General features: G+C 31.7%; 4 protein-coding genes and 1 long non-coding RNA gene across 8 annotated transcripts; 4 read left to right on the top strand and 1 right to left on the bottom strand.

Moving 5' to 3' along the window:
• Positions 1 to 63,494: 63,494 nt before the first annotated feature.
• On the top strand, positions 63,495 to 76,584 carry LOC121119221 (ribosomal protein S6 kinase alpha-3). 4 transcript variants are annotated; one of them, XR_005864711.2, is made up of 3 exons: positions 63,495 to 65,794; positions 75,224 to 75,543; positions 75,669 to 76,584. XR_005864711.2 is itself a non-coding variant. In XM_040713841.2 (2 exons), the coding sequence occupies exons 1-2, from the start codon at positions 63,649 to 63,651 to the stop codon at positions 73,559 to 73,561; spliced, it is 2,169 nt and encodes a 722-aa protein (XP_040569775.1). In that variant the 5' UTR covers positions 63,495 to 63,648; the 3' UTR covers positions 73,562 to 73,718. The 4 variants fall into 4 exon arrangements, 2 of the variants coding, with proteins under 2 accessions (XP_040569775.1, XP_040569774.1); XR_005864710.2 differs by having other exon boundaries at positions 75,224 to 75,590; XM_040713841.2 differs by lacking the exons at positions 75,224 to 75,543; positions 75,669 to 76,584 and adding an exon at positions 73,539 to 73,718.
• Positions 76,585 to 80,622: 4,038 nt separating this feature from the next.
• On the top strand, positions 80,623 to 82,294 carry LOC139905782 (uncharacterized). The gene is made up of 2 exons (XR_011780831.1): positions 80,623 to 81,061; positions 81,164 to 82,294. It is a non-coding gene; the product is annotated as an uncharacterized lncRNA (long non-coding RNA).
• Positions 82,295 to 98,142: 15,848 nt separating this feature from the next.
• Positions 98,143 to 99,195, bottom strand: LOC121119229 (trypsin-1). Its single transcript, XM_040713850.2, has 3 exons — positions 98,693 to 99,195; positions 98,493 to 98,635; positions 98,143 to 98,429 (listed from the first exon to the last, which is right to left on the bottom strand). Exons 1-3 carry the CDS (start codon positions 99,124 to 99,126, stop codon positions 98,212 to 98,214), a joined length of 795 nt encoding a protein of 264 aa, XP_040569784.1. The 5' UTR covers positions 99,127 to 99,195; the 3' UTR covers positions 98,143 to 98,211.
• A 3,399-nt stretch (positions 99,196 to 102,594) lies between these two features.
• Positions 102,595 to 103,646, top strand: LOC121119230 (trypsin-1). The gene is made up of 3 exons (XM_040713851.2): positions 102,595 to 103,096; positions 103,154 to 103,296; positions 103,360 to 103,646. Exons 1-3 carry the CDS (start codon positions 102,663 to 102,665, stop codon positions 103,575 to 103,577), a joined length of 795 nt encoding a protein of 264 aa, XP_040569785.1. The 5' UTR covers positions 102,595 to 102,662; the 3' UTR covers positions 103,578 to 103,646.
• Positions 103,647 to 114,714: 11,068 nt separating this feature from the next.
• Positions 114,715 to 115,760, top strand: LOC121119231 (trypsin-1). Its single transcript, XM_040713852.1, has 3 exons — positions 114,715 to 115,213; positions 115,271 to 115,413; positions 115,475 to 115,760. Exons 1-3 carry the CDS (start codon positions 114,780 to 114,782, stop codon positions 115,690 to 115,692), a joined length of 795 nt encoding a protein of 264 aa, XP_040569786.1. The 5' UTR covers positions 114,715 to 114,779; the 3' UTR covers positions 115,693 to 115,760.
• The last annotated feature ends 28,419 nt before the right edge of the window (positions 115,761 to 144,179 follow it).

The raw sequence follows: 144,179 nt of genomic DNA, 5'->3' as shown, positions 1-144,179 counted from the left end.
TAATAAAGTTGTTTGTATTAATTAATCATACTCTTTTGGTAAATTAGTATCGTTATAGTTGTCAAAAAAAAAGAGCGTCGTTGTTATGTAAGAAATAACCCATCAATTTGAAGAATGTATCGAATGACCAAAGCTTTGTAATCATGACGTTGTATTTCATCAGCTACAACCAGCTATCAGAAGAAGGAAATAAACACCAATCCAACTCCAAAAACTAACAAGGAAAGGCAAGAATTACGTAAATGTTGATTCTCAAAACTAGGACTTAAACATTTCGATCAAAACTCCATTAATAGCCATAAAGGATTCTAAGTTCATTTGATAACTCATCATTCATTATTATTAAATGAAGATGCAAAAATTGCTGAAACCCCTTTGAGAGTATCTATTTTAAAATGTGGAAATGATCACTAGGAAAATGATCTTATTTGTGAAAATTCTAAATGAAATCTTCAGGTAAGAAACATTTTAGATATATTTACCTGTCAGCAGATATATTATATATGTCCTCTGTCAAAATTATCATAATTTTCTTTTACCGAGCTGTTCTAATTATTATTTAATTCCTGAGTAGTGAGTTTACTTGCTTCTACATTAAGATATACATATATTTAATCTCTGATTTAACATTCGGGTGTACTCAGAAAAGAAGGGGAGTAACCATTAGGATTTGTTGTGAAGTTGTAAGTCCTTGTTAGACTCAGAGTAGAAATGAGGATCGACGTCGGAATTATTTTTGTCCATGTCCTTCTCCCCCTCCTTAATCGTGGCAGCAGATTGCATCTGATCTTACGAGTACATCTGGACAGTTAACTCCTCACCTCCTAAATATTCTTCAAATTATCAGAGTTACTATGTTGATTTTCAGTTACTTTTTCTTAGCATAGCCAGAATACACACGACTTTCATCAGTATATCCTATTAGACTATAGCTGTAGTAGCGGAGGAGGGAGTGGTTTCATTCTAGGAGTGAGAAGTTTTTTTTGGAAATAAAGTCAGTCGCTATCATGCGTTGGAGTAGTGAGGACCGTGCATTGACTGTCGAATATAAATATTGCCAAAAAATTGAAAATAAGTTTCCTAGTTTTATTGGTGCAATTAATGAAAATCAGTTTAATTGCTTCATTTTCTTTTATACCAAAAAAATATTTCTTAAAACTAATTTTTATAATTTGAAATTTGCAAAATTCTTTCAACGCAAACAACTCAAAAGGTAATATTGTTAGAGAAGTTAAAATGGGCGTTATCATATTTAGTGTTAAGCAAAGATACAAAGTTGCAGCAACTTTATTATGGAAAAACAACATTTTTAAGACATTTACGAAATTACTAATTAGTTCACCAATTAAACATCCACACAATATCACAATTGTAATTTTGCATCTTTTTATATTCAATAATTATGAAGCAATACCACTTAGATAAGTTTTATGAGTTATGTACTTCTTAAAAGGAGTATGGTACGAAAGTATGCCTTGCTTGTTATTACTTCAGGTAAAAAATCCATGATAAGATTGTGATGTTAATCTTCCGTAAAAATACTTCTCTTGCATATTTTACTCAAATAGGTTTTTTTCCAATAAATGCTTTCAAACAGGGCTGCAGAGTCAGAAATGGCGCCTCTTTTGGCGAAGTCAGAGCCAAAAGTCGAAAAGTTTATACTGACTCGGATTTCGGCTACAAAAATTATTATAATTTATATAAATAAAACTAATTTATAATCAAATGCTTACATTGAGTGTTCGTAAAGTTTTTTTTTCTAAATGGTTATAAATCACAGGTATCTAGTGCTATTAATTTAAGAAAATTGAAGGTTACTCATTTTTAAGTTTACTTCACAAATTTTTAACGTGCTCTTTAGCTATACAATCACAATTCCCAAACATCTCAAAGTCTAAACTATCTGGTTGGGTAAACATAGCCAATAGCCATGCTTAGTCATTACTAAGTCTTGCGAATAGTCAGTGTTATCAAAGTAACGATTTCTATTGCAGTGACATGCTGTGTGTATTGTTGTTTCTCGGTTATCTATATTTATAGTCTCTACACTCAAATAACGCAATATAGGCTATAAAATATATTATTAAAAAACTGATTGTTGGAGTCGGAGTTGGTGACATTCAAATTACTGGAGTAGGAGTCGGGCATTTTATGTACCAACTCCGCAGCCCTGCTTTCCAAATCAACGTAGTAAGTCCGACAATTTGAAGTATGTTTTGGAAGCGAGTACCTTAGCTGTCATGACGGTTCATTAAATCATTTACTATCTGCTCTGACCAAGTAGGAGATAGGGAAGGAAATACACTAGAATATTGGAGAGAATTACTCTGAGGTTGGTCAACTCGAAATATAAGGATTTCAAATTATAACTCTTCAACAAACCCCCCAAGTTACTCAGACGAATGCTCAATCAGGTTTTGAATATAATTGAATTTAGAAGAAAAGGAAGTTTACTACACAGGAGTTAAATAATAACGACAACAGCTGAGGAAGAGAAAATTCCCTTATATTTCAAAATTTCCTGCATTTTTTTAAAGCAGCCCAGTTCTTCTTTAAATATTTTGTAAACAGGAAGCCCCAAAAATGTGCCCTAGTCATGTTTAGCAAAATGGAAAATAACATAACAAATAACTCGGTATTCTTAGGATTGTCTCACTCAACACTCGTGGAGGAAGATACATTAAAATTAGACTCGCTGTCATGAAGAAGGTACTTTCCCTTAATCCAGAAATAATATAGCTGCAGGACATTTAGTCTTCCGTGTCATCTTCTTGAAAAGACAAATTCCGCCGGCAGGTATGCTAATTAACAGCATATAGTCATGATGGATTTAATCGGAAACCAAACTGGTTGGGCCCAGCTAGCAGTGTTGAGTATCGGTCTGGAAATCTTAAACTGGTCTAAATGTGTTATGATTTTTGTTGGATCGGACTAATTCGGTCTAGACTGATCTCATATAAAAATTCAGTCTATATCAATCCAAAGGTAAAATTTTTGTTAAGAAAGGTCCAAAATAACAAACCGGTCTAACAGAAAAAATCGGTCATATATAATATTTTATTGGCGAAGCCAAGTATAAGGCATTGTTGGGTTTCGGTCTAGAAATTGTAGACTGGTCTAAGACTGTTATGATTTTTGACAAACAGGACTAATTCTGTTATTTAAAAAGTTCCCTTTAGAACGGTCATTAAAAAAATTCGATATAGATTGGTCCAAAGGAAAAAAAATGGATTTTATTAAATTGGTGAAACCAAATATAAGACTACTGTCTTCAGGTTCTTACTGGTAGAAACTGGCTAGTAACAGTGAAAAAAAAATAAAATGAAATAAATAATAATAAAAAAGGAATAGTCAATTAGTTCTAATACTATAATACTATCCGGAGGAGTACAAGCTCCAATCAAGCAACTTGTTGTGGTGATAAACATCACTTTTTGATTATAAATTTCTGTGGGTCAACTCATATGAACTTTGTTCAAACATGAAGTTAAAATATTGGTCGTAGTTGTAATTTTACATATAAATGACGTGGTATTCTAAGCAATCCTTTCATTTTGGTATAATATTTGAAAGCGAAAAAATGATGCATCGACCTTTTTTATTTGGTATAAACCAGTATTAGGACTGGTCCTATCAATCCTTGGGACTAGTCCTTTGAACTGTCATTACTGGAACTGTTTAAATGATGAAGAAATTAAGTGGAGTGACGTTATCAACTACACAACATTATTAGTTTTCAGGACTGAACTAGACAGGGTTAAGATTGAACTGTACAGACATTGTGACTTCATTCCAAATTTAGGACTGATACAACATTATTTACATGTGTATGAAAAACATTTATTTCATACCGAACCTTCATAAGACGTATAAAAAGTTCATTCAAACTCATTAAATATTCATTTTTTGATTACAAATCTTCTGTTTTGTATTTTTTTTTCTTCTTTTTGTAGTGAATTAAATTCATTCATACAATTTAAAATGTCTCCTTTTGTGAACTTTATGTTCATATGTACAAATGAAACGAAATCGCTAAGGGATATAAATAAAATTTCATTGAATCTAACAGATTTACATATTATATCGACATTTCATTTCATATAAGTATGTATACATTACTCAAAAAAGGAATTTACGTCAAACACAAAATGTATATCTCTGTACTTTATTTTTTTTTAATGGTAGGTAATATCCAACCATAAGAAATGTCTATCTATGTAAGTGGAAACTATATTATATATTATATCTACTTTATCTTAGATGAATATGGTGGTCCAGAGTTAGAGTTCTGTTAACCTTAATGTCATTAGATTAAGGTAATGTCCACAGAGAAACATTTACTGATCAAAAGACAAAATACATATTTATCCGTTTTGGGATTACATCCACAGGATAACAGTACTCCGTTTCACAGGTCTATTTGTTTAATAAAGGCATCAGTACCGTAATCAAAGTTTTGTTATTTGGGGGAAGGGGGCTGGTCCGAATAACTTTGGATAACTCACCATTTATAGACTCATAATTACTAGTACCGAAAAATTATTGGGTTGGACCAGGCTCCCATGGACCACTGATGATTACGACCCTTGGTATATATTTGGCTGTTTAAATCTAATAAATGCTTTGTTTTTCTATAAGATATTTAACATTGTTGACAAATGACCTTCTAAACTGAAGTTATGTCATTGTTTGAGTTGACATTTTTGTTAGAGAAAAAAAGGAGAGGAGAAGATTTGGGGTAACAACGGTAGAACTAAATTAAGACTTTTGTTAATATCAGCTGCCTGTTATATAGTTTTAGAGGAGAAAATGAAATACTGCTATAAAGAAGAGAACCTTCCACATTTAAAATAGCATAACTGTAGGGAAAATACTGTAATTACTTTTAATTGCAAAAATATTTATTTTCTTATGGATTTTTAAAACAATTGACACCATAGATAAGCGAGAATGCTCACTTCAGAGGGATAAACTAACACCACGACAACCCATTCAATAATGAAAACAAAATAATAAAGAGGCAACCCACATTCTTTTTTCCTTTTTCTAATTTTTAAAGGTAGTTTTCCAATACCAACTTCTCAACTCTAGTCATTGTAGTTATTTATCAGTTTTTATACTCCTTTTGTAGCGAGCACGCTAGAAGCTTTACATACGGGTATTTTTGTGTCAGGTCTTATTTATTCAGTCTATTCCAGTCTTAATACGGGTCTTATCAGTCTATGGGACCGACTTTTCAAACTTTCTGTACTAGAACTGATAAAACATAAATAAGAAAGTTAAGAGACGTCATAAAGGACACAGCTTTATTAGTTTTATATATATAGGACTAAACTGGACTGGGACGAGACTTCAGTCTTCAGTCCTAAATAAAGAGTAATACAACACTTTCATTATTAAAGGTTTCTATAACTATTATATGGCCTTATCTATCTGTTACTACAAAAAAAAAATATATATATATAAATATTAAGTTTGCTTAACCCTTACAAAACCAGTTAAATTACTAAATATTTAATACTTTCTTGGTCTATTAAATACATATTTACTCTTACCAGACCTTTTAATGCCTTCATTACAAGATATACATTGTATGACAATATGTTTTCCATGTCAAAGTATAATCCATAGTAAAGCCGATTACATATACCCCAGACATCATATTTAAGTTTACACTTAAAGAAGTTGTTACAGCACGACCTTGGATTGGAATTTTACAAAAGTGAGGATGCATTATATTCTAATAATAATTTCCAATTGTTTTTATGTATAAGTATTGGTTTTTATTCATAGACGACAAGATAGTTATTGTACTATAAACGCTAGTACACCAGCCCCAACCGAGTTTGCCAATGTCATCAAGAGCATGCTGATCACCGTGTATGGTACGTATAAGTGATTTCAAAAATAAGGAACATCCGCTAAAAGGTCGGGGGCAAAGTTCAAAACGCACATAAAGAACCAAGTCCATGATTAAGTGTGTCGAAAACAACATAGCTGGAAATCAAGTGTGGACGGTTTGCTTTATGGCCAAGAAGATGAATATGAGCGAGGTTGCACTCCGAAGGATAATTGAATATGACTTGGGTGAAAAATCAAAAGCAACGAGGGAGAAACATTTCATTACGACAGCCAGAAAGGAGAAAAGGTTGTCATGAACCAAGCTTCTTTTGAATATGTCCAAGAACATGTGGCCTCCCAGCTCCCCTGATCTAAATCCTTTGGATTATTACATCTAGGCAAAAGTCGGCAAGCTGATTTCAATATGCCTCAAGGGTTTGTCATATGTTTGGAGTCTGTCACCAAGGTTGTATGGGCTGACTTTTCAGAGGGCTTTTTGTAGCCTGTAAAAAGAGGGTGGAGGTATTCATTGTAGCTGAAGGAAACTGTTTTTAATAAAAAGTGTCAATTTCAGTGATAATTCATTGAAAATAAACGTAGTTTTGTTTTCATTGTCTTCACAAGGTAGTTTTTAATGAAGTTTGTAAAACAATCTTCAGTGTATAACACATTGTGCTTATGGATTCACGAATTCATATCTAAAGGAACAAATAAATTGCGTAGTAATAGATTATTTTTCCTCTTAGTAGCGCCTTACTTTATCTATTGAAGAAGAAACATTGACATTAGCTTTAGTAGCTTATTTGAATAAAAGTTTGAATTAGTTAACATCAATTACTCAATCTATTCTAAAGTATTGCAAATAAGTGTATTAACTTTTAAAAGCATTATTGGTATTATATACTAATATTAACTGTTATTATATTAGACTGAAAAAATTTAAAAAAAACTATAGTTTTATTTCATATTTAGAAGTATAAACAAAGTGATAAAATTAGATTGGCTGGGGCCAGCAACTGAACTAGGGAAAAAAATCAAATTTAAAAAATGGATTAAATTTAAGCTCAAAAAAACTTTGTTAAATTTTTTACCGAGTTTTTACATTTTTTTAGCAATTTTGGATTTGACTTCCTATTCGACAACCGGTAATCTATTTTCTGACTATCAATAATTAATCAATAGTGCATTAATACAAATAAAAAAAATATATAGTAAAGGTACTTCATCTTAAAGACTTATTTCTGGTACTTTTTTGGGAACCCGGTAGAAACAAGTATTTGAACTTCAGATTAGGGAAAAACCAGGTATGTACCTGGGTATTTTAATACCTACGAGTCATTGTTTCCTATATATATTTATAAACTTCACTACAAAAAACCTTTTAGAATTACAGAATATATTATACACGCATGCAACCAAGTAATGCATCAAAGCTAATGAGGAGAGATAAGACCTCAAAACCGTGGGGCCAGCCCTCTTTTTGAAAAAACAATAACAATGGAAAGTTGCATAATAATATACAATTCATACATTAAATCATTTTAGTTCACCTACCTACAGGTTGGTTGATTATAAACTTACGACGTTTCTATTGATAGCCAATTCTATTGATACTAATACAAATATATTCTATACAAAGATACATTATAATATTATATCGATATAAGTTTAATCTTTCTCTGTGATGACCTCACATCTCCCCCCAAGACAACAAATACCATAATATATTAACATTACTCACAAATATTATTAATACACTTCACAAAAAAATTGATATACAACACTGACGAATAATTATGCAATACTAATATTACGTAAGTCATTCTAAGGATATTCTGGTTGATACGTTTTAAGGAAGCATCTACTACGTATAATTTTCTTTCCTTCTACATCAACTCAGTAGGATGTTCCATCTTCCCGGGTATTTGTAATTACTCCACGTGTGTCCTATATCTTTGTCTTTGTATTTTGGATCATAAAGTGATCGCCAGGAATCAAAGTGTTTCGATTTGTATAGGTGAGATCGTAGTATTTTCTTGGATGAGAGGTTTTATTCTCTTTTCTTCTCCTCCACCCTCTGAAAGTCAGAAGGAGATATCTGAGTGTAGAAAATGGGCAATGCTGGAACCCGAGTTCTTTTTAAGTTGCCAAGTATCCATTGGGCTGGACTGAGTCTTTCAGATCTGTGGGTATTTGTCCATTCCAGGAGTGATGAACGCAATGAAGCCCAGTCATTAGATTTTTTAAAGATCATCTTCATGGATTTGACGACAGCCTCTGTGTGCCCATTGGATTAGGGTGGGAGGGGATGTGAGCTCATATATAATGCCCAAATGTTTGCACAAATCCCCAAATTCCGTCTGGAGTTGTGTTTTAACGACCGTTTGAATATGCATTGGTACCCCCAAACTTTAAACCACGTCAACATAACATCAGTGACTGACTTAGTTGAAGTCTTTCGTAACTGACTTATGAGGGGCCACCATGAATAGCGGTCTACGACGACGAAATATGTTTTCCTGTTGACCTCCATTAGGTCTGAAGACACGGATTACGAGAGCCTTAACGCTGAAAATTGTTGCAGTGATTCTAGAGGTAATGAAGAGCCTAGCTCTCCGCATGAATTACAGCTTGATATCAACTGTTTAATTTCATTTGACATTCCAGGTACTTCTGCTTATTGTCCCTCTAGTCTAAGATGTCAACGTCTACCGTTTTGTTAGGGGGGGGGGAATTTCCTGAATAATTTTTTGTATATTTCATCTAAAGATCCTCCGATTCCCATTATTGGAGTGTCTGGAGTTGTTGTGAATGATCATATATTTTGTAATTTTAAATTTAGACAACTTTTTAAATATCCCTGTTGCTCCGCTTTGCTCATTTTTCCCATCTTATTTGCGGAATAGTAGAAATAGTAACTTGTTCGGCATGATCTGAATTCCGGTAGTGTCAAGTCTATCGTGAGTCTCTTTGGCTTCAAATCGTTATTTATTTTTATAGTTTAGACTTCTTGGACGGAAGGGGGTTACTTTCTTTTGGTTTTATGGAATTTTGGAGAGTTTTAGGGTCGATAGCCTTAATTTATCCACTGTTTCAGTGATCTCTTCAAGAATAATCTCCTCAGTCTTGGCGTTCTCTTCTTCCATTCCAACTCAGAGTTGAATCTCGTCTCCATTTCTTGTAAGGCATCCTCGACTTTGTACATGATGAATTGACCTTCACTCATCAAATCCTTGGTTATTTCCTCCAATGTCAAGGACTCCACTGTTCCCATAAATTTCTTAAGTGCTGTAATTGTACGAGTTACATTCTCATTAGTTCGTGGATAAGGCACTTCAATTTTTTATTGATAGACGATTCTTTAGATACTAATACAAATATATTCTATACAGAGGTACATTCTAATATATATATAAAGGCTTAACGGCAATATATATCCAAACACCAATCGACAGGTACCAATTTGAGCGGAATCCTGGAAGAAAAAAGTTAAATTAAAGGATCCCAGGAAATGTCAGAATCTTGTTAGTATATAATCAATATTGTAAATTTTAGATATTTACTTTTTTAATTTAGATAAAATATTGAATTGTAATCTAGTCCCAATATATTCATATATCATCAATTAATGTTCGTCCTTTTATCATTTTCACTGATAGTGCGCAGTTTTTTTATGCACGCAAAATAAATTTATTTTAATTTCTACCCGCTACAAAAGTAATTAAATAGTAATTGATGAACAAGCTAATTTTGGGAGAATTACAGAGTTAGAACCCATAAACTTGTAATGTTATAAGAAACATGTGGAAAACTTTGAAAAGAATTACAAAGTTCTTTATATGTATATACCAAAGCCACCCAAAAGAAAAAGCGGTTAAAATTATACATGCCACTCACGAATTAAACTTCACAAATATGATCTCCGTGATTATTATTAAAAATTATGGGGATAACAAATCAAACCTAAATTTCAATGAAATTGTTCAAATTAGAAAATTTAAACTGACAGTTGCAAACCAGTAAAAACTGTGGCAAAAATAATAAATCACTAGGTATTTCAGAAATAGGCTTTGAAATTTATCAAATGTTTGTGGTCGAGTTATCATTGATTTAAAAAAATATCTTTGAACTTTAACAAAGATTATTTCCTTCTTCTGTGGTTGACGTTCTGCTCATAACTATCCAAATAAAAGAATAAATACGTATTTCAAAAACTTGAGACCAATAACCCTACAGTGCACAATTTATGAAATATATCACACATGCTCCGCAAAATTCTGAAATCAAACCTTCTTGTCATTACGAGGGAGTTTCGGAGATGTATGATGAAAAACGTAAACAATAATTTGCGAAAAGCGTTCGTAGCTCAATGATGGGGAAATCAAAAACTTAATATGGTATGGAGGAAAATTTAAGAATCTTGCTCGACTTTTCTTCATTAAATAGTAGGCTTCATTTTATGCTAAAGGATGATAAAAACTATATAGAGCTCAATGAGTGACGTTATTGTTAGCGTCGTGTACCTATTGATTGTAACATATTTATCCTCAGTGTAGTCATAAACGCTGAAAATAACGTTACTCCTTCAGCTCTATTTAGTTTTTATCATCCTTAAAAAAAAAAAATCTGCATCTACTCCATGAAGGCTACTCCAACTTCAGCTTGACGGGTACATAGTAAATATTTAAAAAAAAAAAATTATATTGGCACTTTTAATACAATTAAGCTTAGTCTTGAATATTGTATAATTATTTGTGTGTGTTTATTTTTATTATCGTATTATAACATAATGTAATTTGTTTACAGTATTTGAAAATGTTTGAAATAAACTCTGGTAATGAATATATATATATAGGTATATATTTTGCAAAAATGTGTTTGTAATAACGTCATCAAATTTTTGAGTTAACAACTTCGCACCACCCGAATAAAAACTTGTGCAATGTTCTGAAAGTGTCTGTAAATACCCGTAACAATAAGTGTATTTCACATTTTAAGTAAACAAAATATCAAAATACCGATGCTAAATTGTGTATCAGAACTGATACAACAGTATTTGTATTCTGAAACACAAAATAAAGTAGGAACACCAAATCTTGAAAATACCCAATGCATTTTTTTATTATATTGAAATTCTACCTAAAAAGTTTCAAATTCTCCTGTAAGTGTGGCCACATAAGTGCTTCACTGTATTAACTAGGGGTTCGCTTTCAAGATCCACTTTTCCTAGGGTCTGTAGGAGTTTGACTCATACAGAAATTCCCAGGATGTAATTATTTCATTATTTAAGTTTCATTGAATTATAAATCACCGATGAAGACTCGACTATTTATTAATTTTTTTGCAGGTCGAATTGCTTTATGTTACGTAGTTCATCCAGGTTTTTAGAATTTCTTAAGAAATTTACTGATTTCAGGTGGTTTTTTTACGCACAAGCTACATAAAAAAATGAGCCTGTCAGCTCTTAAAAACAACCTGCACAAAATAAGTAATAATGATAAAATCAGGTGGAACGAGGTAGCTTAATGAACAACGAGTTCGAGAGAAGTTATTCTCAATGTGTAGATATTTGCACCCGTGTCGTTCCTAGTGTAGGAAATATACATTATGCATATATCCTCTATAGAAGATTCCTAGGTCAGATAGAGTAAATATATATAATGTTATCATGCTTAAATATACTTAATCAGATCAACTCTATCTGCCCAATTGAAGGAACATGTAAAAATAATGAGTAACGTAAGAGTTGAGGTAAAGAAGTACTTTCAGGAATTTTATACAAAAACAATTTCCCGGGAAATGAAATAATCTAGTACCTACAAATTTGCATACTATGTATAAAAAATTAATATTTGATATACTCAATTATAACTTTTTTACATTTTTTCGTTCATTATGACGAAGATTAAAAAACTAAAATAATGAAAGAAATTAATTATAACATAAATTATAGAATAATTAGTTTTGAACTTAAAAATAATATTAAATTGAGAATATTTATTTATAAGTATAATTAATCATACAAACAAAGTATTTGAAATAATTTGATGAAATTTAAAATATTAGTAACAATAATTGTTGAAATACATAAATTATTCCGTATAAGATTATATGTATACCTTTATAATTGAAAAGTTTATAGCTGAGGTTATGTGTAACTGGCGTCTTTGACTCCTTTTTATACGTAAACATCAGACATGTGAAAATCATTGAAATATTCGTAAGTATAGTAACTGCAAGAATTTTATTATTTTTTTGGGAGAAGAACAGCTTAGCTGTCATTATGTTATAATATAGGATTAGCTTCAAGCAGCTATGACAGGTAGGAAAAAAAAAACCCCACTCCATATCAAGTAAGAACATAGACAAAACCATTTTATTTGTCGATTCTCAATTCTATTTCGAGTCTAACAAGGATCTACACGTGTAGAGCTTCCAAAAAAATCCTCAATACAAATCTCCGTTGTTCACGAGCACAGACACTAGTGATTACTTTATACTTAAATTTTCCCGCGTCAAAACTCAAGAATAATAATAACAGCTTTGAAAAGTAAAAAAAAATCTGTTTGGATTGCCTGCTAGGAAAAATCTTTCGTGCGTTTCATATCAAATATTTACAAATCTAATTATTCTCCCATATTTTGAAAATTCCAACATATTAGCTAAGATGTAGCTAAGATGAAGAATGAAGGAGTAGACCTCTCCAGGTAACCAGGAAGTGGAGGATCAATTTAATATGAAAATATATCCGGATTTCCTATCCAGCTTGAAGAAGAAGATCAACGAGAACCCACCAAATATATTAATCACCTCGCCAACGACTTCTATGTGGCGGCTAGGGCCATCAGAAGGGCCAAGTAAAGCAACTTTGGATTGCCCTTATACACGAGGACCCTACACTAACTTGTTACAGAGTGACTGAAGTCCAATAGGCTTGAGCGGTAAAGAGGCAAAGAGATTTGCCCCCTCCTAGCCAGATTTGAACCCACTGGACTTTTCTGTGTGGAGCACTTATAAAAAGAAAAACAACCAAACTCCACACTCAAATTTGGACTCACTGAAGGCCGTCATATTGGTTGAGTAGAAAAAATTGTCTGAGGAGTTTGTCAACAACTCATGCATGGCCTTCCAGCAACCTGTAAAGGCTGTAACTGATTCTGGAGGTGGCCATTTGAATGACCAAATGTGCAAAAGACTTATTAACAAGCTTTGTATTTTGTATTCTTTTGTTATTTTCGTAAATTTAAAATTATTGAAGTATTTTTGAAGCAACTTCTCGAGTCTTTGTTTTGCTGCCCAGCCCTGCATATAGTTGTAAAAACACTAAACAAAAATACTAACACATAGTCAACATTACTTTATGCTCTACTCTAATATGCCAATAAAATATTTGCTGGATAGATAAATGATGGTACTTTTTATGTGGAAGGGATAAAAAATTCCCTTATTTTTATCAAGGTTTATCTTCAAATCCCCTCAGTCAATATAATTTGTATTCAATGAATAAACAAAATTTATCCAACATAATACCTACTTTAGTTTTATAACCATTAAATATATTGTACTGTTCATAAGCAAAAGCAAATTAACAGCTGCAAAAAGAAAGTTGAGTTCGTCTTTAATTTTATTGCTTTAGGCAACATTTCATACTAAAAGAAACAGGGGAAAAAAAGTGTCACAGCTCAAAAAGAGCTGATTCTAACTCGACACATAAACGTTCAGAACAGTGATTAGGAAAAATGAAGCATAAACATCATTAATTGACAACAAACAGATTGTATATTTTTGTGTTAGTGAGGTAACGTGGTGTGAGAGAATGAAGGCAAAAGGAAAAAAGCTAGAACGGTAGTTGAATACTAAGTGAGGTCATTGGAGCTCAATTTTATGGGGTCTTTAAAAAACTCTTCAAGAGTAGAGTCCTTAGTGAGACATCATTTTTCTTATCATTGTTGAGGGAATTTGAAATCTCGTAAATCGTGGCTCCATTAACATTCTAAACTCAAAGAGCAGTATGTAATATGTATTTAGATGGTGCTTTAATGTCAAGAGCTTTTTGGAAATTTAATTAATATTGATAAAAGCGGCTGAAACTTTTTCCAATGAAAACTCTTAAGAGGCTTATATATCTAAATATACATATACGAGAATAACAGAGGGGGTCTATTATATTATATTATTCAATGATGTTCCATGTCACTTGTCTAGCTCAAGGGCTGACAGAATAGCAACGCCCTGTCCTGATTATTTCTCAAAATACAAACACTCACATCTCTTAAGTGAAGAAAATATATTTTAATTCAGGTGATAAAAAACGTAAATTTACTACTTTATGCCATGTTCCCATCCCACCAGCACATACTGTTCCACGGTGTGTTGCAAGTATATATCCCTGGTTTATATTGGACTTTATTTTTAGACCTCATGCTAGCACTACTCTTATTTTTATATGTCTACAGAGGTATTATGTACAAATTGTATATCCCTGGTGGCTATGATTGATATTTGTTCAGTGGATACTTTAAAGGTTCCCGTTTCATATTTTGGAATGCCAACAGCGACTGGAGAGTGGACATGCAACGTGTTGGAATCGAGCTAATAAGATTACAAATAGCAGTCCTTAATTTTTAACTGCATATACAATTATAATTGTATAGATAATATTATTTGACTCCATCAATAATTGCTACTCAATAACTAATAAGTAACAAATTAATGTGCCATTTTTAGTTTATATCTCTAGGCAAAGAGTGGACACTCAAGACAAGGAAGATAGGGTTTAGTAGTTCTCAATTCTGATTATTTTAAAATTAGAAGCTGCTACATGTTCCTCCAGCTAGGAACGCAGCCAGTGTGTGTATCGGGGGGGAGTTAAAGAGAGAAAAGAAAAGAATAAGGGAACCTACGTTAGGAACATAATCTTCCTATGTTTAAGATTGAATTGTTTATTTTTCCTTTGACTGCTCTTTCCCTAGAGTTCCTTTAGTAGATACCTACCTAGCTACAAGTTATTATTAAGAATTATGTATGTGCTGTCACGCGAATCCTCATCAGCTAACCACAGCGCAACTTAATATTTTTTTTTTTTTTTTGAGTTATCGAAAATGTGGGGAAAAGCACAAGATTTTCTTTAGATGTTAGGAATTATCTCTCTAGTGAACTTTAGAATTTTGTCCATTGTTTCTCCTGGTCAACGGCATAGGATGAGTACTGAGTAGTTCTTACTTCTACTCTGTGTTTGTTATTTTGAGTATCATATTTTTAGCTTCGTAGAGCTTGACAACCGGAGTAATCCTTGTGGTAGAGCAATGACAATTAACTCCGTGCTGAAATGATTACAGTGAGGCTCTGAAAGGACTATTCTCTGTACAGCCGTAATATTTCATGCTTGATCTATCTTTCTAATCTCTATCTTTTTATTATAATTTCATCAGTTCCTAGACGAAGTATTGCAGCCTTGACAGTTCTTCTCGGATCTTCTCCTGCCAAAGGTAAATTGTTAAAGTCAATTTTGTTAATTCCCTCCCCTGTTTCCTTAAAGGATGATATTTTTGGCCCCGTACTGCTTGACACTCTGAAGAAATCCTTTTAAAGATCAAAAGAGACAACTCGAAAGTGAAATGATAATATTGAGGTTCTTAATGAAATCTCAAACATGAAGCATGTCTCCTTATAGTTCTGTGATGATAATCCTTCTGTTGTTATTTTTTTAGAATATATTGGAATGTACATCAACAAAAAGGAAAATAAAGAATGGAGCCTCCTGGCTTAATCTCGAGTTCCATTTATATTTATCTCTTAGGATTATAATACCTTTTTTTTTATCTTATAGGTAGTTCATTGAACTGCAGAGAAAGGGATACGAAAAATAGAATCGTCGAGTTCTTTAAAAGTTCTTTTCTATCTAGCAAAATTAATCATTAAGTCATTTTATTTTAGAATGATGAATCCTATGTCGTACAGCTTGTCATGATAACTTCGTGATCTTAACAAACTCTCAGTGTAGCTTTGAGCCACTATCTCTTACTATTTTATTCTATAAGTAAGGCATGAAACCTCATTTCTAATATAATCTCTTTCTTTTCATATTAGGTCTGTCAAAAATACAATTTTAATGGACTTTATTTGAGCTAGTACAAAGTGTCATTCAACATAATATGTATATAAGATGTAAAAATTGTTAAAAGCTAATAAATATTAATATTTGAGTCTATTATTTTAGCCTTTATTAAAAATAATAGTTTGACATGAACTTTCTCTAGTACTCCTTGGTTAGATATAGCGGTGGTCATACTGTTTGTTTATTTAGTCGCGTAAGAGGATAATTTTAATGGAATGCTTAAGTTTACTTTGCATATATAAGTATGATTTTTAAGGGTCACTGTCTGCTGATACAAAAATATCTCAATTTTTCATAAAACTAAGATCAGACAAAAAGTCACAGGAATCAAGATTTTCGAATATATATTTGTTTGTTTTTTTCCACAAGATTAGCATTATAATTATTTTATGGTCAAACTATGTTCACGTTGATGAACATATTAGTTCTTTGAATGAATTTTGGATATAACTTCTAATAATGAACACTCTTGTGAGGTGTACATTTATTTTATTCCTGTTTCAAATATTCATTGGCCTTTGAAACTCATTGTCTACCTATATCATTTTTTTTTATTCAAGAATATCTTGAGTTCTTCATTACACGTTCAGTATTATATTTAAGAGCTAAAGAGCAGTTGGCAAGGTTGAATATGGAACGGTTTTGCCTATTTTTTATAGCCTCTTGTTACTAATTCGTTTTATCGATGTCGAATATGTTGACGTTTCCTCCATCATAATATAAAAGAAAAATATAATTTGAGAGAATAGTATCACTGTATGATATAAGTTATAAAAAATATTTAGATTTGCAGACTAAAATCTCCAATAGGAATTCGATTACAACAGTTAGTTGATTTTTTCAAAATGGGTTTTTATTTTTTTAGCAAGATTTACTTGTTTAACCGCTCTACAGTTGACTTGCTAATATTTGATGGTGCTATGAATATCCTTTCGTGCTGTGCATTGTTGTTTGTGAACGATTCTTTCTTTCGAAATGACTCTTTTTAGTAAATGTACTGAACTGACTCTGTTGCGTGAGTAGTAGTATTGGATTAGTCTAAAAAGATTGCAGTCCGGTCCTAATAAAATGTGTCAGTCCTAGGACAGGTCTTTTATAGAAACTACAATAGCTGAAACTACGTAGTTACTACTACGTACGTCGTTTGAGTAGCTGACGTTTCATCAAATTCATAACCACTTTCAAGTAGACAAGATATGTACCTGAGAGCGTATCGTCCAAACCGAAAATTGAATAGCAAAGGCTCAACCCTCTCAGATATTATTTTTTGACAATATAAATGAACGTAGATAAATAGATTTGCGGGGTGCAACCAGATCCCTCAACCCCCATTTGTGTTGAAATGTTTCCGTGTTAATTTAATCTTTTTTTTTTTTTGCTTATGAGTCATTTAAAAAATATATATTCTATTAAAAAGTTATAAACATATATGTTTTTTTAAATACTTTATCAATTAAGAGAAGTTACATAAGAAATATATACACATTAATAAACATTCTGGTTTAAAATTAATTCCCTAAAACAAAGTCAAACATGTTGAAAAATTGTTATAAATGACTTTAATAATCATTATATTTTCAACAAAACGTTCCTTTTATAATAGATAATAAAAAAAAACAAAGCCACCAAATAGCTAAAATGTCATTAAAAAAATGAGCAGTAGTCACATAATATTTAAATAAAAGGATAAAATAATAGTTATTTTGAAGATCTGGAATATCTCTTAAATTTCTTACAATTGTGCATAAAACGGTGCAAGAATTTTAGGTTTTTATCTGAACAATGAGTGTTAGTTGTGATTACGTCCACAGTCTAGTTCCATGAAGACTGATACGCCCTTGGAATCCTAACAGAGAAGGCTGAATATTGGCTGCGGCTGCCATCAGAATAGCTTCGATTTCTTTGACTCTGAATCGCTCCACTACTCCCAACTTCTCTGCAAATCATACATTTACAGCTTGATAATGCAAACTCAATAGCTTTTTGTAGGAGCACTTTGGATTTTTAAAGAGAGGCCAAAAATAATTAAAGGGGTTATAAACTTTTTTGTAATTCCAGCTATGTTTAGTGTTATAAAATCTCTAAAAATTTGGAGTGCCGGGCAACCCGCAAATGCATGTACCAACATTTTTCTGCAGTCCTTACAGGAAATATTAAAAAATAAACAACCCGAGGATATTTGAAATTAAGCAAAAAATCGCTTTCCATCCCTGATTTTAGATATGGAGCTCTTGATCCTCTTCTTCCACGTTGTAGGTAGATTTATGTATTTAATTTTAATATCTATTGCAGATTTTATTTGCCTATTCTTCAGAGTTGGAGGGAAAATTCATTCATAAGAGTGAGATGGATGATTGCAGCTCTTTTCAGTAGGAAGAAAAACTTTCCACTCTAGAAGAAGGACTATCTTCCAGATCATGAACTGTGATTACATTCTTGGATAATGCTAACAATTCCAACTTTTTTTGGGTCTACGAGGTTTTGAAAGAAAATTTTCTTATTACTATTCTGACGCACAATGTCAATAGTAGAAGAGGATAAAGAGACTGGTGCCCCTTTCCAAATGATCATCTAAACAGATTCCCAAGAATGAGTAAATTCATCAATTTTTTCATTAATAAAATCAGTTCCATGCATTAACGAATTATAGGCAGGATGGGAGGAAATAGATGCATGCCACTCAGACTCCGAGTTTCTTGAAAGGTCAATTAGAATCTTTCAATAAATTTTCTTCATAATTTTAGTGAGCAAAGACAACTTTATTTTTTGGGTATTTTTAAAGAATCTAAGTAGCTTCTTCGTCAATAAACTTATCGCCTAACCATGGAATAGACGTTACCTTATAAAGAGTAGCAGGAAATATTTGGTAGTTAAAGACGTCAATCATTTTTTGGAGATTAAATTTTCCATTTGTGAATCGAAGAATTAATAAAAAAGTTTATATCAGTCTAGCTTGTATACGAGGCACCTTTACTTTCCCGCTTAATTCCAAATATATCAACACCCTTTTTGATAGAGCAATCAGTCCTAAGTCCTTCAAAGGGATTCCATTTACCTAGAGGGAGAATAACCGTCTTTTTCTTGGTTTCATTAAAACTTCAATCCTCTTTGTTGATTAGATTTCTGACTTTACCTCCAATATCAAAGTGATCGCCTTCATACATACCAAAAATATGTTTTGACGTTCCAAAATCGAGTGTTTGCCTAATTTTGGCAAAGGAAAATTAACTCTCTCACCACCAACAGTCTTTTGGAAGCGCAACTGAAAAAGATTCAATATCTCCTGAGAGTCTGCAATAATATTGCCTTTATTGATAACTTCAATCATGATAGATGTAGAAAAACGTTTTTTAAGAAGATGGTTTTTTAATCTTTTACAAGGAAAATTTTCAGTTTGGATTTTTTCTTTAAATTCCAATTCAGCAATTTCCGAGAATTGAAATAAGTTTATGATATCGGAAGTAGTAGTACGTACAAATAAGGAACCTTTTTCTTGCATTTCCTCAATATCCTTTTGAAACAACATTGCTCTGAAGATAAGATTGATGATGAGGAAAGTGCCAGATCGATTCGGGAATTCCTCTGGCCAGTTCTCTAGGACACAATGATCATAATCATTGATTCTATCTTTAAAAAATATTCAACCGTGATGATAACAAAAATTTATTATTATAGACATATTACTTTATTTTATTTAAAAAATTATCAAGAGATTTTCCAAGGGTGAAAATAGTAATAAAGGCTTGTGTACACACCGTCTGATTAAGAAAATTGAAATTCTATCATTTGATAGTAAAAAGTAAGAGAGGAATTTGCTGGATAAGGTATTTTGGTTGGTCCAAGAGTAGATATTAAAAGTGTTAAACTAATAAATCAAAGAGATCACACTAATAAATATTTTTAAAATATGACGCATTAAGATGGTGTCTATTTTTCATGTGAAACAATGAGAACAAAGTTTAATCACTATATGTACTAGAAGATATAACAGAACAATGAGAAAAAGTTATATTGGTAAAAAATTATATGGGTGGGGAAATATTAATTTTTGTCGGCAAAAAGGGCGAAATTATTTTTTTTTCTTTCTTTTTACGATCAAATTATAGTAGTCCTACTTTCATTATCAGACAGTACACGCTATAGTTTAAGATAACACATATTGAATATATATTACATAATAATGAATTATTAAATAACAAATGAATATAAGATGATACCGGAGTATTTACTCCTTAGTGTGTGAACGTTCCATGCATTCTGAGTGCAAAGGAACTTTGCACTTTTTACATATATGAGGTGTGCGGGGTATTTGAAGCTACACTTACAACTTTGTTATCTTTCCATTTCACTAATGACACACAACCTGTATATGCCTCTTCCATTGATCCACGAGTATTTTTTGTTCATATGTTACCCTGACAAGATTGGAGCTCAACCCAACTAATCTTCACAAAGAGTTGTAGTGCAAGCAATTTTCATCCGTATGAGTTCTTTCAGCATAAAAACAATTCCAAAATAATTGTCACAGATAACATACTGTCTCCCCTTAGTTCAGGCTTATTTACCATATCTAATTCAACATTTGGACTGTGGCCAAATCCATGATAAGATATGTTTATACATGATCCATAATAAGGCGCAACATGCAGTAAAGTGCCGTCAGAAGCACATGCATCCAAAAGTTTGAAGTCAAATTTGACAAGTTTCCCTCGAATGCATCCCATGCCTTCTACAATATTGCGGCATTATTTTATCTACGGTCATAAATTTTCCTTGAAATTTACTATTCTTCTTGACCTGATTCATGTGTGTGAGTATTTGTTTAATTTGCGAAATATATCATTATGCATTTGCATGTTATTAGAAAAATGAAGACAGCGTATTATTTTATCAAACGTGTCTCCTCTAATTGTTCACCAGAGGTCTCAGAACATCTTAGGCTGAAAAGTAAAATGATGGATTTGGTAATTTATTGTAACTTGAGGGAAATAGTATCGCAAAAAATACTCATAGATTATCCTTTGTCGTATCATCAGATGCTAATGACTTCTGATAGCATAAATCTTACTTTTATCACAAATAAATTGAATCCAATTCATTCTAAATCACATTCAGATAAAATTATATCCTCACCACTTTCTTCTGTAAGATCACATTCAATATTTTTTTTTTTTTTTTTGTAATTTTTATGCCAAATAATTTTATCATTGCGAGGTGTCTTCGTGGCTGGAGTTTCAGGTGGCCCTGATTCAATTTCATTTGGTACACCTTTAGAAAGCAAAATTCTTCTGGGTGATTACATGTAACTGATTTTCAGATAAATCAGAGTTGCACTCGGTGTCTGGTGCTGCATTAACCAATGGGTGGTTTAATGGTTAAAACTTGAGAGAGCTCAGTTTCACTCTCAAATTCTTCTTAAAGCAAAGATTGTATTTCTTCCAAATCCAATCTAAATTTTAAAAAAAGAAACAAAAGGCACTAACAACTATTGACAACTATTATTTCTCATATATATTGCTCAAAACAAATAAATTTGTACAACATCTATAATGAGTTCACAAGAATATAAACTATGATGTAAAACTAAACACATCTTTTAGCTATATCAACGCGGAGTGGGCACATTTGTTCCCACTTTTAATATTTATGCTTATAAATAATAAAATGTATGTCAAATATGAAATAAAATTGCCCAAAAATATGGAACAGTTCTTCATGCACTAAATTATACTCAAAATTATACATATTTTACTCTTTTTTTGGGAAAAACAAACCATTGAGTTCAATAGGATTGTCCCATATTTCTCCACACCTCACATTACCTATTTTATTTGGCTACTAATTATAAGCTAAATAACTACATATGTTTGTACTTTGTATCAACATTTACAAAACTTATATGGATGTTTCTAATCAGTTATAACAGTTGTGTAGTAAAAATAGCTTTTCTGTAGTGGGCACATATGTTTCAAGTCAGAATAAATGGGTTAACATATTTTATTTACAATTGTGAATGAAGTTCTGAATAGCCTTCAAACTTGAACTCGATTAAATTATCGTATTGTTATATTCGCATACGTATAATAAAACCTAGAATTAACTTATAAAAAAACAAATTTACTCTTCCTTAAATTGTTTTTAACGCCTGAACAAGAAAATATAAACGCAGTCTTACTAAATGTATGCAAGAAAGACAAAAACATAAATAAACAATATTGATATTCAGGGCTTTGGCTGGGTTTTTTTTCCTGTTAAATGAAGCACTGTGCGTATAATGGGCTTTATGGGCCTTAATGTTTGGATGACAGACACTGCAGTCCTTCCCCTCGACATGCATGCAATAGGTGTTGTCAAGGAGGTTGGCATCAGGATCTGTAGGGGGGGGCAAAGAGTTTTGCAACGCCAAAAACGGGTTTATGAGTCTAGTCTGAAACTCCGAGATGTTTTGCATGGACCTTCATGGACTTGAGGGGTTGATTAACTGTATATATTTGGAGTTTATATTAAAACATTAAACAATCACATTATGTATCGCTAGCTATTGCTATAAGAACCCATTTTAGGTAAATTTTTCCTTGAAAAATTATTTATATGTAGCCTATAAGGGAAACTTCATGCACACTACGAATCAAACTCCACAGGAAAAATCGTTACCGAAAACGCAGATCCATAAAATACAATTTTGAGTGAGGGATCACTTCAAGGAAATACAGAGATTAATATTCACTTATCTAAGGAGACGCGAAGGAACTAGGGCATTAATAATATAATTGATGTTCTGAATTAAAATTAAAATACTCGTCCCGCAATAGCAATCCTGAAGTGGTGCCTTCAGCCCCCCTGATTCCATCTCTGTACGTATATGATTGTATTCTACATAACGGTTTAGGTATATTTGCAAGTCAATTGACCATTACATTTTTGTGCATGAATTAGGTACCTATCCTAGGTTAGATTAGAGTTTAATTTTTTACATTCCCATTCATTTCTTATTTTTATTGATAAGTACTTTAATAAAGTTTGGATTTTATTTTAGACACCATGGTCATTGAAGTTTAAATTCAAACACACTCATTGGGGTGATTGAAAATATGTAACCTAGCAATTTTTGGTGACCTAAAATGAGTGGTCTCAGATAATGTGTGCATTAATCTTATTTTTAATGCGTAGCAATTAGTTTTAGTAAGCAATGTAATTTTTAGCGATTGTGCGGTTTTAATATTAAGAATTTTCGAGACCATGACGTAAACCTTTTTATTTCTTAAATTAGTAGAGATATTTGAAAATATATTTATATACAATCGTAGGGACCCTCCTTTGAACCTATTCATTTAATCTAACCACCCTCAGCCTCAACCACAACCTCCAACCTAGTTGTATGCCTTCATCAATTGAGCTTTATTCATATTGTTCACAGCCTTAATAATAGAAGCTCTCAGAGAAACCAAACTGTTGAGAGCACGCTGGTTGGACTCCCTCTTTAAGACACCACACATGAAATAGTCCAAAGGATTGCAGTCCGGGGAGCTAGGGGCCACATTGTCTTATACCAGAACACCTCCAAATTGTCCAATCTATCTGCTGTCTTCCTTGCTGGTGTTCCCATCCCTCGCGACTCCTTCAACTCCTTTCAACTTTGTACACGGTGGCCGAAGATAACTTGACAAAGTCGATAATTTCTTTGGGCGCAGGGGCTGCCCGGAGGATGACAATGATCACTGCTCGACAGTCGTACACGGAGGACATTTTCAACGCTTTGTAAACAGAACTTATACAAAATTGTCTGCTAAATTTGGTTAATTGGTTTTAATGCTGTACGAATAAGAGTTCTTAAGAAACACCGGTTTAAAAAAATTCTTAATTGTAAAACTGCACCCCGTATATATATTGTATTATGTACATCTTTTATTTGTTAATCCCTGCCAAAGAAATGATTCAGTACATGATTGTACACCCATTGTTGTACTTTCATTTTCGTAATTAAGTAATCTTTCTTGCATTACTACTTTATGTATCACTATGGGTATGATGTTAGGATCAAGTAGAGCGGAATAACTGGGGTCTTAAAATGTTTCAATATTGTCATGGATTATTTTTTTATTCCTTTACTACCAATCTTATTGAACTAGCTGTTTTTTTTTCAAACAAGAGTGCCCGAATCTATTAAAAAGTAGAAGTGTGAGCAAAGTGTCCTCTTTAATAATTATAGTCATTAGTATTTACAGAAGTGACATATTATCAGGGGAGAAATACCATTTCAGCAAGCATATCATATAACTTGAAACTTTCAAGTCTTATCCATTATGAACAGGACCATCTCCTTCAGAGACCCCCAAACGCAAATATATATATTATTAGAGAAAACCTATAACAAGCATTTAATTTTAATACTATCGTTATTAAAATGAAGTTCAGTGCCTCCTCATATTAAAAAAAAAAAAAGTAAATATTTGATTCATCAACATAAAATAATATTCAACAAAAATCATGAAAATGAAGAAAAGTGTATTATTTTTACATGATATACACACAACCCAATATTTCATAGACATAACTATATGAGTCAATTATAGACACGATAATTGAAGTCCTAGATATGACTAATTTTGAATTGCCTAAACAAAGTTTTGAATCTAAAATAACAATAACAACTTGTATTTTGTACATACCAAATGTAACATTAATTTAGTAACCTAATATATTATGGAATCCATAAAAATATTATTATTTTAACAATTTATAGTTCTTTTGGAAAATGCTGGCCTAAAGCCAAAACCTATCTATCAAATAATGTAACTCCTGGTTCATACTTGAAATAAACAAATAAATACTTACACTTGTGCAGGGGGGCTCAACACTCTAAATTTATTATTTTCTGTTTACGTTAGTATATAAATACAATATTTACCTTTATTATGTTAAAAAGATAATTAATAAAAAGAACTGAAGTACTGCACTGAAGTTTAATAATCTCTATATTATTTAATAAACAGTCTAGGTGTGATCAGTTATTGCCCTCTACAATACAGGAAATTAGACTCACAAATAAATTTTAAACATGGGTTTTCTTTTTTATTCAAAAAATATTTTATTGAAAAATATATTTTTAAAATAACGCAGAATCAAAAAGTTTTGCCTTAACGTGTTTAGAAATCACAATTGTTCAAGAGGTAAACATGAACCAAATTTGCTAAATTTAACTTAACTTGTTGTAGTACCAAAGTTAGGGTCCCCTAATTATGAAAAGTAATGATGGGAAGATTAAAAAAAGCCGAGGCAATACCAGTAAAAATTTCTGATGCCGATTCTTTAATATTTCAAGTAATAGTTAGTAATACAAAATTGTTGAGGTGGGTCGACCTGATTATTGTATTTGTTTTTTTTTTTTTTTGAAAAAAAATCAAATATATAGTTTGATAATTAATTTTTTTTACTAAAATCATCAATTATTCACAAAATGTTCTAAAATACCATATGTATTATCAAAAAATTTGAATATCCACAGCCAAAATTAAATTATTCGGTAAAAATTTTGAAGAACCCCAAGTTGTACACAAAATATCAATTTTTTAGAATTTTTCGAAAAAAAATCTCCAGGTATTAAAGAAATTAAATTTCTAATATAAAACTTTTTTGAAAACAAAATTCATATATTAAGTCTTTTGAGGAGATTTTATTATAGTTTTTGTATTTACAAAAAAAAAAATTAATTTAATGAAGAAAAAAATTGATACATTTATCAGCCATTTTCACTTAGCCATATTTGTACCATTTTTATGGAAAACTTTGGAAGCAAAAGTTAGTAATTCAACCATTTTCTTCACTTTTTATACAATATATCTCCCTCCATTCTGAATTATGCCTTCAATATGCAGACAAACAGAGGCACAGCTGGCCTAAAGAAACTCTGAGAACAACATGTTTCACGTATCTGTGATCACGACTTTCAGGGTATCTTCATTCAGGTGATAAGTCTTGTTCATCCTGTCCTCCAAGATGCTCCAAACACCGAAGTCCAGAGGGTTCATGTCGGATGAGAACAAAGGCCAGAAGTCCACCTGGCAGGAGGCACCCATGTTCTCCTTGCAGAAATATTGTACCTTCTTGGACGTGTTTTTGCTTGGTCACGTCTTGGTTAAATACATAGTTGTCCTTGATGAACGTGCTCTTCCACCATAGTTAATCATTGTACCTGAGTACCTTGTAGTAGATACCTGTGTTGACTTTCTCAATTCCCTCCTTGACCATAGCCACGAAATGGGCAATCCTCTTCCTGTTATTGTCTTCGCTAGAATGCTTCCTGGAGACCATATCAGAGTTGTTTATTGCCTTTCTAATTTTTTTTGAGAGTGGCCAAGGATCGTTGACAATGACCAAGATGTCCTTGGGATGGACTTGTGAGCAGAAGAGATCGCACAACATCTGTTGTTTTGCTTGTTGGTCGGACATTTTTTATCGCACAAAAACAAAGCTAACATTAAATTGTAGCTTTTTGTCAGCTCTTTCTAATGGCGTCAAGTACAAAATAGTCATATTGGAGAACTTAAGCTAGACGGCCTCGAAGAGGATTCTCATTTTTGCTACATCTAGAGTCTTTAGGAATACGTTTAAACTACATGAAAGCTTGATGATTCCTCCTTCAATCTCTTTTACGAATTTGAAATTGTGGAACCTTTGAGAAAGTTAGTGGTTAAAAAGATAAAAGATGAATAAGGGGTGGAACTTTATAAAGAAGACTTGCCTTGTTCATATGTCTAACAAGACTCAATCCCATTTAAACAGAGACTCCATCTCTAAGAGTTCGTTTTAAATTCCCTCCTTCTTTAGGGTGTATTCTTTTTATGAGTGTGTAGGTATGTTCCATAAGAGGGAGTGCTCTAATTTTTTTTCTCCCCCACGTACTAAGATGCTTGAACAGCTGGTCGATAAGAAATTTTGTAATGCGTAAAATGCCATAATAATATACATCTTTTAAATCATAAATTTGCTGATTTTTTCTAAAAGACATTACAAAATAATCCCTAATTATGTTTTAGAGAGTTTTAACTATATTGGCATTAAAAAAATTTGCAATATACAGCTTCATTTAATAACTTAAAAATACCTCCAAATTGGATTACAATGTTTTGGGCCAAAAATGACCCATCTAATTAATAAAGGTTTTTTAACCTAAAAAAGCTTGAACACTTGTATAATAATTACTGAAAAATTTATAAAAATTGATAGACAGAATCAGTTTTTATGAGATTAAGAAGTTTGTAGTCGTTAATAAATATAGGATGTATTGAACTGCAGATTTTTTTGCCAGTTTTGTGCAAATTTTCAAATTCATATTTTGACTTTTCTTCAGAATTTTTAACATACCTACAGGGTGATATATATATTAAGTCGTTGTAGTTATACTTGATATTACATTGTATTTTCGTGTTTTTTTAATTTTTTAGTAATTTCCCTCAAATTGGGAATGCAGAAATATTAAATTGTGTTTATAACATAATTTTATGACTGTTGTGTGTGTATTTTTATATCAGTTTGACACTGTTATAATTAAATAAATGAAGGAAGAAAAAAAGAAGTAGTATTTTTTTCATTCTTAAAGCCACTAAATGAAGTTTCATCAAGATTTATTGGAATTTTCATGTTGTAAAAATATCAACTTCAGCACCACAAATGGCGTCTTTTTCAATTATATCCAATTTATGACGTTATTTGAAATTGAGTTTCTTATATCAAACGAATATTGAGGCGTATTTTATGTGGAGTGAAGAAATTGAAATAAAATTAATTTTTTTTTTGTAAATAAATTATCTCAAGTCCTTTAAGGTGTAGAACATTACCTTTCATACCCAAACAAGGTATAGAGTCTTTGATTTTGAGCAATTGCCGCTATCTTGTACTTTTCAGTTGGGACCAAATTAGATAATGACATGGTAATAACAATAAAATTTCACAAACATGGGAAGGAAATAAACCCTATGGTCCAAGGTTCACTTCTTTGATCTCAAAGTAAATCTCAATCCTTGAAAATACTGAGGCTAGTCAAAATAGGGTCTCATGTCTCAAGCTCCTATCACTAATTTACAAGAAATAATTTGAATTCAACCAATAAACGCTCAAAGCAACAATAAGAGGCAAGAATAGAAAAATTGACAGCTGTCATAGTAATATATAGTGTAGCAGAAATGTTGAGAATGAGTTGAGTTTAAGAAAAAAAATTAAAGGAACAGTTGGTACTTGAACTTTGATCAGTTCAACCAATGCTGTTTATTATTTGTTGCCAATAATAAGTAGTTCAAAGAATGACACAAAAGAAACAAAAGTAATTGCTGGGATGCTCACAAATCTCAAGAAAAGTGTCAGTCTTATACATAATAACACATGGGCTGAAATGTCCAAGGCTTGACAAAGAAAATACGTATTTGTTTCGTTCAAAATCGGAATTTAATTTTTTTTTTATTCACTTTAAGGGACGGAGTACCCATCACACTTTTCAATCCACTGATTAGCTTGAACAGTATTTTTTCACAGAAAGAATTAGTGTAAAATTAAAACATAATTTTTTTTTCTATCAATTGTTTTGGAATTGACAAGAATTGTGTCACGCTTAGGACAATAACTCGTAAGCTAAAAAACTGATTGTCATGAAATTTTTTACATCTAACTTTTGAAAATTATAACTAACTGAAAATAAGGTAAATCAAAATATAGCGCCATCTATGTGTGAAACTCGTTAATTCTCAAACCATGTATTACATTTTCATACTAGAGTCATATTTTCTTAGTTCAAGTCGAATCTCAATTTCAAAGTCAAAATTATTTTCTACTACGTGTGAAGTAATTAACTAAAGATATTAAAAGTTCCTATTTTTATAATTATATTAAACATTAATTAATTGTTTTATGCTCGAACCATAGAAGGTTCTAAAGAAAAATACAAAGAATTCAAAAGCAAGTTTTTGACGTTCTATGTCAACTTCAGACATAAGGATTGAGCATATATTAAAAAACTTAATAGAAAGCTTTACACTCTATGAAAGGTTGATTTGGTTTATCTACTTATGTACATACAATTCAAGTTTAAGTTAATAAGAGAAAACTATCAAAAGGGAAAGTTTTTATAACAAAATGACATTTTTTTGTAGAAAGGATGGTCTAATTATATTACATTATTTATTTGGATATGTAAATCTCCTCATATATTTTTATAGCGTTTTAACAACCTGTTTTTAATTTTTTTTTAAATGTGTACCCCACCCCCTCCATTATTCTCATTCTCCAACAGTAATTTTCCATAATATTATTTTAAAATAAATATTGTTCGTTCTTTTAAACCAATAGTTATGCCTGGATGTTGTGTTATTATAATAACAATATTTACTACCAGTTCCTTCACCAAAAAAATTATCGATACTTTTTTTAACTAGGAAGATAACACAAAAATTATCTTCTGTGGAAAAAAAAACCATTATTTTTTCAAAAGATTGCTTTAATAATGTGTATCTAAAGTGGTATAATTTGAAGATGAAGATGGACACCAGTAAAGAGAAAATACGGCATATCTTAGGTATTTTCTTCAATGAAAGCGATAACACAAGTGAAGGGGCTAAAAACGTGAGTAGTTTTTATGGTCTTGATACTGTACCAACCAATCATGCAGTTTTGCCGATTCTTTTCCAATAATTTTGATTTGAAAAATGCACTAAGATTTCAAAGGCCAATAGCCGAAAATGTGGATAAAATAATAGAAATTGTCGAGCTCGAACGTCATAAGCACGGTCTTGATTGCCAATGCAATAAATATAATTGTATAAATATTAATAAATTTTCCATTAAAAATATTAAATTTTATTTACTACATTTTCAATAGTTTATATAAAGGAACACCCTTTTCCAATCAGCATAATTTTAAGGAATCACTGCATATTAAGAAAAGTTGGTCTTGGTTAAAAGAAATTGGAAACATTGTTTTTTCAGTTATGATATAGGTTTGCCTCTTCTAACCCTGTCAGGCTGTTTTGTAGAATATATTTTCAGTGCTATATTCCTCTTGTGATCATCATCTAAAACATTGCTGAATAAAGCAAACGGAACCACCTCCTTTGTCAAATAGCACATGTGATTATGAAGCTTCTTCATGACACCCTTTGCCCTTCAGGCATAATCTTTTCATAGTGAGGCTTTTTTAATGTTCTTTTTTCAAGTCACCCAATTTGTCCTTGTAGTGTTTAAACTAAGGATTTTCTAGAGACTGAACTTTCTTAAACAACTTTTCCTTGACTGACCCTATCTTCAATATATGTTTTCTACATGCTAGTTAAAATAACTTGATGTCTAATGGTTTTTATATAAGCTTAGTAGCTCATTTGTGAATTCTTCCACTATTCCTAGAGGTATTGTCAAAAACCAGAGCAGTAATCCTATCCGTGAATTTGTGTGTATCTATTAACTCTATAAATAATAAATATATAATAATAATATAATAAATATAAAACACATCTAAGCATTTTCTTGTTGAGCTGCAAATCACTAATAGCCCCAAAAGTTTTCCTTCAGGATATCCGAGTTGGATCCATGAAAATCTCTCAACATTTTGATATCCTTGTGTAGTGTAGAATATGAAGAAGGATCTTCAATAAATAATGACATGTATATTTAATTAATTTTATGTCTTGAGATCATACTGTTTCGTTGATGTGGATCAAATAAAAATGTCTAGGTCAAACCTGCTGGATTTTGCACGTGGCAAAAACAACGACGGTTAATGTGTTTTCAGATAGTCCTAAATGATCAGCAGTATTGCATATTATTTCACATTTAATAAATTTTTGGGTGTAAGTCAATCGCAGTGTAAATAACTTTTGCCAAGTCATTTCTTTAATAAAAACAAACAAGTTGCTAATAGTAGCTAATTAATAAATTAATTCCATAGCTTCTTATTGTAATTTTACGTTTTCAGTAATAGAAATGTAAAAAAGCATGTAAATTAATATAAAATGTTTATCATTCTGATTTTCAAATTGGAATTTTAATTTAATTAAAATTAAAAATTGAGGTACTTCTATAATCTTTGGAAAATATTCATATATTTCTCCTACAAAATAACATTAATAGATAGGAGTATACACTATGTCCAAAAATTGATGGTGTTTTTAAAAAAAAATAATCATGAAATAACATGAACAATTGATTTTTTTTGGCGAAGAACTTTACTTACTTCCCAATATGACGATCTTTAAGGTGAAAATAATTTTTTATGCGTGTTGGCATCCCTTCATACAGATTATTCAAAGTATCTGGAGAAATTTTTTCCCAAGCTTTTGTCAGTTTTTTTTAAATTCATCCTCTGAAGTTGCTGGCGCATTTTCATTCCCTCTAGACCAAAGCTCACAAATTTTCAATGGGAGACAAATCAAGACTGTTGGTGGGAACCCAATTCTTGTCTTTCTTCGTTGCAATCCACACAGAGCGCCCGAGCGTCATTAAAATGTCTCTGAGTAAATATGACTCCCATAGATATCCGATGTTTCAACTACATTTCTTTTGGATTTAGGACTGGATCCCAAATTGTCTTGAGATATTGATCTATCTTCAATGTTACCCTAGTAAACTTATCTCTGAAATCGTCCTTCGCCAAGTTGATACTCATCTTTCTATTGGGGATGTTATATGAACTCCCTTGTCTCGTAATTTGTTTGAGTGTGAATTCTCCAATTTGATTTCTCAGGGTGAGTATTTAATTTATTTTTCCCTCATATGTATTAATATTTGCCACCAAAATATAAGCGAGGTACCCCAATAATGTGTCTAAATATCCATCATACCAAGGCTAGCTAGACACTTTGGAGTGAATAGTCTTCTCGATCCAACCGTTTTAGGTAAACGAATAAGTTCCCTCACTTTCTGCCTCCATATTTGACTATCGTTATAGGCTGTACATCTCAGAATATGGTTCACTCTTAGAATGGCTATCATGTTCCAACATTTAATTCGCTCTAAAATGGTGAGTCTATGTTTTCTTATTTCTTGAATTGATTTATCTATATTTTGATTGACTCCTTCTATATTTTCAGAACTTGCTTCTCTAAATGAGACTAGATTTCGCAACACGATGGCTGTCTCTATCCTTTTAAACGATTTTAGGGTATGAAGTATCGTGGACATATTTGTAACTAATTGTGAAAAAATATATTTATTTTCAGGCTTGATCTCTTTTGAAAGTTGTCCAGGAAAATGTGAAGCTTTGAAGCATTTTCAGTTGTTGTTTTACAATCATTTGCAAAGAATAAATCTTTACTCCGATTTCCATCCCTTCAAGACACGTAACCATTGTATTCTGGAACAGTGCAACCGAAGTAAGAAACAAGAGAGGACTTAAAGGATCTTCTTATCTCTACTCCACCTTATATCTTTAGTTTTGGTATGTTTTCGATATCACTAATTGAATCAGCATATTTTAATAGGTTTTTTATAGCGGAGCAGAACAGAGCAGAAAAGTTCCTCAAGGCAAGTTCTTCAATGATAAAGTTGTGCTCAATCGAATCAAAAGCATTCTCAAAATCAAAACATGTCAGTTTCCTTATTTATCTTTCCCTGACGAACTATAGATTGTAAGGACATGGTCGCATTCTCCATTTGACGTCCGGACCGGAAACCAAACTGAGTCTCAGGGATAATTTTTTCTAAAGTTGGTCTTATTCTTTCTGTCAAGTAACCGGAATAAATTTTATATTCAATTTCTAGCAACGTTATTGGCCTCCAGTTTTTTATTTTTGTCTTATCCTTTCCACTTGTAGGTCATAATATTATGAGTACACGTTTTTCCTTTTTTGTAAGATTTGCCCCAAAAAATACCCCCAAAAAAGTAGAGCTAGATATTTAACTAGTTCAGGAAATTGTTTATAAAATTCGGTAGCAAATCCAGAAATACCTTGTGACTTGTCATATTTTAGTTTTATGGCAATGTTGTACCTTTATAAAATTTACGAATAGATTCCGTTCTCTAACTTGTTATTGCACTATCTATATTTTCAATCTATATCTCATTTGTAATATCATTAACATTCATTTTATGCATATGCCTCAGGAGATATAGATTTTTTGAGTTAATAATTAGATTCAAATTTCGTGCTCTTATTCTGGATCCCTGATTCAATTAGGCTAGTTCGTCGCTTAATAAACAGTCCTCTTTTTTTTATAAATTTTCTTAGCTCTTTCTCTCTGTGCCTTATCCTTGCGGCTTCTATTCTCCCTGCATTAATTAATATATTTTTTAGCCGAGCTAAATAAACAATTCATTGCCTCTTCTGTTGTCCAACCTATGTCGATATCTTCCTGAACCTCATCTATACTGTATTGTATTTTAAAGTAGTACTATATCCTCAACTTGAAGAAGTTTGGCATTTATCTTCCAACGAGTAGGTCTCCTATTGGTTCAAGCCCTACTATTACAGCTTCTAGGAAGAAGTGATCTAAGAGTCCATTTGAAGTTATACTATTAAGGTGAAAATTATTGATGACATACTTCATTGATATGAAGTATGTCATCAATTCTACTCCTTAATTTTCTGTTTGCATTTTGTTTGATAAACTTGGGCTTGTAGTTTCCATCTATATCTGCCAAGTCATATTTGAATTAGGGAACCCAAAGGGGGTGTGAAGTCTCTCACTGGTTTTTCAGCAGTATTTAAATCTCTGACTATGATTACTTTTTCACTCATGGGGTCACATCCAAATTGTGTTTCTTTAGCTTTGAAGAAAAGTTTATCTCTAAAAGGTATATATACACTAAATGTTTTATAATGGGATTTCTGAAACCATACTTCAGTTGAGTTGAGATACAGTTCCCATTTTCATCCAAGATCACTGACTTTGATGGCACATCTTTTTGACAAGCATTGTAACTCCCCTTGCAGGTTAGTTGAATCCAGTTAATATGGTATTCAACCACACATTTATGACTCGTATTCTTGTGTCATTTAAACATGTCCCTACCTCTGGTAGGTTGATGGTATTGAATTATTTAAATAGTGTTATTTTCTTTTTATTTGACCAAATTCCGTACTATGTTTGCCCTTAGTATTCTCAGGTTGCTAGGGTTTTTGTTTAACTCCATATTGATATCATATTTTTAGGTAGAGCTATTAGAGCTATTTTTTTCTTTGTGAAGATGTATAATTTTTATTCATTTGAATTTTTTCAATTATTTAGTTGATGTTCATGTTGAAAAGAGGCCTTACATTTATTAAACTGAATGTGGAAACCAGGGAAAATTCTTGTTTTTCTTGGACACTGGTGGGAGTTTCATAATTTGTTCAGGGGAGATTCTTTAGTTAACTTTCAACTAGAATGTTCGTTGAGTATGAAGCTGTTATATTATTGGCTTTGCAACCACATCTTTCATTCTTCTATATAGAACATAAAACACATATAAGGATCCTCTACAACTTTTAATGCATATATTTATGTAACATAAACACATATTTATTGTACTACTCAGTATTCATTTGTTTGTTTAAACTTTTATTCTTTAATCTACTAAGCCCATCAATTTTTTATGTTCAGTTTCTACATATATGAGTAAAAAAAAGGTTTTTTTTTATGTTTGCATTCATTAAATGGTAATAAAAGTTGAAAAAATAACATAATTACAAAATGGCATTGTTATACGAATAAGGCCTTTCAAACGAGTGGTAGTGATGTGGCGCGCGATAAACATTTCAATTATGACTCCAGTTTCATGAATTAATCAATAAATTATCTCAGAACTCGGCTAGTAGGCATTAGAGCTAAGTATTTTATTTAAGTTGTCCTTTACCTGGTAGGATGAATAGTATAACAATTATTCCATCTGACCTAGAAATGGTTAGAGACACACATTATAAAACATTATCCCAGGGGGTGTAAGATAAGAATGCAAATGTCAGTTGGCATTCTGCATGCATTACTTCCTCACTCAAAAGTTTTAAATCATTAGTATTGGTGGTTGATAAAAAAAATGAAGCTAAAAAACAATTATGTCTCATTAAATTGATATTTATGGCATCATTTTGCTCCCTTTTTTTTTTGTTTTACTTACCGGCCGCCCATATTTTTACTACTCTCAAGAACAAGAGAGAGTGCATTGGAGAGCTTTCTTCTTTCTCTATAAGTATATTTTCGTTTTCTTATTAATTCTAACTTCTAAGTTGTGTATACAGCGAAACATATAAAGGAACAAAGAGTACTATAATTTTTATAGTGAACTCTTTCAGCAGATATGTTGTTTATCAAAGTTATCCACCTATATTTCTGTTTTTAATTTATACTCAGGATGACTTAGACAGTTTTGACATATATGTATAGTTATGACGTTTTATTAGATTAACTGCTATGTGAGGAAATGCATAAATACAAATCCCACTGGGTTGATAGAAAACAAGATATTTATTTTAACAAGAATTACTCCGATGACGATCCTTAATTCTAATCTGAGTCTAACAAGGGTTTATACTTAGAACTTCCCAAAAATCACAACTATTACTTTTGAGCACACGTAGCTACTTAAAAAAAGAAGTAATCTCTTCAAGAATGAAATACTAATGAAAACAGCCTTGGAAAATAAAATTAAAAAACAATTGCCAACTAGAACAAACCTGCACGTGTTAAGGCCTATTGGTCATATAATCTACAATTCTACTTATCTATTTAAAAGTAAATCCACCAATTCAAAATATTACATTCGTAAATCAGTCAAAAAATGAGTGGATGTTCAAGGGAAAATAATTTAATGAATGAATAAATGGAAGTTTTACTAAGGAACTAAGGAAATGTCAAGATATTTGATATTCATTTCTTCTGATTCTTCCTGCCTTTTACATATATAAGATTTCTAATCATCTAGATAAATGTAAACTTAAAATGACTTTAACGTCAATAAAAAAGTTTTATAATGATGATAAGGGCCATGTGAGCAAAATTTTTAATATTTGAAATCGTTAAAAATTGTAAAAATCAAGCCCCCCCCCGTCCTTCTCTCCTCCCTCACAAAAGAAAAATATAAGTACTACGAAAACTGCCCCGGGGAAAATTTGCAAGAAAAGATTGCCCTGGAGAAAATTGCAATGAAGGAAAATTGTCAGTTGGGAAAATTCCCCGGGAGGAAATTCCCTGTATTTCGTTCAAATTTATACTAATCTGAGGGTATTCAACCATATTTTAAGAGGCCCTCAGCTATTTATTCCCCTCCCCCTCCTATATTGCAATAATATTACTCACGCTTGAAGGTACTCCCTCAGATATGTTGATATGTGTCATCAATAATATTAAGTGAAATTATAATACATTATTATTCATCAAGAAGTTTGAACAAAATATGGTGAGTTTTCTCAAGGGCAATTTCTTGAGGACAATCTTTTACTGGAAATGTTCTCCAAGGCAGTTTTCCGCCCCCGATATAACATAATCTTTTGGACGCCCCTCCACACTTACACGTAATTACGCAATACTAATATAAATTCATGGGTGTTCTGTCCTCAAGAATTAAAGAATAACAATAAGAGTTTGAGAAAAACAAATTAATATGTTGGGATGACTGATGAGTACTTTAGTCTTTAAAGTGCTCCCTAATAAAAAGAAACAAAAATCATTTTATCATACTATCGTTTATGTTTCATTCAAATTATCATTTACTGTAATTGCACATGAATTATGATATACATAAGAGACAAATAACAAGCAGAAATATTGATCTCTTTAGACATGCACACGTCTTCAATATTTCATTTATATGACAACTACATTATACTTATTATTTACACAAAAAAAAAAAAATTATATTCTTTTTTTTAGGTTATACTTGCGTTAGTGGTACACAAAAAGGAATGGAGTCAACGGGGTGCAAACAATTTTTTCTTTCACCCTGTATGACCCAATGTTCCCAATTTGGAAAATTACTTAATAGTCAAATTCCAGAGGATGCAACTGTTAAAAACTTATCATAGCGGTTAAATACACGTTTACAACAACACGTATACTACGTATTGCGCAAGAACACGCATGGTATTGCTACAACTAAAAATTAATATGTGTGCATGTATTTTGATTGTTTCTCATCCGCTCTAACAATTTTGTCCTACGAATCCCATGAGCTATGTGATCATGGGATCATTATTGTAAGTATTATCCACTAATAAATACATATTATGAGATTTTGCATTTGTATGCCCAATGTTACATATTTGACCATATCACTCACTATACATGTACATGTGCCTGATGTACCAAATTTGGAACACATCAATTAAATACAGGTTTATTTTAAAATATTTCATTTTTTATGCTAAATATGTGTTACGTTATATAGAATATACTTCATATACACGAGAAAAATTTAAAAATCTAAATCAAACATAATTTGGGTCATAAAGGGTTACTAGAAATGTTCCTTAATTTATTTAATTCCTAATTAATGGTCTCTATATCGAATTGATAGCTAAGACCAATTATCCTAATCAATCAACGTCGAAGATTTGAAAAGTTTGCCAGTTTCTCAGGAAAAGCCTCCAAACGCAAAATTATACCGACTTGAACCCACAGTAAAGCTTTGAAACAAAGTGACGCAACGTGGCTGTTAGATTGAATGGATTCCTAGTCTCATAAATAAATTTTTTGACAAGCAAGATCTCACTTTTAAGGATATCACAGATGATTTCACTTTATCATTTTTTGTCATTCTTTCTTTTATTGTTGACAAATTTAGCTCATCTTTATAGAATTCACCTTGGTAATTCAGTTAAAAGGATACATTAATGTAGGATCGGCAGTCAGATATAGATAGAGATGGGATTTTTGTAAGAGAACGACGAGAAGGCGGGATCGAGTTATATGGTTTTACTAGTTAAGACCCTTGCTAATATCAGCCGCCTTTTTTATGATTTTGGAGGGTAAAAAAGATAAATTTCTACATTTAAAACAGCGGTAGTCCAAGAAAAATATTACAATTCAATTGAAATTAATTAATATTTATTTTATTATGCATTTTTAAATCAGCTTACATCAAAGATATGCAATCATGTATATATCAGAGAGAGAAGTGAACACCACGACGACATATTAAATAATGAACAAAAAAGAAGAAAGAGCACACGCGACAATAGTTTTTCTCTTTCTAATTTTTAATATTCCGATCCACCATGTAGGCCTTGTCACCCTTAAAAATAATAATATGTGGGTTCAAGCAAGATTCCTCATGGGGCACAACGTTACTGTCCTGGGTTTTTATTCCCCTCTGGCTCAGGGAGCTCATAATCATTATTTGAATAACATTGTGCCTTTCTGTCCGTGCATTTTGTAATTTTGGACATATTTGCAAGATATAAGCCAGGTGTTTTACTTTTTTGGCATAAACTACATTTATTGTACCCTTCTAGTATCCTGAATCTGGACTGCTTTACTTTAGTACTGAGAGACCCAGATATTATTTGCACAAGAGGGTCAAATTCTTTATCTGAAACATTGTTATGTAGTGTCAGCAAGAAAAAAAAGTTTTTATGTCCTTGCTTACTTGACTCTAGCTCTTTCAGCTCAACTCTCCATCAGCCATCCGAGCATAGAGAAGAGATTTTTGTAAGAGTGTAAGGTGAAGGCAGGATCTATATATATATATGGTTTTACTAAATTAAGATCCTTGTCAATATCAGCTCCTTGTTAAATGATTTTGGGGTGAAAAACTGAATTACAGCTATAAAGAGAGGATCCTTCAATATTTAAAATAGTATTAGTGTTGGAAAAATATGATATAAACATATATAGCGATAAACAAAAATGCTTACTTCAGGGGGAGAAGTTAAGACTACGACGATCTATTCAATAATGAACAAAAATAACAAAGAACAGACACATAAGACGTTTTTTCTTTTAACCAATTGCTTAATTTAGTTTTTTTCTTTACACATATCCTTTCTTGAGTTATAGAGCAACATTCAAGTATTCACACAGCCCCTAATAAATGGGGAAAAAAATATCGCTACCGGCCATTACTTTGTACAAATATTGAACATGGGATCTTTTTCCCGCACTTTGTGAATAGTACTAGCCTTTGTTCTAAATATCATGATAGTTTTCTTAAGTAGAATTCACTAAAGGAAATCATACATAGGTGTTGCCCACGATACTATCATCTTAACATTTATGCGTTCGTATACTTATAGATATATATGAATATTTACATACCATGACTTTATTGTTATTGCTTCTTCAAGGGCGTATTACAAAGATACTGGGTACATTACAAATCCCTTCCCAATCTATAAATTAAAAGATATATCTCTTTATTTTATTTCTATATTAGTACGGAACATTGACTATAAAAATCCCATGAATTGGAATTTGATTAAATATGTTTCATTCGTATATGTACGAGTATTTATATTTTAATCATTATTACTCATGTATAGATATGAAGCACGAATCAGAAAAAGAAAGATTTAAAGATGTATCCCCATAATATAATTGATATAAATGAGTTAAAAACAGGTACATATCAGGATTTTTAAATACTATATAACTAATATATATAACGGTTGGGAGCAAATGAATTTTGACTCTTTATATTACTACATTCAACAAAATCCATTTCATTAAAATAAGTGAAATGTGATTAAAATTTTGATTTATGATTCGAATATAATTGAATTACTCCATGTAACCACCATTAGCATTGATGATGGCCTCCTGGCCCTTACAAAAGTCGACACACACCTCCTTGACATAATCATTACCCATTGAATTTCACTCCTCATTGACTCCTGCTATTGGACCTCAATGTTCGGGTACCTAACCCAGCATGCATTGACCACTGTGTTGGCATCAGGGGAGTATGGTGGACACTTTACTTTTCCCAGTAGGAGTTATTTTCTCGTAGATATTCCTGGATCCTTTTGGCTGTGTGATCAGGTCACCATCTTGTTGGAGAACATACTTTTCATCGGGGAAAGTCTATTATTGCCCATGAAAGAAATTTAGATGTTAATATATCAATGTAGTTGGCCACGGTCAATCTTTAAACTGTTAGGAACCAGGTTAGTGAGCAACCTCTGCAGATGAAGCCACAAAATCAAGTAGTATAATTAAATGTTGTCTAATGCATAAGAGAGTGGCGCTCAAAATTCTTGGGCATGGGCGGGAGAGCGTTTTAAATAACGAGACAAAGTGATAGCGCACTCATCATTTTAGAAGAACGATAAAATCAATCGAATTGCCACTCATTTGTCTAAGTTTGTATTACTTTTTCTACCACTTATCGGATAACCTTGGGAGATAAATAATAATTTTAAAGGTTGCAAGAGTAGACGCTTGAAGTTATGTCTCAAGACAAGCCAGAATCGGTTTTCTTCCATGCTGTATCTATGACTCTGTTGTTTTCAGTTGACAAGATTGCCTTGCATGTTGCTGGCCCAGTTAAGAAAACTCAGATATCGGTTCCCTCAGAGACGCCACCAGCTCCTTCATGTGTGGAGATAACGTTGGAACATAAATCTTTATCTTTTGTAAATGAATTTTCCCAACTGAAGTACGATTTTTTTTGTAGTAACTAGACATAAGATCTCAATACTGCACGCATGCATAAGTTCAAAAACTTGAGGAACCATTGTTGAAGGTAAAACTTATTATCAGGCCTAGCCGGATGATAGTACACGGAACCTGGTAAGTACATTTCCCCTAAGTCAGTGGTTCCCAAAAATTTTGTGCCAAGGCCCGAAAGACAAACAAAAATTTATTGATAGACAAATTTAAAATAAACTAATCGTTTCGATTATTATAAGCTATTGCAAATAATGTATAGTTGTCACAAATCGTTCGGCACACTTGAACATTCAATATATTGAATCTAAAGTAAACCATAAAGAGTTGTCAAATTCAAATACGAGCGAAAAAATGAACCAGAGCAGGCTTATTGCTTTAAAAATCTACCATGAAGTTGTGTTATATTAGCGTCGAGTAGCTATGAGATGAGGGAAATAAACAGAAATCCCACTCCGGATCTAGTAATGATATTTGCAGGAATTACAATAATGTCGTTCCTTAATTCTATCCGAGTGTACCAAAGGATTTACACTTATAACTTGGCAATAAATCCTCAGAGTTACTCTTTGACCTTCAAGCACTTGTAACTATTTTAAACTTATTGTTCTCTCTTCAAGAATTAAACAGTAATGATGACAGCCTTGGAAAATAAAAAAAAACATATTCATAAATCACGATCTTCCATTTAATTTTTTCAAACCACGTAACAACACAATTTGTTAATACCAATGTATCATTTTTGGATATAGATTTTTACAATGGAATATTTTTCTTATCAAATTTGTAATAACAGATAGCAGGGGAGACTGGGATTGTTGTAATAGGCCATTTTCTAGGATATTAAAATGTCACACAATTTATATCACTGTTGTATTATAGAATACATATTGTATTGGCAAAAAATAAAAATTGTTCGTCCACTTTTCTTTTACATATTAGATCAAAACTGATTTTGCAGGATAAGTGTAATTTTTGAGGAAGAGCACTATTTGTGTAATATTAAAGAGGGTGAGGACAAGTAGCTGGTGCACCGCAGACGCACAATATTAAAAGTCCAGCCAAGGCTGCAAATGAATTCGTACAACAAAAATATTTTTGGTGGTTATTACTGCGACTTTAAGGATGTTTTATTTCTCAAAAACTGAGCCTTTAGCAGCAATGCAAATGTAAATTCTTGTTTTGAAAGCAGCAAAGGCCTTATTGACAAAGCTGGTAGACATATTGTCCCAGGTTGCATTAACTGCGGCCTGTAGAGACTCTATATTTGGATTAGATTTAGAACCGGCAAGCTTCTCAATTTCGCCCCAAATGCTGAAATCAAGAGGGCTCAGGTTTGGCGAAGACGGAGGCCAAACCTTTTTCAATCAAAACCCCTCTGAGCATAGATATTTAGAAAGATACTGCTGAACAGCTACCATATGAAGCCCCTCAAGACCATAGGTTGCATCAAGACGTGGAATAACTTGACTCTGAAGTACTGAGTTGTAGCTCTTCTGTTTAACCTTATGGGAGAAAAAGCTTTCCCAGGATGCTTTAATTTGCTCACAAATCTATCATAAGGATTGGCGGAGCTAACTGAAGATGCTATGATACTGTCATTCCTTCGATTATGGTATTTGTCAACCAAAAACGTTTTTCGTCTAAAAAAACAAAACCACAGCTTTCAAATTTCTTTTTGAATTTTTTATGCATCTTCAAAGTACGTTCTAGCCTCTTTTTGTGCTGTTATGAGGTTAACAATTGAACTCTAGTCTTTGTTCCTCATTGTCTTAGGTGTCCTCCTATGGTCTCGACCAAGCTTGCATGCACTTGTAGAAGTATTGGCTTTAATTGAGGCTTTCACTACAGCAATTTTCGAAGTTGTTCTAACTGTGCAAGACTGTGCAGGTTGTGGGAGATCATTAAAATTAGGCCCCTTTCGTCCAATCTCTTCTTGATCCTCCAATCAGTGTTTCTGTGGACTCCAAATGTCCTTGAGATGCTCTTGTTTTCCTCCAGCCAAGATCCGATCTGCGATTTTAGTCAACTACTCCATGTTCAAGTATCTCAATAAGGAGGCGGAATTAAAACAAAATTATTTTCTACGCAATATTTTCATTTTCATGCAACTTCTCATAAAATTTTATCTTTCTGCAACAATTAATAAAAAGTTATAGCGGATCAAAGTTGTGCACCAACTACACGTCCCTACCCAGTACATATTTCGGTTTTTTTTCTTCTCGTAACTTCATATAATCTCATTTAAAATTCTAGGCTATATGGTTAAGAAGAAATTTGAGATATTATAACTCTATGTACAAATGGATCAGTTATAATAAATGTTGTAATTTTCTTCTATAGTATTATATATATTTACACTTTACAGCAAGCTTGATTATTATTAAAAGGTACTGTTGTGTCAGTTCTTATTTATTTGGTCCAGTCCAGTCTTAGAACTGTTCCTATCAGTTTTTTGGACCGATCGTTTGCACCGTAAGAACTAGAACTGATTAAAACAAGAAGAAATAAAGTTGAGGGACGTCAACAAGGAGCGAGCTTTATAAGTTTTACAAATGATATGCAGAACCGGACTGAACTGAACCAAGACTGAACTGGAGGTGACTAACACAAAACTTATAATAGGACATGAGCAAGCTAAAAAAAAATATATTATCGGCAAAGTGGTGTGACTTTCTGTAGCCTGGGCGAATATAAGTATAGATTGCTTGAAGGAGCTGGTGTCTCCTCTATGTGATATTGATAATTATCATTTAGGGAGTTGCATTATTTTGTCGTAATATGGCGCCACTCTCTGTCGTCTTCTTTACAAACTAATATAAGTAAACTGATGATTAATTTTGGAGTAAGACAACCGGCAATTTTCTTAGTTGGAATAAAACATCATTTTTTCACTATGCAAAAAATATATTTCACTCCTTCTTGGGAGCCTTTTCAAATTGTTACTGATTATAATAATTATCAATAGTTTAACAATAAGTAAACAACGATCATGCCCTATTGAGCTGTGAAGAAGTTTTTGAGAATTAATTATTTAATCTATGATATATATCTTATAATATATTTATCTGCTACAATCTATTGAAAGTTAATATTACAATATTTTAGAACTGTCTAGTTATTTATTCCTCAAAAAATATTCTTTAATCTACTTTCTATAATTTGTAATGCAAACTATAATTTCTGTAACTGTAGACACCAAGATAAGTAAAAGGGGATAGTTATATTTGTCAATCGCACTTCAATTCGAGAGGACATAAGAAATCCGATATGAAAGTACAGGTGCTATAACAAGTCTGGACTCTAAAATCCGATGCTTATATGATAAAGTTGTTTTTCGTTCGAGAAAAATGGTGGATCAATCCATTTCAGTCCAAAACACCCACAGGAATAAATGGACATTGAATTGGATGTTCGTTAAATTTAGAATAAAAACAGTTTTATTTTTAAAAAAAATAAGTTTTTCGGAATATAATTTCGAATTTATGTGAGGTTACAATCCGGACAATATTTCAATATTTTTTAATTATTAATATACTAATGTACTCGTAAATATTATCAATATATTATTTTAAATATTCCTAGTTTTAAGTTTTAATGTTTTTATTTTTGGTGTAAGCTTAGGAATTTAAGAATTTTGTAATATCATTATTTCTGAAGAGGTCTCCAATGGAGACGAAATCGATAAAATGTTACTACTCCTCTAAACATCCTTGTTTTATTGTGTTGGTTTAGTCAAGTCCGTCTTCTTCAAAATTAGAAAACATATTATATTGGTGTGCATGAGTGGACTATTAGACGAAAATATTCTTGTCGAACGGGCATTTTGCCGAAAGACACTTTAAGGACATCTGACACGTCGTAATCTTTATTATATCACGCAATCTTTCCTCCAAAAATTAATATAAAAAGAGGCCCAAAATCAGTTAGACAAATAAATTAATCATACCAACCGCTATATATATCTTATATAGTCGCAGACTATTCCTCTCATATTATTTCTTCACCATGTAAAAAAGCATTACGTATTATTAAAATCTGCATAATATTTTATTCCATACTGTATTATAATATTGCTTAGTAATATTTGATTAAAAGAGTAGTTATGATTAGTTATTAAATTATTTCCATGAAGAAATAGCCAAAATTTCTTCATAGAAATAATAAAATGGCCAATATATATAAACGACGAGGGATCAACAAGAAATTGTATTCCTGTTCTTTTGGAAACGGAGCAAAAGTATAGTATAAACTATACCTGCATGAATTTTGAAAAAGAATAACCTTTGAAATAGCCATGATGTATCAAGGAAGAAGAGGGAATCGACAGCATAGGGTATTTTTGTATGAGCGAAGTAAGATCGTGCAGACCAGAAAATGTTATTTAATATATTGATATATGGGATTGCATATTTTAATTCAATTTAAAACTGAATTGTACATATAAATAGATATTGTTCATATGCTATATATATTTGTCATATAATTAAATGAGTGTTCATGTGGGTGAAAAAGAAAGTTATGCGCCATTATAATATATGAATATAAATGTATAGCTGTACTTTTAATAAAAATATTACTAAACAATGTTATAAAATAATACAGTATCGAATCAAATATTTTGTAGGATTTTAATAATATGAAATATACCTCATGGGTCATATTTAAGTTTACACTGAAGATAGTTTTTCCAAGTTGATTAAAAACTAGTTCATGAAGACAGTGACAACAAAATTAAGTTTATTTCCAGTGAATTATGACTGAAATTGATATTTCTTATTTAATATGCATTCCTTGATCCTCAACGATAGACTCCACCTTCTTCTTGAAGTATGTAAAAACCTTAGAGAATTAGTCTTCTGAGAGTTCAGTGCATGTGGCCTTGATGGCGGACTCCAAAGATCTCACAGACACGTGAGGCTTGTAGCAGGCAGCTCTTTCGACCTTTTACTGGACGAAATAATCCAAAGGATTAAGATCAGGGTAACTGGGAGGCCACATGTTCATTGAAACATTCAAAAGATGCTTGAATCTATAAATCTTTTCTCCCTTGTCACCATCTTAATGGAATGTTTCTTCAAAAAGTTTTGCTAAAATTCCTGGTCTTCTTTACAATGTAACTAGTATACCTTTGTTCAACTATTACTTATGTAATATGGCAATATGTAGATATACTTCTAATTAAATTTGGAAAACTTTTACATAATTTGGAGGAAAACATTTCGTCATTCGGCAGTGTATATTAATGTTAATATATATGTATACAACAGATGTTAAAAAATGCCTATTGTACTTTTTGCATCAGAAATAATCGCATTTACTTATTCAAAAAGTAATAAAGAATATTCACAGTGATGGAACCACCAAATTTTTTATAAAACATTCCTTTATTACTTAAAAGGCTCAATCCTTAAAAATCATATTTTTATGTGTGTATCACAGCAACACACATAATAATGCCTTCAATACACATCATTACTACTTTCCAGTAGGGGAGACTGAGGACAGTTGTAATCATAGAGAATATAGGAACTTGTTTGCAGATGCACGGCAAATGTATCGTGGCAAAACTCAATAGGGCATTAAACAATATCTAAGACTGAAAACATTATCAAATGGGAAAATTCCTAGTTTTATGTAAAGTTTAATTAATAAGAAAATGATGCACTGAATAATTAAATTTTTTCGATAGAATTTCGATTTCCATTTACTGTTTGAAATTTGAGATCTTGTCAGATTTTGACTCAATAGAGGGCACCCTAGTGGTTATTCTTATACCGAGTGGTCCATTAAAATCTGAATTCTTTGAATTTTAAATTTCAACAAGATATATAAACAACAAAAAATTAATACTATAAATGTGTGTCTGAGGTCTTTTAATCATTAATGTAGCCGCCCTTAGTGGTAATGTTGGATTTTAGGATGGCTGTGGAAGGCCTGGCACCCCCTGCAGATGTAGTCCTGTATCATGGCGTTCCAGTATTGGCCGACAGTTGCTTTGAGGGCCTCAGTGTTTTGATGACGGACACTGCAGGCTTTCCCCTCGAAAAGTAACCAAAAGCTGTTGTCGCACGGGTTGACATCCGGATTGTAGACGGTTCAAAAATTCCAAAAAAGAGTTCAAAATAACTCAAAAAACTCATTCAAAAGAGTCTTGCAACGGAGGAGATGGGTTTCTTTCATTGGTAGATTAAAAGGTGGCCTATCCACCCCACAAAGCTATTTCCACCCATTTTTAAAAGCTCTCTGGACAGCCCTTCATCCTCTCCAACGTTTCGGACTTTTTGGTGGCGTAGACGGTGGTCTTAAAGACGCCCAACTACCTGAAAATTCGTCAATCTCGTTGAAATGTAAGTTTCTCGACCTGTACGTAAGCTAGAGCTCAGGTTTGTTTTGTTTCGTAACTAATTGCTTATGCTTTAATATATCGAAATATGAATTAATTTCAATACGCAACCTTCATTAATTATTAAATTAGTAAGTGTTCAGATTTCAATGGACCATCCGAATCATCAAACAGTTCCTATATCTATAGAGTATAAAAGTTTTTCTTGGAGAGGCTATTATTTGATGACAGCTGTTGCTTGAATAATATATGATACATATATCTTTTTTCCTCACTGTAATACTGTTCGATTTCTAAGGTTATGTTATACATATACTAAATTTTATCTTGCAACAATAGAGATGAAATCATACAAAAACAATCTTAACTTATCTATAATTACAACATGCCTTTTTTCTCGATTATCAAAAAGCTAAAGTAACAAAATTTACATTACAAAATTGTATTATATAATGCAAAATATTGTATAGAAAGAAATAGTCCCTTGGATCAACCTTTCTTTGAGATAATGTATAAAAACTGAATATATTAGTTTTTATAAATATTTTTTGGTGTATAATCTAATCAGTTTATCACAGTTTCTGCTTTAATTTACAACATTTGAATGATTGATTATTTTGGCTATCTGTTGGATAAAATGGACTTTCACAAATTTTCTTAATTTGTAAAACAAGTTTTATTAATTTTAACTATTGCAGCCTTTTCTAACGGCTGTAGTAGTTGTTGTTTTCTACGGGGCAGTTGCAACATTTTACAGAAATTAAGTATCTAAATTTAGAATAGCCGTAGTCTTCTGCACAAAATATTACAAGTTTTCCAACGACTAATATGTTATTTTTCCTGAATGGTATATCCATGACAGGATATTCTCACACCTCCCTGGTTTTATATAACTTGGAATAACCGTAAAAAGATCAAAAACGCTGTTTTGACTCAAAATACTGGATATATTAAAAAAATGTAAGAGTGGTTTTTTAACTATCTTGAGTCAGTCAGAAGTTTCTTTTGTGATTCTTGAGTCATAAAAGCCAATTTACTGATCCAGTCCATTTGAAAAGCGAACCTGTTAATAATAATACAAATATTATTTTTTTCGGTTCAAGCAAACAAGAACCAAAAATATATACAAATTATCCGAATATATTTAAAAAAAGAGCTGAAACTACTTGGATCTAAAACTCGAACCTGAAATCCATTATTATCACAAAATGAAACTTCAAGTCTAGTCAATTTTTAAATTATCAAATGTAGCACGCGAAATAAAAAATCTAAAAAAATTAGTTTGTGATACCGAGAACCAAAAAATATACAAAATTCAGTTACAACATCGAGATCCTAAAAATTATGGATATTACCGCAATAATGAACTGAAGGAACAAAAACTACCCGGATCTAAAATGAAGACCCGTATTCCATCATTAGCATGTAGGTATTTTCTGAGTACCTAAGTCAAACTAACTCTGAGGAATTGATCTAAAAGTATTGCAACCAGGGGAGTCTGTAAGATTATATTTCTAGATAAGTTTTTTTTATTTTTTATGGGCTTTATTTCACAAAAATATTTATCAAACATACATAACATAATGTAAAATTAAATTAAGAGGGAATTCGAAAATAAGCACTATAAATAAATATTTTAGTTTAAAATTATCCCCTTCAATTATAGCCCACCATCCCATTTGTATGCTTTGAAATATACAACACCAAAAAAACAATTTTCATGAAAAAAAATGCAAACATTGAGAAAGCTAAAAAAAACACGTAATTGTTAGAATCACTTTCTAAAATAAAAAATACACATACAACCGAGTAACATAAATAACTCAGCCACAACTAAAACAAACAAGATTTAAAGAAAGTTTATAAAAATGATCATAAATGTGGTTATTTTTTTCTTTAAATCGAAGTTAAAATTCATCCTCAGACCGGAGTTTGATTAAATGATTTTTTTTTAGAAAAGAATTCCTACAAGAAAATTGTTTTCCTCCAGTCTCCCCTATCTTTGACGATTAATAATGAATATGCTCATTCCTGGCTATAATATGTAAAATACATAGCAACCACACTTCTTTCAAAATAACTTAGTAAACAAATAGTAATTGCATTATAAAAATATGAGGAAAACTTAATTATTTAGGTTCTATGTAAAAAAAACAGGAGCTGTATGGTATTATGTAGACTTGAAAGTTTAATATATTGGCACTGTAGATATTTCTACCCTTGCTTTAAAACTTTATGAAAAAGAGATTACTTCTCTTTTATTTAACAAATGAAATAACTTAAAATATTTTCTTTGAGATATATGAATTCGCTACAAGTTTTATTTTCTCAAACGAATCTAATCATTTAATATGTATATATATTAAGGTGTGCCATAAAATTAATTTTTCAAAAATAAATACCCTCCATTTTTTTTTATATTTGATCTCAACTACTCAATTATTTAAAAAAAATATTCTCTAAAACAACGATAATAACAGTGCTGACAAGAGTATAAAGTCATTTCGATGACTTGATTATAGGGTGGACTCTTTGTTCTTGATGTGGTGTAGTTAATCCATAGAAGTATTTTGAAAACTTTTGAAGTATATCTCAGCTGTATCATTAACTGTTCTAAGCATTGATAATTTTTTGGGCTTCAATCTACGCAGAATTACTATCCAAAAAAGATGAAGCTTCAATAAGAAAATAATTTTCAATTTTGAAACGGCAAAACTGCGTCATTCTTTTGACCGATATGAAATAACATATTTTTTTATCTGAAATCAAATTGGATATAATTATAGACGAATTGTTAATGAAACAATAAATAAAGTTATCATTAGATTTAAAAACATTCACGCACCAAACCAAAAACAATTACATGCTCCATTCGATGCAACATATCTTTCGCCATGCCCCGAGATATTTTCATTATTCCAATTTTCGATCATTTTTTCTTTAGCTTCTTGATCGACATCATCATTGAAGAATGAAAGGGGAGCAGTATCATCAGTCAAATACCAGAAATGGCAACTAAGTTTCTTGCAGGCAGCTTTTGATATTGTTTCGTCTATTTATTCGTAAGCTTTCAATGATTTTAACAAGCATAAATAATTACATGGTGCTTTTACTGCTAAAATAAATTCAAGGCAAGGCTTACCATATATTGTTACAATAAATAAATATTTATAATGGGGATATTTTATCGTCTTTATTAAGTATCTTAAGGTGGTAACTTAATAAGGATATTTACAGAGAGTATAATTGCTTTGGTATCCAAAGGGGCTTGGTATACTCACGAGGAGGACTATTTTTGTTTTTTAATCATTTTCTCCACCGAAAGATATAGTACGTAGTTTTATGAGCTCCATGTAATCATCTCCCAATATTTCTTTTGATAGTTTACCGCGATAATATACTAATAAATATTCAATTTCCGAAACTGAAAGGTTACTTTGTACTAATGATTGTAAGGAGTCTATTTTGAAAGAATCTATATTTTTCCAATAATCCTTTAATTTTTGAAAGAAAGGAATATTTGGACTTGTTACATTTTTTATTTTCACTTCGAAAACAATTTTTAAAATCAGTCCATGAAGATGATGACGACAAGTAAATAAAAACATTTCTCTTTCAAATTTTTGCTCCAGTATTATAACGGTACCATTAAACCTGTACCAGTCTTTGAGTTCCCTCCCTAGGATTGTATTCCATATGTAAAGACAATCGGCAAACTTTCTTCATTTATCTTCCAGTTATTCAAAGCAGGCAGTAATTTTCCATCCCAGAGTAAAGCTGCAACATCTGCTACTTTGTCTTTAAAATAAATTTTTATAGTGTTCACCTTGTATCCTTAGGATAGAAGACTTACTAATAGGAAATTAATGAATATTCAACCCCAATGAATCTCAAGTTGCTTCCAGAATAAAGACTATATCTCTCATACTTTATTGACCCCTATCTAATGCAGCTATTAAGTTTGGAGTAATAAAATCTTTCCTAATTTGTTATTTCATGTGAAATTATTTTGATCTCCTTTCGATATAAATTTGAAAAAAATCAAATAGATTTTATATTATCTTGGAGCTCCTATTCTGTAATTACCTTTGAAGTTAAAATAAAACAAGGTCACACCATTTCTCTAATTTGAATATTAAAATGTAATATGTAAAAACTCATTGTCTTCAAAATATAAGAAGACTTAATCGCATACAATTATGATTAATAAAAAAGGCCTTATTAATCAATTCTGAAGGATAGACTTAACACGATTGTAGAGTGGACCGGAGAAAGTTGAAACATGTTTTACTGAATTACTTGGATACTTCAAATTAGACAAAGATACAACTATATACTAATAGTCAAACGAGTTAAACTACATTTATGATAAGTACTTCAGGTGTAATCTTGTATGTAAATTTCTCATTCCACCCTACAATCAAGTCATTGAATTGACTTTAAGCTCTCGTTGGCACCTGTTATTGTTATCTTAGAGATTTTTTTTTTTCATATTTGAGTAGCTGAGATCAAATCGAAAAAAAAAATGGCGGGGTATACATTTCAAATTTTGAGAAAAAAAAATTATGTTATATCTCTTGGGACACCCTAGTGTACATATCGTTGTAGTTGTGTGCATAAGTATATTTCTATGTGAGATATACTGCATTAGTTATTAGTGTAGGAAAAATATGATAAATATATTTTTCATTATTTATTTTTAAAACAATAAGACACGAGCAAACTCAAAAAATATACATTATCCTCCAGGGCTGTGACTCACTGTCGCTTGGGCTAATATAAGGCTGTATTGCTAAATGCCCCTAGTATTTTTTTAGATTATGTCAACTGTTGTCTGACGCCATTTTATTTTTTAGGTATTTTAATAATATTTCATCTTTAGAAATTGTAATATTGCGATTTTTGTAAGTTGTAAGATAGTTATTAATTATTATAATTTATACCAATGAATTCTTTGATAAGGAAGGGAAGACTCTTGCAACCATTTAGAACAAGTCTACCAAGTAGGACTCATTTTCACGGAGGAAATTTGACTACACTGTTTAAGTATAAGTTCATCCGAGTAATGGGAAAACTTTGTGTCACGCCTGGATGCCTTAGTGGCTACAGGCTAACTAAGCCTGAGAAGAAGGAACCTCCTGCCGCCAAAAGACGTTTCCATATTCCAAAGGATAAGGGACGATCGCTGCACTTAGACATTATGGAGAAAGAAATGGTAAAAAAAATTGGGTTGTCACGGCGGACTTATTGGAAGTATTTTTGGACTTGGTGGATCATTGTAAATATATGATCCCAAAGAATTGGAAAATTGAAGAAACCAATTTCCATGGACTGCTCTCAACTTCACTTTTTAAATATTTTCATGTTGGCCTGATGAATGGGAGAGACTCATAGACAAAGCTCTCACCAATGATACGCTTTTAGCAGCTACACAAACATCAACTGGACTATATATGATGTCTCAAGAATTACTGGATGAGGTCGATATCAACCATTTTTCATGGACTTACCCTTACTAAGTTGCTTTTATGTTTTTCAAACTTTGTCAAATTTAAAAATAGCTGTGCAATATTTAATCAAATTAAGTATTTTTTAACATGATTCTTATGCTTCAGGCATTGCCGAAGTAGAATGTGAGAAGAATCATACTTTCAACCAATATTTTCTAATTATAGCATGTAAAATTTTCAACTGTATGGCAAAAAAAAACTTCTCTGTGGTAAATTATAAAATTTATGGGAACAAGACAAGAATTGGATATCAATAATTATATATTTAATAAATCAAAAGAGTTAAAAAACTTAAGAGCGAGTAAGCAGGAAGCCTTACTATCAGAATATCTTCAATGCTTCAAAAAAAATTTATTGTTTGCTAATGTTTAAACCCAATGCAAATGATTTTTTCTAATAAAAAATGTATTTCGAATCTGAAGCAAAAAGTTTATTTATTTATCTGAGTAAGTAAATATAATCTACAGCAATGGTAGGCAACTTTTCATCGACTAGGGCGAATAATTATGTCGCTGAGTATAGGGTGAGTTATAATAAAATCAAGTACAAGGGGAGTCCTCATGGTACTAAGTCAAAGATAAGTTCTCGTAGCACATAATTTAGGGAGAGTTATCGTAGTATAGAGTCCAGGATATGTTATAACCTCAAGTCCAAGAACAATCCACATAGTGCACGGATAATGAGTTCTCGTAGCACACAATTGAGGAAGAGTTATCTTAGTATCGAAATTCCCAAATACGAGAATGATCTTGGATCTTATCAATTTCTAATCAAATATTTAAAAGAACTGTTGTAATCCTCATCATCAATTTCTTGATGCCCTTCATCTTCCTAAATTATGAAATTGTATGCGTAGTATGGAAGTAACTTTTTTTTACAAATTTTCAATCATATTATTATATTCAAAGAAGGGATGAAATAAACTTAAATCGAATAATTTGCTATTAGCCACAACCAATGGATTCCAAAATAAATTATTGTAGTTAAACTCCTAACTTAATAAAAAAAATTATAAGGTAAATACTACATAAATGAATTGAAATGTATTTCAGACTACAAAAATATATTTAAAAGGACCATATGTATATCATCATGCATGTATTAAATATTACCATAAAAAAGAAAGGTCGAAGTGACAAGTATCAGTCCTGAGTATATAATTCAAAAATGCTAGAAGAAATGTTGGTCCCTTTCCTCAACTTCATGAGAATGAGTAATTTATGAATGGACTATATCCATATTATCTTGAATGATCCTGATTTTAAAGGATGATAGCTCTTCGGTATCTTGGGGAGTCAGTCCTTGCTCACTAAAGAAACAGATTCCGAGGATTAAACACATTTGATATTAGTCCCAAAATGAGGAGAGGCAATCTATACACATCTAGAAACTCTTACCGAAAGGGGGGGCATTTTCTTGTTGTCTAACCTTGTAATAGTAACAATAGGTGACTGAAATTCGTCTGAAGTCTTTCTCTAGCTAGTACCCAGTATTCTTTGACTAGATAATAATTATTATTATACAAGGATAAAGTGCATAATCGACAATAGCTTTGGATCAAACTGAGATACAAAACTCAATTTGATTTTAAGTGGAGGTTTTGCACTCTATTGAGTGCCCATTCTAGTTCAATATAGTGTTATACATTATACATTTTTTTTTGGTTTTGTCTTGGCTTTTTTTTGTATAATTTACAAATACATTAAAACACAATTATTTAAAAAAAGATATAAGTAGACAGGCAAAAGAACAAAAGCTCCAAAGTTAGGGCTATAAAAAAATTTAAATGATGTTTTGTAATGGATCCTATTCCATTTACGTCAATTTTTACTGGCATTCTGATATTATATGATACATACTTAGTATTTGCTAAAAATAGCATTGATCTTCACATAGCCTATGCCATTAAAAGTTATTCTTATCGAGTTTATATTCGAACCTATTCTCTAGCAAAAATTTTAATATAATATATATAGGTATATCATTTAAAATCAAACATTCCCAGAAAAAAATAGTCTCGGGTTTCTTATACTCCACATAAAAGGCACACCCCTCTCTTGTTTCTATAAAATTTGGCTCCCACTTCAAGAGTTTCAGTAAGTTTTTTTATAGATAAACCATTTCTCTGCAGACTTTAACAACAAATTCCTTGGAATATCTATACATTATTATCCTTTTGATTCTCCGCCGCTTTAAATATTCTTTAAAATGATCCAAAATATGAGTTTGGAAGTACTTTCTATGTAAGGGCACCGACATCATTGAAATCCTTATCCTGAAGGGAACAATGGGGAAGGTTACACTTATTCCCCACGGAAGATGGAACTTAGGGCAATTTGAGTAGAAAGAGTCAGGGACATCTGCAGCAATTTCCAAACGTTTAGTTTTCACATACAGTGGATAAATACATTCCATTGCTGACATCTCCAACTCCAAATATTTTTCAAAGTTTTTGATGACTTCTTTCGAGCCTTCAAAAAATAAATTTATTCTTGATGAATACATATAAGTTTCTTCAAAAATTTTGCCAGTCAAGGATCTGTAAAGATATCAGTACCTAGCGCCATTAGACATTTTCTGAGATGATAACTCCGTAACCAACCTCTGGACCAAAGTTGCCCCATCCAATAAAGATTAAGGGGCCTCCAAACACACTAGATATTGATGACTAAAAGTCAACCATATTTACTGGAATTATGTAGTCCTTCTAGGGATAAGTTTTTTTTCTTTTTAAGTTCCAAAAATGAGCTCTCAACTTCCAAAATATAGCCCAAAGTATCTGATAGATAAGGGGTCTCACATAATAGATGGATTACCTTCAGAACTATATAACTATTCCAAGCTATTATTTTATACCACATATTTAAAGCACACAATTTTGAAAAAGTTTGTGACTTTCATTATTTTAGATAAAATTTATGCTTGATTAACTTTATTTTGGATGTTGTCTTAAAAGTAGACCTTTTTTTCTTCAAATGGCAGTAGTATGAACTTAAAACTTCTGCTTTATTTATTTCAAAAATTTAATTAAAATAAGTTTTTGTATTGTTCCGAGCAGAAAATGTGCTTCTGCAGGGTAAGAAGTATTCACCAGAAAACAGAAAAGTCTGACATGTGCAGCTATATGGATTAAATTTCTTATCGAAAATATGTAAATTATATATAATCTTAGGAGAAAAAGAAAAGTACAATATATGTATACGTGTATTTAGTCCTAGAGCATAAGCAAAATTGATCGATTCATCAATTTTATCCATCAACATATAATGCACATTCATACAATAATAATTTATATACATGAGTTATACCTGCATAAACATTTTTTTTTTTTTTTTTTTTTTTAAACTATGCCATTTTAAGAATGGGTTACTATCTATCCTCGTTAAACTAATTAATAGTAGTGGATGGTTTTAAGATTATTACATAATAATTATTAAATTGTGTATTTATTATGTTTGGTTATACAGGGCGCAGCAGCATAACTTCCTTTTTGATAATGCGTTGCAATCAGTCAGTAAAAAAAGTAGTAGTGTGGTCGTTTCTAGAAGCGAAATTCTAAAAGTTTCTTGGAAATACAGTCAGTTTTTCTATCATGCGTTGGAGTAGTGAGTTCGTGCATTCTCCATCGAAAACTAATATTTACCAAAATAATTTGACATAAATTATATAAATTTAAATTAAATACGATTTAGCTTCTGAGTTTTTATTGTTGAGACTGATAAAAATCCATTGAATTGCTTCAATTTCTAAAAGAAAAAGATATTTTTCCATTTCTAAAAGAAAAAAGATATTTTTCAATTTCATTTTTATAATTTAAAATTAGCAAAATTATTTGAACGCAAATGACTCCAGATAATTATGTTAGAGAGTTATAGTTGACCCCATTAGAATTTGGTGTTATGCATGGAAATTGATGTAATTTTTTCAAATCGGTTATTTGTAACTGGATTTATTCTGGGAAAACCAACATTACTAAAACCTTTGCAGAATAAAAAAATAAAAATGTTTATCCTGTATTTCTAATCATATAATATAGAATATCCTCTGTACAGCAAGATACTTCCCCAAGGCCAATTAATATTCCACTATCTCAAGAGGAAAGCTGCGTTTTTATCTTCATCTTAGGAAACCAATTAGTTAGTTGTATGTCCTGAAATTGTGCAAAATGTCAATCATGTCAAGTGTAGGGGAAGGATGTTTATATTCACTTTAAAGATGTGAAAGTAAAACAAAAAACTCACTCTCCCTGGCTCGTTAGAAGCCATTTTTCTAACAAATAGTATACAAGCAAATTCCCGTTCGGTTGTACTCTACAAATTTATTAGGTTTAAAAATTTAAAAAGTTGTATGATATACAGGGTGTACCCGTGTTAGGGTAATTGCAAATATATTTTTCTCTAGCTTGTTGAGGTTTCTTGATATCCGGTTCATAATTTGACTTTTTAAGTCATGAAAACATTATTTCACCAACATTACTCTGATGAAAACTATCCGAAAGAGATCTTTCAGTTAATTCAAGACGGAAATGACCTCAAACATCCATTTAATCTATCCCATTTCTCCAACCATAAAATATATTTTATGGTTAAAATACTTCAGTTTTTTAGAAAAGATGAAATTACCCTAGTTTTTAAAAGATTTTTGCAAAATGTACACTTTTCTTCTCGGTTATTATATGAATAAACAAATTTTTGGACAGCCATCCCATTTTTTTCTGATTTAAATAACCCATGGAGCCCCCAATGGAGCAATGTCCCTTGAACGAAGAAAATGTCACATGAGTCCAAATATTCTAATGTTTTTTTTAAGCTCAGAGGCATAGCTACCTTACCACTTTTCATCGAACTCCCAAAATGTCGAGTTCCGGGGATCTTAAATACAATATTTCTCGTTTGCTATGTCTGGAATTTCTCGTTGGTATAAAATCTCGGGGAAATAAAATCCTGAGATTCTGGGAAAGAAACCCTGATATGTATCTTTTGACTAGCATAGCTACACAACTTATGTCAATAACATTTCAATCTCATTTCTTTATGTTGTTGGAAATAAACACATGAGTTTGGGTTTGTAACGATCATGTCACAACAAACGATATTGATTAATAATTAAAATGAAATATTATTGGGCATGACAAGTACACATTTCGTTGATGTACGGAAGAGAAAGAAAAGCATTAAGAAGCCATGATCATCATAGATCTTCTATAAAATCCAACAGTTCTAAATAATTTCCTCGATGAATGCAGTATTTTTTTTAAATGAGAGAATTAGATATTTATTTGATTTTTTTTATTTTATTACTTTTTTATATGTTATTTTTGTATTAAGATAGTCAACAGATTTATCTAGTGCGCAAAGTTTCAATTATTTTTGCCCTTGGATGAAAATGATGTTTCCCTTATGGCTTTTACTTTCAAAATCTGGAAATGACCTTTATCATACGAAATTTTCGTTTTCGTGGCATACAAAATGTGTTTTGGATAAATTTTTTTACCACATCCACATAACTTATTGCTATTTTTCGCCTTGAAAGATATAAATTAAAGAGAAAAAACATGAAAATTGTATTTTGACACATGCTTCCAGATACAAATAATATTTTAATTATTTCAAAAACTTTTTTTAAAAAGAAAAAAATGCCTTGTGATTACACAAAATGACAAACAATGTGTCCTTTTATTAAAAGTCTAATACATTTTATATTTTTGGTTTAATGATGAAAATCATAGATTCTCGTATAGTAAAATACTTTATTATATCTCTTATGAGATCAAGGTTTGTTGATAATAATAGAAGTGCTGCTTTTTTTAGGCCTCAAAAGCGGATTTTTGGGCTATTAAGGTTTATTTTAATATTTATATTAGTAAAATCATTTAGAAGGACACTATATCAATGCATAGACAAAAACTTTTTGAGTACACAAGTCGCCATAAATACTTACATTAGTTCTGTTTTACCTGTAATTTTTTTACTTTTTTGAACTGACTGCTGTGTTTTGTAAATAACATTAATTATATAAGTTTTGGTCTCAGTTTTCCAAATGTTCCCCAGGAGCAAGGACACAAAGTGATCCACGATTTGTAATCGGTCGGAGACGCTGCGAGAGATATCATCTGTTTCACAAAATAAAATAGAAAAACTGTGTACAACAGAGTGAACGACTGCAGGGTGGCAAGAGCATCAAGTGCACCCCTGTGGTCCCTGTAAGACTGAAAGATTCATCAACCTTCTTTCACGGTCATAAAAAGGTCCACCATGACGAACCCAGCATTCTACTTTGCAGTGCTTGCCAGCAGGAGGGTTATGAACAGGAGGACGTTGGGCCAGCCTGGGTTTTTGTCAACTGGGATGTATTTAATCAATTTGTAAGTCATTGTGTCTCTTTCGTATAACAAATTATAGAAATTAGCATTTATATAAAAGGATGCTTATAGACTAAAATCTTACTTCACTATCAAAATCTATTAGTTTAAAATTAAAAAAAACAACCAAATTTGATGTTATCAAAATATTTAATATATGGTTATATACATATATATGCGTACCAAACAGAACCAGTGTGTAACCTCGTCCTGTAACAACCGTAACATAAAATTTATAATATTTTCTAATTTATTCGTTCTTTTTTTACCTACTTACATCTTTGCTTTCTAATTTTACTCAAACAATAAAAAATAACCATGAAAGGTAATGCATAATCCCATTGTGTTTCAATGCATTTTACCTACTGCATAAAAACGATGTATATTCAAAACATTTTTGAAGGAGCATATCAGGAAATGGAATATTACTTATAGGTAGTGTTGATTCAGTACTTATAACTATTATGGTCCAGTTCAGTCTTACAACATGTACTGTCAGTCCTTGGGATCGGTCCTTAAGACTACCACCCCTTCAGACTGTCAGTACTAGAACTTATTTAAAAAGATGTTGAGTGACGTCATCAAAAACCAAACTTTATAAGTTTTAGGACTGAACTGGGCTGTACAGAGACTGAAATGGACGGGACTACAGTCTTCAGACCTAAATAAGAACCAATACAACACTTCCGCCAGGCGTAGAACTGTGATTCCTAACCGAGCTTCTGTAGGAGTAAATGAGACCTTACATCCTTGTTGAAAACATTCCACGCTTCTATTTTTTTTAAAGTACTTGTACCATTTGTTTGTACATTCATCAATGCCAAACTTAACAAAAGCTTCTTCTATAGCTTTAAATGGAAGATTATCAAAAGCTCCTTTTATGTCAAAAAACACTATTATGGCATGTTTTTTGATGAAGTACCGCGGTTTCACCCTTATCTACCACTTTTCCTATTGCGGAATCTGTGGACTTTCCTTTTCGAAATCCCAATTGATTTATCATAGAAACCTTCAACTTCAGGGACTCAGTATGCCAATAAATTACTCTCTCAATTCCTTTTAATATAGTATTAGTTAGTGTGATTGGTCTATAGGCTTTTGAAACACTGTAGTCAATTTTGTCAGGCATTGGTAGACAAACTACTCGAGCATTACTGTTTCTTCGGCATCAATGTTATTGTCATCATATATCCAATACAATAATCAACTAAGGTAACTAGTTGCCTTTAAACATTTCAAAACCATAACACCCGCCCTTACGCTCGATCTTGTGGAATATTGAAGTAAAAAATTGTCATAACAGGGATGCCTAATCACCAAACGGCAATTTTTGTTGTGTTGCTTCGTAAGAAGTGCCATTGTTATTCTATTTTCATCTATCATTTTACACAGTTCGTAACATGCCAGGGATCTTTTACCGATATTTATCTGTACACAATTAGATCCGAAGCCAGTCTGTTTTTCCATATTATTCGCGTTTTTAATTCGATTCTTCTCTCCTCCAATCGTGAATTATTGTTTAAGTGAACTACCCATATTTATCTCAAAATCATCTAAATATAATCTGCAGGAATAATAAAAAAGGAGGTCGTCTCAACCTTTTTCTCTTTAGTTTCATTCATGACGATGTTGATTTCTGTTATTTCATTTTGAAACTCATCGAATGAGTCGTGACAATCCTCTAGACAGCTTTTTTCTTCTCGATTTTTATCTTTTTGCAACTCTAGACCTAAAAAATCATCAACCTGATTAGGAAGATTTCTGGATCCTTCTTCCCTGTAGGGGTATCCATCCTCTTTTATATGTATTTAGCCAAAGCAACGAAAATTGTACAAAAGATAAATAAATATAAAATAAAATAAAAACGGGAGCGAACTTGGTTCCCTTTTACACTTTATGTCAAATAGAACCAATACGCAACGTTTTCACATATTATTTTGTCGTAACAGTAAAAATATTAATACAAAAAACCGGAAAGAATAAAAACGAAGAAGAAAACCCTTCCCGAATTTCTGATGTGTTACTTATAATTAAGAGTGCGATGAGCGAAGAGAAATGAAGAGTAGTTGCATAAAAAGATGGCGACTATTTTTACTAGAAAGTATGTCAAAAAGGATTCCCGATATCAGAAAACCTATAAGAGGAATACAAACCTAGTTTAAAGGGCCTCAAATAACACTATACAATACTTGTGAGAATTATTGAATCGGTTATAACTTCAGGACTCCAAATATTCATTTTTCAATTATAAAAACAACTATAACTTCACTTTTGAGATTTAATTAAGCACCATAAAAGACTGGCACTTCTTCACTCCACAAAAAATATATATATAATTGAAACTAAAGTATAACCAAGCTGAGTAGTTTTTCTCCATAAAAACAAATGAAGTAAATAATTTCAAAATAAAATACTGTCTAATTTTAGGCTAATTTAACGATAAATATTGTTTTTTTTTAAAATAACATTACGTAATAAAAATTGTATAAAAATGAAGAATAGTCCGGCGAAAAATTAAGCCAAATTTGTTAGATAAATTGCACTTCTTCCTTCTTACTAGACTCAAAGAATTTAGTAAAAATAGAGTAGTAGTGAGTCGAAGACTGTTATATGCTGTACATTTTTGTGTATTACATGTACATGTACATTATGGTGTATTTTTTCGTCATTCCGGCAAATTATGCAGCAGAGTACAAAATTTAATATTGGATTTTTTTTTCCAAAAAAAATATTTTTTTGAATAGCTACAGTAATAATTTGGAATTTTTTTCATATATAAAATTAATATTTGTAATTCCATTTATATAATTTTTTCACAAAAAGTTTAATATTTTCTTATGTTCCTTTAATTTGTCCGATGGAGTTGCACTGATAAAGTATAAGTAAATATTTACTCCATCTTACCTAGGAATCTTGGGTGAAATCCTTATAAATAAAGTATATTTATTTTTCAAGCAATGACTGTGGTGGAAACCTACGCACATTGAGTTCATGAGAATAATTTAACAAGGGCATTGTCCATTGAGCCATGATACGTCGGTTCCATTTTGAAATTTTAGAATTTTTTTTTTTTTGGAGGAGAGCAGGTTAGCTGTCACAACTTTTAATTAGATCAGCTACAGTAAGCTGTGACATGGGAGGAGGGGGAGAAGGAAATAAATATGCACATTTGATAGAAATACGCTGATGTCGATCCTCAATTCTACTCCGAGTTCAACAAAAACTTACGATTATAACTATACAACAAAATTTCAAGTTTATTCTCCGTCTATATGATCAGACATTAATGCTCAATCAGCTTTGAATATAAATCTATGTATTAGAAAAGGAAGTTCTCTACTCAGGAGTTATATCACAATGACAACAGCTAAGAGAGAAACATCATTATTAATGTTATTAATTTTAAAAGAACGGGTTTGCTAAAAAATACAGATGATTTACATCACTATAGATAGATGTGGGAAGCCTTTTTCTTTTTTAAGTTAAAAATAAATGATTTTTTTAAAGAAAATACTTAGGAATTGCGTTTATTTAAAAGAAAATAATATGTTCCACCATTAATTTTTTTCTTTCAAATGTAGGGTGTCGGGCCTAAATCAAGTGCTTCTGCCAGTTGGATAGCCTTTATTTTAGTTTATATAAGCATACCTATTAAGAAATAATGTGCGGGTAACATACAAATAGGCAAGTAACTAACTTGTTTTTTATTATTATACCCAATGTATTTATAGAATGTTTTGTATGCTATAGGAAAATACATAATATACAATATTGGCATGAACAACTTATGTTGACATCTTCTTTTTATTTTTCAGCTCTTCCGTTTTTTTGGAGTTGGCAAACTGAAGGGAAAATTTTTTCTTCCTAAGCTGTTGCCATTATTATCGGAAAATCCAAGAATGCACTTCTTTATCTAATACATACAATATATAATTGATATATACGAAACCGGATTCATCCTTTGTGTGTGCTCATAAAAGATGGAGAGTAACTCAGAGGATTTGTTGTGCAGTTCTAATTGTAACTCCTTGTTGGACTCAGAGAAGAATTAGGATTGAAATCGGAGTAATTATTGCCTATATCCTTCATTATTTCCTATTACCCCTCTATTTGAAGCTGACTGTAGCTGATTTTCTCTAAAACATTCTTCAAATTATTCTACGTGCATTCAATGCTCTCAATTAACATCACTGGTATTTGATTGAAAATGAACCAAATTATTTATCAAAAAGGTATTTCACTATTTTGGGGGAAAATGGAAAAAAAGTCCATTCATATTAGATATGGAAAAAGGGAAAAATAAATCCCCTCCCCCCCAAGAAGAATCATATCCAATGTTTCTAATGGAGTTAATACATAACGTTCCTTTTGAGGAGTTATCATGAACTTTCGTTTTAGTTAGTTGTTTAAATCATGAGGAACTTAATTAAGAAACAAACGAAAGAAATAGCTGATTTCAGGGGAAATCCTTTTAATTTTCTTATACTTGGTATTAAATCAGATGAAAGAAGAGAAAAATAGGTACACAAGAAGAAGGAAAATATCAAATATACTTTTTCTTCCTCTTTTTTTCACTTCTCTCCATCTCCCCCCCTCCCTTCTCGTACGTATATCAGATTATGGCGTGAGAGTTCAAGTAAGATGAAGCTTGCCTAGCTAGGAGTGCCTTTAAAGGCCCATGCGTGCGAGTAAAATGTCCCAATCCAGGAATGAAAAACAACAAAAAATAATATTTAAAAAAAAAAGGAGGGAATTGTTAGTGCCAAAAGAGCAAAGGGAGGTGCAAGGGATGTGTATCTCAGCGTTATGGAAATATTTTTATCAGTACACCTTTGTATAATATTAATATTTAGGTGATTGAAATATGAGGAGTCTGTGAAATAAGCGTGTGTTGTTGTGATTTATATTAAAGACTATGACCATGATGATTCCCGTTGAGGGAACAGAAGGTGCTGACGATCCACCCATGTGCGTATCGGATTACCATAGACAATATCGAGTACTAAGACAAATAGCGAATGGAGCCTTTGGAAGTGTCCACTGTGTTCAACGAAGAGACACAAAAGTAATTCATGCTGCTAAATATGTGAAATGCTGTCACTCTGATGTTGAAAGAGAGGTCCATGCCCTTCGATCTTTGAGTAAATCCCGTCTCATTCTTCAATTTGTTGGTTTTTATACTCAGGAAAAAAATGGAATTCAATCTGTACTCGTGACTGAGTTTCTTGCAGGCGGGGACTTGTTTGAAAGGACTTCTGCCTCCGACTATGTTCTTACTGAGTACAAATGTCGAACAATTGTTCGGCAAATCCTCAGAGGAGTCCAATTCATGCACTCAAAAAACTTTATTCATTTAGACCTAAAACCCTTCAACGTTGTCTTTTCTAAGAAAAAAGATGACTTTGATCTAAGAATAATTGACTTTGGATTGGCAAAAGATCTAGGGGATCACTCGAAAATAAAAATTGGAATGTGCGGCACAATTGAGTACATGTCTCCTGAAGTCATGAACTGTTCATACGCTTCTCCTCAATCGGATATGTGGGGAGTAGGTGTGATTGCTTACATGCTTGTTTCTGGAGGTCTTTCCCCTTTCTTTGCTATAAATCGGTTCCGTACAATGGCACGAGTTATAGACTGTGATTATTCTCTGGATGTCCCTGAGCTGAATAAAGTTTCAGATGAGGCCAAATCCTTTATTTCGGGCCTTTTAGTGAAAAATCCCTCAAATAGACTTAATGGTGATCAAGCATTGAGTCATATTTGGCTCCGGGATGATAATCTATACTTAGGAATCATTGAGACTCTGGAGACAACTTGGATGCGTCGTTGTCTAGCTCGCCGCCGATGGTATAGACTTATGAATGCAGTGAGGGTCATGAGATCTATTAAGTCCCTTAAGTCGTCCTCTTCGAATTGTCTGCCTTCTACACCAACCCGATTGTTAAGTACACCAAAGTCAAGGAGAAGAAATGGAAGTAGTAATAAGTCCAGTGTAGATTCTAGCATTGACGATGATGATGAACTAGATGAAGACGAAGAGGAAGCGAAATCCTATCATTTTGCCAAAAGTTTAATGCCCAAAGGTCTTCCAATGCATCGTATTTCTAATTACAGACAAACTTTTCTCAAACTACATTTAATAGTTAACAATGGATCCTTTGGAACTATTTTCTGTGTTCAACATTCAATTCGTTCAAATGAAATCTACGCTTCAAAGGAAGTTCGACACTCTCTTGAATCCGTACGTAGAGAAGCCAATATACTCCATCAGCTTCGAAATTGTAATAAAATTCTAACTTTATATGGTTTATATGAAAAAATAAGTCGGAATTTATCTGTTCTTGTCACTGATTATTTAACTGGAGGCGATCTTGTGGAACGAACATCCGAGTCAGACTTTGTTTTAAATGAATCAAAATGCAAGACTATAGTGAAACAAATTTGTGTTGGCCTTGAATTTGTACATTTTAGTCGAATTCTTCATATGGATTTAAAGCCTTTTAGTGTTTTCTTCGTATCCAAAGAGAATAATGTTGAGGTCAAAATCGCGGATTTTTGTTTAGCTAAAAAGATATCTAGCACAGATGGTCGTATTAAAATAGATTCACTATGCGGCTCCCTGGAATTTATTTCTCCAGAAGTCCTTGAGTGTTCCTATGCTAGTTACGCAACGGATATGTGGGGAGTTGGGATTATTGCTTATATGTTGTTAACGGGAGGAAAGTCCCCCTTCTGGGGGGGAAATCGCTTTCGCACAATGGCTAAAATCCTAGCTGGACAATTTGATGATGTCTCATTAAAGTCATCGAAATTCATATCACAAAATGCCAAAGATTTTATCTATGACTTACTTTTAATCGATCCCTACGAAAGGATATCAGCAGCTGCATGTCTCGAGCATCCCTGGCTTAATTCGGATTCAGACTGTGTGGATACTTTACAAACACTCGAAACCATTTGGATGAAGCAAATATTAGCGAGAAGAAGATGGCAGAGATGGTTCAATGCCGTAAGGGCCACAACACGGATTCGGAAGTTCAGTTCTACCCTTGGAAATGGTAAATCGATCATCTCAAAGTAGCCCCATGATAATTATTTTGGTTCCCCTTATTTTTATTCATTATTTCGCCTAGATATTATACATTCAAATAAGCCTTTTCTCGTTTGTCCTCCCATCGGTGTACACCTTTCAAAAAAGGAAACAGTTATTAAATCATTATAGAAGCATTTTTGATGGTCACATTCCCATGCCCAACATATTTTATACCTATCTTATACAATATTTACCTCCTGACTTACTTTACTCAATACTTTATTTACTAAAGCACTTTTATGACTTCATTTTAATTAGAATTGAATTATTCTGCATATTATGCCTACAGATACATTCCGGAGTTTTTTGGTTGAATATTTTTATAAATTGAGTTTAGTATGAGTCGAATGTATTTATTCCTCTTTTCAACACTCATTAAATTAATCATTCCATAGGATTACTATAAGCAATGATACCCCAACTTGGGCTCAAGAAAATTAAGTTTTGCATAGATATATAGCATACTAGCAAACATTTCATTGGTATATAATGAGTTATATGCAAATAGAGAGCAGTGTAACGTCGACTATGAGTAGATGTGTTAAAATTGTCGAAATCCTCATAATTGTGATTTATAAGAAAATATGTAGATGTTGATAACTTTGAGATATCTAATGATGATAGAGATAACTATTGTTCTCCTTGGTCACTAATACGTTTAAATTTTCAAAATAGGGAGGAATTATTAATAAGAACACTAATATTTTAGAAGTTATCGTTTTTACTTTAAAAAGAGTATTATTATGAGAATTTTGATAGCTTTTTGCACTGTGTTTTTGCATATATATGACAGTTTTATTTAGCCATGGGTTGATTTTATTTGCAATAATCTTTTTTTACATATTTGGCATTCAATTTTTAGCATATAGTTAGTAGTTTCTTGCTCAGGATTCAAATGCGTAGCAAGTATCAATCAACTTGCTTTCAAATATATTCAAAGCATTTGATAGGTAGGTAAGTGCTAATGATTATGATTCATGAATTAATTCATATCTCAAAAAAAAATATTATCAATATACAAGTTTTCAGTTACATATTTATATATATATCGTGCGATATGAAGTTTAATGAATATTTTATTTTAAAAGGTATGAAACGCAACGATCATATAACATTGATAAGACACGCAACCTTGATCATATTTCTTTTCTCTCCCCCCTCAACTTGTTATGTAGGGGAGACCTAGGAAAGTTGCAACATGTCCATTAACGTAACATTACAATTGTTGAATGTTATGTTGATTATTTTTGAAATTTTTCTACAAAATTTACTATTTGATTTTTTTTTCGAAAAATTTTATTTTTGAAATTTAATGTGGATTTTGAACTTTTTTTATAAAAATTTAATGTTTTAAAAGTAACAATGGATTTATGAATTTATTTTCCAATAAATTTAATATCCAATATTTAATTTTTGAAATTTTCTTCCAAAAAATTATATTTTGAAATTTTTTTCAATAAAGTTAAATTTTGTGTGAAGGGCTATGGATTTTTGAAATTTTTCTCCAACAAATTCACTTTTTGATTTTTTTTTCAAAAAATTTCATATATCAAATTTTTCTCCAAAAATTTAATATTTGATTTTTTCTTTTATAAATTTTTATATTTGGGATGTAATTTTTGAATTTTTTTGAAAAAAATTAAATTTTCGTAAAGAGCTATTGATTTTTGAATTTTTTTTTGATTTTTCAAACTTAATTATGGAATTTTTAAAAAAAAATCTAATTTTTCAATTTTTTTCCAAAAAATTTTATTTTTTAAATATGATTTTCGAAATTTTTTTCTAAAAATTTAATTTAGTCAATTTTTTTTCCAAAAAAATCTATTTTTTCAAATTTTACCACATCAGACATTTTTATCCTGAAGCAGCTATATGTAGTCATAAAATGGTCAATTTAGACGTGTCTGAACATTTCAAATCAACTACGAGTAATTGAGTCACAAGTAAAAAGTTCCTAACTTTCCCCTGTCTCCCCTACTTATAATTATTTTAGACTTTTCATTAGATGTATCATACACGTATGAATTATTTGTAACATGTATTACTATTTCAACGATTCACGGCGAGAGCTGTTTCTAATACCTTGTTACGTGTCAACATTGCTCGGATTAGTTTTTTTATGAACATCCCAGCGTTATAATGTTGTTAAAGATGAAACCAACTCATATTGAAACAAACAAATGTGAACGAGAACAAGTTTTTTAGGCGGTTCATTTTTTGTTTATTTGTCATATTTTTACTTTTTTTTTCTTAATTCAAGTCTTTGAAACTAATTTGAAGGCTTTAATATATCATTCATCTTCCGATGATAAATATTGAATTGAGTCATTTATAGGCAGTTATTATTAATGGAAGATATTGGGGGAAAAATTACAAATATTATTTTCTTCATTATTCTTGTTTTTCTTTTAAAATTGAAGAGTCATTTTTTTTAAATGATGATCTAGTAGAAGTGTTGAAACTTGCTTTCAATTTATTTAATTTTTTTATTGAGGCTAATTTTACTGTTTCAACGTTCAACGTGTGCCAACTGACTTGAAATAATATAATGTCTATCTACTATAAACCTTCATACAAACATAATTTGTTTTGATTTAAAAAAAAAACAGCCATTACGAATTAACGCTTACTACGATACCAAAGCTCAAATTAAAAATATATTGTAATATATTTATATCTATTATCCTTTTTAGTGTATATATATTTCAATATGTATAACAACAATTATATAATATATGAACTCCTTCTGTTTTAGTATTGCCCATTATATTTGATCGACTTTTTTAAAATTATTCAAATTTTATAGAAAAGGTCATTTGGATCAATTAACTTTTGATCCAGTACCCCCTATGGCCCCTTTAGTATCACCTATGTAAACAGTCAGAGGAATCCGGTCATTTATGTATATATATATATATAAAGGCAATTAGTTTTGTATCTAATAATTAATACTGGGAAGATTGCCTGGCAATTATTAACAAATTGAAAAGTATACTCCTTCACTTATATTAAAAAATAAACACTACAAGTTTAGAATATATAAATGCATGAATAATTGTAATATGCAGTACAAAGAGAAGCTTTCACCGTGATATTGTTTCTTTATTCGTACTTTTCTAGTTACTTATGAGTGTTTTATAATTTGAAGACAAATCAGTAACTTTTATAATTAGGCCCTTGAAAACTACCCTAAGAAAAATTTAGCTGTTATATTTATAATATTTTTTTAGAAAAGTCATGAGGTGTTGTCGTCAAGCAGTGTAATAAATTCGTCAAAAACTAAATAAGTTATGTTTCAAAATGTGTAATTTTCAACAACAGATCCCAATTTTTTTTTGTCCCCCAAAATTCAAAATAGAAAAATAAAATATTAAATGTTGTCAATGTTTTCATGAAAAAAGAAAAATAGTATTTATGAAAACACGAATCATCAAAAAAATTCACATTTTTAATTGAAATACATAAGTCATTTCAAGTTTTTGTTTTAAAAAAAATGTTATTTCTATAAAAAACAAATTCTGAGCTAGTCAAGATCTAACACGCCCCCCTTCCCAAAAATAAATGACCTGTTTATAATAGTCCATCACATAAAATAAAAATGTATTTAGACATCTAGTCCGCCATTTACAGAAGTGTTGTCAAGAATCTTGGGGTTAAATCGATAAAAGCCAATATATGGGTCATACAATATACACAATATATCATAAAAATCTAAGTCATCCATCAATCCAATTATACTTTCTAATTTAGCTTTTCAGTTGAATAATTTTATATTATTGTTTTATAATTAAAATACTCTCTATGAATAAAAGCACATATATAGTTAATCACTTTTCTGGAAAATATATATTTTACTATAGGACAACAATTTAAACATGCATTGAGATTCTAAGGTTTTATTTTTGATTGCGGGAGTAAACTTGTTTAAATTATAAATGTAATATATATCTAGACAAGTTTCCTATTAATCTTATTACTACATCATTTTTCATTATTGATTAATTGTAACTAGAAAAAATTACCTTATTCTTGCACAAAAGGATAATTTACAGTTATGTTTATTCCATACAATGATTCTTAAGAATATAATAAATATACTCAATCTGTGTTCGTTTAAAATAGGGATTTCCAACCTTTTAATAATGCAGATTATTTTATAATTGCGTTGTGATTACTCGATTTATATGATGATTTAATTTTTAAATTACAAAATCCCGATTCGACTTCATAAATTATTGAGTTAGTTTGATTTTCAAAACAAACCTACTTTGAGTTTTACGTCAATATCTTTAAAGGATTTCCCAATCAATCAGGATTTCTAATGAGGTTTTTCTAACTTCTGAGTAGACAGGCCATGTAATACTAGAAGGCTCATGTCCGCCCGCTACAAATGGGGTAGAAGAACTGATAAATTATAGAAATGACAAACATAAGGTATTTATCATATTTTTATGAAAAAACACACATTAGTTAGATTCAAATAGTGTAAGGTATACATATACCTCAAAAAGAGGCCCGTGGTTGGCTTGATATTGGAATTAAACAGTTTCATAAAAACTGTTATTTATTAATGTCACAGGGTAGATTTTTTTATGTAAGTATATGTTTGTCTATTTAAATTTAAAAAGTATTTTTTTTTCCTATAAAATGTGGATTATAAATGGTAGACAAATGGCTGTATGAACTTATGATATGTCATTGTAGTCCTCTACCCTATTTGTAGCGGCCGCGCTTGAGCCTTCGCTTACATGTTTCTAGTATTATATGGACAAACTCAGGGGTGTCTGCAAGGGTAGGGTGAAGGGTATAAACCTCCCTCCCAATCAAGGGATTTTTGTTGTTCCCTGCAGAAAAATTATTGTGTTGCAGCAAAAATTTAAATGGAATAACAGGTCAATAAATTTTATTTACAAAGTCATTTGTTAAAATTAAGGATCAAAGCGAAAAATTTAAATATAAATTTATCTAAAAAGTTAATTATCTCTTCTAAAAAAAATTAAGACCCCCGCCAAAATAAAATCCTGTGGATTCCCCCTGAGAATAACGTAACATGGTTTTGTAACGAATTGTACGATCTCACAGTCACTCAAATATATTACCTCATTAGTGCACAGAAAGCAGAAACTGCATTTGTTCTCTTTCTTGTTTAACCAAAAAACTATTTTTTAATCTTTTGTCCCATATAATATATCCTCTACCAAATGTTTTATTTCTCATTTATGTAATCTCTTATGTGACCTGGTTGGGAACCACTGTCTTATTAGCAATTGTTGGCCATTATCCCTTCTTTTCAATACTTAAACCCCCTTATACTATAAAATCCATTATTATCTTATATAATGCATATTCTATTTCATCAAAATTAGCTTTTACTATTGTTTGTTTATACCCATATTTTTTCCCAGTGTGTTAATAAAAATGGAAGATATACATTATTCATATATGTTTCTTATCTATTTCTCTTTAACTTAAATATAATAACAATTGACTGTATATCAACATCGAGCAACCAATGAGTAGGGCATTTGTTAGCTTTAATTTTGTGCCAGCTAAATATTTTATCTTTTTTGGCAAATTAAACGGAATTGTGATGGAAATTAATGGTTCATTTTCAAGATCAAATGATTATAATAGTACAAATATATTTACTCCTATTTTTAATTGATTCTTATAAGACTATTACTTTACTCCTTCGATTGAACTGGTGTATTTTTATTACTTTTACCTCTTTAAACATGAAAATAAATTTCATTATTGTCATCAAAAATGAAGAAATGACTTTTATAACCCGAAATATCTGTTTTTGTGTCCAACAAAGAACAAAATTTCAAATATTATTTATAAACATTGGTAGTTTAAATAAATATACAATAATATTTTTTCTACCAACGAATCTTCAATAACTTTTAAAATATTTATTTTAGAGTGTTAATTTTTTTTATAAATTATATAGCTGTAGCCTGTATGTCTTCACTTTACGACAAAATATGACTTTCATTATTGTGATCAAAAAAGAAGAATTTATTTGAATTGAAAAAAAAAAGTTAATTTTTCATCATTTTTTTTTTTTTTTTTAAGTACTTATGTCGTTCCTTATTTAGGACTGAAGACTGGGGTCCCCTCCAGTTCAGTTTCGGTCCAGTCCAGTTCTGTCCTGCATATGAGTCCTAAAAATAATTAAGTTTAGTCCTTGAAGACGTCACTCAACTTTATTTATTCTTTTTGAATAAGTTCTAGTACTGACAGTCCGAAGGATTGATAGCATCGTTCCTAAGACTAAACTGGACCAAATAAATAATGACTGACATAACACTACTTAAAGACATTTTCTTCGATTTGGCAAACTATTTTTTATGCGTTTGTCTTTTAATTAGATGTTGAAAGGCAAAACTTACATTAAATCATGTAGATGTATTCAAAAATATTTTTCAAATATACACCCTGTACAAGTTCAGTTTTAGAATGAGAGTGGCTTGGGGCAAAGATAAGTGTCCTTTCATTTTTTCAATTTGAAATTCTATTGTAAAAATTATTTTCGGTGTATATAATTAAAATTCTACATGGTGTGGGTCCCCAATAAAGAGTGCTCCCTGGAGAACTTGCCCTTAAGCTCTTTTCTAAAACCGTCCCCAACTCTTTATATCACAAAAGCAGAAATTTCGAGTTATAAAGGTGTACGTATATTTTGATTTTCGATGAAAATACAATTACGAACCCATCATTTCAATCCAAGGCCAAAGAAAATTGAATCTAGTTGACGAGTGCAGGAAATATTCTATATATAGAATATGCACTCTTTTCTTTAATTTTCTTTTTCGCCCATAGTTGGTCAAATTGAGGGTGTTTTCTTTTAAAATAGAATAGGATATGAAATGAAAGTGGAAATTGAAACAAAGCAATTGTGTCTTAAGGCATTATAATATTTGTTTTGGCTGATCTATTTAATTTCTATTATCAGAATCATTTTTAATTAATGTAGTTAATTTAATTCCTTAATATGTTCATTAAACTATTATTTCCATTCAATTCTCTCTTTCATTTTATAACTATTCCACTAATAAAGAGATTAAAAAAATTGCCCTTATTGGTCCATGTAACATAGATAGTATTCCCTGACTAATGTTACTATCTAAATTACAGAATAATTAATATAATAGTCCGAAAAAAAAACTTACTTTGTTTCTTAATTATTTTTGTATTTATAAAGGTTAATAGAAATACAAGGTTATGCCATCATGTAATCGGGCTGCTAGAATTTTAAATTTGACGTACCTTACCGATCCTCTGGATCAACAAACTGCTGTTTATCTATCGGATACAGATATAATGTCATAGAGTACACCAGCAGTACTCAAACAGTAACAGTCAAGAAAGGCGATATATAGCGTCTCTTGGTAACAGTTATACTCTTTGAGGTCACTATTAAAAAGCGTGGTGGAAGTCAAACTTTAGTAGGAAAAGCGTTATGTAAAACCTTGTATTTCTATTAACCTTGGTATTTAAGAAATAATACTAATTACTTTGTAACTCGCCCCTACATAATTTGTTTTTTAATTGTGTTACCCCTGTCATTAAATTATGTTTCTAATAATTATAGTCATCCTTTAATTGCATTTATTTCCTCAACAAAAAAATCTATTTTTATTTGAATAAAACATGAACAAAAGTCTATTCTTAACAGATTAATTACAGTCTACTTTATTTTCCAGACGACGATGACTTTGTCTTTTGATTGAGCAAGGAATGATTAATTAGCCTCCTCTTCATCAAGGAAGTATCTCCTTTCATAAGATTAGTACGTTGAGAGTTGTTGCATGGAAAACGTCATTCATTGAATTTTTTTTTCTTGTAAATTATGAACTCAATAAATAGTTGATTACTGTACCTCATTAAGGTCAATGATAATTTTCATACTAATTTTCTATTGTATATAGTCTTAGGGTTTGGTTTGGAAATACTAGACATGTCTGAAGTCTTTATAAGTTTAACTAATTGGATCCAACGGTTATATTGTATAAGTTTGCCTGCACGTCACGTGTTATCTTTCTGTTTAAAAATTGAAGACTGCGACAGTAGATAGTTGAAATTCAACTATAACTAATAAGAAATACTACTTCACAAAGCGAAGAATATATATTATTGGAGTAGGAGGTGAGAGATCTCGACTCAATCAATCATAAGTCCTCGGATAAGTTTCCATTTAGGATTAAACAATCATTGGAATTGGTACCGTTTACTCCTATTTAAGCATGTTTATATTAATTTCCTGTTTTAGGAGTTAATGAATTAGATGATAGAATATATTCTCTGTGATAACCTATTACTTTTATCCTGTAATTGTATTATAATAATTCATCGTAGATACAAGAGAAAGTCGAAATGCTTTTCTTAATTAGATATAATCTTCTCCGGGTTCGATCCACGAATCGACTCTGAGTCCCTTCTCGGAATACTTTATAAGAGAAAAACTCACAACCTCCTCAGGGCGTCCGCATGCTCCAAATGAAAGATTTTTTGTTTTTGTACAGGAATTTTTTTGTCTGGAGAATATGTGTCATTCCACAAAACTACGCAGGGTAAAAGATCCCAAAAACCAAGCTCTTAATAAATAAATACATATATATATATATAAGGACGCCATGTGGACGCCCTGCTCCTCCACATAATGATACCTTACACTTACTCTCCAGAATTGATTATATTTATTAAATAAGATGGATAAATTTCTAAGAAATCTTTATTTTTATCAATGGGTTTAAAAAAAGGACTTCACAGCTTTATCGAATACTTCTTGATCTCAATGAAAATCCGTTATAAGAAATTTTTTAGGCATTAAAAAGCCCTATCAAATGGCTAAAGATTTATACGATGAATTTTGTTTTAAATCAGTTCATGAAGGAAAAAAGTAGGATAATTTGATAAAATTATATCATCCTTGTAAATGTAACAACATAATTCTAATATACATTAGGCCTTAGGTTATATATGTACAATAAAGCTAGGCGTAAAAAGACATATTTTCTTAGACAGTACTGATATTTGTCACTCCCGCTTTGCCATCCAAATACACTGCAATAGTTCACCAATTTCTTTATTCTTAATGAAAAAGGATGTCTTATAACCGTACTCACGGTTATGTTACATATGCTATTTGGTTATCACAGGACAACTTTTCCCCACCTGATTGTGTAGGTACCAAGATGGCCAGGCTCAACAATGTTGACTTCACATAAAAATGCTTTGTTGAAAATACTTAAACAATGAGGTTATAGCGTTACTTCTCTAAGACAAAATACCTTATATATAGGGTTTTCCAGTAAGAGGTGTTATTTTGAAGAGCCAGCTATTTCTGTAGACGTAACTTTTGAAGCTCTAATTTGTTTACATTTGACAGGTTCAAACTACGCCATTAATAAAAATGGAACGATACACGCTTCAACAACTCATTGAAATTATAAAAATCCTCTCTAAAAATGGGAAAACCTGGCAGAGACTGTTAGTAAAACTAATTTTTTTTTGGGTGGTCGTGAAGCACCTTGTCGGACCGTAATACAGAAGTTGGTTAAAAAAATTGGAGCTGTTTGGGCAGGTCATTGAAGTGAAGAATAAAACCCGTGCCAGTAGCTCAAGAACAAATGAGACTATTGCTGCTGTTGCACAAAGTGTTGAAGAAAATCCAGTTTTGTCCTTTCATCGTCGTTCTTTGCTTACCACGTATGTAGCCGGCCGATCATCGACAACGTCGTCTCTTTGCTGATTGGGTAATTGAAATGTGTAATGTATTTCATATTTCCTTTCATGTTCTTATCTTCTTGTATTTTCTTCTATGTATTAATAAGAAGACAGATGTTCTTGTTAAAGTGTTTTACTCCTCCACGCATTTCATCATCTCATCTCTCCCGGTCATCCTGGATTTATTGGTTTAAAGAATTGGAACCTCCTTACCTTCGTCAAGACGCAACATTGACGACGAGGATGGGATCAGGATCATTTGACCTACCTGCTGTGGGATCGTCGGCGAAGCTAGCCCTGTTGGAGTTGGGTAGTCCTTTTTCGTCGATAGGGAGAACGCTTGTTCGTCTGCGGAAGGCAGAGCAATATGGACTGTGCCTCAGTTTGGGCCTCGTGGAGGAAGGAAGAGAACCTTGGTCACTTACAAGAAGTGAAGTGTGTGTCCGGGTCAGGGACCACATAATTAAAAGTGTATTTAGTCCTACGCAATTTTGGTTCTCTACTGTTCCTACTCTCCCGTTCACATCATTGGTTAATGGATGTGCAACGGTCTCTCCTATGGATCATCCAGAGTTGGATGAGGGTACATCGAGCAAGATGTCTCCCAGGGACGAGCAGGGTGCTCGTGTCTCTAAAACTTCGGTAAGGGTGAAGGTTATTTCTCCCAGGGACGAGCAGGGTGCTCGGGTCCTTAAAACCTTCATGAGGAGTATTTTCCTCCTTTCTCCGGACGTCTATGGAAATAATTTTTTTTTGTGCAAGAACAAACGGTTTGTCTGCGCCTGGACATGGATGGAGCGGATCTATAAGCTGCTGTTCATGGAGCGGAACCTGTGTAAGTACCGTCATGGATTTGGTGCTTGGGGGGTGATGTAATGTATTTCATATTTCCTTTCCCCTTGTTCTTATCTTCTTGTTTATGCATTATAAGTACTGTATTTTACGTAGTATAAATAGTCATGTATTTTGTAAATAAATTAGAGTATGGTTTTGTATTATAAAGAATATATATGATCTTATAAATAAGTGTTATATTATTCCTCCACGTGATTTCTTCTCCTCATGTCTCTCGGTCATCCTGGATCTCTCCATCTTATAAATAAGTTTGTGTCTCTCCCTCGTCAAGACACAACAAAATGCATGAAAATGATCCAGAATTTCATGACTGATAAGGCTCAATTCCACTTCGATGGCAATGTCAACAAGCAAAACTGTTGAATCTGGGGCTCAGAAAACTTAAGATTTATTGTTGAAAAGCCTTTCCATCCTCAACGTGTAACTTTTAGTGCTGTTTATGGTCCAGTGGGGTCATTGGACATTACTTTTTCGAAAATGAATAGTTACAGTGAAACCATTGTTCTTTCACGGGAACAGTATCCTGACAATGTTATCTCTCAAAGAGTATTAACGAAACCTATGTGTAACCAGGTACACGTCATTTCTTACATCTGTGATATTAAATATAGGTCAAGAGGACAGAAGTGCGTTTCTACTTATTCATTCGATTAAATAGTCATATAAGAGCCTCTTAACTCTTTTGAAGACTTTGGAGGACATTAGACTGTCTGGATATCTCCTTTTCTTCGTTGGAAAGTTATCAAGGGATTTAAGAATTAGGATATTTTTAGCTGTTCCCTCGTCTTCCACTAATTGCTATAAAATATATATATATTCAACGTAACTTTTCGAATTTCAATACCGCTCAACCTCACTCTTATAAATATAATATATAATTAATTACATTCACTATTTTATGTCTAAAATATGCAAGATGATAACTTCGACCCAATGAGTATAAAATGGGAAACAGTCACCTACAGCAAGTGGGGTAAGAGGGTTAGATCCCAAAACAATGTCCTGAAGTAGGAACTAAAAAGGGACTCGAAAGAGGACAAAAACAAGAAAAACCCTGATATAAATAAGAAGGATTCAAAGCAAGCCCATAGCGTTATGAAAAGATGAGAGAGGGCTCAACTAATGAAACCCCTCCTTCAAAGAGGACTCATTTTCCTCAAGTGACTGCTGAGAACAACAAAGAATATAAAAAAGAAACCAGGCCAAAAAAGAAGTTTCTTTACGCCGACATTGCGAAGGAGGCAAACGAAATTGTCATAATAAGAAAGAATGATGACCATATTCCATCATGGAATGGAACAAAGTTATCAAAATATTTACACAGACTACGTTCGTCGTCTGTCTACATCAATCAGAGACATATTCCTAACTACGAAGGGTGTCGCTATACGAATAAAAGAGCGGGCATTTATAGAAATGATGATGCTTCTGGATAATATGTCCGAAAAAACATAATAGCAAATACACCTCTCCTTGCGACCTCACGGGATGAAGCGGAGCGAATGAGGGAACTCAAGAAAGAGAAAAAATACCTCGCTCTTATAGGATTTACAATCCACGACTCACCTGGGTCAAACCCAAAGGCTTGTATCCGATCTGCTTACCATTTGCAAGTATGGGCAGTTCCAAAATTTTTAGATAGAGATATCTGCACGATATGTATGAAAATAGATGGACTAGTAAGGTATATCTCAGTTGCTTATCTTGACCAATTATTATCTATTGAAAATGAAGCATTGTTACGTCTCATTAAGTATTGTGAACAAGAACAAAATCCACTTCTCTTAGCAGTTCAACCATCGACATCACAATTATGAATCAACATGCCTTCAACAAGTTTGAGATAACAGGGTGGCATGTAGATCTTAGACCATCATTGTCTGACGATAGATATAGAAGCTTAAATTTTTGTGTCAATCTAACCTGTGGGAGCCCACAAGGGGGCGTCCTATTGCCGGTCGTTTGGAATATGTGTTATGGATAGCTCACTTAATTAATTTAAAAAATGAGCAATCAAGGTCGTTGGCTAGGCAGACGACATCCTCCTTTTAATTAGTGGAAAATATCCCCATACCCTTGTCAATGCAAGGCAAAGGGCAATCAATACTGTTATGGAATGGAGAAAAGAAAATGGTCTTACCTTTAATCCATCAAAATCAAGCACTATAGTCTTTTCGTAGACTTATGAAGCTATGATAAGACCTGTTATATCCTATGGGTGTCTATTATGGAGACATGCAATCACTATAAAGAAAAGTGCAACAAAAATATTAAACACAATTCAAAGGAAAGCACTATTGGGAATGACTCATACATTTCGACCGACAACAACCGCAGGAATGGAGGCAATTTTGTGTATTGCTCCTCTGGATATATACATTAAGGAAAAGGTAACGAAATCAAGATGGAGAACGAAGCATTTCTTACGAGATACCTGGGATGGAATATTTAATCTTCCAAAACGTTGTGGGCATCGGTTCCATAATGATAAAATACTTATACAAATCGTAATTGATCAACCAAGTAACTACATAAAAAGTAATCTTATTTGGATAAATAATAGTCAGATTAAGATTCCTGACGCAATCATTTACACGGACGGAGCTAAGGACGAAGACGGAAACACTGGGGCTGGATGGGCCATCACCAAAGGTGATGCATCAATTTGTCATTAAATAGCTTCATTGAATAAAGAGGCTTCTGTGTTTCAAGCAGATGTTTTCGCCATAACACAAGGTGTAGAAGCTCTTGTCAAGTACGAAAACACACTGAACAATGTAATAATCAGATCAGACTCCCAATCAGCAAATGCTACAATCTTTAATCCACTTACTACTAGTAAAGAAGTTTTAAAATGTAAGGAGACCATCATCAAAGGAATGAGTGAGAAAAATATACATCTAGAATGGTGTAAAGGACATTCTGATATTACAGGAAATGAATTTGCAGACCATCTTGCGAAGAGGGGTACTGAGAGCCAAAACCAGTTTATATTGGGACGCCTCCAAGCTACATAAAGAAGGTAATTCATGACTTCTTCTTTAAATATTGGTGTGGCTGATATAAAAAAGATCAAGGTATGAAACATACACATACTATGCTTAATAAGCCAAAGTCAAAGTGTATCAAGGCCGGAAGAGAAAAATTGAGACTCATTGTAGAAGCCGACACTGGACCACCTAAGCAAGTGGAAGGACAAAAGTTCAACGTTTACTTTATTTATGGAGAAATTCCAAAGTGCAGACCAACTCACCAATGCATGTAGATGTCCCGCTCTATCTTACGAGATACATCAAACAATGAATGAAGAAAACGAAGACATTCGTATTTTAAAATTTATGAAATGTAAAAAAATAAAAATATTATTGAACAAAATTTTAATGGAAACTAGGTTTTAGAATTTTCTATAGTAACACAAATACCACATTGTGTGGTCGTGTTCGTTGCCTAATATTTGTACTATTTTATTTTATGTATGTATGGCAAGCAGTAATAAATTTTTAACTAACTATCTCTCGAAGAGGTGATCGCAATTGACCAACGATATCTTGTGATTTAACACCTTGCTACTTCTTCCTTTGGAGCCACGTGAAAGATAAGGTCTACACCAACAGCCCAGCGTTGATTTAAGACTTCGAAGGTTGAATTTCGTAAAGTTATTTAGGGCATACAACAGCCACTTTGCGAATTGATGATGGAAAATTTCATAAAAAGGACACAGCTCTGTAAGCATAGCTGTGGCGGCTATTTGGCTGGTATTGTTCTCCATTATTAATTACATATATCTTTAAATTGAAATAAACATCCGATCATTTATCTCAAAAAATGCCATTTTTCTGTGAATATCAAAATAACAACCCTTTATTTTGTTGTTAGCTGTTAGCTATGGGTTTTTCATAATTCATTCTTTTTGATAAATACACGAAGTAATAAGTTATTAATTATTACATACTTATGACTGAGTTATGCTCCGTTTCTAAAAAGATATGAACACAGTCTTGTTTATTCTTCGGCGTATATAAATTAAGGTGTCTCAAAACAAATAACATTTTTTTTATTTGATCTCAACTACTCAAACATGAAAAAAAAATCAATCTCTAAAACAACGATAACAGGTGCTGACGAGAACGTAAGGTCAACTCAATGACTTGATTGTAGGGCAGTCCAGTAAATGAAGATAAAACAAAAAGGAAAAATTATAAATGTGTTTTAATCATTTGATTATTATTTAATAGATGTATATCGATTGTGTAAAGCTTTGGTTTGTCTAATTTGAACTATCAAAGTAATTCAGTAACCCGTGTTTCAACCTTTTCCGTCCACCCTACTCTATATAAAGTGATTATGTTGAGTTTATCGTTCAGAATTGATTAATAATATTTTTTTATTCATCATAATAGTATTCCACTAAGTCTTGCTATATTTGGAAGACAGTGAAGTTTTACATATTACATTTAAAATTTAAAATTAGAGAAATGTTGTGACCTTGTTTAATTTTAACTTCAAATGCAATTACAGACTAGGAGCTCCAAGATAATATACAATCTATTTATTTTTTTTCTGATTTATATCTAAACAAGTTCAAACTAATTTCACATGAAATAACGACCTGGAAAAGTATTAGGAAAGATTTTACTACTCCAAAGTAAGTAGGTGCTTTGCTATGAATCTTTATTCTTGAAGACAATATTGATTAGTTAGGGTTGAAACTTCATGAATTTCTTATTACTAAGTCTTTTATCCAAAGGATACGGATTGATTAAAGAAAATATAGGACGAAAACCATAAAAATTGATTTTAAAGACTAAGTACTAGAGTATTGTAGCATTACTTTGGAATGGAAATTACTCTCTGGTTTGAATAAATAGAAGATGAAAGAAGAAAGTTTGCTGTTTTTCTTTACATATGGAAAACAATTCTAGACTGGAAACTCAAAGAAAATGTGCAAGTTCCCTACCGTGAAACCACAACTTCCATTACTGGCCGTATTATTGGTACAGTTATGCATCTGGAGCAAAAATTTGAAAGAGAAATGATTGTATTTGTTTGTCGTCATCATCTTCATGAATTGATTTAAAAAAATTTTTTGAAGTGAAAATCAAACATGTGACAACAAATCCTAATGTTCTTCTCTTTTAAAAATTAAAAGATAATTGGAAAAATATAGATTCCTTCAAAATAGACTCCTTACAGTCATTAGTACAAAGTAACTTATCAGTTTCGATAATTGAAGATTTATTAGAATATTATTGCAGTAAGCTATAAAAATAAATTGTGAGAGATGATTACATGGAGCTCATATAAAGAATGATAAAAAAATAGGTCGTTGGATGGCCAGAGCAATATAATATTTGAAAATATCCCTATATAAGTCCCCAGCTTATAATAAATAAAGATAATAAAATAGTGTTAATACATATATGTTTATTTATTGTAACAATATACGTTAATCCTTGTCTTCAATTTATTTTAACAGTCAAGCACTATATTGTTCAAGTAATTGAAAGCTTACAAAAAAATAGACGAAACAATATAAAAAACTGCCTGAAAGAAACTTAGTCAACATTTATGGTATTTGACTGAAGAAGCTGCTGCCCTTTCATTCTTCGATGATGATGTCGATGAAGAAGCTAAAGAAAACATGGTTGGAAATGTGACTGATGAAAATATCTCGGGACATGTGGCAAAAGATACGTTGCATCGAATGGAGCATATGATGATTCTTTGTTTGTTACGTGAATATTTTTAAATCTAGTGATAACTTTATTTATTGTTTCATTAACAAATCGTCTATCATTGTATAAAATTTGATTTCACATAAAAAAATATGTTACTTCATATCAGTCAAAAGCTTGACACTGTTTTCTTGTTTCAAAAATGAGGATTATTTTCTTATTGAAGTTCCACCTTTATTTCTTACAATCCTTGCCTTGATGACTCCTGGCGTCCTTTTTGACCTTGGTATGCCTGATCAGAGTCTTTCCTTGTCTCCTCGTACCTCTCAATGGTTCTCTTGATGAGCATGGGGTTGACCTCCGGGCTCTTCAGGTTTCTTATGATGGCTGGTCGTGATTTTTCCTTCAGGTACTCTTCGATTATAGCCTCTGTCTTGGCTTCCATTGTAGTTAAAGAAAATATTATTTTATTCAAAACTGTTTGTGTTGGTTTTGTTTCGACCCAATTAGAGTTTAAACATAAATTATCGCAAACTTACATAGGTATAATTATATTATAGAAAGTTAATTTAACAGGACTTTCCGTGGACACTGTATGTATATTAGAGGGTATTGTGCAAAACATAAATTGAGATAACAAAGATTTAACAATGGCAAAAGTTTTGTCTTGAAAATAGAAATGAACGTCGGATGAATATATTTATGAAGAATTCATTGGATCTGCATCTATCCATTTCCCCCAGGGGTTCATATTTTCCATTTGGATCCTAGCCAAACGATTTTTATCCTCTCTTTATGATAGGTTCAAGGGATGTCGTCTCTGTGTACCTCACTTAGTGGATCTCATCTTCTTTCATGGAAGTATCGTTCATTGTGTAGATGCCCCTTTCCATCAAGGTATTTGATATTGACTGCTGACATCGTGAATCATTGCCTCTATACTTAAAAATACATAAATTCATCCAAATCTTCTACAGAATAATCGTATACTGCTTAAAGAACTAATGAGTTCCATAAAAAGTCAAAATAATCCACTGAAAGCCCAAGTGAGGAACAGAAAGAGTTTTCATCCTCCCTCCATTGATCCTTCATTAAAATTCTGAGGTCCTTTTCTTCTTAAGTCAACTATGCATTGTCTCTTACTCTAAGATATATATTTCATTGATAAGAGTCCTTCAGTTTCCTTAATGTATATAAATATAACACAGAAATAACTTATCTTAATCACAATTTCATTTATAATGTGGAGCTTGTGATGAATAATCTATGTAGATAATTACATATATACATATGTTCTTGATTTCTTAATTACTTGTGTGCCTCTTTTGTCATTGAAAAACGAGTGGAAGATAATTATAGGCTCCTAAAGATAATGTGCCTCTCTTTTCCCGAAATTTTTGTCTTAATTGCCAATGCAATGCAGAATAGAATATACATTTAATATTTTATTATGCTAATAAGTATTTATGTATAAAAATGTCTCATTTCATTGTATATGTATAATGTCACTAATAATTTGTTGAATCTCTTTGTTTAATTTAATATTAATAACTTCTATACCGTATAATTTTTACTTTGAAGCTTGTTTAATCTATTTGTTTAATTTAATATTAATAACTACTATATTGTATAATTGTTACTTTTAAATTTGTTTGATTCTCTCCTCCTGACTTCTATTACAAGTTATAATTAATAAGATTGTTTTTTATTGTATTTTTTTAAATTTACCCATACTTATTTAACTATCTATTATAAAACTACGCTTATACACGTTATAAACATAAATTATATTAATAATGTTCACTATTTCAATGTAACGATAAAGACGTCATACTTCGTAATAAATAATAATAATTAATCATTCTATATAATACCGTGCTTCGTACAAATTCAAATTAAGTATATACTAATTATATTTGAAATATTTAAATTCCCTACTCATCGTGAATGGATCTTTTCAATGTCGCAATTTTTTAATCTCCTTTGCAAGGAAGGAGTCGAATCTGCTCTCTTGAGATGGATAATCAAGTTAGAAATATCTTTGTTCGATTTCCTCTATCTGACTTTGGTCCTATCTCATGGAGAACATATCTGAAGAGTATCCGTATTTTCGTCTCATCAAAAATAAAAAGCCTGATTTTCATAGTTGTAAGTTAAGTTGTATCTAGATTTACGAAAAGCGAAGAACAACTGTCTGAATGGTCTCAAAGGGGGGTCTTAGCTTTAATGATGTCCAAAGGTTTGTCTAAAATCCGTTTTATCATGTAAACACTTGGGTATGCCCCATGGATTCAAACATGTAGATGTGAAATTTATTGAAGATAATTATTTTTAGTATATTTGAAGTATGATCAGATGTAGACGGATTTTATTTCTATCAATAATTTATATATTTATTTTGCTGTAAAAATGCCTCATTATATTTTGTATATATATAATTTACACAAGTCACTAATCATTAGTTGAATCCATTTGTAATATTTAATATTAATAACTTCTGTTATTAATTTGTTTGATCTTCTATGTATAACTTCTATTAAAATTTCTAATTAATTTTTTTTATAATTGTTAACCCTTATTTCAGTTACTTTCTAATTAACCCATACTTTTTTTAACTTAATAAGACAAATATACATTATAATATTTTAACTTATCAATTTACTAGTAATCTACTGCTCTGGCTAAAGTGTTCGCCATTAATTTTTGATTACTCATTGTATAAAATATCAGAACGTATATGTAAAGTTGATAATATTGTAGAGAAATACGCGTGCAAGGAGAAGGGGGAAATACTTATGGTATCATTGTTTAAAATACTGATGTGATTATCATCTGCCTGCTTTATTATGATTTTTGAGGGTATAACGAAAGTATTTATTAGCGAAATGTTTAATGAAGATATACTAAGTATAATTGACTTAGACTTTTTTTATCCGTTACAGTAGATTTGAAAACGTCACACTCCATGAAATCGTAATTCATTATGAACCTTATTCTCATAATAGCTAATGAAACGACAAAGTAGAGTATTTCGAAATATATTTGAAGTTCCAGGATTAAAAAAGAAGGCTTTAATTAAATATAATCTACATACTAAAAAATATACCATCATAAATTTATGTTAAATATACAAAATTAAACAATTGGAATCATATAACTAATAATAATAAATTATATATACAGAATATTGAAATGATAGATTGATCCAAATAATATTTTCTTGTTCTGACATCGGAATCCAGTTAAATATGTCATAACTTTAGGTTGCAAGACACAAGCGAGATGTGGAGTTTAATCAAAAAGATAATCACCCCTCTTCTTCATGTGGAAGTTGCTATATACAATTGTGCACAGGATAGATATATCTCTACCGATGAGATCTAACTAATTATTAATAATAAAGTAAATGTCAAAATCATAAAATTAGACAATAAATATACTAGTAAAAAAAAATGTTAGAAAAAAATATATCTTAAAAATTTAGAGAAAAAGCTCATTATGTAGTAATATCCGGCGATATTACTTCTTATTAAGAGCATCAAATAAGATATTTTCCCCGTTATTTATGCTTATATAACAACATACTATTATCATGAAGGATATACACAATTGCTAATTATATTGCTACGCCCAATGCAACTACCCCCGTTGTTGTGACCATTTAAGCAGTTGTTTTTACCTTTTATGAGTTTTCTGAACACCATTTCTTGGAGCCTATCAACCATAGCTAAGCCTTAAGTGATAAAAAAGGAATATTTGTTGACTATGTAATATTGCAAAGCTGCAAATGATCATACCCAAGTCTTTAATTGAGGAAACTAGTCTCAGACAAACTAGTTGCGAACCATCCAAAGCTACCAACCCCGTTGATGTGACCGTTTAAGTAGTTGTTTTTGCCATTTAATGAGTTGTGTATTATAATTCTTGATATGTTTAGCTAAAATAGAATCATATTTTATGACTAGATTTAAAAAAATTTGAATACTTACTGTTAGATAGTACAAAATTCCGAGTTCCATTTCGAAATGAGTAAATATTTTATACTTTTTACTGATAACTTGATCGTCATTTGGTGTAGATGACTCAAAACATTTTTATGTGTATTTCTATAAATGATATCAGTAACAACATCCTCCATTAATTAATGATGGTTCCTCGGGAAGGGAAGAATTTACCCGTGTATTTCTCCATAATTTTTTTGAACGTAGGATAATTAGCAATGGATAAGGTTATATTACATGCAATAAGCATCTTTGTGAGATCAGAGTTAAAGTCTGACTTGATGTATTCATTATTAACTTGAATTTTTAGATGAATATCCATGCTCTGGATATGAGATGAGGATAATGAGTGGCGTGTAATTCTAGACAGGGGACTAAAGGCACATTTATATCGACAAATCCGACAAGCCATCTGTTTCTCATCCGGTATGTATTTTCCAAATTCCTGGGCCTCTATTTTCAGAAATCCAGACAGAAGGCGACGTTATTTTAGGCATTTTATTCAGTTCTCTATCGACTATCAGCATCTAATATAATATTAATATTGAATAATGAAGGTGGGAATGATAACGTTCTTGATTGATAGAAAAAGATGTATATTATTTAATCAATAATGCTATAAGTATTTCTTCTCTTCTCCTCGCACGCTTTTCTATTCTTACCAAAATTATCACCCTTGCAGGGTATATGTCACTTTAAGAGAAGAGATTTAAAAGATATCAATGTTAATAGATCTATAATACAGAAATATGATAGTTATTTTTTTGATGTGTGTCACGAAGTAAATCAAGTAGTCCTGAATTTGAAAATTTCGACTACTTTTTACATACTCTGTTCTAGTGTTACTTGATTGAAATATAGAAAATTATCATTTCTATAGCACCATCATGTGATATTCTTTCCCTCAAAACTATAACTTTGATCAAAATTATCACATGTCCTGCTCCTGCGTTTTACTCGCACTCGCTCGATGCCCACCCCTACTAATACTTAAAGGTAGTCTGACACATGGAAGACTCAAGGTGGGCTCACAGAAGTCCCTAACATCGTTATCTTTATTGTATCACACAACCTTTCTTCCAAAAAGAAACAGAAAATAGGCCTGAAGCCATCAGGTAGTTAGCTAAATAAATCAATACTACCAACCGCTCTTTATATCTTATGTACTAGCAGACTATCAGTATCATATTATTTCTTATGTTAAGGGTTTCCACTTAAAACCAATTTTAGATCGTCAGCATAACAGAACATATCAATGCCAATCAAAGCGTCATAACTAGCAAGCAAGTCAACACTATCTGCCAATTTTAAACCCTTCAAATGTGGAAACTTAAATATATCTACTGGTAGAGGGTCTTATAATCTGATATTTTGTCTATTTCAAGGGCCGAAATGGTTATCAAAGAATTGTAAATCGACCTTAGAGATACATCATGACGATGATGGATTTTTGCAGATGTCACCATTTGCTCAACACCAATTATTGCAAATATATTTCCGACACCTTAGGATTTTAATGTTCTTGCTAAGTTAGAAGATATCAAACTGATCCGTGAAACTTCGCGAAGTATGACTCGTGCAGAAGCAGAACACCTCATATTAACGAGCATCGTAATGGCTGAAATTAGAATTGAAGAACAAATTTCATGTGTAACTATCATATTAGACAATGAACCGTTAGAATTCCCCTTTGGAAACTTCAGATTATTGTCGACATGATGTCCCTTCCCACAGTATTTACAAGAACCAAACTTACAACCGTCGTATTTGTAACCTGTATGAAGACAATCATAAGAATTCCTGAACTTTTAATCTTAAGACGCTCTTGTAAAGATTTACTTTTAAATGAATTACATTTCCAAAAAGGATGAGACCCACCCAAACATAGAAAGAAACTTTATGATTTACACTGACTTGTAACACGTTCCTTTTCGACGAATGTTCAAGTTTGATTCCCGTCTCAGCCACTCTGACTGCAATCTCCAAATTTTTCATAATTTTATCTATGTACAACAAGAACAATCATTGGAGCTAACAAAATGCTCCAACCCTTCTCTCAATGTTCTTGGGAGTTTATTTTCAATAAATGGTATTACAAATCTTCCGGATGTTCTCATCTTCAATAAGTACGTCATTTATTTCTAAAAATCTTTTAACAAAGATCATAGAATTCAATAAGATCTCTATAGTTATTCTTGCAATGAGGTAAATCTATGAATTTTTGAACGAACTTGTTGAAAACAAATCTGCTTCTACCATTCAAACGTTCCAATAGCTTCATAGCCTCGTCATAACCCATCTTATTGATAGGCAGGGAAACTACTCTGCTTAAAAGTTCGTCCTTTAAACAATTCTTCAAATACGAGAACTTCAATAAAGGATACATATTTGACAAAATAATTAATTCTTCAAAGGATTCTCTCCAGCATGAAAATTCTGTCAAGGCTCCATCAAACGAAGCAAACTGAATCCTTCGAACAGCATTACATAAGGAGCTCTCATTACAAAAATTCGTGGACTGAATAGTTGGAAGTTCCCTTGCATGTTTAAACTCTTCTTCTTGTTCATCTTTAATTGATTTTGATTCAATCAACTTGAAAGCTATTTTTGATTCCTTCAGATTCTTCACATATGTATTTATTTTGGAAACCATTGTGCTTATCCCAAACGTACTAAACAATCTCCATACTTGCTAATTCTTTCATTATAATATATTATGGGGACTGCCTTTCATAAGTAAGATCTAATAAATCAATTAGTATACCAATTTGATGGGAATTGATCATCCCTGATCTAATTTCACTGTCTATATTCTTACATGCCTCTAAAAAAGCCAATTACAAATGATCATCCTTTTTTCCATAACAAAAGGAGCATACTTTGTCTTTCACCACCTTTTCTGTAAAAATAATTAAAAAAGAGCGTTCTACTGACTGCTGTGTGTTCCATTGAAATCTCAGCAAATAGTAATTCAATAATTAATTAAGGTTAAAATTCATATGTGATATATTAAAGCATTAACAATCAGTTAAAAACCAAACAAATCTAAGAACGTGATTGACGAATTTCCATTACCGCACTCCAAGCAGTTGGGCGTCTTCAGGACTATCTTCTACGCCGTTAGCAAGTCCGAAACGTTGGAGAGGAAGAAGGGCCTATCAAAAAAGCCAAACTGAACCCGGAGGATTTAAATAAAACAGCTGAGGCCAATCCCCTCAAGTCCATGGAGGCCAATGTAATCTCAGGGTTTCACAGGATACTGTCCATAGGGCTATCAAAAAAGTAAAATGAAATATCCTGTTGAGAGGGATAGGCAAATTTTGACACCAGGATTGAAAGAATCCCATCGTCTCTGTTGCAAGTCTCAATTGAGTTCTTTTGAACTCTATTTGCATACTTTGGGCCCCCTTCAGCCGAGATACCATCCCCCTCAAGAAGACCTTTAGAGTGCATGTCAAACGAAATCCAAACACCGAGACCCTCAAAGCCCCTGTTAGCCAGCCCTGGGACGGCATGATAGAGGGCTATATCTGCAGCGGTGTAAGATAATACTACTTAAAAAGTTTAAATTGAAAATACCCCACAACTGGATATGATGCTAAAAAAAACTACAGGTAGTGAGTGTTGTGTCAGTCCTTATTTACTTGTTCTAGTCCAGTCTTTGAGTATGTTCTCAAGACTACCAATCCTTCGGATTGACGTTACTAATACTGATTAAAGAAAATGAATTTAGTGATGTCATCAAAGACAAAACTTTATAAGTGTTAGGATGGATATATAAAACTGAACCGGACCGGGCCAAGACTGAACTTGATGAAACTAAAGACTTCACTCCTAAATAAGGACAAACACAATAATAATTACTCATACTACTAAAATTAGGTGTTAAAATTAGAAGATAACTCCTTTATGTCGTTACCTTGTGAAACTGGGAGGAACACCAAATTTCTATTAAAGAAATGAAGGCAAGAATATAATTTAGCTTTGAGCCCAAAATCTGATATCAGTTCTTTTTTTGGGGGTCGTCAGGTTTCAGAAATATATGATTTTTTTCCAATTTAAAGATTCTTTTAAAAGTCTATTTTATTTTTTGGAAATGTTTCCAATTTTTTTATATTAGACTAAAATACAAAATACCATTTTGTTAAAGATACATTTGATACGTTTAAACTTACAAAAAAAACTTTTTTTTTCGAAACTTTTGAAATATATATTCAATCTTTTGTGTTCATTGTGAAAGTATTCTTATTATTATTTACAAGTCTACTTATAAATACATTTACAAATATCAGTATTTGGAAAACTGCCCGCGGAAGATAACCCTGGAGAATATAGCGATGGAGAAAAATTCCCAGGTAGGAAAATTGTCCGTATTTTGTTCAAACTTCATAATGAATATTACTTCAACATGAATTCGCTTAATATTATTTATGGCCAATATCTAGACTTATTTGTTTTTTTCCATCACCCAAGGGAGTATCTTCAAGTGTGATTAATGTTACTGCAATACAGGGGGAGGAGGGTGTGGGCGATAAATTGCTTAGAGCTTCTAAAAATATGGTTCAATACTCTCAGCCCTCTGATTGACCAGTGTTCCAGGGGTAGTGTGGGATCGTTAAAAACCACCGCAAATTCATCCCATACATCCAAATAACCCCTCTAATACTACAAACTAGTTCAAAGCCTTTGAGTTGGCTTGAGTCCCGGGGTTAGTGTGGTATAGTTAAAAAACAACACCAAAGCATCACATACCGGGTGTAGAAAAAGTGATGAGATCTGCGTCTAAGTAGTCATTAAAATATTCATAATTAATCAAGATGATGTTGTACATAGAAAATTATATTTTATAATATTTCTTACTATAACAATACACATTAATTATGAATCTGGCCACCATCTGCCTCAATGACAGCCTCCAACCGCTTCCGGAACCCGTCGCACAGATTGGAAACGTAGTCCTTTTTCATAGTCCCCCACTGGTGGTTAACGGAGGTCTTCAGGGCATCAATATTCGGTGTGGTGGAGACTGAAGGATTTCTTCTCAATTTGCCACTAAATGGAGTTCTTGGACCAGAATTTTATTTTGCTACCCATCCACTCTTGTACAATATTAGCAGTATGGGCGGGAGCTTGTCCTGCTGAAATACGTAAGTATACTTGTTGGACTTCTTTATGGTCTTGGTGATTTATAGGACCATATCTTCCTTCAACACCATCAAGTAGTCGGCTTCAGGTAACCGGTATCCAACAAGAAACCAAATTGGAGGCATTTTTTCTCCAGTTGATGCTACAACCTCCAACATCATCACAGAGGGCGGATGTTTGATCTAGGTGACTTTTCTGATGCCGTTGTCAGCCTTACCAAAGCATACCAACCGATCGTTTTGCTTATGTAGACTGGGTCAACGGTTAAGATATTTTTAGCTGAGAAAATAATAACCCGTTTGCTGTTGTGCTTTATATCATTCAAGAGTTGTTGAAATAACTGAAGACAGAGTTATTTTTGACGTTAGGACAGAAGTGGCCCCTCAATTCTTCTAAGTGAGCTTCTGGATGGCCTTACCCACAGTAGACCGATGCACCTTCATCCTCTTATCTTATTTTTTCATCGTTGGGTTAACTTTAAAGGCATCCATGATGTCTTCAGGCTTCACGTTGGCGAGTCTTCCACTCTTAGGTTTGTATTTGTATTTAAGGGTTCCCCTTCAGCCAAACGATTTCTGACCCGACAGACTGTGGGCATATACATAATTTTTGTTTACAGCATGTACATCAATCAAAGGCTTAGAATCTAATCTATTTAAAAATAATCAAAAATTTAAGATTTAATCAACAACACCCATAACAACTATATTTTTAGAAGGTCTCATTACTTTTTTTACATTCAAAACCTTCAGATTGTGCGGGGAACTTGAGGGTACCCTAGGATCCTTAAAAACCACAGACAATTCGTACAATTCATCAATAGAACACCTCTAACACCAAAAAATAGAAGCCCTGGTTAGAAAATAGAAAGCCGTATTTTTTCTGTATTTTTGCCCCACTTAAATCTTTTTTCTTATGGATGCTAAATTAGATGCAAATAACATATTTGTATTTAAATTATCATATCAATGATTTTTTTTTCTTGAATTTGTAATGGGTACACTCAATTTTAGCTTAGTTTTTGGTTTAACTTTTAGGAAAAATTAGAGTATCTAACAGATTTCTCTAATTTTTTTTTTTGTACCACGGTACAACTATATTTCCACCTATTATTTTATATAAACATTATTGTTAATTTTTTAACATATTAAGTACAATAATCTTCAATATTATCATAAAATCTTTATGCAATAGTGTTTTTGTGTATCTAAATTTATATAACAGAACTTGTACTTTGGCAGTTATGTAATTTATTTCCACTTGATATGGGCCGGTATATAAAAAATCTTCATACACAAGACTCAACTTAAAATTGAAAAACAAAACATCTCAATCACTTTTTCATTATATGAGTTCACTAAAATAACAAATATTTGGATGTCTCCAGTGATTATTTACAGAAGAAACATGTTCTCTCTCCCGATGTTCTACTATATCTACTACACAAGGTTAGTAAGTTGGCAACCACTCTGTACTTCATCCAGAATAATGAATAGTTTGCCATTCTATTAAGCCCTCTGATTATCTCCCCGGCTGAGGTATTAAAGCAGACATCCTTCTTTTCCTTTATTTGATATAAAATTAATTTTGTTTTGATTTGCCCACTATAATACTTTGTCATCATTTTCATACAATAAAAAAAACTATCCCTAGGGCCAATTTATCTTCTCTTAAAAAACCTCTTTAAAATTCTTTATCTGGCTTTAAACTATCCCACACTACAATCGGGACCCTGGCCAACTCAACGGCATTGAAATAGCTTGTGGTGTTGTTAGAGGGGTTCCTTGGATGTATTGGCGGTGGTTTTTAACAATCCTACACTATCCCCCGGGACACTGACTAATCCGAGGGCTGAGAGTATTCAACCATATTTTAAGAGGCTGTAAGCTATTTATCCCCCCCCTCCTCCTCTTGTATTGCAATAACATTAATCATACTTGAAGATACTCTCTTGGGTGATGGAACAAACAAATATGTTTAGATGTTTGTCAGAAATAAAATTAAGTGAATTTATTATGTGTTAATATTCCTCCGGAAGTTTGAACAAAATACGCACAATTTTCTCACGGGCAACTTTCCTCCCAGTGAAAGAAAAAACGACACAAACCTGGCTTGCACCTTTCCTAAGGAATCAACCTTTTAGTTTCTTGGAGCATTCCAGATCTCAGATCCGTACATGAAAATCGGGAGCGCATAAAGTTTTTATAGTTTTACCATAAACAAAGTGTCACGAGTTTTGAAGCTTCATTTAATCATTCCCAGGTTTCGATTTGTCTTCTTTATAATATATTTTATATCCCTCTTAAATTTCAAATCATGAGATATGTAGACTTAGGATCCAAGTAATTATCTACCCCCTCAAGACTTGGGTGGAGGAACTCTTATTTGGAGAAAGGAAGCAGGATCAATATATTAATATTTATAGGCATTCTGCAAGTTACACTCCAGCTAATAAATTTTGTATAGAAATCGCCGACAGAACATATGATTTTCGTATCATCCTCGTAAAAGAATGTACCTTCTCAAAAAATATCTACTAAGTCAATAGTGTAAATGTCAAAGGACGTGGGTACAAGTACAGTACCATGTGGAACAGATCAAGTAACAATTGATTACTACACTCTGTATCCTATTCGTCAGCTAGGAACTTAGCCACTGTATTAACCGACCATTTATGCCGATGGTAGACAATTTAAAGAGAAGTTCCCCATGAAAGACTTTGTCGAAGGCTTTGCTGAAATAAAAGTATATAAGAACACAGTCAAGATTACAGTTACGACAAAAATGACGATAACATCCCAGAAAGAAATTAGATTCAAAACACTCGACATATTAGGACGGAATCCCCAGAAATATGCGGCTTAAAAAATCATAGATTTTGGTTTGCTTCTTAAAATACATTATTAGTTAATTTGAAAATAAGGTAAAATTAATTATTTGGAAGCTTATTTAGAGTTTGTTCGTTCTGTGTCGGGAGACCGAAAATTAAAGAAGATATTTTTGAAACCGAACTATACCTCGTCTTACATAGTAAAATGATAGCGATGATGAGATTTCTTGGTTCACTTTGGTTTTTGGCTGTTTTCGCCAATGCTGCCTCTAGAATGAACCATAGTGGAAAAATTGTAGAGGAGATGAAGTTGACTTAACTCAATTCCCTTTCCAATTTCATTCGAAACCACTTGAGGATTCTGTGCTTCTGTGATGGACATAGATAATATTATCACATATGTTCATTTCTGTGATAGCTTCAAAGCCAAAAATGTTCAAATCATTACTGTTGAACATGATATCTTCTCTTAGAAATAAGATTGTTGTATTTAAAATCACCTACCACGGTTACTTTGGATCCCATGGTGTCAGCTACAAAGTTTGTCTTTTGAAATTGAAGTCCTCCTTGGACCTCAACGAGTAATAACTGTATCATACCATTTCTCTGTCAAGAGTTAATATCTTTTATAGGATTTATTTCTTTATAGGAAAGTCAAGCCTGTTACTATCCAAGTTGCTTCTGATGAAGGTGAGCCTCTGAATCATATTTGTAATTTAAAGGAACAATTTTATATTAGACTATAGTGATGCCTACTACGGATATATTGATGAGACCATTCGATTTTTTGAGTTAAACATAAAGTTTTTTAAAAATATTTTTATCCTCCATATATGTTCGAGTCTACTGTTAAGTCAAGAAAAAAAATCTGTAATCTTTAAAAAAATAAAGCTATTCTCGGAAAAAAAATAAGTATATTTCAAGTTTAGACTTCTATTTAATTAATGATAATTCAATCCTAAGAAAAATCAATTTAAGTCTACAAAAATAATACATTTTTGAGACTTTTCATTTGCATTGAACTCACATATTTATTAATAGTTGGAATACTGGAGTTATTCTTTTTGAAAATTTTCAAAAAACAGATTTGATACGAAAAAAATTATTGAAGATTCGTAATCAAAAGGTCAGACCTTTTTAAAGTACTTGAGAAGAAAATGAATGCAAATCATATCATACTAGTGATTTAAGGCTCAACTACCAGATTTTAGAAGGATGCCATTGAATTATTGTACGAAAGAACATAATTCCGAAAATTTAAAATGGATAATGCTTCAATTATATTTATACCTTTGAATATATTTTATAACTGTATTCTATATTCTTAACTAAATTTACAATTTGAATTAGTTGGGAATAGTAATATTTAAAAAATGTTGCCACATCAACTGTCAGTATTGTAGGTTGAACAATAAATATGCATATACACCGAGCAGAGTAAATAAAAGTATAATAACTTTAGTTACAAAAGTCAATTTATAATACATTGCGAATAAATGAACAATCTAAAGTTATATGGATTTAAAGGGGTTGAAAAATAAATATACAACCACACATCTACATATAATTGCCAGTTTTAAACTAACTCAAACAAATTTTCAATCATATTGGAAAGTCAATATGTCACTCTTAGGCGTTGTGTTTACCTTTAAGGAAATAGATAAGACAATCAATTAATATACATTTTTGCTCGATAATTAATTACTTTCCTCGTGATCAGCACTAGAGAGGGTAGAAGCAGAATTGAGAAGTATACTGATCCCAAAAGGCAAGGTCAGAGCTTCAAAACAAACAAAGAAAAAACACTTAAGGAATGTCTTCAAAATTTTAAAAGTTTCAATAAGAAAGAGTTGATATAGAATTGGAATTTGATAGGATTATGATATATCGAAGGTTTGGTAAAGCATTTAGATGAAATTCAGCACTTATCGATAAAAAAAGAAAACATTGCCTCCCAACTCCAGGTTCGAAAAAAAATTCGAAGCTCCAGAAAGAACTCTAGGTTAAGTTTGAGTAACGGGGAAATCAGAAGTGAGATAACAGAACTGGTGGAGGAAATAAAGTCATTTCATGCAAATCTAAATAAACGTAGGTACTATAAGTAGGATGCTATTTGTACTTTTTGTTTTTGTGGAAAAAATACAGGGGACAGATACTAAGATAAGGCCTAAATTAAAAAAACACTTTTGAATTATCGAGTGTTATACCTACGAGAATATTAGGAGTCTTACATTACTAGAATTTAGATTCAAAGTTTTATTAAGGACTACAAAAAAAAAGTTTCAAGTCACAAGGACTTCCGTCCTGCCTTTTGAGTTTTATAAAAAGTTAACTGAAAAGCTGGCTGGCTGGCATGAAATGGAATAGCAGTGGTATTCATGAAGATAACTGGAACGAAATTTGGACCTCCGTCAACAAAATAATTTCTTGTTGGAAAAGATTTAACCTTCAAAAAGAGTAGAAATTTTATAACAATTTGCTAATAACTTTAATTTTTATATAAGGCTGCATCAAGTCCGCACCTAGTTGAAAAAGCTATTTTAGAAGAAGGCTTAATTGTTTGTTTTATAAGAATTATATCGAAGCCATGAAAAGACCTAAATCCCATATAGGTGATGGAGTAGCCCAACTATCTCGTATTGTCCCGAAAATTTACTCCAAAAATTTTGTGGATATTTCAAGAAATCGAGCAGTAGAATGGTGAAGAAGTATAACGAACCGAGAACTGTACATTTGGCTTAGGATGGGGACCAATCTAACCAATAAAATTACATATTTGATCTCTCCAGCTTGAGGCTCAGCTCAGATAATAATTTGAATGCTCACCCCTGAATTTAGAAAGGACTCAACCATTGATATAATTCGGCAAAATATGAATAAAAGGTTATTTTTATAAATTTAAAAGACCCCCCAATTTTAGAAGAACGTGCAATCACACGAAATATTTTAACTGTTCATAATTTAAATTCGAAAGAATTCCTCAACGATGGTAGGATAAGATTTCCACTTGTTAATTCTTCAAAATATTATTCAATGCTTTGCCCGTAGCATGTTCAAATGGTACCACTAAATTTTGATGCAGCTGTGAATGGACTCTGGAAGCTGCATAGTAAGCGTTTGGTCCTCCCTATGGGTTGGAAAGGAAAAAATGTACTTTCTCTGAGGGGAATGAATGATGATAAAAAGTTTACTGTGCAGTTACAAATCTCCACAGATTGTATTAAATATACTAGGCCCTACAAGAACTGTGGGAAAATATATAATAACACACTTCATGCGTCTGTAGACTGCCTTCCATCTATATCCTAAAATATTTTGTATCTATAAATCTAAAAGGGCTGACGAATGGTAAGAAAAATGTGTAAAAGGTCTTTTTTTTTGGAATTTCAAAGATGAAGGATGGAACTTCTGAGGTAACAAGAGCTCTGGACTTTGCAGTTCTTAATTGTAAAGCCCTCATCGCCAGCCGACTAAATAACTATCATTGTATTCTGGAGGATGAGTTGAGAGCTATCATCTTGGCAGCTTCAGCCCGCTATATCTCTCTCAGAATGAAAATTCCTAAATCAGGAAGTGAGTCATGGAATATTGCATGGGAAGAAATTCGGTATCTTCAATCAACTTCACGGAATCATCGAAGTATTTTAAAAAGGGGTTTAAAAACTTTAACAAATATTTATCATAATTTTTAATTAACATGTTTACTATTTTTTTTTTTTAAAGATGGATATTAAGAATATTAGTGAAAATGCTACCCCCCCACCATTAAGTATAAACTATAATTTTAAATTATGTAATTTTTGCTCCAGTTTAATCATGTATGTTCTATATAATATATAAACCAAATAAAGAAGGTTGAAAAAAAAAAAAAAAAAAAAAAAGAAGCTGGCTCCATTTCTTGAAGTGGCCTATTGTGAGAAATGGATATTGGTTTTTGTTTTAAAATTCACGGGTGATGGAGTTTTAATGGTCCTATTAAAAAAAATATGGATAAACTTATAAAATGCTTATTACCAGTGACTCCAGCTAAATGGCAATTTTTCCTAGATTATAAATAAAGAAATGAAGAAAATAATAAACAGAAAAATGGATGATTATATTTGCAAATAGTTTCAAATCATTGACAAATGAAATCAAAAAATGTTTATTTGTGTTCAACAATCCAGTCAATGAACTTGGAGACCTTGCCGTAGACACCTGGGTATCCAGGAGCAGCACAACCATATCCCCAAGAAACAATACCAACGAGGGTTCCGTCTTGAGCCAATGGACCACCAGAGTCGCCTTGGCAGGAGTCTTTTCCAGGGGCAGCAGCACAGATCATGGTCTCATCAATAGATCCATAGTAGGCATCGCTACAGTCTAATATAAAATATCTTATGTAAATTCATAAACATCGTATATGAATATGATTATGAGTCTCACCTTCATCAGAAACAACTTGGACTGTAACAGCTTTAAGAACTGGAGAAGCTGGACCACTGGAGGAGATAGTTCCCCATCCGGAAACAACAACATCACCGATGAATTCTTGGTCCTTTTCTGGGAGAGCAATAGGCTTGACTTTCCTATTAAGAAAATAAAAATTAACGATTATCACAGGAATGGTATGATAGAGTTCTTACTCGTTGAAGTGCAAGGAGGACTTCAATTTCAAAAGACAAACGTCATAGTTGGTTCCATGGGATGCGAACATCTCGTGGTATGTGATATCAGATACACCAATCGTTTGTTCATCTCCACTAGTAGAGAAGAGATCGTGTTCACCAGCAACAACTTGGACTTCCCATGGGAAGAAGCTGTCGCAGCAATGAGCAGCAGTGATGATAGTGTCCTTGTCCATGACAGAAGCACCACAGAAGTGGAATCCTCCTGTAGTTTGGAATGAAACTTGGAAGGGAATGGAGTTAGGTTCAACTTCTTCTCCTCCGACGATTCTTCCACCGAATCTGTGTCTCATGGACTTTACTCTCATGAAACTCTCAGAGTATTTGATCTGAGGGGGGACAGCATTGGCTGCAACAACCAAAAATAAAAGGGCACAGAAGAATCTCATCATGGCTGGAAAATAAGATATGATTTGATTGATTAGTTTTGCTCTCAAATCAGATTAATGTACTTACTGATTGTGTGACTTCTAAAAAAAATAGTTTGCCTTATATATGTTCAATATGTAAATATGCAATTGATTATTTTATTTGCACAAAATGATAAAGTTTTTGATTATAAAATAAAATCATCCATTTTAGATTGCAAATTGGGGGAGACCGTGGACACAGTTGTAACACTTAAAACATTATCAAAATTACGTAGATTTACAATTACTCAGAAACGCAGAAATGGAGCACACCTTATATACTTATGCTTGCTATTGGTTAAATATATGTATTAAATATATTATATTGTAGTTTTTGTGCCGGCAAAAGGTAATTTTGCCTTTAACTATTAAAATAAATTTTCTTAGAACATTTAGCCTTAAGCCATTTTGGCTAAATGATATTTCACCTTTATGCAGAAATAAATGATATTTAATACATCGTTATTTTCAATTTTGGTAAGTATTGAAAATAGTATGGAAAATAAATCATTCTTCAACCTGTGGTAAATTTTCTTTGTCTGGCACCTCTGCGTATTGCAAATTTGAAATTTGCTCCTGGATTTATTGCAGCAGTTGAAGAATTTGGTATATTTCTACAAAAGAGATATAGGGTTTGAAGAATTTGGTCTATTTCTACAAAAGAGATATAGGGGTTGAAGAATTTGGTCTATTTCTAAAAAAGAGATATAGGGTTTTAGAGTTTCCATAGGGTGAATTTAAACATTCACTTGATCTTTATAGGGATGATGGCACATTATTTTTGGAAGCCAACACTGAACGTCAGTTAGTTAGAAGCTTTTTTTTTTGTATTCTAAAGTCTGTAGAAAAATATTCCCACATGTTTGGGATTGATAATTTAAAAAAACTGAAACAGATTTTGTCGCGGCAGAGATTTGGAAGCCTGATTTTTCAAATATATTTTAAGTCTGTGATGTCAAAAATATGGTTGAAGTTTTATCAATAGCATGGAATATACACGACAGAACTTACAAAAATAAGTTCCATTATTATATAATGTGGCTTATAAAAATTAAGAAGATTGAAGAAATACTGATAAGAGTCGAACTGTATGGTGCTCAAATATTTGCCCTGGGTTTAAATAAAGAACACTTTCTGCCTCTTTTAATTGAGAAGTCAATTAATCAAGAAAATTTGTGACTAAATACACTTTTTTATTCAACGTACATCTCTTCTCTCTAAAAGGTAAAAAATATATTGAAGGCGAGCTAAATCTACTATCTTCTAGTATTCCCACGGAATACAAGAATATTTTTATTGGTATAACGAAAAATTATTTTGAAATAGAGAGTTACTGTGTCGGGTACTCCCCTATATATGCTTTTGATGATGTGTACTATTTTATCAAACAGATTGTTCCAGAAAATTTCATTCTTATGGGGTGCTGCTTATCTTGTCTTATGATAACAACGTATGAGTCGAACACAACAATAAATGTAATTCATCAAAACGTTGCAAAGAAACATTTCTTCAACAATACAGAGGGTCCGAACTGCCTAGAAACTGTGGCTTATACTTTTTTTTTTTTTTGTCATAATATGTCTAGATAGGCTATTTGGAAGCTGAATAAAACCAGTCTAAATTAAAATAAAATTTACCCTCATACATGCTACTCCTAGTAATATTATCATTTTGTAGCTACCGTTGTACGCCTCAGTCCACACATTGAAAAAAGAAGAATCCAAAGAAAAACAGAGGAAATTATTGAATGCAAAACATTTGTTTAAACTCATGTAACTTCAATTCAAAATTGCTAAATATACGAATAAACACTAAACTAGGTAATTAGGCAAAAAATTATAATTAAAGAGCATCTCAAAAGTATATATTGATGAAAGGTGGATTCAAATAAATAAAAATCATTTTTTTTAGATTTTGGCATGTATAATATTCTAGTTCAGAAATTGAGGGTTAAAAAAATTTCTCAATTTCTGACAAAGAATCAAAAATCTGTATTTATATAAAAAAATAAAACACATTTTGTCTTTTAAAAAAAGGCAACAATTCTAATTTGAAAAAAAAAAATCAGAAAATTATCATCATGCATCGATAGAATATTAGGCATCTAGAATAGTCCACAAAATATATCTGTTTTCGCGCTCATCTATACCGAATCTAAGTCAATAAAAAAATTACTCAAACTGAGTGCAGACTTGAATACGACTGCTTTGAATTGATAAGAAATTAATTAACAAATGTGTACCTATTGGTTAGTTGACTTTTTTTTATCTGTGCGTCCCGTTTCTTATAAATTATCTAACCAGATTCCCCTACAACAATTTTTCTTTCTAGATTTCTTTATAAGTTTTGTCAGAGACAAATACTACTTGATTATTTATTTCTCTAAATACTTCTCCAATACATTTATTTTCCAATAATTTAATTAAAATTTATACGTTCATTAATAAAATTGCCATAAATCTTTTTACTCCCATTTTAATATGTTTTATGATGAAAGTCTGTGTTTTTGTATGACATCACATTTTTAAATATTATTATATATCTCCCAAAAATTTATACAACAATTTTTCATAGAAGTTGCAGTATACACAACACTCAACAATCATGTGCTTTGTGAATCTTGAGAGGTAAAGGTCAAGGTAGCCCAAAACATATAAAATGCAAAATATACCATAACTTTAAAAGAAATTGAGAAACATAAATCAATTTGATTTTAGGAGGAGGTTTTACGCTCAACCAAGTTCTCATTCTAGCTTATTGATAGAGATTGATTCTGAATGTTACTTAAATCCATAAATTTATTCAAGTTATGGCAGGAGATTTTGAAATGATTCGGTTCTCTTTCTTTTCCTTCGTATTCATTGTAGTAATGTGAATTTAACAGGAAAGGTCAACAAATTACCCATTTTCATTGAATTAAATGTAGAGTTAAAATAATGAGTCGAATTTGACTTCAGTTATTTGATAAAAATTGCATCCATCACTACCCACCTTGGGTCCTTAAAACTTTTATTGGAATGATATTGTTGAATCTCAATTTCAATCATTTTATGATCTGATCCCAGATAAGGGTGATAGAGTGCATTTGTTATTTTTGACCAGATAGAAGAAGAACCAAGTGCTAAATCGATCTTTGATGACTTCCTCCTACTTTTCCAAGACACACTATCCTTTGGCTTAGAAATCCTAATGATATCACATAGTTCAAGTTCCATGATAAGTTTGGTGAATATTTAAAGATTAAGGTAAGGAAAATTTGATTTATATATATCAACATTAAGATCACACAATTAACAAGAGAAGAAAAAAGTCATTCTTGTAGACGTTAATGAATTTATGACGTATAACTTATAATCAAAAAATTTATCATCTTGTGCAAATAAAATATTCCAAACAATATTTACTTATTGAACATATATAAGGCAAACTATTTTTTTTAGAAGTCACACAATCAGTAAGTACATTAATCTGATTTGAGAGCAAAACTAATCAATCAAATCATATCTTATTTTCCAGCCATGATGAGATTCTTCTGTGCCCTTTTATTTTTGGTTGTTGCAGCCAATGCTGTCCCCCCTCAGATCAAATACTCTGAGAGTTTCATGAGAGTAAAGTCCATGAGACACAGATTCGGTGGAAGAATCGTCGGAGGAGAAGAAGTTGAACCTAACTCCATTCCCTTCCAAGTTTCATTCCAAACTACAGGAGGATTCCACTTCTGTGGTGCTTCTGTCATGGACAAGGACACTATCATCACTGCTGCTCATTGCTGCGACAGCTTCTTCCCATGGGAAGTCCAAGTTGTTGCTGGTGAACACGATCTCTTCTCTACTAGTGGAGATGAACAAACGATTGGTGTATCTGATATCACATACCACGAGATGTTCGCATCCCATGGAACCAACTATGACGTTTGTCTTTTGAAATTGAAGTCCTCCTTGCACTTCAACGAGTAAGAACTCTATCATACCATTCCTGTGATAATCGTTAATTTTTATTTTCTTAATAGGAAAGTCAAGCCTATTGCTCTCCCAGAAAAGGACCAAGAATTCATCGGTGATGTTGTTGTTTCCGGATGGGGAACTATCTCCTCCAGTGGTCCAGCTTCTCCAGTTCTTAAAGCTGTTACAGTCCAAGTTGTTTCTGATGAAGGTGAGACTCATAATCATATTCATATACGATGTTTATGAATTTACATAAGATATTTTATATTAGACTGTAGCGATGCCTACTATGGATCTATTGATGAGACCATGATCTGTGCTGCTGCCCCTGGAAAAGACTCCTGCCAAGGCGACTCTGGTGGTCCATTGGCTCAAGACGGAACCCTCGTTGGTATTGTTTCTTGGGGATATGGTTGTGCTGCTCCTGGATACCCAGGTGTCTACGGCAAGGTCTCCAAGTTCATTGACTGGATTGTTGAACACAAATAAACATTTTTTGATTTCATTTGTCAATGATTTGAAACTATTTGCAAATATAATCATCCATTTTTCTGTTTATTATTTTCTTCATTTCTTTATTTATAATCTAGGAAAAATTGCCATTTAGCTGGAGTCACTGGTAATAAGCATTTTATAAGTTTATCCATATTTTTTTTAATAGGACCATTAAAACTCCATCACCCGTGAATTTTAAAACAAAAACCAATATCCATTTCTCACAATAGGCCACTTCAAGAAATGGAGCCAGCTTCTTTTTTTTTTTTTTTTCAACCTTCTTTATTTGGTTTATATATTATATAGAACATACATGATTAAACTGGAGCAAAAAATTACATAATTTAAAATTATAGTTTATACTTAATGGTGGGGGGGTAGCATTTTCACTAATATTCTTAATATCCATCTTTAAAAAAAAAAAATAGTAAACATGTTAATTAAAAATTATGATAAATATTTGTTAAAGTTTTTAAACCCCTTTTTAAAATACTTCGATGATTCCGTGAAGTTGATTGAAGATACCGAATTTCTTCCCATGCAATATTCCATGACTCACTTCCTGATTTAGGAATTTTCATTCTGAGAGAGATATAGCGGGCTGAAGCTGCCAAGATGATAGCTCTCAACTCATCCTCCAGAATACAATGATAGTTATTTAGTCGGCTGGCGATGAGGGCTTTACAATTAAGAACTGCAAAGTCCAGAGCTCTTGTTACCTCAGAAGTTCCATCCTTCATCTTTGAAATTCCAAAAAAAACAAGACCTTTTACACATTTTTCTTACCATTCGTCAGCCCTTTTAGATTTATAGATACAAAATATTTTAGGATATAGATGGAAGGCAGTCTACAGACGCATGAAGTGTGTTATTATATATTTTCCCACAGTTCTTGTAGGGCCTAGTATATTTAATACAATCTGTGGAGATTTGTAACTGCACAGTAAACTTTTTATCATCATTCATTCCCCTCAGAGAAAGTACATTTTTTCCTTTCCAACCCATAGGGAGGACCAAACGCTTACTATGCAGCTTCCAGAGTCCATTCACAGCTGCATCAAAATTTAGTGGTACCATTTGAACATGCTACGGGCAAAGCATTGAATAATATTTTGAAGAATTAACAAGTGGAAATCTTATCCTACCATCGTTGAGGAATTCTTTCGAATTTAAATTATGAACAGTTAAAATATTTCGTGTGATTGCACGTTCTTCTAAAATTGAGGGGTCCTTTAAATTTATAAAAAATAACCTTTTATTCATATTTTGCCGAATTATATCAATGGTTGAGTCCTTTCTAAATTCAGGGGTGAGCATTCAAATTATTATCTGAGCTGAGCCTCAAGCTGGAGAGATCAAATATGTAATTTTATTGGTTAGATTGGTCCCCATCCTAAGCCAAATGTACAGTTCTCGGTTCGTTATACTTCTTCACCATTCTACTGCTCGATTTCTTGAAATATCCACAAAATTTTTGGAGTAAATTTTCGGGACAATACGAGATAGTTGGGCTACTCCATCACCTATATGGGATTTAGGTCTTTTCATGGCTTCGATATAATTCTTATAAAACAAACAATTAAGCCTTCTTCTAAAATAGCTTTTTCAACTAGGTGCGGACTTGATGCAGCCTTATATAAAAATTAAAGTTATTAGCAAATTGTTATAAAATTTCTACTCTTTTTTGAAGGTTAAATCTTTTCCAACAAGAAATTATTTTGTTGACGGAGGTCCAAATTTCGTTCCAGTTATCTTCATGAATACCACTGCTATTCCATTTCATGCCAGCCAGCCAGCTTTTCAGTTAACTTTTTATAAAACTCAAAAGGCAGGACGGAAGTCCTTGTGACTTGAAACTTTTTTTTGTAGTCCTTAATAAAACTTTGAATCTAAATTCTAGTAATGTAAGACTCCTAATATTCTCGTAGGTATAACACTCGATAATTCAAAAGTGTTTTTTTAATTTAGGCCTTATCTTAGTATCTGTCCCCTGTATTTTTTCCACAAAAACAAAAAGTACAAATAGCATCCTACTTATAGTACCTACGTTTATTTAGATTTGCATGAAATGACTTTATTTCCTCCACCAGTTCTGTTATCTCACTTCTGATTTCCCCGTTACTCAAACTTAACCTAGAGTTCTTTCTGGAGCTTCGAATTTTTTTTCGAACCTGGAGTTGGGAGGCAATGTTTTCTTTTTTTATCGATAAGTGCTGAATTTCATCTAAATGCTTTACCAAACCTTCGATATATCATAATCCTATCAAATTCCAATTCTATATCAACTCTTTCTTATTGAAACTTTTAAAATTTTGAAGACATTCCTTAAGTGTTTTTTCTTTGTTTGTTTTGAAGCTCTGACCTTGCCTTTTGGGATCAGTATACTTCTCAATTCTGCTTCTACCCTCTCTAGTGCTGATCACGAGGAAAGTAATTAATTATCGAGCAAAAATGTATATTAATTGATTGTCTTATCTATTTCCTTAAAGGTAAACACAACGCCTAAGAGTGACATATTGACTTTCCAATATGATTGAAAATTTGTTTGAGTTAGTTTAAAACTGGCAATTATATGTAGATGTGTGGTTGTATATTTATTTTTCAACCCCTTTAAATCCATATAACTTTAGATTGTTCATTTATTCGCAATGTATTATAAATTGACTTTTGTAACTAAAGTTATTATACTTTTATTTACTCTGCTCGGTGTATATGCATATTTATTGTTCAACCTACAATACTGACAGTTGATGTGGCAACATTTTTTAAATATTACTATTCCCAACTAATTCAAATTGTAAATTTAGTTAAGAATATAGAATACAGTTATAAAATATATTCAAAGGTATAAATATAATTGAAGCATTATCCATTTTAAATTTTCGGAATTATGTTCTTTCGTACAATAATTCAATGGCATCCTTCTAAAATCTGGTAGTTGAGCCTTAAATCACTAGTATGATATGATTTGCATTCATTTTCTTCTCAAGTACTTTAAAAAAGGTCTGACCTTTTGATTACGAATCTTCAATAATTTTTTTTCGTATCAAATCTGTTTTTTGAAAATTTTCAAAAAGAATAACTCCAGTATTCCAACTATTAATAAATATGTGAGTTCAATGCAAATGAAAAGTCTCAAAAATGTATTATTTTTGTAGACTTAAATTGATTTTTCTTAGGATTGAATTATCATTAATTAAATAGAAGTCTAAACTTGAAATATACTTATTTTTTTTCCGAGAATAGCTTTATTTTTTTAAAGATTACAGATTTTTTTTTCTTGACTTAACAGTAGACTCGAACATATATGGAGGATAAAAATATTTTTAAAAAACTTTATGTTTAACTCAAAAAATCGAATGGTCTCATCAATATATCCGTAGTAGGCATCACTATAGTCTAATATAAAATTGTTCCTTTAAATTACAAATATGATTCAGAGGCTCACCTTCATCAGAAGCAACTTGGATAGTAACAGGCTTGACTTTCCTATAAAGAAATAAATCCTATAAAAAGATATTAACTCTTGACAGAGAAATGGTATGATACAGTTATTACTCGTTGAGGTCCAAGGAGGACTTCAATTTCAAAAGACAAACTTTGTAGCTGACACCATGGGATCCAAAGTAACCGTGGTAGGTGATTTTAAATACAACAATCTTATTTCTAAGAGAAGATATCATGTTCAACAGTAATGATTTGAACATTTTTGGCTTTGAAGCTATCACAGAAATGAACATATGTGATAATATTATCTATGTCCATCACAGAAGCACAGAATCCTCAAGTGGTTTCGAATGAAATTGGAAAGGGAATTGAGTTAAGTCAACTTCATCTCCTCTACAATTTTTCCACTATGGTTCATTCTAGAGGCAGCATTGGCGAAAACAGCCAAAAACCAAAGTGAACCAAGAAATCTCATCATCGCTATCATTTTACTATGTAAGACGAGGTATAGTTCGGTTTCAAAAATATCTTCTTTAATTTTCGGTCTCCCGACACAGAACGAACAAACTCTAAATAAGCTTCCAAATAATTAATTTTACCTTATTTTCAAATTAACTAATAATGTATTTTAAGAAGCAAACCAAAATCTATGATTTTTTAAGCCGCATATTTCTGGGGATTCCGTCCTAATATGTCGAGTGTTTTGAATCTAATTTCTTTCTGGGATGTTATCGTCATTTTTGTCGTAACTGTAATCTTGACTGTGTTCTTATATACTTTTATTTCAGCAAAGCCTTCGACAAAGTCTTTCATGGGGAACTTCTCTTTAAATTGTCTACCATCGGCATAAATGGTCGGTTAATACAGTGGCTAAGTTCCTAGCTGACGAATAGGATACAGAGTGTAGTAATCAATTGTTACTTGATCTGTTCCACATGGTACTGTACTTGTACCCACGTCCTTTGACATTTACACTATTGACTTAGTAGATATTTTTTGAGAAGGTACATTCTTTTACGAGGATGATACGAAAATCATATGTTCTGTCGGCGATTTCTATACAAAATTTATTAGCTGGAGTGTAACTTGCAGAATGCCTATAAATATTAATATATTGATCCTGCTTCCTTTCTCCAAATAAGAGTTCCTCCACCCAAGTCTTGAGGGGTAGATAATTACTTGGATCCTAAGTCTACATATCTCATGATTTGAAATTTAAGAGGGATATAAAATATATTATAAAGAAGACAAATCGAAACCTGGGAATGATTAAATGAAGCTTCAAAACTCGTGACACTTTGTTTATGGTAAAACTATAAAAACTTTATGCGCTCCCGATTTTCATGTACGGATCTGAGATCTGGAATGCTCCAAGAAACTAAAAGGTTGATTCCTTAGGAAAGGTGCAAGCCAGGTTTGTGTCGTTTTTTCTTTCACTGGGAGGAAAGTTGCCCGTGAGAAAATTGTGCGTATTTTGTTCAAACTTCCGGAGGAATATTAACACATAATAAATTCACTTAATTTTATTTCTGACAAACATCTAAACATATTTGTTTGTTCCATCACCCAAGAGAGTATCTTCAAGTATGATTAATGTTATTGCAATACAAGAGGAGGAGGGGGGGGATAAATAGCTTACAGCCTCTTAAAATATGGTTGAATACTCTCAGCCCTCGGATTAGTCAGTGTCCCGGGGGATAGTGTAGGATTGTTAAAAACCACCGCCAATACATCCAAGGAACCCCTCTAACAACACCACAAGCTATTTCAATGCCGTTGAGTTGGCCAGGGTCCCGATTGTAGTGTGGGATAGTTTAAAGCCAGATAAAGAATTTTAAAGAGGTTTTTTAAGAGAAGATAAATTGGCCCTAGGGATAGTTTTTTTTATTGTATGAAAATGATGACAAAGTATTATAGTGGGCAAATCAAAACAAAATTAATTTTATATCAAATAAAGGAAAAGAAGGATGTCTGCTTTAATACCTCAGCCGGGGAGATAATCAGAGGGCTTAATAGAATGGCAAACTATTCATTATTCTGGATGAAGTACAGAGTGGTTGCCAACTTACTAACCTTGTGTAGTAGATATAGTAGAACATCGGGAGAGAGAACATGTTTCTTCTGTAAATAATCACTGGAGACATCCAAATATTTGTTATTTTAGTGAACTCATATAATGAAAAAAGTGATTGAGATGTTTTGTTTTTCAATTTTAAGTTGAGTCTTGTGTATGAAGATTTTTTATATACCGGCCCATATCAAGTGGAAATAAATTACATAACTGCCAAAGTACAAGTTCTGTTATATAAATTTAGATACACAAAAACACTATTGCATAAAGATTTTATGATAATATTGAAGATTATTGTACTTAATATGTTAAAAAATTAACAATAATGTTTATATAAAATAATAGGTGGAAATATAGTTGTACCGTGGTACAAAAAAAAAAATTAGAGAAATCTGTTAGATACTCTAATTTTTCCTAAAAGTTAAACCAAAAACTAAGCTAAAATTGAGTGTACCCATTACAAATTCAAGAAAAAAAAATCATTGATATGATAATTTAAATACAAATATGTTATTTGCATCTAATTTAGCATCCATAAGAAAAAAGATTTAAGTGGGGCAAAAATACAGAAAAAATACGGCTCTTACGGTAATCTTCTTTTGTATATTGTAGCTCCCAACTTTGAGCTCTCGAGCAGGATTCCATGAACCGGTAGGTATAATAGCAGTTTTACACTCATTCAACTCCAGACTGGACCTCTTTCTAAATTTTCCAGAGGAATTTAATAGTACTTCTAGCCTCTTTTTGAATTGAGCCTCTGAACCGGCTTCCATTGTCATAGTAACATCATCTGCATATAAGTCAATGAGATGCTTATCTCCCTCAAAACACACTCCAAACCCACCATACATTTTTTATATTTGTACTACAAGCTCCTCAGTCACAGCAATAAAAAGAAATGGAGCAGAAGGACATCCCTGCCTACATATTTTATTCAATTTTAACTGGTTTACTCTCCACTCCATCTGTAGAAATTGTTCAAGTGCCATTATATAGTACTGCCCAAATTGTATTAAAACCCGCTTAGGAAGCAAACATTGACTGTTTTAAGAGTTTGCCGATGATAAATGTAGCACATATTCTACCAACTGACAAAGAGCCAATGAAGAAAGAAAGAAGATCATATGTCGAATTATCTTCATTTTCAGGCGAAACAGAACTAATCTTGTAAATTGATTTGAAAATAGATGTTTAACATTATTTCCGCCTTTGCGGAAAAATTCATTTATGAGGGGATTCGATTTCATGGACTATCTTATAGGTCTATACAGAATCCATGTCCGAACAAAGAACCCATATCAAAAAACATTTTTTCATTTGTTGGACATGACTATTATAAATCGCTGGCTCCTATACAGAAGAGATTTTACTAAGCTTAGTATTCCTTCCAATCAACAAAATGATCTTCATACCTTTAAAAACAAAGTTGCTAGAGTACTTTTTTCCAAGGAAAGATCTCAAATAAAAAAAGAGCCGTTTGGCCATCAGATAGCCTTCTGGAAATTCAAGTTACAAATTGAAGGAAACGACAGGATAATAGTCAAAACTATTCTTCAAATCAATGTTTGTTTTTACCAAGTATCTCAATTAAAATCATTGATCGAAAGATCAAAGTAGATTTTCAAATAAATATTTCTTTTTATCCAGCAAATAAGAAGACCCTCTCGACACTAAAGTTGTGAGTATGGATAAATAACTAATAGAATACTTTAATAATTTAGAAAATGATAATTACCAATTTAGCGGGTCATTTGATCGATGGATAAACGGCAATTATAAACATTTATTCTTAAATAAAACACAACGTTTATATCATAAAAATAGTCCGTGGTCTATGGCCAGAGTAGTTATTACTTATAAACTGCAAGAGTGTGCAGGAATTACAAGAAGTTACAATTTGTATAATTATAATAATCTGTAGATTGTTGCGCCATTTCTTTCCTTTGTTATGGATAATTATATTAATTTACAAATTTTTAAATTTGGCACTATCAGTATCCTATATTTTGAATAGTAATTATTTGAAATTGGTATTGAACAGGAATAGTTAGATATTATTTGATATCGAAAATAAATTAAATAAATACCTGATTAGTCAAGGCTCATATAAATATTTCTTGATTCCGTGCTTTAAGTTCAAACTTTGTCGAGTATTTCAAACAAACATTTTGGACCAGTTCTAGTAATTTACAAAAAAAAAAAAATTGTCTCAAGTTAGGTCGAGTATTTTTTGAGTTCGAGTAATACTCAAATCCAATTCAACTTAATATTTATATTTAAAAAATGACAAGTTATAAAAAATAGAATTTATTTTAAAACTAGATGTGTCTTTCTTTTATTAGATTAAGCGATATTTTTTCTTAAATAATACTATTAATTTTATGTAAATATATATATATATAATTTTTTTTTTGATGACCAATTAACTAATTAATATTATTGTATTTGTCTATAATTCAAACTACATTCTTCATTTTAATATATATATAATTTAACATTCTACGAATATTACAATTAATTTATAAATAGTTTTCAAAGAATATAAGAGAAAGCCTATAAAATACAAAAACAAATCTAAGCAGGTAAATTGATAAATATATAATATAACTATACAAAAAAAAAATTTGGATCAAGAGGACTGCCTGACTAAACACAACTTATGATCACATAAACGTCTTTGACGATAGCTGAACCTGAAAAATTAGGAAAATTGGAGTATGTTCTACTGGCAATGTTTCATTTTACCCAATCGAAAAGAGATTTGGCTGGTAGCGCCAATTAAGTTTTGGAAATGATCATTTCTGGGAGAGGCAAATTCTAGAGGCTGAGAAAAATGCCGTGCAGGGCATCCTTAGCTCAAAGAGACTCTTCGCTGGAAAACATAAGTTTTATTGTGCACTCCAATAAACACAACGCTGAACTACGAAGATTCATTGAAATTGTCAATTGAGGAAGTTATGGACCCCTTTGGCCATGCTATTCATCTCATGCCTTTATTGATATTCACTTTTCGATTTTATATCTAAACATGAGGAGGAGAAGCATCTCCCTCTTTAACACCACAAATCCAAGAGCTATATTCTTCTATACGTTTATCGTGAAGATGCTTAATAGTGTGGAGAAAGCTATTGAGGCAATGATTAGTTAAATAAGTTTTTGGGAGATATATAATAATATTTAAAAAATGTGATGTCATCAAAAAACAAAGACTTTCATCATGGAACATATTAAAATGGGAGTAAAAAGATTTATGGCAATTCTATAAATGAACGTATAAATTTTAATTAAATTATTGGAAAATAAATGATTGGAGAAGTATGTAGAGAAATAAATAATCAACTAGTATTTGTCTCTGACAACACTTATAAAGTAATCAAGAAAGATAAATTGTTGTAGGGGAATCTGGTTAGCTAATTTATAAGAAACGGGACGTACAGGTAAAAAAAAAAATCAACTCACCAATATGTACATATTTGTTAATTAATTTCTTACCTATTCCGAGCAGTCGTATTCAAGTTTGTACTCAGTTTGAGTAATTTTTTTATTGTCTTGGATTCAGTATGGAAAGACCCGATAACACACATAATTTGTAGACTATTCTATAATGCCAAATATTCTATGGATGCCTGATAATAATTTTTTGATTTTTTTTTCTTCAAATTAGTGTCCATACCCGTTTTTAAAAGACAAAAAGTGTTTTATTTCTATTTAAATATAGATTTTGGAATTCTGGTTAAGAAATTGATAATTTTTTTTAACCCTCCATTTCGGAACTGGAATATTATACACGCCAAAATTTAAAGAAATGATTTTTATTTATTTGAATCTACCTTTCATCAAAAAATACTTTTGAGATGTTCCTTAATTAATTATTCTTCTAAATACTTAGTTTAGTATTTATTCGTATATTTACCAATTTTTAATCAATGTGAGGACTGAGGCGAACAACGGTAGCTACAAAAAAAAAAAAATTACTAGAGTGGCTTGTATGAGGCTAAATTTTATAAAAATTTAGACTGGTTTTATTCAGCTTCCAAATAGCATATCTAGACATATTATGACAAAAAAAACAAAAAAATATAAGCCCCACCTTCTAGGCAGTTAAAACCCTCTGTATTGTTGAGGAAATGTTTCTTTGCAACGTTTTGATAAATTACATTTATTGTTGCGTTCGACTCATACGTCGTTATTCCATATCATAATACAAAATAAGCAGCACCCAATGAGAATGATATTTTTTTGAACAATCCGTCCGTTTGATAAAATAGTATACATCATCAAGCTAATATTTTGTTATACCAATAAAAATATTCTGGCATTCCTTGGGAATAATAGAAGATAGTAGATTTAGCTCGCCTCCAATATATTTTTTTAGCCTTTAGAGAGAAGAGATGTACTTTGAATGAAAAATGGCATTTAGTCACCAATTTTCTTGATTCATTGACTACTCAATTAAAAGAGGCAGAAAGTGTTTCTTATTTAAACCCAGGGCAACTATTTGAGCACCATACAGTTCGACTCTTATCAGTATTTCTTCAATCTTCTTAATTTTTATAAGCCACATTATATAATAATGGGCAATTTTTGTAAGTTTCGTCGTATATATTCCATTCAATTGATAAAATTTCAACCATATTTTTGACATCACAGACTTAAAATATATTTGAAAAATCAGGCTTCCAAATCTCTGCCGCGACAAAATCTGTTTCAGTTTTTTAAATTATCAAGCCCAAACATGTGGGAATATTTTTCTACAGACTTTAGAATACAAAAAAATGCTTCTAACTAACTGACGTTCAGTGTTGGCTTCCAAAAATAATGTACCATCATCCCTATAAAGATCAAGGGAATGTTTAAATTCACCCTATGGAAACTCTAAAACCCTATATCTCTTTTGTAGAAGTATACCAAATTTTTCAACTGCGGCAATAAATCCAGGAGCTAATTTCAAATTTGCAATACACAGAGGTTCCAGACAAGGAAATTTACAACAGGTTGTAGAAAGATTAATTTTCCATACTTCACCATCGAAATTTTTAAACATGAAAAAAAAGTACAAATACATTAGGAGGAAGTAAAAATTCCTTCTAAACAATTTTTTTTTTAAGATAAGGTTCTAGACAAAACTTGAAAACAACCATTTTATACGTTTTACAGTAAATAATACGACTAATTTGGATTTTAAAATTTAATGGAAACATCAATCCTTAGCAGCATTGAAACCAAAGAAGTGTCAAGTCTCATTTATTTATGTATCAAGGTGAAAATCCTTTAGCTAAAATGCTAAACTAAATCTTCTAAGAAAATTTCCTATATCAAAATAGTTAAAGGTAATATTACGTAGTGCTGGCACAAAAACTACAATATGGTATAGTTATAAATTTATTCTAGCAATAGCAAACATAAGTACATATATGAGGTGTACTCAATTTTTGAGTTTCAAAATAATTGTAGATCTACGTAATTTTGATAAAGTTTAAAGTGAACTGTGCTCACGGACTTCCCCAATTTATGACGTATATCTTATAATAAAAAACTTTATCATATTGTGCAAATAAAATATTCAATTCCATATCTACTTATTGAACATATATAAGGGAAATTATTTTTTTAGGAAGTATCATTAATCTGATTTGAGAGCAAAACTAATCAATCAAAACAAATCTTATTTTAGAGTCATGATGAAATTCTTCTGTACCCTTTTATTCTTGGTTGTTGCAGCCAATGCTTTTCCCCCTCAGATCAAATTCTCTGAGAGTTTTATGAGAGTAAAGTCCATGAGACAGAGATTCGGGGGAAGAATTGTCGGAGGTGAAGAAGTTGAACCCAACTCCATTCCTTTCCAAATTTCATTCCAAACTACCGGAGGATTGCATTTCTGTGGTGCTTCTGTCATGGACAAGGACACTATTATCACTGCTGCTCATTGCTGTGACAGCTTCTTCCCGTGGGAAGTCCAAGTTGTTGCTGGTGAACACGATCTCTTTTCTACTAGTGGAGATGAACAAAAGATTGCTGTATCTGATATCACATACCACGAGATGTTTGAAACCCATGGAACTAACTATGACGTTTGTCTTTTGAAGTTGAAGTCCTCCTTGGACCTCAACGAGTAAAAACTCTATCATACCATACCTTTGTCAATCGTTAATTTTTATTTTATTAATAGGAAAGTCAAGCCTGTTGCTCTCCCAGAAAAGGACCAAGAATTCACCGGTGATGCTGTTGTGTCCGGATGGGGAACTATCTATTCCGATGGCCCATCTTCTCCTCTCCTTAGATCTGTTACTGTCCAAATTGTTTCTGATGAAGGTAAGACTCTGAATCATATTTATACCATTTTTATGAATTTACATAATTTCATTCATATTAGATTGTAGTGATGCCTACCCTGGATCAACTGATGAGACTATGATTTGTGCTGCTGCTGCTGGAAAAGACTCCTGCCAAGGTGACTCCGGTGGCCCATTGGCTCAAGACGGAACCCTCGTTGGTATAGTTTCTTGGGGGCGTGGTTGTGCTTTCCCTGGATATCCAGGTGTCTACGGCAAGGTCTCCCAATTCATTGACTGGATTGTTGAACACAAATAAACATTTTTTGATTTCATCTGTCAATGATTTGAAACGATTTGAAATATAATCATCCATTTTTCTGTTTATTATTTTCTTCATTTCCTTATTTATAATTCGAAAGTGCTTTTTTTAATTTAGGCCTTATCCTAGTATCTTTTCCCTGGGGTTTTTCCACTTAATACAGAAAGTACAAACAGCATTCTACTTATAGTACTTAGATGCATGAAATGACATTATTTCCTCCACAACTTCCATTGGCTTACTTCTGATTTGCCTGTTACTCAACCTTAACCTAGAATTTTTTATGGAACTTCGACTTTTTTTTAAAACGAGTTTTAAAACTCCAGGTCCCTCAGAAACTCAGAATCCCTTTTCAAGTTGTGTGATTGTGGGAAATTGGATTCACAGTTGTTGCATTGTGTGTCAATAATCATACTATCAATAGGAAATTTTAAACTAAGTATCTATCTGATAAAGTTCTCAAAAACACCAATCCGATGTCCTCAAGACATAACAAGGAGGATATTTTTTCTTAATAGATACAGTGCCTAATTTTAAGAATGTATACAACAGGTTTCAACAATGAGAATATCTTGTTTTCCCCCATATTTACCTCCCTGTATCTTCTTTTCTACGTCGCATCTTTGCTCATCTTCGAGAAATTCATTTTATGGAATCCAGTTTTGAATTGAAATTAGCGCACAGGCTGTCTCTGAATGGTTTACAGTGTAAAACTTGCAGATTCAATTTTCCACGAGTCTACGATTGGGGTTATAAATCTCTATTCCATAACTAACCCTGAATTCCTTGATACTGCCTCGTTTTTTGAGTTTGTACGAAAATATAGCAACATTTTAAACGTTAAGACGCCGACATTTGAAAACAAGAAGTGGAATACTCTCAGAGAACCCATTTCCAAGAAAAAGATGGTACCTTGGTGATTCCTTAACGAGTTTGCAATTTTTCTTCATGACTGGAAAAAGTTTGGATCAAGAGGACTGCCTGACTAAACGCAACTTATTATCACATATACGTCTTTGACGATAGCTGAACCTGCTGAGTATCTCTTAAAAATTAGGAAAATTCGAGTATGTTCTCCTGGCAATGTTTCATTCTTACCCAATCGAAAAGAGATTTGGCTGGTAGCGCCAATTAATTTTTGGAAATGATCATTTCTGGGAGAGGCAAATTCTAGAGGCTGAGAAAAATGCCGTGCAGGGCATCCTTAGCTCAAAGAGACTCTTCGCTGGAAAACATAAGTTTTATTGTGCACTCCAATAAACACAACGCTGAACTACGAAGATTCATTGAAATTGTCAATTGAGGAAGTTATGGACCCCTTTGGCCATGCTATTCATCTCATGCCTTTATTGATATTCACTTTTCGATTTTATATCTAAACATGAGGAGGAGAAGCATCTCCCTCTTTAACACCACAAATCCAAGAGCTATATTCTTCTATACGTTTATCGTGAAGATGTTTAATAGTGTGGAGAAAGCTATTGAGGCAATGATTAGTTAAATATGTTTTTGGGAGATATATAATAATATTTAAAAAATGTGATGTCATCAAAAAAACAAAGACTTTCATCATGGAACATATTAAAATGGGAGTAAAAAGATTTATGGCAATTCTATAAATGAACGTATAAATTTTAATTAAATTATTGGAAAATAAATGATTGGAGAAGTATGTAGAGAAATAAATAATCAACTAGTATTTGTCTCTGACAACACTTATAAAGTAATCAAGAAAGATAAATTGTTGTAGGGGAATCTGGTTAGCTAATTTATAAGAAACGGGACGTACAGGTAAAAAAAAAATCAACTCACCAATATGTACATATTTGTTAATTAATTTCTTACCTATTCCGAGCAGTCGTATTCAAGTTTGTACTCTGTTTGAGTAATTTTTTTATTGTCTTGGATTCAGTATGGAAAGACCCGATAACACACATAATTTGTAGACTATTCTACAATGCCAAATATTTTATCGATGCCTGATAATAATTTTTTGATTTTTTTTTTTCAAATTAGAGTCGATACCCGTTTTTAAAAGACAAAAGGTGTTTTATTTCTATTTAAATATAGATTTTGGAATTCTTGTTAAGAAATTGATAATTTTTTTTAACCCTCCATTTCGGAACTGGAATATTATACACGCCAAAATTTAAAGAAATTATTTTTATTTATTTGAATCTACCTTTCATCAAAAAATACTTTTGAAATGTTCCTTAATTAATTATTCTTCTAAATACTTAGTTTAGTATTTATTCGTATATTTACCAATTTTTAATCAATGTGAGGACTGAGGCGAACAACGGTAGCTACAAAAAAAAAAAAATTACTAGGAGTGGCTTGTATGAGGCTAAATTTTATAAAAATTTAGACTGGTTTTATTCAGCTTCCAAATAGCATATCTAGACATATTATGACAAAAAAAACAAAAAAAAACATAAGCCACACCTTCTAGGTAGTTCAGACCCTCTGTATTGTTGAGGAAATGTTTCTTTGCAACGTTTTGATAAACTACATTTATTGTTGCGTTCGACTCATACGTCGTTATTCCATATCATAATACAAGATAAGCAGCATGATATTTTCTTGAACAATCCGTCCGTTTGATAAAATGGTATACATCATCAAGCTAATATTTTATTATACCAATAAAAATATTCTGGCATTCCTTGGGAATAATAGAAGATAGTGGATTTAGCTCGCCTCCAATATATTTTTTTAGCCTTTAGAGAGAAGAGATGTACTTTGAATGAAAAATGGCATTTAGCCACCAATTTTCTTGATTAATTGACTTCTTAATTAAAAGAGGCAGAAAGTGTTTCTTATTTAAACCCAGGGCAACTATTTGAGCACCATACAGTTCGACTCTTATGAGTATTTCTTCAATTATCTTAATTTTTATAAGCCACATTATATAATAATGGGCAATTTTTGTAAGTTTCGTCGTGTATATTCCATTCAATTGATAAAATTTCAACCATATTTTTGACATCACAGACTTAAAATATATTTGAAAAATCAGGCTTCCAAATCTCTGCCGCGACAAAATCTGATTCAGTTTTTTAAATTATCAAGCCCAAACATGTGGGAATATTTTTCTACAGACTTTAGAATACAAAAAAAAGCTTTTAAGTAACTGATGTTCAGTGTTGGCTTCCAAAAATAATGTGCCATCATCCCTATAAAGATCAAGGGAATGCTTAAATTCACCCTATGGAAACTCTAAAACCCTATATCTCTTTTGTAGAAATATACCAAATTCTTCAACTGCGGCAATAAATCCAGGAGCTAATTGCAAATTTGCAATACACAGAGGTTCCAGACAAGGAAATTTACAACAGTTTGTAGAAAGATTAATTTTCCATACTTCACCATCGAAATTTTTAAACATGAAAAAAAAAAGTACAAATACATTCTTTTAGGTTAAGGATATTCCTTTGGCTAAAGAGGAAACTTTTATTCCTTGAGATGCCTCTTCTGAGGAACAACAGATGACGTGACTTTATCATTTTTTCTCGTGCCACATGCAATTTTTTTCATTTCCATTGGTAAATTTATCCTGTGAAGTGTATTTAAATGGTGAATTCTTTGAGAATACATGGTTAGTCATTGAGTAATTCATGGTATTCTCAATCCCCCTAACGATCAAAACAGTATTTCCTTTGAGAACTTCATTTTAACAAAAATTGATGATGTGGTGGTGGTTTCCCTATTTAATTTTGAAATGTTTGGTCCAAAAATATTTTAGAATGCCATGGTGGTATTAATTGCTACCATACATTTATATGAAATGACTGTTATTTGTACAAAAATTAAAAAAAGGAGAAATGTCTAAAATATTGTTGACTATAGTGAGAACGCTTTATTTATTTATGTGACTTAATTTGACTCAGATATGTCTTTTTTAATCAAATTTATAAACTTTTTATGTTTTTAATTGTCTGTAACTATACATTTTACTACTTTAAGCGAAATTTGCACCCGTCAAGATATATAATCTGAATAATTTATTGATATAAATTGACGATAATTTCTCCCAACACATAAACACTTTTTTTTCTTTTGGAAAAAATGATTCCAGTTTGCTTTTGTGTTGATGAGCCATGATGTGTCCTTTTCCTTTTGAAAGTCGATTTTTTGAGTAAACAAAACAGTTAGTCCATGTATTTACTTTTATTATTTCTTTAATAGTTGATCAGTTGAACTTGAATTCAATATTTTGTAAACCAGTGAACAATGAACATATTCCAATTATTAACTAAGAAATAACTGTGAACATTGATGCAATTTTATTAACTATCAACTAAAAGGTCATGAGCAAACTAATAAAACATTTATTTCTAGTGGGTAGTCAGTATAATAGGTAAATTTATATTGTAAAATCTCCTTGTATACAACATTTTTTGCAGTTTCAGTTGATTTGATGTAAATATAATCAAACCTGCACCCCCGTTTGACACTTTTGAGAAGGCAACATATAATTGAACATGTGAAATTACTAATTTTCGTAAATGTAAAGCAATTTTTTCTCATGTTTGACCCTGTGATTTAATTTATTGTCGTTGCCATTGCTAACTTGCCATGTTCCGTCTTCAACCATAATGAGGACTGAAGATACATATTTTAATAATTGAAAAAGACTTGAAATTTCAAATGTGCAATACTAAAATTAAGAGTTTAATGAATCAAATATTTCATTTGGTGGTTGCAAAGCGGATAAATGCATTAAGCAAAGTTTAAATTTACTTACTTTTTTTAAAGAGTAAGTATGACAACGTTGCCAAACAAGATCCAATTATTATAATGTACAGCTTCCTTCAAATTATTTTCTTTTTATAAAGAATGTTTAAATATGTTATGTCTACCAACTATGTCATATTCAAAACGAACTATCATCCATTATGCAGGTCTCAAGTGAATATCGAAAAAAAAACATTTAATTATTTAAAACCACTGTATGAAAAATTAGTTTCAATTACAGGTTTCTGAAGCAAAACGTGGACTGATTTTAGAAATGCCAATAATTTTATGTTTTGATAATTAATTTTGAAATTTTTTTAACAAAACTTTGAGACACGACCTTTATGAACATATTCAGTCAATATGGCTGCCCTGAGCAGCAATCATAGCATCTGCATGGCGGTGGAAAGCCTTGCAGGAGTTGATGATGAACTTCTTGGACAAGTTGTTCCACTCCTTCACTATGGCGGCATTCAGGGAGTCCACTTTCGGTTTGGGGGGGTGAGATGTCTGGTTAGTCACCCTCTCCAAAGTGCCACACACAGTAAAGTCCAACGGGTTCAAATCGGGCAAAGATGATGGCCACATGTCCTTGGACCAAAAATCAGCCAAGAAGAAGAAGTCTAAAGTATACTTCATAAGTTTGGTCACAGAATTCTAGACTCTGTCAATTTGCTCTTTCTTCAACCAACTTGAATCATACATCATAAATGCTTTTGGAGCACTTCCTCAAGTTTCACTTCTAAAAAATCAGACTTTCTGACAAAATATTTACTCTGACGCTCCACAGCTACATGATTAATTACTTAGATCACAAATTAGTTTTCAATGAACGATGGACAAGTCCTTGTCTCCGAGTTCATGATTCATCACTTTAACAAGAATTTAGTCTTCTCTTTTTTAATGGAATAATTATTTTTTTGCAAAACTATAATAACAAAGTTCCGTGCCTCATGTTTATCCAGATGTTAATTAATCTATGCCTAGCTCTAATAAAAAGTTAAACATTAAAAATTAAATCATTTTATTTTTAGATTATACAATTCCTTTATACATAATAAGGAATCGAAATCGTCCATAAAGATCGAATTGAAATTTACACAGAAGGTTGTGCAATAATACGATATGATATTACAAGGATATTTCAGTTTTTGGAACATAAAGGAGGGATGACTTCCACGTATTTTGTCAAGAAAGAGAATAAAGTCAATAACCTTAACTAATTTATTGATTAAAATATATGGATATTTCTATTCAAACTGTAATATGACTATATAAGTCTAAAATTACATTTTTACATTATAGATAAAGAATGAACTAATAATTAATGTAATTTAATTACTTATATTAATTCTAGTAATTTAATAGTCCCTTTTTCTAACTTCTGTAAACCTAAGTACTTATTAAGGTTGTATTTTTATTATATACAATCTTTTAAAAACGTCGGTACTTTCAACATTGCCTGACTCACACAACCTATACTCAATGATAGTTTTTATGTACATCTGGTTGAAGTTCTTATACTATCTTGAGAAGCAATCATGCACCATGCTGTGGTGAAAAAAACATCCTTTTTGATGATAAATTTCACTTGGTAAACTCATATGAACTTCGAACAAATATAAAGCTATAATATTTGTCGTACTTGAAATTTATCTCAACATCCCGTTTTATTTTAAGCAACCCTTCCATTTTAGGAAAATATTTGAAATTCCAAAAATTTGTTCTTGAGCAAAAAATGATATAATTAATGAATGTATACAATCCAAAATCAAAATAGATTTAAATGCAAAAGTTTTCTAACGAAAATGATGAAAAACTATTAAATTAATCATTTAAACTGATGAATTTGTCTTTCAAAAATAAAGTATGTTTGTCTTTGTTATGTAATCAATTTCATTAAAATTATTAATTTATTAACATGAAATATTATTCTCGATGGATCTGTAAATACTGATGTGATTAATTCATAAAGTCGTTAGAGTTGAGTGTCTTTGCACAAGAAGTCAAATGCATTTGGAGTTGCATAATTCAAATGGTTGGATTCAAGCCAAGATCACAAAATATTATTCCAGACTATAAATTAAAAATAATTTATTCTTAGATGTGTGTAGTTTTAATGAAATTGTTTATGTTGATATTTATCTTATGGACTGAAAATTTATATTTAATTTCTAGAATATGATTCTAATAGTTTCTTGATTGATAATATTTTGAGATCCTGGCTCCGAATCAGTAGCTATTTTAAAATTTGCGACTCCAAATCATAAATAACATCACATATTCTCAGTGATCCAAACCGACTCCATGAGTAAATGCGTGTGACTCTACTAACTCCCGGCTCACTAATATCACCCATTATTATTTGTTCATAAGAATTAAATGTACTTAGTAACTAAAAATTACATTATTTTAATCTTTTTAAGCCATGAATGGGGATCAAGGAAATTGATACAGGTCTGATTGATATTTTCGATTGGTTCCATTTCGCCACGAAATATAAGAATTATTTTTATCCCAATGAATTAATTACATTACTATTGCAACTGTAACGGAGTAATGTTTCCTATTATTGGAATAAAACATATTCTAACTCCAAATTTATTCAACTCCGTGCGTAAATATATGCAACTTTACTAACTTTCGGCTCAATTAAATGTTTGAATAAAAATTACAGCAGAAGGAGGGAGGTGAGAGAAGTGAGGAGTTGGATCTGCGTGGAAAGACATTTCATTCATGGTCATTTGGATGGATCTCTCCTCCAGAGCAATTGGATTTATTGATATGTATCCATTCATCCTTCCTGTACCTAGGAATATCCTATTCACACGTCTTCTGATACTCTCTTCAAGGGATCTCGACTCTTAAGGCTAGATCCTATGAATAAGTGCTTCAGTCGGTCGGTGGATCTTGTATCCGTTAATTGTAGGATCGTTGATTGTGCAAATGTCTCTTTATGTCAAGGTCTGTGATAGTGACTTCGGTTCTCATTAATCATTGTCCTATACATAAATTCCTCCAGATCTTCTACGGAATCATTGTATACTTCTGTATTACTACTGAGTCTCTTTTGTCATTGGAAAACAAGTGCAAGATAACTTTAGACTCGTAAAGGTAATGTGCTTCTCTTTTCTCGATATTTTGGTCTACAATGCATATTCTATTCTGATATTACATATAAATAGTTATTTTAGAACTGGAGAGTTTCTCAATAAGAAATAGTTCCCGAATGAATTACCCATTGAAAAATAATTTCATTTCTCATCCACAGCTCCTTCGTTGAAACTCTTGAATCTTGTTCCTTCCAAAGTCGACTTCTTTTTTTTTCGTCTCTTATTCTGAGAAAAATATTTCATTGTTAAGAATCCTTCAGTTTCCTTTATGTATATAATGCATAAATCCCTTTGAAGAAGTAGAAGTCAACATCAGACTCTTAATTACCCTTTTTTCTCGATACTTTTGTCTGCAATACTTATCATATTTTGCTGCTATCTGCATAAATAAATTTTGAGAATTATTGAGTCCTAAGTGATTATGTGATAACAAATTATAAGTTACCTCTTAACTTCTGTAGACTTCCAATTTTGAAATTTAGTTAGTCGTAATCATCGTGAAAAAAAAACCTTAATTGATCAACAACATATTGGAATATTAACACCATGAAGATTTAGGATATTCACACTAATAAAAATTATTAATAAATGTTTCCCATAATAGTTCTTATATTTAATTATTGTTATTTTAAAAATAGATGATATAATAATCATTAATACAGATGTTCAAAATTAAAAGCAACTATTTATATTTTATCCTGCTTTTCTTTGATTTTTACCTATATTATTATGAAAATGTATTATTATTTTAAGATCTGAATAATTATATAGTTATTAATTATTATTAGGTATATTTTGAATATTAAAATTATCCCCTCATTATGAATGAATTTCTTCATTGTTTCTATCCTAGAATCCTCTTTCCGAATAAAGGAGTCCACTTTACTCTCTTATGAAGCCTTGCAGTTTTTCTCGGATGAATATTCATCATGTCGTCTCTCTTAGAATACGGAGTTCCGAATAAGACTAAGAGTATCTCTTGAGATGGATGATCAAGTTAGAAGTATCTTCCTTTGATCCTAATTCTTGTTATTGGAATTGTACACAATATAAGATAATGTTACATATTTGCTTGTTCAACCCCCCTAAAAAATGGGATCACTCAAAAAATACCAAATCGTACTTAAGTCCTTTGAGATCCTTATTTTTTAAGTAGGTATGTTTTTTTTTTTAAATAAAGGATAAAAGATTGCTACTCCTCATCACTATGAATGATGAATAAGTTATAATGGTCTGAAGAAGAGTGTCGTTTTTTTATCATTTTTCAGACTAAAAATGGAAATATGTCGATTTCAGAAGAGAATACAGAATTTAAAAAAAAACCACTTTTATAATCATAAAATACCTTTTTACATCATTTTTATTCATCCTACTTCCATTTGGTGATTGTCTTAATGATGAAAAATGTCTCTGAACGATAATAGTGTCGAATTACTATAATCTCAAATATTTCTGAAGCCTGACGACCCAAAGAAAAACTGAGATCAGTTTTGGATTTTGCGCTCAAAGATATATTATATTCTAGGCTTAATTTCATTGGTGGTAATTTTGACCGTCTAATTGTTCCCCTATGTTATGTTTCATATACTTCACATTAAAATGATAACTAACTTATCATATTCATTTTTATAACAAATTGATAGATGTAACTTTTATGATTATGTAAATCCTCTTTAGCGACTTTTTTGATTTTTTTCGCAAGAATATATATTTGATCTAAATTAGAAAACTGAAAATAACGATCAAAATCACTATTTTGATTATATCTATTTTGTTCATAAAACGAACATTTAAAGGATCTTTGAAATATTATTAGTATATATAAGCTCACCAGATATAGACTAATACACACCATTATAAAAAAAATAAAAAGATCGTATTTCTTTTATTGAAAAGTAAACCTAGAGTTAAATAGACAAAACAGTTACACAAATGCCAATCTTTTAAAATACAATACAGTAAAAAGAAATTTAAGGCACCTGAAACCTGAGGGCCTGAAACCTTCCCATGGACTTGGCATCAACTATATGTACCTAAATTAACCAAATTAGAAAATTACATGAGTGTCAAATAAATTTTTAGAACCATTCTGCCGTCTTTAAATATGTATTTACATTTATTCAATAAATTAATTAATTGATGGAATTAAACATTGACAAAGGAATTTACATTAATATTTACTATACATCTTAATGAAGTTGGAGCCGGATTCTCATTCTAAATTGAAATAAATTAATATATAGTGTTGTAATATTCATATTCTTATAAATATATCACGAAAGACCCTTGACAAATGTCATTGTATCATCTAGAAAAATACACTTAAAAATTCGTTGAAAGAACCTAAAAGTCACTGGTTATGGTTCTTATACCTTGGCTTGATACATTGGAAGTATGAATTCACAGTCCTAAATAAACAACTTCAAGAATTCGAGTTGTTTAATTAACTACATAATGCAGCCTGTTTCATTCTCTTTGGTCAAGAAATAAGGTTTATGAAGAGACGAAGACAATTGTTCTATTGCAATTTCAGATTGCTCAAACTATGCTGATCTTTACAGTTTTCCTCGCACTCTCCAATGACTGGACCTTTGACTACCTCCACCAATCCTCTCAGTGGTTAGTCGCAGAATAGCCAAGACCTCTTCTTCTGACACATCCTGGATTATAACTAAGTGGAAATCGCTGCTCTTGCCTAGTATTATGTAAATGTTTGTCCGTCAATCTAATCGAATATGAATAATCCATCAATTCTAATGATGTTATAATGGATAATGGGAATTATGTGATTACCACTTCTTCCACTGGAACCGCTACCGTGTTTGTTTATTTTTCTTTAATCGTAATATATAGTACATATATTGGTGATAGTTATTATATCGGTTTAAAAGAATCTTACACACTTCTCCTCTTTATTTTTTCCTGCATTTTTTCCCTAAAATCGATAATGGGATATGGAGTCAAAAGTTTTAGCATAGTGAAAGGGTAGAAACTGAACTTTTTTTAAACATAAAGCTGAGTATCCTCCATGTATCTCGCCTTATTAAAACCTCTTTGTGCAGTACTAGAGGAATAACATTTAATTAATCTATTTATATTATAAAAGAGAAGATTTGTATATATACATAATTCTGAAGGATCAGTGGTCTCCTGTTCTTTTTGGATTGTGCGTTTTTTTTCATTCTTTGCAATAATATGCATCAATACAATACATTAGCTGTGGTTATAAAAAATATGTATTTCTACTTTATCAATTCAAATAAATCATTTTATTCTTTTTCGTCAACATCATCTTGCATCCCTCTCCTTCTCCTCTAGGCGTGTAGTCACATACTTATTGAGCAGGTCGTGAGTTATTTACTATATGATATTGCTGTCCTTCAAATAATTCACGTGTGTTTTTTTTTATGTTCCTTTAATTGGTTAGTTGCACTGATTAAGTATAGTATAAGTTATAACTCACTCAAATCATTATAGTATTTTTATAACAGCGAACTGTAGTTATAAATTGGTTTGAAAGACTACAGTATTTAGCCTATAATTTATTTTGCTCGGCTTATATGCAGCATCCTTAACGCTAACCTACAGTTTTGAACGTTGATGTGGTAATATTTTTCTCACATCAGACGTATTCCCAACTACTTTTGCTCTAAATTTAGTTAATAATACAAAATAAGGTTATAAAATAAATTCATATGTATAAATATAGATTAAACATTATCCTTGTTTAAATGTTGAAAATTACCTTCATTCGAGTAATTATTCAATTTCCTCCTTTTAAAATCCTATAATACGCAGCTGATGTAAAAAGAGTCTTAAATCAATATTACTACATGTTTTGCTCTCAGCTACTTCTTACGCACTCTAGAAAAGTTTTGATTACGAATCTAAAAAAAAAAAAAAAATCGTATCTAATCTGTTTTTTGAAAATTGTGAATATGAATGATTTGATTACTTCAACTATTTTTAAATATGTGTACTCTAATCAAATCAAAAGTCACAGAAATTGGGGTTTTAAATGGGATTTTTAAAGATCTAAATGAGTGTCTATATTTACTTAACATTTTGCGGAGAAAAAGTCTATTTTTATATAAATTATATATTTTTTTTATTCTACTCAAAAGTTGGCTAAAACCTCTAGAGAAGATATAAATACTTAAAAATCTCAAATTGAAAATGTTCGACAACTGAATTTGATGCTAAGATAAAATTAATTACAGGTAGTGTTGTGTCAGTCTTTATCCAGTCTTAGGAGCTGCCCTTTGGGCTGTAACTACTAAAACTGACTAAAAAAAGAAAAAATGTCGAGTGGAATCATCATAGACCAAGTTTTAGGACTGATATGCAGGACTGAACTTGACGGGACTGCAGTCTTCACTCCTAATAATGACCAGCACAATACAATTGTTAAAATTAGAAGATTACTCTTTTTTATTCTTGACTTCTGTAACCTTAATTAAATAAACAATTTTACGTTACCCGTTATGTTAAATAATAACAATACGATGGATTCAATACAGGATAACTTTATTTTGTTTTATTTTATTCCTCTCTTCCTCTCCTCTTATATATAGTGATGTAAATACAGTGATTTTTTAAGTTGAAGTGTTTTTTTTTTTGTCTTTTTGGGAATTGGTAATCTGAAAAAAGAATGATCTTTTACATAGAAGTTGTCGTTTTTATTTAATTCCTAAGTAGTTAACTTCCTTTCTTAGTTGATTTAATTATATTAAAAACCTGATTGAACATTCGTGATGCTCATAAAAGACGGAGAGTAACTCTGAGTTTGTGTTGTGGAGTTATAGTTGTAAGTCCTTGTTGAACTCCCAGTAAAATTGATGATCAAGATCGGTGTAAATCTTTTCAATGCCCTTGTTGATTTTCTTCTCACCCTCCTCCCTTGTCACAACTGATTGTAGTTGCTCTCATCGCAAAAATTGTTCAAATTGTCCGGGTTACCATTAACATGTAGATTTCGGTTTCTTTTATTTCTAAACATACCCAAAATACGTACGATTTTCATCACTACTTATATAACCTGTGCATGGAGCAGTTCAGTTGCCATACTCTATCAGAACTCAGCGAGGCCAATCCTCTTTAAAGGCGTCTAAAACAAAGATTCAGTTCTTTATGAGCTTCTCTAGACCCATGGATTGATTAATTTGGCAAGCCCTTCCCGCATTAAGGACAATTTTCAATTTTGTGTGGATGATAAAATGTTTACAAAAAGAAAACAATTCAATTTTCGGGACTTATTCTATATATATATCTTATTAAAAAAGTCTTTAATTAATGCATATTTTTTCTTGCTATTCAAAATAACACTATTTATGACCCATAAACCCTAAACCTTTATTCGACATTAATTGATTGTCAAATATTAAAATAATAATCATTTAATATTGAAAATAATTTTATGTAAGCATGAACATAGATAGGTTTCATTGCATATTTAGTAAACTTATTTTCTAAATTTTACAAATCTAATATTTATATCTACCTTTCACTTTTTGTAATAGATTTGATTAAATATTTTCATTTGTATCGCAAAGATATTTTATTCATTTCCAAGCTGGAGATTTTAGTAATATAATTACTATGGCCTTATTTTTTTTTAAATAATTAATGTTTTATATTCTTTATGACCCTATAACATTTACCGGGGGGTCCATTAAAATTTGAACACTTGCAAATCTAATAACAAATGAAGGTTGATTTAATTAAATTAATTGATATTTCGATATATCAAAGCATAAGCAATTAGTTAAAAAATAAAACAAACCTGAGCTCCTAGCTTACGTAAAAGTTGAGAAAAGGAACGCTTGAACATGATCAACAAATTTTCATTCTGCACTCTAAGAAGTTGGGCATCTCCAGGACCACCGTCTACGCCGTCATTAAGTCCAAAACGTTGGAGAGTAAGAAAGGCTCTGTCAAGAATCCGGAGGAGTTAAAGAAAAAAACTCAAGCCCATCCCCTCAAGCCCATCGGAACCTATGCAAGAAATATCGGGGCTTCACACCAGACTGTCCATAGAGTGGGGGAAAGAGCCTTGTGAGGGATGAGAGACTACACCTTCTCGGTACATATCGAGAAGAAGGTATGTCTGTCACCCAAACACTGAGGCACTCAAAGACACAGTCAGCTAGCAATGGGAAACCATGACAGAGTACTAAATCTGCAACGGGTGCTAGGTTTTTCACCACCACCACCTGAAAGCCATTATTACCGCTAAAGGTGGCTACATTAATGATTAAATGAGTCCGGACAAACATATAAATATAATATTAATTTTGTTGAAATTATATTGTTAATTAATATATTAATTCTTGTTGAAGTTTATAATTCAAAGTTTTCAGATTTGAATGGACCACTGATATTAAATATATAAGTACGCACAACAAATTTAAAATATGTATAGATGTTTGTTCTGGTGATAAGACAACAGAACGAACATGATAACTACTTAAGACGCAATTACCTATGCAGTGCTAATAAACAATAAAACGCTAACATTTCAATTTAATAAAACTCTGTATACAAACAAATAATCACGTGTCTATATAATACCGATCTGGCAATCTCTACAGGAAGTGAATTTGACGAAATTACTTTTATTTTTACCTATTTTTCCATTCAATTTTTTTCACAAAGCAATAGTTTTAAGTAATAACAACAAAAAATTGTTGAATTGGGGTAATGGCTCAAACCCTTCCATTGCACTCCTTTTGTACGCCCCTACATTTGTTCTTAATGCATAAAATACCTCCTGGACCATTGAAACTATGAACTCTATTTGTAGAACATCCTTATGAAGGGTGGACCTTGTTCTGAATGCTTAATGGACCTCTGTCTGAACAACTTTTATAGCAGAGAGCAGGCACGTTTTGTGCATTCATTATTTGGTGGGGCTTAGACCCAGAAAATTTCAACAGTGTTCTATAATTACATGAATAAACTGGTTTATTAACAGTAATTGCCAGTAATTAAAAAAATATTTTTTTCAAAAGTTCTTATAATATGCTCTTGTTTTCTTACAACAATTGTATGGTCTCTGTTACTGTAAATTTAATGATGTATTGAGTCGGAACCATGTGGACTCTGAAAGTGCTGGACATACAGGAAATTTAGGGAGGTGTTCCGGCCCAAAACGATGCTTTTGTCCACTGCTCCAAATGAAAAGTAAATAAAAACATAATTTACATTACATTATTCCAAAACTGAAGAATTGTGACCATATTTAAATAATTGTGTTTAACCAAGATTTGTTTTTAAATGTGCCAATATAATAGTTTATTATTGAGGTGTTTTATAATTCCATAAATGGGTCCGACTAAAAAATTGCCAGGAAAACAAATTTCTTCATTTCCAAGAAATACTCCACGAGTTTAGCTATTGCCAAAGACGGATGTTTGATAGCGAGGTACGTTTCGTCAGTCAGTCCTCTGGATCCGACCTTTTTCCACTCATCCAGAAATATTACAAACTTTTTAATGAATCCCAAAGACGCCATGTTTTTCTTGTAGATGGGTTCTCTGAGAGTATCTCACTTCTTTTGTCCAAGTTTCGTCGTTCTTAACATTTAAAATGTTCCAATGATTTCTCACAAACTCAAAAAACTCGGCAGTATCAACGAATTTAGGGTTAGTTCTTGAATATAACTTGAGAATGTCTATTTTAGTTGGTTGGTTGTTTTCCTGTCAAAAAAAAAATCCTTTACAAATTCAATCCTTTAGGGTGAATAAAAGTCATCAATGATGAGGGTTACGTGTTTCACACAACTTACCAAGATTTGACCTTGCTTTGAGATACTTGGCATTAATACTTGGACGTCCCGCTTCAATTGTCAACGCCCTGGATATTTACTTAAGATATCTTGCTGATGGAATTGAAATAATGTTGGAGGCAAAAATTTCTTGGTAAAGAGCAGGATTGACACATCAAGGCATTAGAGAGCAGTGAAGGAGAGTCCTTCTGGCATTGGGAGACTTGAAAATTAGGATCATTTTTTGAAAAAGAAATGATCGCTTCGAATATTGTGTATGATTCAGAGTTAATGAATTAAAAGAATTTGTCACTAATATTATCATGTGTCCGTGTCTGGCTGAAGCCCAATGGATACCAAAAAAGCTGGAACAATGATGGCTTCCGTGACAGTCTTGACTCTTTCATAAAATCTTCCCAACTGGGACACAACTGTTTTTGAGTTGAGTATGATTATGATATATTTTGAATGATAAGTCATCTTCCACTTCGAGGATGGCAGAAATATTGAATCCTTTGTCATCTGAATGGATTATTTTGACCAGAGCAACATTTTAAAATTGGAAAATAATAGGATTCATATTATTGGAACTGTTTTTGATATGGAACACAAAAATTTCCACCTTTGGACAGAATTAGGATTATCTACTGATAAAACATACTTTTCCAATCCATTCAACAAAGATAAATGTATAGATATGCGTTTCCAGATTTCCCTCACTTACTGAAGTTACTGAGAAATCATTTCATTCATAAGAGAATTCAAATAGAGGATATAACTCTCATTTTAATGGAGACAATTAGAAAACTGTATGATAAGGATAATGAGGAGCTTCGAATATGTCATAAATTAAGTTCTGATCATTGAAATGTAGTTGGAAATGCCAGACAACGGGTTCGGCCAGCCACTGAATTATTTATTCATACAAAAGCTAGTGGTGATGGGGTTAATTTGGAGGAGCAAAGAGGAACTATTCTTTCAATGATAAATGTTGTAGGAAAAATAAAACAAATTAAAAGGAATCAGAATTACAAAATTGTCCTATGCAAGTTATCTATCTTAAAGCCTTACCAAAAAGGCACAATTATTTTAACAAATTTGAGGACGGCGTTGTATGAAGATTAAAAAAATGAAATTTAGCTTCTCTATGTATTGTCATCTCGTCTAAATCAGAATTGTCTTGAAAACTTTTTTTCCAGAATTAGATATATCGGACAAACTAACCCACATCTTAATGTTGTAGAATCAATAGATCGATGTCGTATTATTGTAACAAGTGGCTCAAAAAGGTTATTGTTGAAAATGTTCTAGTTAATTTTCAAAATGACGATCACTTTCATTCAATGATTCAACAATTTACAGGGAGTATATTGGATGAAAAAGATTTAAGAGAAACTCATGAATCTATAGCATAGGAAGCATTCGAAGACATTAAAGATTTTGATTGTTTCAATTTTTTTTGAAGAATACAAGGACAAAAATGGTCAAAAATGTCCTCCCCAAATTCCAAACATTAGGAGTACATGCCTCATATCTTTATGTTCCGCCAAGTCCATACTAAAATACATTAAGATTAGTTTCTTTAAGTTTTGTAGGATGCCGAATCTAAAATTATTTTTTCCATTTTGTCGCTTAATTACCGCCATTATATCCTATTGTGAGTCAAATTCAGTACATCTCTTTCTCCCGTGATGACGCCTCTCCAGGTCTATTACTCTCCTATATTATCTCTTGCTTCCATAAGAAGCAATTATATCCTTGGAACTCTATGTTTTGCGTACTTGTCTTTCAGCCCTCTTGACAGCTTTACTCAAATTGTTTAATTCCTACGTCCACCAAGGAACAGTCTTGCTCTGGTAGTTTATTCTCATAGATGCCACTGTTTCAAGCTTTATTTTAATATATTCATGACTTCAGATGTAATTTTTTTCCTACAGTTTTTTCACACAGTTAGCTGATGCCATTTTGTATAAAATATACTAAGAAATTACTAGCTAACTTCAACACTTATTTACTTTTTTTTTACTTTTGATACCGAAATAAAATTGGTAGATATAGATTTTAAATTCATTTAATTGAATTACTCTTTTTTTAGATTCCTCTTTTGGACTCTCGAATGTTCTTTTACTTATTTTTTTAGATGGGGTATTTTTTTCTTGATTCTTATTTTCCAAAGGCCTTCTCCTCAGTACTTGTTTCCAATCCTCTCTTAAAGGAAGTTCATTCTTATTAAATTCCTTCTCATTTATCATTCTTTTGAGGTCTTTGATGTATAGTAACTCGATATACTGTAACTTGATCGTCGTCTTTTGTATTTGTGTTTAGACTCAAAATACGATTATCTATATTTTGTTGGTCATCTAAATTGTAACCCTCTTCCTCTAGTTCTTCTTGGCGTCTCTCTCTCTCTGTGTCATCAGTCTCTCTTCCACACCACCCAATCCTCAGCAAGAGACCCAATTCTGTCCTAAAATATTTTTCAAAATCCGTATATGTAGTTTTACTAGTTACTTGGCACTTTTATTTGGTGTGTCCTGGCTTAAGACACCTCAAGCATTCCACTACCTGCATTTCAGATATTAATTCAACTTTGTTTCCTCTAACGGGTAGAAAGGTTGGCAATATACTTTTGGGCTTTAACTTTATTCGTAGTTTAACATACATTACTTTACTCAAAACTCTTGAACATTCAATATTGTCATCCTTTTCAGGTGTCACATTGTATGTCACGTCCTGTATATCTCCAAATTCCGCCATAATCTCTCTATGTGTAGACAAATCAACCACTAAATCGTTTTTAAAAATAACTTCTATTGGGTTTTGGACTTTCCTTAGACTTTCTATTCCTCTAATATTAACCCATTACTTCCATGGAACCCTAACATTTGAATTTCAGTCTTAGTACTTTCGTATGTTTTTCTTTTTTACCTAAATATGGATAATAAAAAACAATATTTAAGCTCTACCCCCTCATGTGAACGTACTGACCGCGTACTTAAAATTTCGTGCCGGAATAAGCCTTGTAAATGCATATAGTATATTTTTCTTGATTTTCTATTAAAATATGAAATAAATCATATTTAAAAGTATTAGAAGGAATTAACAGTTGAAAAGGGACAAAAATATTACTATAAATATTATTATATATCCGGAATCCTTCCAAGCAGTAATACATAAATCATTGTCAATATACATGGATTTCTCATCTCTGTTGCTCATCTTATTCAGTACAGTCTTAGTTTGGGGATTCAATTTATTGAGCTTAGTTTTTCTCAATGTCCTGACCATCCATAACCCTGAAGATCCTAAATAAGTAAAGCGAAGTAAAGAGATTATCATAAATCATCTTGTGCCCTGCTTTTTGATCTACTTGCTCTACAATTTCAATTACCACATCTGGACTCTGACCAAGTCTTCTCTCTTTTACTTTTGTTGTTTTACCTCCATAACGCAAACAATGAAGGAGCTCTCCAGTTGGAGTACATGCACACCAAATTTTAAAAACAAAACGCACAAGCTTTCTTCGCAAAAATATTAATAATATTATAGGTACAAATATATAAAATAATATAGGTCCAAAATATTTCACAATATATTCATCAACAGAGATATATTCAGATCAATCAACATATTTTTTTCTGTTTCATTTATGCACTCTATCAAGGGTTGTAGTTTCCAAAAGAGATTTTCTGTATCTGGATCGCTTTTGAAATGGGTATATCTCATAAGTTTTCCATAGTTGGATCTGGAGGTACATCTAGAAGGTAATATTTACATCTTTTTACTAAGTTATCTTCTTTAGCTTCGCAGTACATCCTTTTAGAAGATGCAATAATATAGCAACTCAAATAAGCACAGGCATGACTATCCCTGATCGTATTTACGTCTACAAAAAAAGCAAACTTCATGTCATTATATATCCTACCCATTTTTTCGTCTCTTCAACAAATTTGTTGCAGATTTTGCCTATAATGAAAAGTTTAAGAAAATCAAGGGGTGATTCATATCGTCTAAATTAACTGGAATATTTTTGAGTGTCAGAATATATTTGGGATCATATTCCCCAGCTTTAGATCCAATCTGATTCATGGTGCTTGACTGTATCCGTTAAAAATTTTTTCATCCTGGCAAATTATCTGAATGCTTAGGAACCTAGTGTTTGCCTTTGTTCTTTTTATTGAACGTTTTAGTATTGTTTTGACACCAACATTAGCGAGGTTTAATCTTCTCCAACTTCCTCTTCCTGAACATAACTCTGCGATTTGGTAGGTTTACTAAGATTTTTTTGGCCAATAGTATTGTTATCTATAGCCCCGCCAATCTCAACTGGTTCATCGTTTTCATCACTCAGCTTAGTTTGTTCTTGTGGTGGAAAAACCACAACATCAATAAAATCATTAGGGTTAGTTTTCTAATAAATCCAAAATTTCTAATGTGCTAAGGCCAGTTTTTCTGAGTTCAAAAGAAATAAGAAGATAATTTCAAACATAAAAACAAGATGAAATTTTTTAGTTCATCTTCAATTACGTAATTTAAAGTACGTACGAAATATAAGCATAAATTTTTACTTGATACCAATTACTTAAGCCATATTTTTGTCTTGATAGCAAAGTTTAGGGCTTAAAAATGTACAGTTAACAATAACAATTGATAAAAACTAAAATTCTTATTACTTTTTTCAAACAGTTGACTTTAAAGGGAGCGTCGATTTTTGTATTTTGAAATATCACATTTACTCTCTAACTATTTATTAGAAAATAGTGAGATTTATGACGCATTATGATTCATAAATAATGTTTTTAACCAGTTCATCCATCTTTTTTATTATTTCTATAAGCTTCTACAATAAAGGATTTCATCGTAATATTGCAACAAACTCACCCTTCAAATACGTACTTTAAAGTACGTTTTTATTGGTTTTTTAAATGCGAATATAATAGCCGCTCTACTTTTACGTTTTTACTTTTTGCAAGTCATCTTCTCATAGTGATATTTGCTCAAATATTTGTTATGGTGTTTTATTTCTGGATGTATCCTTTAAAGTAAAATTAAAATTAATTAAAATTTAAGAGTAAATTGTAACAGAAAATTTGTATACTATTAAATATAAATTTATTCAATATATATAAAATATACATAATAAAATATTTTGGATCATTGATTACTACATTGCGCTATTCATAAGGATCGAACTGCATTTAGCCCAAATTAGTATTAAGTAATACAAGGTAGCTGACTTTAATTGAACTTAAACAATTTTTGTTTAATTATTTGTCCTATCTTGCTGCTTGGGGCAGATGTAGCAATAAAGTATAGTCTTTTTTTAATTCATTCATCAACTCCAGAATAAATAATCTGTCGATTTTGTCACCAGACTAGAGACATTATTAATGTAAGTGTTCATTTTAGTTAATAAAGGATTATTAGTTAAAATAACCTATACAACCCGTGGGCCGGGGTGTATTTTTGGATATTACAAGAGGTCCTTGATGCTCAAGGAAGCGGTGGTGGGGGAATTTAACCTGCCTTGGGATCCAGCACTTCATCTGCATTATAGAATATCAGAAGAGGTACGTGATGCATTGAAGTGCGACAGCGCTTGAGTTTCAACTACTTTAGGGCTCAGCACTTTAATTGCATAACCTGTTGGTCGGGTTATATTATAGCAAATTAAAAGAGGTCCTTGATGCTTAGTAACACGACGGTGGTGGAATTTAAACTACCTTAGGTATGCTTAGCAATTAACCTGCACAACCGCGGGCTGGGGTGTATTTTTTGTCCACGAATTAGAGTGCACTCAAAGTATCAAGCAAGCTAATGAAATACTGTGCGACACTTGAATATATTCATATTTCATAATAACTTAATAAAATGTATAAATGGATAGAAATATTTGATTGAAATTGAGTGATATATTCAATATATGGGAAACTTACGGTATATATCACTCATGCAACTGAGTTGGTTCAATACGTTTACTAAATAGATTCGTTCAAAAGAACGAATCGTTTGCAAACGGCATAGCAATATCAACGAAGTAAGCTTAAATCTTACGTCGTGTATTACATAGAAACCCTTTCCAGCCCTCAGCCTCAGATATGTTAACAAATCCTCCAATTCCAACAAAAATGTGGAACAAGATGGTAAATTAAATATCAGAAGCAGATCCAAACGAGCTTGATTGCCGTTTGATATCCAATTTTAATACAATAAGCCACTAAGACACTTTTAAATTAATTTTTTTCACGACGAAAAAAATAATGAACACTCTCCATAGTAGTACATGAACAAACATTTCTTGTTCATCTATGTAGTTAAATATTTTATACTCTAAATATTTTCTTTATACATAGCACAATTATTTACTACATATAACTAAAGGACTCCAGGTAAAGAGTGGGCACTCATGGCAAGGAAGGTAGTGTTTAATAGTTCTTCATTATGATTGGCTTAAAATTAGAAGCTGCTATATATTCCTCCAGATAGGCACGCAGCAAGTGTGTGTGTGGTGGTGGTGGTGGGGGGGGAGTGAAGGAGTGAATAATGGAGACTACGTTAGATATTAGGATATGTTCCTTACACAGTCTTCTTTGATTTTAGATTGAATTGTTTATTTTTCCATTGACGGTTCTTTCCCTAAAGTTCTTTACATCAGGATCAATAGAAATACAAGGTTTTACCATAACACATGTACCACTGATGTTTGACTTCCACAACACTTTTAATATTGACGTCATAGTAGATTAGTGGTTTCGTGTTTTGTCAAAATCTGTTATCTTGCCCATCAGTAGGTACTATACATTAAATTGAAAATTCTAGGAATGGTGACGTCATAGACTATGAGTGGTTGCATGTTTTGTCAGAATCTGCCTGTCTTGCACAGCAGTCGGTACAATACATCAGATTGAAAATTACATGATTTTCTAACCTTGTATTTGTATTAACCTTGATTTACATAGTGAAGTGTATTAAAAGAGTGAATTAATTGAGATTACATGGTTAGTCATAGAGGAATTCATGGTACTCTCAATGCCCTTAGCGGTCAAAAAAGTATTTCCATAGCGAATTACATTTGAACAAAAATTTATTACGTGGTGCTTGTTTCGCTATTTAATTTTTAAATGTTTGGTCCAAAAATATGTTATAAAGCATTAGCTATAAATTGCTACCATTCATTTTTGTGAAATGGCTGTGTTAAATTATTATAAAATTAACCTTGTACAAAATTCAAAAAATGGAGAAATGTTGAACATATTTCTTTACACCATATGTGTTCTCCAATATCTTGTAGACATATATCTGGGGCATACATTTTTGGGATGAATGATTTGATATACCGAAGAATGTTGAATAAAGCGAGAACCCATAATTGATTTATGTGTCTTAATTTGGTTCAGATATGTCCTTCTAAATCAAATTTATCCACTTTTTATGTAATTAATTGTGTGTAACTATACATTTTACTACTTTAAGCAAAATTTGCGGCACGTCATGATGAATAATCAGAATAATTTATTGATATAAATTGAGGATGATTTGTCCCATAACAAAAACATTCTTTTATTTCCTTTTTTTTTTTTTTTTTGATAGAATGAATCCAGTTTATTTTTGTGTTGATGAGCCACGATGTGTCCTCTTTTTTTTTTTAAGTCGAGGTTTCAGTAGACAAAATAGTGTGTCCATGTATTTTTTTATTGTTTTAATAGTTGATCTGACGTTTCCCAAACTTAAACTGTTTCTTGTTAAGCAGTGAACAATGAACATATCCCTATTACTAACTAAGGAATAGTTGTGAACAATAATGCAATTGACCCACTATCAACTTACAGGTCATGTCACAAATTATAAAACATTTATATCTAGTAGGAAATAAGCTTAAAACAATCAAAGAATTGTTTCATAGTCATTATTTTACTATTTTTTAGACTATTAAATTAAAAATTATTACTTTGAGAGTTCAATAACTACTATTTGATATATTCAAATAACTTTACCTCAGCTGCTATTATATGTAGTCTTGATACGTCACTGAAATGAAGGCAAAGCCTTACAGCTCTAAAGCCAATCCGCTAGACTACACCTTCTGGATGCAAGTCCAGTGGAAGGCCTGCAGTGTCCGTCAATCTAACACTGAGGCCCTCAAAGCCACTTTCAGCCAGCACTGGGGTGCAATTATAGATGACTACATCCAAGGCAGGTGCCAGGTCATCCGCAGCCACCTGGATGCCATCATTGTCGCTAAGAGTGGCTAAATTAATGACTAAGAGAGCTCTGATACACTTCTATTTTTAGTATTAATTTTGTTAATATTCAATTTTAATTAATAAGTTATATCTTACTGAAGTTTAAAATTCAAAGTCTTCAGATTTTAATGGACCACTCAGTATTATTTAACTCTTGTGTAGTGAACTTCCTTTTCTGCGACATTCAATTTTATTCAAACCCTGATTGAACATTCGTGTGTGCTCATAAAAGCCGGAGAGTCACTTTAAGGATTTGTTGCAGAGTTATATTATAAGTCTTTGATGGACTCCGAGGAGAATTGAGGATTCACATTGGAGTAGTTTTTGCCCATGACCTTTTTTATTTCCTTTTCCCTTTCCTTTCATGTCACAGTTGATTGTAGCTGATCAAATGAACCTTCATGAAAGTTAAGCTGCTTCAAAACATTCTCCAAATTGTCCAATTTTCCATGTTGATTTTGGATTTTAGAAAAGAGCAACTTAGCTCTAAAGACGTTTCATTTGATTAGCTGTTTGTACCTATGAGAAGAAGAAAATAAACACTAATCCCCCTTAGTATCAGCAAAGATAAAAATAGGAATGACTCCTTTTTTGATTCTCAGCTCTAATCTTAGTCCAATATCAATATTTTGGGTGCCCATTTTTTCAAAAATTTAGCACTCTTTTTTTTGTTCATTTTGCGCAAAAAAAAATATCGCTCAAAAGTACCAAATGTAAGTCATTGAAAAAACTCAGAGTAGAATTGGGGATCAACAAGAAAGTAATTTCTACTTATGTCCTAGTATGATACAGAGTTGATACAGCTTCTTTAAAATATTCTTCAAATTGTCAGGGTTAATATGTTAATTTTCCGTGTATGTGGTAGAAAAATTAACTGCTAACAAAATAATACAATGCATATTGTAATTATAGATGGGATAGTGTGTTGATAGTTCTACCATTTGGGTAAAATACAGAAATTTAACTTTACATCGATGATGCATCTTATTAGTAAAAAATAATTATAATGAATAAATAAATGCACTTAATACTTATGCTTAAATTCATTCAATTTTTGTATAAATGAAAAGGGAGCATTAATGCAAACAAAAAGTCTTTAATAAATGACATTCAAATAATTTTTTTTTCCCATGAAATGACATTTATTTTATTATTTCAATATAGGAAATGTGTAATATATTTTTGTCAAAAATTACTTGTTATTTGATGGAGAAGTATTTATTCTAGTCTTACAATAATGCAATAATTATTTATAATGAATAAGGCTTTAAAATAAATGAGGATCTTCCATCAATTTAAAGCGAATATGATTGGCAAGAAAGGCGTACTTAGCTTACATGGATTGTTATTGTCTGGTTTTTATGGCTTTAGTATGCGTCTCGTAAGTTATATTTTATAAATTAATTTCGAATTAGCAGTTTTTTAGTTTATTTAGGGGGGCATTCATCACGTGGTTACATAATGAAACCAAAAATACCCTATTTATTTTGTCGTCAGCTGTCGATTCCCTCGTCTCATTTGATATGTCATGTATATTCATAGTTAATTATTTTTGATAAATAATGAAACTTACTACATTATCTTGTACACACCCAATCTGATGTTGACACTTTTTTTGATGAGTAAATTCATCAGTTCAATAATATTTTTAAAGTTTACTTTAGAAAACCCTTTAACATATATCTACTTGATTTTGATTTGTATACATTAAGTCATTCCATCATTTTTTACTCAATAACATTTTTTAGGGATTTCAAATATTGTCCCAAAATGGAAGAGTTGCTTAAAACACCAAGTGATATTCATATGAAATTGCAACTACGACAAATATTATATTTTAATGACTGTACAAAGCTCACGAGTAGACCAAGTTGAATTTATCATCAAAAGTTATGTTTTTTACCACATGAGGTTGCGTAATTAGAGATTGTACTCCTCCAGATAGTATTAAAAGTATTTTTGGAATGGTATAAAAAACTACAGTTTTATCAGCATGAATCGAATAAAATTTGTCTGTAGTAGGACCGGTTCTTATCGGTCTTTAGTAGAAACTACAACAGCTAAAATAATCTGGATATTACTATCTACGTCATTTGAGTCACTGAAATTACATCATAATTCATAACCTCTTTCCAAGGTGACTGTCACCTTGCCTCCTTCAAAGAGACAAGAAACCTGTAGGATATGTGTGGCTAGAATGTATTATTAAAACTTCTAGCTATCATTCATTATTTTCTTTGTTTTTATATTGTTCAATCCTAGCTATGAGTGAAGAAAATAAAAAGAAAGCTAGGACTGTATGACTGAAAGTCTGATGTATCAGTCCTTCAGACCGTCAAATGGTAAAAAAAGATCAGACTGATAAAAAAAAGATTAAAAGTCGTGGGGGAAAAAGACTGATAAGGCGATCAGTCCTAGGACTGATACAACACTAATAAAAACTCATTGATCTATATAGTGTTTCAAAGGTCCTTAGGACCGATACATTGGTCTTTAAGTCCTACAGTCCTACCTATCTTTATACATTTTCTTCACTCTTAGCTAGGGTTAAAGACTTTATAAATTCATAGTCATTATTAGAGCGTGAGAATCAAGGTTTGAATAAGTTAACTATAACTAATTCATTTTGTAGAACATTTTCATGTTAGGCATGTAATGTTGACTTCTGCTATTTTGAAGGCCTAAATATCCAAGTGTTATGAAAAAGAAAACACATTTTTCTCTAAAATTATGGAAAATAATAAACTATTGTCTGTCAAAATGGGACCAAATGACTTAAACCTTACTATCTATCAAAAATAGATTACTCTAATGCGTAGTTTTGTCATATTATATCCTAATATGTATTAAAAATATGTTATCATATCGTTATACAAATCTTTTCCATATTGTAGATATAAATTAACTATTACAATGGAAAGAATGGATATTCTGCTCTAATAGCCCCTACTTTTCTCGTCACTAATCGAAATAAGAAAATTGTACATATTTAGACATTTAATAGGGATTTTCAGTACATATTACTTAAATTATATTCAAATATTATTGTTTATCATTAGCATCAGGTAATAGTGTTGTGTCAATGAGTTCTTATATTAGTATAACTCATAGTTTTTGCGAATCCTTATTTAGCACTGAAGACAGCAGTTCCGTCCAGTACAGTCTTGGTCCAGTCCTTGGTCCAGTCCAATTCAGTCCGGCATATAAGTCCTAATCAGATGAAGTTTGGTCCTTGATGACCTCACTCAACTTTATTCCTTTCTTTTTTAATCAGTTCTAGAACTGACTGTACGAAATACGGGTCCCAAAGACAAGACTAGACTGGACCAAATAAATACAGAGTATCACAACACTATCAAATAGCATTTAATACAAGTGTTAAGTCTATTTTTATTCATAAAGCCCTTGATGAAGCTTTATCAAAATTTATTATAAATTTGTCTATTTTATGTAGTAAAAAAATATCAACTATGAATCCCAAATGGCGTACCAAAATGGACTTCCCGTAGAAATCCAAAGCGAGAAAATTAATGGAATATCTGTCTCAACGTTGCTATGGTCGATGTGTCCTTCATTACTTCAGCATCAATACATTTTGATCCAGAGTCACTTAAGATGAGAATATTCTTTCCTTTGAAAGATAGATAATCTAGATGAATGTGTTCCCATTTGAAAGGTGTTTATTCTATTTTTAGGTTTGAGCTATTCTCCTAACATGTAAAGCAAGTATGTACAAAATTTTCAATGTCTACGTCAATTCTAGTCCACCAAACTACCGTCCCAGACACTACCTGCATCTTAACTATGACTCGATGGTTCAGGTGTAGCTAGTCCAGGAATATATTTTTAAACGGGAGCGGAACCACGAGCCTGACTCCCCAGAAAAGAAGGCAATTTCTCAACGAAAACTCATTCTTCTTATTGGTAAACGCCATCTCAGTCACAATTTTCCAATCTCCAGTTCTGGCAGCTTCAATTACTTTGAGTATTTTCCTGTCTTGAAGGAAATTATCGAGGAAATAAGCTGTATCTGACTGCAAAAGAGATTGGACCATCAACACATCTGTGGGATCTTCTTCTGTAATTACGTCGTCAACGGGAAGTATTGAAAGAGGATCAAGTTGATTTCAGCCACTGTCAGTTTCTTTGAATCAAAAGCCACCAGACGATCAACTCTCTCATTAAATTGTAAGAGTACAACCCTGATCCAACAGGTAAGGCATCAGTGGAAAGTTTGAGTGGAAGTTTGAGTAGAAGGATCATAATGTTTGAGAACAAGGTATTAGCTGAAGCTTTTTAATTTTCTTAAAAACTAACCTCATGCTTCTCCGAACAAGAGAAGTTATCATCCTTTATTGTAGAGGGGCAGCCTCTAAGGAGAGATTAGGGATGAAAGTTCCATAATATTGGACTATACCTAGAAAGGACTTGACTTTAGTACACTAAGTAAAAGAAGGAAAATCGAAACAGGGTGCATCAGTTCCGGGTCCACGGAGCGGCTTTCTTTGGAAATCCTGAATGCAAGGTAAGTGAGTTCATTCACTCCAATGATGCATTTCCTTGCCTTGGCGTTGCCCCAACATCTTGAACTTGACGAAATTCTTCATCCAAAGTTATAATGTCTCC

This window comes from Lepeophtheirus salmonis, chromosome 6 (genome assembly GCF_016086655.4).
Source record: "Lepeophtheirus salmonis chromosome 6, UVic_Lsal_1.4, whole genome shotgun sequence".
Classification (NCBI taxonomy): domain Eukaryota; kingdom Metazoa; phylum Arthropoda; class Copepoda; order Siphonostomatoida; family Caligidae; genus Lepeophtheirus; species Lepeophtheirus salmonis.
This window is presented reverse-complemented; position numbering and strand designations above follow the sequence as displayed.

What these genes read in the sequence shown, in the direction of transcription:
- LOC121119221 (XM_040713840.2), top strand. Translation starts at nt 63,649, where the DNA reads ATGACCATGATGATTCCCGTTGAGGGAACAGAAGGTGCTGACGATCCA. An exon ending in CAGTTCTACCCTTGGAAATG is followed by an intron (nt 65,795 to 66,917) that starts GTAAATCGATCA and finishes TTATTTTAAAAG; the next exon opens with GTATGAAACGCAACGATCAT.
- LOC121119229 (XM_040713850.2), bottom strand. Translation starts at nt 99,126, where the DNA reads ATGATGAGATTCTTCTGTGCCCTTTTATTTTTGGTTGTTGCAGCCAAT. An exon ending in TCCTCCTTGCACTTCAACGA is followed by an intron (nt 98,636 to 98,692) that starts GTAAGAACTCTA and finishes TTTTCTTAATAG; the next exon opens with GAAAGTCAAGCCTATTGCTC. An exon ending in CCAAGTTGTTTCTGATGAAG is followed by an intron (nt 98,430 to 98,492) that starts GTGAGACTCATA and finishes ATTTTATATTAG; the next exon opens with ACTGTAGCGATGCCTACTAT.
- LOC121119230 (XM_040713851.2), top strand. Translation starts at nt 102,663, where the DNA reads ATGATGAGATTCTTCTGTGCCCTTTTATTTTTGGTTGTTGCAGCCAAT. An exon ending in TCCTCCTTGCACTTCAACGA is followed by an intron (nt 103,097 to 103,153) that starts GTAAGAACTCTA and finishes TTTTCTTAATAG; the next exon opens with GAAAGTCAAGCCTATTGCTC. An exon ending in CCAAGTTGTTTCTGATGAAG is followed by an intron (nt 103,297 to 103,359) that starts GTGAGACTCATA and finishes ATTTTATATTAG; the next exon opens with ACTGTAGCGATGCCTACTAT.
- LOC121119231 (XM_040713852.1), top strand. Translation starts at nt 114,780, where the DNA reads ATGATGAAATTCTTCTGTACCCTTTTATTCTTGGTTGTTGCAGCCAAT. An exon ending in TCCTCCTTGGACCTCAACGA is followed by an intron (nt 115,214 to 115,270) that starts GTAAAAACTCTA and finishes TTTTATTAATAG; the next exon opens with GAAAGTCAAGCCTGTTGCTC. An exon ending in CCAAATTGTTTCTGATGAAG is followed by an intron (nt 115,414 to 115,474) that starts GTAAGACTCTGA and finishes CATTCATATTAG; the next exon opens with ATTGTAGTGATGCCTACCCT.